At 41.0% G+C, this 144,179-nt stretch overlaps 2 protein-coding genes across 5 annotated transcripts; both read left to right on the top strand.

Annotated features, from left to right (window-relative positions):
• The first annotated feature begins 2,155 nt into the window (after positions 1 to 2,155).
• On the top strand, positions 2,156 to 78,555 carry ACSL4 (acyl-CoA synthetase long chain family member 4). Of its 4 annotated transcripts, XM_060138005.1 has the most exons (17): positions 2,156 to 2,287; positions 30,300 to 30,352; positions 41,849 to 41,955; positions 43,120 to 43,650; positions 43,889 to 44,066; positions 44,464 to 44,573; positions 44,691 to 44,829; positions 48,993 to 49,143; positions 49,289 to 49,412; positions 51,443 to 51,514; positions 57,903 to 58,042; positions 58,832 to 59,004; positions 61,103 to 61,177; positions 65,297 to 65,488; positions 67,065 to 67,179; positions 70,227 to 70,384; positions 76,172 to 78,555. In XM_060138005.1, the coding sequence occupies exons 4-17, from the start codon at positions 43,300 to 43,302 to the stop codon at positions 76,327 to 76,329; spliced, it is 2,136 nt and encodes a 711-aa protein (XP_059993988.1). In that variant the 5' UTR covers positions 2,156 to 2,287; positions 30,300 to 30,352; positions 41,849 to 41,955; positions 43,120 to 43,299; the 3' UTR covers positions 76,330 to 78,555. The 4 variants fall into 4 exon arrangements, with proteins under 4 accessions (XP_059993988.1, XP_059993987.1, XP_059993989.1 ...); XM_060138004.1 differs by lacking the exon at positions 41,849 to 41,955; XM_060138006.1 differs by lacking the exon at positions 41,849 to 41,955 and having other exon boundaries at positions 43,411 to 43,650.
• A 16,074-nt stretch (positions 78,556 to 94,629) lies between these two features.
• On the top strand, positions 94,630 to 95,067 carry KCNE5 (potassium voltage-gated channel subfamily E regulatory subunit 5). Its single transcript, XM_060138572.1, has one exon. It carries the CDS (start codon positions 94,630 to 94,632, stop codon positions 95,065 to 95,067), a length of 438 nt encoding a protein of 145 aa, XP_059994555.1.
• Positions 95,068 to 144,179: the final 49,112 nt, after the last annotated feature.

Consider the following 144,179-nt stretch of genomic DNA (forward strand, 5'->3'; position numbering starts at 1 on the left):
GGGGTGTGGTTAAGTGGAGAGGAAAAGGTGGGGTACAGTAGGTGATAAAGGTAGCCAGAACTGTCAGCATTAATGAATAGTGTAAGTGATAACGATCTTGAAAATTCAACTAGTTTCTTGTCTGATAAGTACCTCTATATCTATATTTACAGACATCCTTATACATAGGTATAGATGTAGACATATGCATACATACAAACAAAAACTGATAGCTTCAGGCTCTTCCCTTTATACCTTGTAAAGCTGGAAGAACTTCAGTAACCTAGGACTGACTCAGTGTTCATAGGAAGTTACCTAATTGAAAAGGTCTGAGCTCAGTGACTGCTAGTAAAGGAAATTGACAAGAGTACTCTTTCATTATGTGTTCTTTTTCATTTTGGTCTGATTTACGTGCTACACTGGGTCTGTTCTGTGTCTGTGGTTTTTTTTTTTTTTTTGCGGTACGCGGGCCTCTCACTGTCGTGGCCTCTCCCGTTGCGGAGCACAAGCTCCGGACGCACACGAACCCGCGTCCCCTGCATCGGCAGGCGGACTGTCAACCACTGCGCCACCAGGGAAGCCCTGTGTCTGTGTTTTAATTCCACCACTAGACACTAAGTTTATTGAGGGCAGGGATGATCATTTCTTTGATTTCGTTTGTGTTAACCCTATTGTACATGACAGTGCTCTGTCACTGTAGGTACCCGGTGAATTATATAGCTGAGAAATGATTAGTTATTTCTGGTATTACAACAAGATCTTGTAAATAAACATGACAAACTTGTTGGTTGAAGTCCTGAACTTTCTAGGTCAATCTCGAAAAAGGAAGTTATATGACTGCCATAGCAAAATTCATAGGCATATTATATATAAGTGGGTGGGCCTGTTGGAAATTGGATGAGTAATTCCACTTCAAAGAAGTAACATACAAAGGCTGTAGCTCTATGCTCTCCAACTGTGGGCCTCCAACCACGTACAGTGTCACCTGAGATGCTTATTAAAGATTCATATTTCTCAGCCCTGCTCAGATCCAGGTATCCATATTTTAACAATCACCCCAGATGATTCAGATGCATACTAAAGTCTAAGAACAACTCTAGCCTGTAACCTGAGGTGGTCACACACACACACAAACACACACGTTGTTACCTCCAGTAATTCTATGGGAAAATACAAAACAGCGAGTGAAATGACATGTCCGTTCCTAGCAAGAAGAGGAAGCTAGTCCTCCATTATGCATCAGACAACTGGAAGCATACTGGCATTTTCTTTCTTTTGGTGATATATTCTTGGCAGTTTGTCGTGGCTCATTTGCAATTATAGTCTGTCTCTTTTGAAACCCCGAGACAGTTCGCCAGCATTTTATTTTTACCAACAATTTCTTGAATCTCTTAGGAACAGTATTTGTAGGACTGGCTCAGAAACAACAATCGGGGCCAGTAAGATGTCATAGTGCTGCAGTGACGTTTCCTTATCAGTTATGAGCTCTTTTGCCATTACACCATCGTGGAAATGCAAGGCATTAAGTGAAAACCCTGCATTCCTGTAATATTTCATAAGTGGGGATGGCTGGATGGGGTCTTAACGTAGTGAGAGGCGAGATAAAGGGAAGAGAGGCGTTAGCTGGGGCTGGGAGAAGCAGGATGTCTTAGGCAAAGAACGTTAAGATCTCTCTCTATAGGAAGAGCAGTGAAGTCCGAAGATGAATATCTTGAAAGGGCAGCTGGAGGACGACCCGAGGGGAACTTTCATTCTGGGGTGGAGTCCTGGGAAGCGAGCGCAGGTGCGGGAGTGGGTCCGTTCTGCACCTCGCTGAAATCAGGCGCCCGGACCTCCCGAAAACACGCTCGATCACTCGGCCCCGGGGACTGGAGCTGGACCCTGCGGTGAGCCCGCGGGGCGCCGTTAGCCGGCTCAGCTCCCCCGGAGCACACCGAACACCCCCCCCCCACCCCGCCGCTAGCAGCCCGCTCGGGCCCTCCTTTTCGGCTGACGTCGGGGTGAGCGGAGGCGGGAGCGTGGGTGGGCCGAGCGCGCCTTCGCCGGCGATTCGGCCGGCTGTGCCACACCACCGCGCGCCCCCGCTCCGCCCGCCCCTCCGGGCGCGTCTTTTCCGGGCCCGCGCCACGCTGCGCCTCGCCCCGCCTCCTCCTCCGCCGGCCCTCCGTGTGTGCGCGCGCCGCTGCGGCTTTTTCTCCGGCCTCCGTGGCGCGCCCCTCCTTGCCCCAGCGCTAGCGGGCACGCGGCTCCTTTCCACCAGCCTCTCGAGTGTCGACCGGCTGCGGAGACGCCGCAGGCAGCGCCTCCGGTGAGTAACCCCAGCCGGCGAGGCTCCTGCCCCGGCAACCCGTGCCCTGTCGCTGTGCCGGGGCCCCCGCTCCGGCCAAGCTATCGTCCTACACCTGAGCCCGGAGGAGGTTGAGGGGACGTTTCCATTACCGGAATCCGCTCGCTTTCTTCTGGAGCTCGGGCGTTCTACCCTCCCGCCTCCTCCGGGGCCGGGAAGATCCCCGAGGTCCCGGTATCATCTCCTTTGCTGAGGTCTGGGGTCCTCGAGACCCTGGCCTGCCTCTTCTTGCCGCTCACCGCCCTCCGAGAGCCAAAAGCATCTTCCCGATCGGGGTACTAGGCTTTGCCATGACCCTTTCTTTCCAAATGAGCACATCAAGGGCTCGCCAGACCTCCAAACGACCTTTAGGGCGCTCCTGGACCTCAACTCCATTTTGTCCCCTTCGAGTCTCTCTATATCTGAGAGCTAGGGGATCTCTCTGGCCCTAGAAGCATCCGCCCTTCGAATTTGAGGGATGCCCTAGCTTCCGATATCCTCTTAGCTTCCGTATCTTTAGGTAGGTTAGAAAAACGGCTGGTTTCTAGCAGAAACATGCTCTTATTTTTTCCTGTTCTACCTATCTACATCCTTGTCCTCCATGGGTGCTGTATATTTAGCATCAGCTTTATTCACTTCCTCTTCCTCTCATTCGATTGCCCTACAGAAAGAACTGTGGTCGATGTCAATAGCACAGAGAAGAATCGAGGAGAATATGATTCACTGCCTAGCCCCCATTAAGGGGTTACATATTTTAAATAAGACGTCATTTCTTCTCTTCACTCCAGCCATCTCCTCCTTCAAAGGCATTTTTTTCACCCTCTTGAAATGACTTTGCTCTAATCGTTTTCACCTTAAAAAAAAAAATCATCCCTCTCAGAAACGGCGAGATGGAGAATAAGGGCTAAATGGCATTTAAATGAACCCCTTTGAAAAAGTAAGCAGTCTGCTTTATTGGTTAATGGTTTGATCAACGCCTCAGTTTCCTCATTTACAAAAATGAGGATGTTGAACGAAGGTTCCTTCTAGTGTTTTGATTCCAGGACCTCTAAACTCATGCTTAGTAACATGTTGCAGCATAACGGAGATTTAACCTGATGAAATCCTCATTTCCTGGTAGTTGCTTGTTGCTACGTTACTTTTTCTTTTATATTGCCTGTAACAGATGGTTTTACCTGCTCTTGGTACATAAGGCTGTAAGCAGAGATCCAATGACTGTACTGTCAATGAGCATATCAATCAAGATTTTAATAGTGTGAGGCCTCTTCCTCGGATTGTAATAGAGCTCATCTTTACGATTGAAAAGAAGTGTGAGACTTGTAAGAATAATTAACACCCTCTCTGCCATTTAGGTGGAGGATGAAACATTAAACTATTAGTCTGCTCGCACCACAGAATAAAGTACCTTATTGTTCTGATAGGAGAAGTAATTTGACACCTAAAAATCCACAGAAGGTGTAATGCAACAATTAACATCTTGAATAAATTCAATTTTCCCCCTAAAACCCCTATTTTAAAAATAAGAGATTCAGATTCAGATTTTTTGTTTGAGTGTTTTGGGTAGGGGTGGGATGGGTGGAGAAAGGACAGGCTTGCCCAGTTCAGTGAGAAGAGAAATGAATTGGGACTCTGGAGAGGCTCAGGCGCCAGTTCCAGTGCTAGCTGATTGTATAACCTTGAATAAGTCACTTTACCTCTCTTCATTTTTGCATCTGTCAGAGGGTCTTGATGTTGGCAGAATAATCCGTATAAGTCCCCCAATTTGAAAAATACATATATATATATATATCTATATATATCTCACAATTTGCATTAAGGCTGTGCCGTAAATCCTTAGTTAAACTAAGCTAAGGTAAATCCTTATTTAGAACGTTTTTCTGAAAGATCTGCTTACACTGGTTCCAATCTATATATGCATAATTCTTAATTCATCCTTATCAAATGAATTACTATATGTGGAAGTCTATAAATTGGGAAGCATTTTACAAAAGTCAGGTATTGCTAACTTAAGCTTGCAAGTGAAGGGTGTGCATACCCCACTTTATTATTTTTTTTAAACATTCAGGGCTTTTAAGAAATTTGTACGGGAATGTATACATACTGCCTTGTAACTGTAATTGGCTAGGCGCTTGAAAAGAATATGCAGGCATCTCAGTCATTCATTCATTTGTTCGTTCATTCAACTTATCTTGTTCCTCCATCTGTCACGTATTTTGTGCCAGGCCACTAGGATATGATGGTTAAGAAGACAATCCTTACCCTGCAAGGTTTAGTTTTATAGTTCAGGATGGAGGTGATGATGGTGGAAGTTTTGGAGAGACAGTTTGTATGTCAGTTTATTTTTATTAACAACAGTCAAATCAGGGACAGAAGCAAAATCCTGGGGAAGTTAAGGCTCCCCAGGGGAGGAGGAGATGATTGTAGCCTGTAGACTCTCTTCTTGGCATTTCTTTTTTTTTTTTCTTTCCTTGACTTTCAGTTATTGAGACTTTAACAAAAATGAAAGCTTTATTTTTTCCACTCCTGCTATTGGTTGGTCTTATATATTCTTTATTTTCCTTTCTCTTTTAACTGTTTATTTTAAGATAGTTGTAGTTTCTCATACAATCATAAAAATAATCCCCTTTAATTTTCCCCAGTGGTAACATCTGGCATAACTGTAGCATAATGTCACAAGGAAATTGAGACAGATACAGTCCATCCACCTGATTCAGAGATCTCCAGTTTTACATCCACTCACTTGCGTGTGTGTATTCAGTTCTATGCAGTGTTACCATATGTGTAAATTCGTGTGACTACCACCACAGTCAAGATACAGGACAATTCCATCACCCCAAAGGTCTCTAATGTTGCCCTTTTATAGCCACAGCCATCTCCCTCCCTCCCTGATCCCTGGCAACGACTGATCTGTTTTCCTTGCCTATAATTTTGTCATTTCAAGAATGGTATACAAATGAAATCATGCGATGTGTAATCTTTTGAGATCGACTTTTTTTCACTCAGTGTAATTCCCTGGAGATTCATGCAGGGAATGTGTCTTGTATCAATAGTTCTTTTTCATTCCTGAGTTGTATTCCATGCTGTGGATGTATACAGTTTAATCGTTCACCCATCGAAGGACATCTATTTCCCGTATTTTGTAACCTATTATGAATAAAGCTCCTATGAAAAATTGTGCACTGGTTTTTGTATGAACATAAATTTCCATTTCTCTGGGATAGTTGCCCAAGAGTGCAATCGCTGTTCGTATGGTAGTTGCATGTTTAGTTTTATAAGGAACTGCTGAACTGCTTTCCAGAGTGACTGTGCCATTTTACATCCCCCCGCCCGTGCCCCAGCAATGCATGAATTGTGCTCATCCTTGCTGACACTTGGTGTTGTCACTATTTTTTATTTTAGCCATTCTGATAGATATGTATATAGTGATATCTTGTCATAGTTTTAATTTGCATTTCCCTGGTGGCTAATGATGTTGAACATCTTTTCATGCGCTTATCTGCCATCTCTGTATTTTCATCAGTGAAATGTGTGGTCCATCTCTGTATTTTCATCAGTGAAATGTGTGGTCGTGTCTTTTGTCCATTTTCTAGTTGGATTTTTTTTTTTACTGTTGAGTTCTGAGAGTTCTTTATATATTCTTAATACTAGTGCTTTGTTGGCTACATGGTTTGCAAATATCTTCTCCCATCCTGCAGCTTGCCTTTTCGTTGTCTTCACAGGGAAGTTTCGCAGAACAAAAATCTTTAATTTTGATGAGGTCCAGTTTATCAGTTTTTCCTTTTATGGATCATGCCTTTTGTGTTAAGGGGTCTTATGTACCTTTGTTATTTAATTTTATTCCTTGCTGTTCTGTATAACATCCAGTACTTCTGTAAGCATTGTGAATATTTTTTTCTTTGAGCAATCCTGGAGCTCAGATGTATTCTTTGAACTAGTGGTCTTGATGGCTTTCAGTGTGTGTACATACTCATACATGGTCTCACTATATTAAAACGGCTGCCATCCTTTTGTGCCTTAAAATATAATTTCTGCCTTACCGGGCAGTCAAATGAAACATAAAAATTAATATTTTAAAATTAAGTAGACACGTCATATGCCAAGGAGATTTTTGGTTTCACTTTCTAATTTTAAAATATTTTGGCAAAACTGTATAGTTTCTAATCAACATTTGTGGTAAGTAGTCCAAAGAAAAACAATCGTGTTCTCATTTAAATGTACTTTGAAAGTCTGCTTCTGCGTTTTAAGTAGTGAAGTTGCGAATATGATGATAGATTTAGTAGGCTTTTGCTACTCAGAATAGTGAATAGAAGACTGTTGAATTTGTCTGTCTAGACCGCATGTTTTTCTTTTATAGTAGCTACTTAATGTTCATTTTAATTATCTTTTGGAATAAGCATTAGTTTTAAGGTGACTTACAGTGTTATATTTTGAAAAATATATGTGCTCATATTATGAGAACTTACAGGAAGAGCTTAGTGATCGATTTTTAGAGTATTCATTTCTGTAAGGTGGTACTGAAATTATTGTCCCTTCAGTGTCACCATATTTGCTCAAATAAGTGTATAGCCAGGGTAGTGGATTTGAAAAAGATCAATCGTTGGTATAAGACAAGGGCTGGTAAAATACTGCCGGTGGCCAAATCCTGCCCACCACCTGTTTTTATGAATAAATTTCTGTTGGAACACGGGCACATCCATTCATTTATGTATTGTCTGGCTGCATTCAAAATACAATGTCAGAGTTGAAACAGAGAACTTACGACCCTAAAAGCCAATTTACTCTCTGGTAAATTTTACGCAAAAAGTTTGCCCAGAGATAACGCAACCTTAAAAATTATTGAGTCTCTATGTTATAAAGGAAAGTTGACAAACTTTACCTTGACTTTTAGTATCTTTTAGGTATATTTCCATGGGAAATTGTGGTTCAGAGCAGTGTATTCATTTTCTTTAACTAAGTCTGAAGGCACTGTGGTCTAGGAGCAGCATTAAGGAATGGATAGAGAGTTGGGAAGGTTGATGTTGTTGTTGTCGTCGTCAAGTGTGGGGTATTTCAGTGTGAATGTCAATCTACAAGTAGGGCAAATAGTGAGATTCAGAAGCAGGCCTGTCCAGTTGCGATGTCCTTTGGAGATCCTGCTGTAAGCCAGAGCGGTAACGACAGAGCCAGGTATGGCAGCACTGTTGCTCCTGCTCCCCAAACTTCTGTGATCTTTTTTTTTTTTTTTTTTTTTTTGTGGTACGCAGGCCTCTCACTGTTGTGGCCTCTCCCGTTGCGGAGCACAGGCTCCGGATGCGCAGGCTCAGCGGCCGTGGCTCACGGGCCCAGCCGCTCCGCGGCATGTGGGATCTTCCCGGACCAGGGCACGAACCCGTGTCCCCTGCATCGGCAGGCGGACTCTCAACCACTGCGCCACCAGGGAAGCCCTGTGATCTTTAAATACATAGTAGTTTGAGCCTATCAAGCTGACCTTAAGACTGGCTGGTTTATTATTTTGTTTGAACAGCTTCCTTTTGTACATTAGAAGTTCACACTTTAGTTCTTTTAAATGTCCTACCTACAAGTAATGTTGAAAATGGAAATTGAGTTAGCACTGTGGGCTGTATATTTGGAAAGAAATGGATCTCAGCCTCACATCATACACAAAAATACATTAAGGATGTATTTTAAAAATTTCTGGAAAGCACAAGACACCATAACAAAGTTAAAAAGGCATATGACAGACTGGGGGGAAATAACTTCTACATATGCAGTGGAAGCTTTTATTGACTTTTACTTAACTGACTCACCATATTAAATGATACTCATTTCTTTCGTAAAATACACTGTGCCCTGAACACTTGATATTAGTAGGTTGGTCTCAGGTAAGCCAGGCTTGTGGACCCACCAGTACAACAGATGCTTTTATTACTGAACCTATATATGCTCGTTGTTCTTGTTTTTGTAAATACGTAATTTATTTTCATATTTTATAATGTGATACAGTCTGAGTAGTGGGGAATTGAAGTTCTTACTGAAAATTTACATATGAAATGATATGTATCTGGTATTTGCTTCAGATTATATGGGAGTTGAGGTACGGAGTGCATAGAGATGTGAAAGAAATAAAATTCAGCACGTATAGATAATTGTTGAAGCTGGGGGATAGGTTTATTATAACAAAACAAATGGTATGCTTTGGAAAGAGTTGATGAAAGCAAGTTATTACTGTATAATTAGGTGTGGGTAAGACAACGATAGAAGATTTGTATAAAATAAATATAAAAATCTGAGGGGTTCTCTACTCATAGTTCCTTGCAAGTGTCTTTTAAGTTCTTTGACATTCTACATTATCTAAGAATTCAAATTAACTTTCTTTACAATCCAGGGACCTGGAGTTAAAGAAAGGTCTTGGCTTCTTGGCCCTTTATCAAAAGTTTGACGAATGAGTGTACATTTACCACTGATAAAATGAAGATAAAATGAAATGTTTGTCATGTGCATATTTTCTTATGACTGTTCACCTTAGTTGACCTTTTCAATTAGCTAATCAAGTGTTCCAAATAACATTAGATAAAAAGGTTTCTACTGTGTAATATCTATGATATGTATAGAGCTCCTACAGATCAATAAGAAAAAGGCACCTGTTAGAAAAAGTGGCACAGGGTTATGAATTGGCCTTTCACATAAGAAGAGATTGAAATGATGATTAAAAAAGAAAAGATGCTCAAATTCATTCTAGTAATTAGGGAAATGAAAACCTTTTTTTTTTTTTTACCAAATACATTGGCAAAAACTATAATATCCACTTTTTGAAAGAAATGGGCACTCTCATACACTGTTAATGAGAGTGCAAATTGTGTAGCTTTTTGATAGAGGGTACCAAAATCCTCTCATTTTTTAAATATGCATGTATTTTGGCCCAGCAATTCTGTAGGAAGCTATTCTAAGGACATATCTGCACATTTGTATAAAGATGCATACAAGATTTCAATGCAGTGAAACTGGTCATAACAGTGAAAACTTGGCAGCACCCTAAATGTCCATCAGAAGGGGAATGATTTAAATAATGGCATGCTGTTCTGTGGAATAACATGGGGCTATTAAAGGAAAGAAACCCTTCAGACCTATATAAACTGACACAAGAGTTCCAAAATATGTTGTTAAAGGTGGGGGGGGGCAGAGGAGGGAGTTATAGAACAGTCCGTATACCATGATTCCACTTATCTAAAAGAACAAAACCTTACCATGCGTATGGATAATACAAAAAAGTGTGATTGATACGCACCACAAATGGTTATCTCTGGGGCAAAAGGGAGTGGTGTTAGAGGAAGGCAGTATAGAGATACTTATACATTTTACCCTATACAATTCTACAGTGCATTTTAATTTATGATTACTATTTTTGATACTAATTATACAGATTCATCATACGCAACATTACACACTGGAGGATAATTACAACGTGATTCTGAAATGGAGTGAATGCCTTGTATTTAGACAGCACTCGGGTAGTTTTTAAAAATAATTTTCTCCCTTTGTTAAAGTAGTATTTGTATTGTCTAAATTTTCTGCACTGAAAATATGAGTATAAAGAAGAATAAGAGCACCATAATCCCATACCCAGGGAGCTCTATTGTCAACTTCTGGGTACACGTTTGTGTACACACATGTTTGGATGCTTGCATGCACACGTGTGCACACATACATGCACGTGTGCAAACATACGTATCTTCTTTCTACAAAAATGGGTTCTTACTGTGCATACCTATTTGTAATTTGCTTCCTTTAACTTGACTCTATACTGTGAGCATCTTTCACGTTTGGTAACTCTGAATAAGTGAAAAAGACATTTTAGTGGGAAGAAGAACAACACTGTGCCATGTAAGTATAGTGTTCCACTTAAAATAACTGGTTTCTAGGACAAACTATAATCTTAAAGTCATGGCCACCAAAAGTAAATAACCAAGGAATTAAAAAATCCTCAATGTTAAACCAGTTCAGTTCTGTTTGGAATTTATGCACATGTTGTTTAAATTGTAGTTACTAGTAATGATGTATAAGTGCAATGTATTAACATGTCATTAGGAATCTTTTGGGTGGGGTTTGGTTTTAATGAAGATTTTAAAACTGAACTTGAACAGTTATTTTGGTTCAAAGAAAAACCAACCGGTCTAATTTTTGGTAAATGCGTGGGCTTAGTTGTGTTCTTTCACAGCTTACAAAAGTAAAGAAAATCTAGGTCTCTGTGGCAACGTGAATCTTTGTGTATGGTAACTCAGTCTGTAGTATATAAAATTGTACATTAGGAGAACTGTGTTGGATTTGGGCAAGTATGTACGTATTCTGCTCTCATGTCCTCTAGAAGCATTTATTACGCACATCCGCCCTAGGCTCATTATAACCTTTTCTGGGTTTATGCTGTGGGACTTAGAGGTGAAAAGACCTTAGTTTATGATGAATTCAATAGAGTATTTAACAAAAGAAGATTCTACCTTGTAGACAATGGTGTTAATGTGATGGCTTAGCGTAGCTGCTCATATTTTTGTTATGGCGATTGAAATAGCATCGCTGCTCTCCAAGGCTGTGTATCTTGAGCATTTTGGCCTTTCTGGAATTGATTTCACAGCAAGAGAATTTTTCTTTCATAGGCGCTGTGAAGTTAGCAGATTTTATGTGGGAGTCAGAATAGAGGTTTCCCATTTCTCAGTTGATTGATGACAGAGACATGTGAGATGAGGCTAGTAACAGAGGTATTGAAAATATTTATGGTGGCTTCTAGTGGTTGTTAAGAAGTTAAGGCAGTGGAAGGCATGGTGAAATACCTGTTTTCTCTTAGGTATCCTGTTTATTACCTTCAACATGTACCTAAAGCATTTTAATACTACAAAAAAAGTAATTATAGGGTTTTGAAGGACCACTCCCCTGGGGGTACCCGAGTGGTGAGTCATCAGAGAAAGCCTGCAGAAATGGGCAGAGCTGCTCCTGCTGAAATGGTGATCATTCGTTATTCTCAGAATATGTTAGTCATTTCTGCTTCTCAGATGAACTGAAAGCTGAACGTTTCCCGCAGACAGGAAACAGGAACTTGGTTGAATGAGCTTAAAGTTCAGTTATGGCTTTGGAAACAGAAGAGAAGACAGAACTAGCACTAGTATCTCATGGGACGCATCCAAGTAAAAGATGCTGTGTTCCCCATGACCACTGAAGATACTAAGTTGAGACATAGCTTAAAAGAGTAATTGAAAAATCATCACTTGACTGGGGGGTAGAACTGGGCAGAACTAGCCATAAACAACTGTCAGACGAATGTGTTTCAAATAGAGCAGAAAAGAGAAAAGCAGGCTAGGATAATGGTATTCTTGTACTTGGAACCGCAGAGACCTTCAGGATTTGCTGCAAGGTTAGTTTCGTATGCTTTAAAGCCTTTGGTGAAATATTTGGGATTCCGTTTGTGCCCAGGCACTTCCTTACAGGAGTAGGTTGGAATTTCTGTGAAGCAGGTGGTTTCCATACTCTGGAAACTAGAAAAGTCATGGTTCAGGTTCACTGTTTGGTGAATTATAGCAACCTGCAGATGGGAAGCTGTGTAGTGTTTATTTCCCCCAATAGAAAGAAATGTCAGTATTAGCATATTCATTCAAATATAGTTACACATTTTACATTTTCAAGCAGAATGACTGAACTCGTAAGGACATTATATAACACAGCTTTTCCACCAGCAAATTTTGGATTCCTCTGCTTAGATTTTGTTTTTAGTGTCAAGTATAAAGGCCAGGGTTTTTATGTGGAAGCAGGTTTTTAATTTATGCACATATTTACATTAATTTGAATATTCTCTTGATCACCAAGAGATTGTTGAATATTAAACTGTTAGTAAGGGAGTAGCTTTCTTTAGGAAGTATCCTCCAAAGAATTTACTTCTTTACAAGTAATTTTAGAAAAGACAACTGCAAAATGGAAACTTCCCTGGTGAATCTCCCACCTTTTTTTTTTTTTTTTTTTTTTTTTTTTTTTGCGGTACACGGGCCTCTCCCTGTTGTGGCCTCTCCCGTTGCAGAGCACAGGCTCCAGACGCGCAGGCCCAGCGGCCATGGCTCACGGGCCCAGCCGCTCCGCGGCATGTGGGATCTTCCCGGACCGGGGCACGAACCCGTGTCCCCTGCATCGGCAGGCGGACTCTCAACCACTGCGCCACCAGAGAAGCCCCCACCTCCTTTTTTAATCCATGTTTTGAAATGGAGTTCCCCAACCTCACTTTTAAGCCTTTCTTTTATGGCCTGAGTAGAATTGAATGAGGGGTGATCCTCAACCCCAGAAGTACAAAGTGTTCATTGGGGTTAAAAAGATACTTGTACTTGCCCTGCCGGCTGACTTGAATCCTAGCTCAGTAGGGTCATTCTGGAGTCACTGTAAGCCTAAGGGCTCTGCAAAGGTAGAAGAATATTCTACCTGGCTCTTGGAGGAAGAATATTCCAGTGCTCAGATAGCTTCCCAATCTCTATCTTGTCTCAGTGGTACCCTGCATTTGAGCCGTTGTTACTTGGTTATATGAAATGTTTGTGTGGAGTGATTGGCCTATGATTGCAGTGATATAGTACATGGGGTGCAATGGGAGAGTCATTGCTAACTTAACTTTCAGACAGCTGATCTTTTTCTCAAAAAGCCCCTAACCCTAAAGATTGTAGGGTTTTCTTTTCACCTCTTAGGGAGAAAGTGCTTCCTTACAATCTAGCTTCTAATTGTCCTCAACTGAGGAAGACTATTGACCACCTCCCTCCCTGCCTTTGACTGAAGGGTCGTGTTGCTTAGGGCACTGCCCACAGGAAAGAGGAGGTCAGTGCTGTACTAGGGCATGACCAAAGGAGTGAGAGTTGGCCATGAACATATGGTCTCTAGCCAGAGCGTACCTTGAGTTTTGAAAACTAGGAATCTCAACTCCAGTTTGTTCTTTAGAGACATATTTTAAAAACAAGCTGTAGCCTATTGGGTCCCTAAGCTAAGAGTGTGTTGAGAAGCCTTGCAGTGTTGAATCTGATATCACAGTTTCTGGTGGAAATCTGCAAAAGTGAGTCAAAACTGTGTGTTTTTCCAAAGACAGAATTGTTGTTATGAAACACATATATGTTACTTTAATGACTTTGATGAGATGGAAGCAACTCATTTTGAAGCAGCTAATTTTGGCTGAAAGAATTGCTTTTCAACCTAGAGTTGATTTCTTTAATTTTGCATCATTCCTAGCTAATGTGACACTAAGGTCATTTTATTTGTCTGGTCTCTTCTAGATGTCATAACATTTTGTCATGAGATCATGAGAAAATGTTTCTTCTGCTTTGAGAGGAGTGAGTAGGAGTCTGCTTAGGATGGAAAATCAATTCTTAGATTTGTTGCCTCTGCTGCTGACCTCTGCCTCCTGTGTGAAAGAAAATCAATGATGTTTCAAAGTCATACAGTTACATATTTGGGTTCCATAAAATTGTTCTGTGGAATGAGCTAAACTTTTAGAATTTGAGTTTGGTACTTGGCCAGATCTGGGGACATGTCCTGCGATTGCTAGACCTTTTTTTTAAAAAAAATTTTTTTTTCTTGCTTTTACCGGCAGTAGCCCATTGCTAATGAAAGATCAGGATGTTGCCTGGACTTGGCACCAGGCACCGAACCTCAATGCCTTTCTCTTCTACTTTCAGACATAGCAGCCCTGGAAACCATAAGATCGAGGTGCTGGAAGCATTCTGATAATCCCTTTTCTTATTCTTTAAAAATCTGGCCTGTTGCTGTCACACAACCATCAGGCCTCAAACAGAGAACGTTTGTTTTCAGAACCTCCTCTGTGTTGACCTTAGTTTTGCTTTTGAAGAAGAGTAAGCAGCAGGTTGCCCCGTATAGTACATGAGAAAGAGAACCGCCTTTACCTTTAACTGCTGCTCACATTGTTTGCAGATGCTTCCAGGAGGATTGAATTATAACCTAATTTAAAGAGGATGTATTTTCGCTTAACTATACACAGAAATAACTGCAAAGGGATGTCTTAAAAGCAAATTACACATTGTAGGTACAGCAGAAGTTAAATGCTTTAGGGATAAATGCGTGATATCTGCTGGTCGGAAATATCAACACTGTTGAAGTTATAGCAAGTTTCTTGGCTGACGTTTTTATGGGGACCCATAACTCCCCTTCCTTAAACAGTGTTTCATTGAGATGGGAAAAAGACTTCTGCTCTGCTTGGGAGTTTTTAGTACACTGGTGCTTCTTTTTAAATCTGTTTTTGAAATGCTTGTTTTGGATCTCATCTTCTGCAAAAGTGCCTTATATTGACACATTGTCAATACTCAAGTAATGAAACCTACAAGTAAGGAAACCTACAAGTAAGGAAACCTACAAGTAAGGAAACCCCCTGTTGTGTGTGTTCTGCAGTGGAACTAACCTATTCCAAATTTTACACTTGCTGGAGGAGTATTATAACCAGAAGGTTATAACCTGTTTGTAACAGAGGGATAGTAGTCTGCAGATGAAATTGATCCAGACCTTTTAGTTTTCTGTTTGTATTTTTAGCTCTGCATTGTCCTTTCCTTTATTCCTTTTCAGAACCTCACTTTCAGGCTTTGCATAATTTTCCTTGCCCTAATATTTAAAGGAAATTGTAAAAAATCCATTTTGAGCAAGCCAGCTGGTACCTACGCATTAACAGGTATAACTGGATAATCCCAGAGGGTAGCTATTATTATTAACTTTTTAAAAAAGTCTGGTTGGGCTATTATTATAGGGTTGAGGGTTGGCTCATGGGTATCCCTCTTTTCCTATTATACGTATATGTCTGCTCTCTATGTTAGTCTCATGTCCTCTTAAAATATTGTCTATTGAACAGTAAGCTCCAGAAGGAGTGGGCTTGGTAAATGCTCATTGAATTTTTCTTGAACGAATGCATGTGCATGTACCTGTAGCTGCCCAGGATTTGGGAAACTAAATTTTTTAAAATTTTACAGATGAAAATGGTGGTTACTGGCTATACTTATTTTTAATTTTTTTTCCCTCAAATGCCCTTATGGTGGTTAGTCTTCAGCAGTGATGATTACAAAACCAAAGAAAATAGAGACTCAACCGTTTGTTTCCTGCTTCAGTGAGCCTATGCCCAATAGGATAACATCACTTTCATATTATGAAAGTCACTGCATATGTCATTAAGTCTTTACAACTTTTGGTTGTCATGCTAGAAGGCATAGCTTCTTCCAAGACTTCTTTCTACCAAAGAAGTTTTATTCCACCATATTCTTGTTTAAATGTAGGAATCTCTTAACCAAATGGATTTTTTCTTCTGGATTTAAAAAATGTGATCTTAATACATGGCTTATTTTTTTAAATAAATGTTTCATTTTGGAATAATTTTAGATTTACAATGAATTTGTAAAGATAGTTCAGAGGTCCTGGATATTTTTCCCCAGCTCCCCCTAATGTTAACATTTTACATAACAGACACTGGTGCAGTACTCTAGAATTTATTTGGATTTCCCTAGTTTTACTACCAAAGTCTTTAATTTTTTTCCTGTTCCAGGATCCAAAATTGTTATACATGTTTATTTTAGAAAACATGTATGGATAAAAAAACAAAACAAAGTACGGGTAGTGCCCGTACGCAGAGACAACTATTGAGATTTTTTTAGTATATATCCTTCCGTATCCCCCAAACGTTTTTGGATTCCCCTAAAAAACAAAATGTGTTTTATATACTGTTTTGTAATTTGCTTTTTTACACTTAATATAGCATTTAAATTTTTTGTGAACATCTTCCCATGTTTTCTATTTTTAATGTAGTTTAATCTATTCCCTATCCTTATTTATTTGTTTATTTATTTGGCCATGCCAGTGGCTTGAGGGATCTTAGTTCCCTGACCAGGGATTGAACCCAGGTCCCCGGCAGTGAAAGCGCCAAGTCGTACCCACTGGACTGCAGGGAATTCCCTGTCCTTAGTTATTTTGTTTCCATTTCTTTGTTCAGTTAATTCTTCATGATTTAAGGCCAAACTGTGCGGGTGTTCTCAACGTTTTCCCCCCAACAAACCTGAGAAATAGGACACTCCTATCAGTAACAATGGCTCATTAACCCAGTGATTCTAAATATGTGTGTATTAGGTTGAACCATTTGAAATTGCTATATTTGTGGATGTAACAGCTTTTCGACTATTGGCAATTTTATATGGTTCAACCTAATAGTTTAAAAAAGCTTTCTAGGTCATTCTGATCCCTTTCCTCCATTCTCACTCCACTGAGAACCCCTGGCCTCTCACTCTACTGTGAATCTCTGCATTTAGAATGGTGAGCTGACTCTGAAACATTTCACCAGGCAAAACTGTTGACAAATCACCTTCCAGGTGTCTCTGATAAACACAACATCCTTAAGACTTATGCCTATGTTGATGACATATGCAGAGAACTTGAACTCCGGTGAATTGCATCTGTCCATCAGCGTGTTGAAAATAGACTTCTGAGCATCCAGCCTAAGCTCTGGAAAATACAGGCAGACTGATGGCTCCGAGTCCTGGTTCTGTATCTGTATTGGATAGCCAGGGGCACTGGCGCCACCCAGTGGTACCTTGTAGACGAGCAGCTGATGTTGCTCTTACCTCTACTTTCACTTTTTTCTTTCTTTCCTCTTCTCCCATGTTTATGGTCTCACCTTCCTTTTCTTTTCTCCATCTGTGCCAATTGCAGTAAGGGGTTTCATTTAGCCCAGCTGATGAGAATCAGAGCGCTACACTAGCCATATAATTTTGCTGTGATATCCTCATTTAAGTAAAGGCTTTGGAATATGAGACATGAAATCATACGTGTAAACATACTGAGCAGACTGTTATTCGCTCTGCTTATGAAGTCATGATTCCTACCCAGAATGGGAGTAAAATTTGTACTCTGCCAGAATGTGGTCCATCTTGTGTTTAATTTCAAGCTTGTCAGTGTATGAGAGGAAGCACGCCTATGTATCTCAGATGTGAGGAGGCATACATACATAGAGTGAAAGATTTAACTGGGAAATCATTCTTTGGTTTCCTTCGTCTTTAGTATGACTTGTTATTTCAGTCAAGAACTATTTAGTAAGCACCTACTGTGTACCTGTACGGTGCTAGGTTCTGGGGATTATAGCAGCGATGGGGACAGAGATGACTTCTGTCTTTAAAGAGCTTACAGCCCAGCCGGGGAACAGAAACTTGAACGCGTTTAGGTGCTGTGCTGGGAGAGGAAACAGCAGAGGCACCTGACGTAAAGCGGGGAGGTCAAGGAAGGCTTTTTAGAAGCGTCATTCAAACTGAGACCTAAAGGAAGCCAGGAAAAGGGAGAAGAGAATGTTCTTGGCAGAGAGAAAAGGATGTGCTAGACGCAGAGGTGAGAGATTAAGCTACGTGCTTTTGGGAACCTAAAAGAAGTTTGTGATGGCTCGGGCTGTGAGATCAACTCATTTATAAGTTTCACACCAGTCCCGGGAGGTAGGAGTAGTATTCCCTCCCTGTTAGAGTTGTAGCAGATGAGGCACAGAGGGCACAGAACTTGCCCGAGGTCACCCCACTCTAGTAAGTTGTCGCGCCAAGAACTGGACCCAGGCCGTCTGGCTCCAGCACGTTGGCTCACAACTACCTCAGCAGGACGCTGCATTATAGATACTGGAGCTTCATTGTCCTCCCCCCCTCCCCGGCTCCCCCCCTTTACCCTTTGATGAAGCATAGCGCCTTATCTTGTTCATCTGTGGTCTTCTTAAGGGCCAAGTTAAATCTTTCTTAGTAAACTGAACGTTAGGCTGTACTGGGTACAGCCTCTTCCAAGAACTGGAGCTTACAAATAATGTGAAGAAGTCCTTAAGCTTACAGCATCTGGGTTAGCCCGGAAAGTCTCGGGTTTGCTTTAGTCTTTTATCATTGATTGGGAATCAAATACCTCATTTGATGTGCAACTCTATGGTTGCTAACCCATATTTTCCAGAAAATCATAGATGGGAAGTTGTAATTGATCGTATTTTTAAAAAATGAGTGTAAGGTATGTATTCCGCACAAGGCTAGAATTTTTGTTTGCTTGCTAAAGTTGATTTGGCAATATCCTTTTCTCTGACTTAGGTTAAGTTAGTGAAAGGGTAAACACAACTTAAATAGGACTATAGTCTTTAAAAGTCATACGAATTAAAAACCTATTCATGGAGAGATTTTCTTACAACAGATCTGATTTGTCCTTTATGTACTTAATATACAAGTGTGCGCTTTGTAAGATGAGGAATTGACTTCAGTTTGAAATTATTAAAGTTTAATTCTAGATTTTAGAAGTTGGGTTATAAATACTCAGTTGTATATAAACTATTTAAGATTGTTGTAATTTGATATCGTTGAAACACTTGGAATAAAAAGGTGTGTGTGTGTGTGTGTGTGTGTGTGTGTGTGTTAGATGGCACAAAGCTGGTTGTTTCATTTATTTTCCCATTTGTATATGACTGTGGATTCAGTCAGGACTTAGTACTTGGAAGTGTCTTTCCAGTAGTGAAGGTAAGGCTTTTGCTGATGTAGGCATACATTCTTGCCTTATTCTCCGTGCGACCAGAGTTAGGGTTATTACTGGGGTCGTCATTACGGATGTTTTTGCAAAAAGGCGGGGGGACACTCTGATAAGAATTACTCTGGGACAACATGTGTAAACCAGGGGACAGACCTAGGCAAGCTGGGAAATTTCCAAGTACTAAGTCAGTCGGGTTGAGCCAGTGCTTCTGAAGCTAAGCTCACAAATTGAGGTAACCAGCAGCCACAGGTAGCTTTCCCTTTACTTTGGAGTAAAACCGTTAATTTTCCAGTAAATGTGTTATCGTATATTGCAGTGGAATTGTATGTGTAGCAGCTGTGTTCCTGTTAGAAGTTTGAGCATCGTGAACTCAGTGCTGCTAGGCCCTGTCGAGGTTATTGCAGGACACAGAGCTGTGTGGGCCTTACAGGAAGTGAGATTACTTAATGATACTTTACTGTTGCCTGAAACATTTTGAAATGAAAACTTTGAGGGAAAGAAATGATTCAGCCTTTTCTGCCTCCTACTGCTTTTTGAAGTCAGCTAGTACACATTTAGTAAGCTGATACCACAGTTGATTGGAATGTCTGAAGCAAGACATTCTTAGGTAAAATGATAGCCTCTAAAGTTCTGAGTAGTTGGTCCCAGAGTTCAGGTTGTAAACAAGTGGGTACTGATGGAGAGCTGACTTCTGAAATCCCCTCCCTTCACCGTCCCTCTCATCCCCCGTGTGGTAAGCAAAGAAGGGATACCCAGTTGGTACCTTTTGCCCATGACACCTTCATCTGGGAGGCCTCAATTCCCATTAGGGGGCTGGGTCTGGTTAGCTGAAAAATGGTTTCCTTGTGGGGCAGAGGAGTGCCGGTATGACTCTTCTCATACCTATTAAATCTTAGGCTGGTATCATCTGGCATTTGAGTTCCTGTTTGTTTTAATACGATAAGTGAGTGGAACTCTGGGCTTTAAGGAAATTATTGATACAGTATTTCCATCTGTATGGAACCCCTCATGATTATCTGGCTTTTTGATATTGTCTATTCACTTGGCAGTAGTAGTCAATTTTTGTTAGTCGCATTTTGACAGAGGGTACCACGGGGATGCTTAACTTTAGGAAGCATTTAACATTGTAGTTACAGCAAGAAAAAAACCCACTCATTTTATCTCGCTTCATAGATCATATTACATGAGCGAAAGAAGTTTATTTTACTTTGAGTCTAGTTTAAAAACATAAGTGTCAAATCTTCTTTCCGTAGTGAGGTTGAAGTCCACTTTTGGCTCCTTTTGTAGCATCTCTTCACCACGTGAATAGGGCCAAATGCCTTAAGGGCCATACTCATTGTCACTTATCAACACACGCATATATACACAGACACACGCTAGAATTCGTTGAGACTGGTGCTATATTTTCTACTTATGTATTGAATGATAAAAGTAATATGTTCACTGTAGAAGTTTTAGAAAATGTAGGGGAAAATAGAAGGACAAAACTAAAAATCACCTATAATTCTACAACCCAGAGATTAACATTTCAGCTTGTAGCCTGCATATATTTGGTTAAGTTGCATCTTAAACCAATTTCACTTCATATATCTTGACCGTTTTCTCATATCCTTAAATATCTTTTTTTTTTTTTTTTTTTTTTTTTTGCAGTACACGGGCCTCTCACTATTGTGGCCTCTTCTGTTGCGGAGCACAGGCTCCGCGGCCATGGCTCACAGGCCCAGCCGCTCGGCGGCATGTGGAATCCTCCCGGACCGGGGCACGAACCCGCGTCCCCTGCATCGGCAGGTGGATTCCCAACCACTGCGCCACCAGGGAAGCCCTCCTTAAATATCTTTGACAACACTGCACTTGATGACTGTGTAGTATTCAGTCATAAGGATACATCATTATTTTACCAATCTCCTCTTGGGCATTTGATGTTGTTTCTAGTTTTTCTGTTATTTATATCACAATGGTGACTATTGTCTACATTTTTTGTGTGTGTGCATCTCGGACTATTTCCTTAGGCTATTCGTAGAAGTAGAGAGTGAAATTATTCGGTCATGAGTTATGTAAGACTTCAAGTGTCCGGATGCCTATTGCCAAATTGCTTTCTATAAAGCTTGTACCAATTTACACTTCTGTCAACAGGATAAAAAGTGCCTTTCTGTATACATTTGGCAACAATGAGTAATTTATTCTTAATTGGCACTACTTTTGATGGCTCCCTAGTGCATTGCTGTCTGTTTCAGCAAATAAAAATTATTCCTGGCAGAAATGAAAGTGGGGGATGTAATATCATAAACAGTAGTACTACAACGAACTGGCGGCCCCAGATACTTTGAGAATTGTTGAAGCAGGCCATATTTTAGCTCTAAGAGTCTGTGTTTCTAAAAATATATTTTTCCTTCTCAAGTAGTTTATCAATCTCATCTTTAATGTAGAGAAAAATGCTAATACTTTTCTTCTAAAATTATTGCTTCATGAACTGTACTTTGCTGTACAGCAGAAACTAACACAACACTGTAAAGCAACTATACTCCAATAAAAATTAATAAAACATTATTGCTTCATGAGTGCTTACTGTTCATTACGTTAGTGCTTTCTGTATGTATATTTATTGAGTCATGCCTTTGAAAAGAAAATGTAACTTCTGGCAAAAATAGTCCAAGTTTTTGGAACATTTGGTTTGTTACACAGCAGTAATTTCTGGTCAAGGTCTCTTAAATTAACAAATACTTCTTTCAACTATTATTCAGTTCTTTAGTATTTTAGTAAAGGCCTTGTGAATTCGGAATCACCCATGTATCACCATACTGCTTGAGTAAACTTGGAAGGAAGAAATTTGGTAAGTCCAATGTTTGATATTATGCAATCGATTTGTCCAACACATTTTCTAAAATCAGTATCATAAGATTGCTGGTCCTAGAGAGCAGACAGCAGAAGCAAGAAGAACTACAATCCTGCAGCCTTTGGAACAAAAACCACATTCACACAAAGATAGACAAGATGAAAAGGCAGAGGGCTATGTACTAGTTGAAGGAACAAGATAAAACCCCAGAAAAACATCTAAATTAAGTGGAGATAGGCAAGCTTCCAGAAAAAGAATTCAGAATAATGATGATTCAGGACCTCGGATAAAGAACGAAGGCAAAGATCGAGAAGATGCAAGAAATGTTTAACAAAGACCTAGAAGAATTAAAGACCAAACAAACAGAGATGAACAATACAATAACTGAAATGAAAACTACACTAGAAGGAATCAATAGCAGAATAACTGAGGCAGAAGAACAGATAAGTAACCTGGAAGACAGAATGGTGGAATTCACAGCTGCAGAACAGAATAAAGAAAAAAGAATGAAAAGAAATGAAGACAGCCTAAGAGACCTCTGGGACAACATTAAACGCAACAGCATTCACATTATAGGGGTCCCGAAGGAGAAGAGAGAGAAAGGGCCAGAGAAAATATTTGAAGGGATTATAATTGAAAACTTCCCTAACATGGGAAAGGAAATAGAGCCACCCAAGTCCAGGAAGCGCAGAGAGTCCCATACAGGATAAACCCAAGGAGAAACATGCCAAGACACATAGTAATCAAATTGGCAAAATTTAAAGACAAAGAAAAATTATTGAAAGCAGCAAGGGAAAAATGACAAATAACATACATGAGAACTCCCAGAAGGTTAACAGCTGATTTCTCAGCAGAAACTCTACAAGCCAGAAGGGAGTGGCATGATATACTTAAAGTGATGAAAGGGAAGAACCTACAACCAAGATTACTCTACCTGACAAGGATCTCATTCATATTCGATGGAGAAATCAAAGCTTTACAGACAAGCAAAAACTAAGAGAATTCAGCACCACCAAACCAGCTCTACAACAAAGGCTAAAGGAACTTCTCTAAGTGGGAAACACAAGAGAAGAAAAGGACCTACAAACACAAACCCAAAACAATTAAGAAAATGGTCATAGGAACATATATATTGATAATTACCTTAAACGTGAGTGGATTAAATGCTCCAAACAAAAGACACAGGCTAGCTGCATGGATACAGAAACAAGACCCATCTATATGCTGTCTACAAGAGACCCACTTCAGACCTAGGGACACATACAGACTAAAAGTGGGGGATGGAAAAAGATATTCCATGCAAATGGAAATCAAAAGAAAGCTGGAGTAGCAATACTCATATCAGATAAAATAGACTTTAAAATGAAGAATGTTACAAGAGACAAGGAAGGATACTACATAATGATCAAGGGATCAATCCAAGAAGAAGATATAACAATTATAAATATATATGCACCCAACATAGGAGCACCTCAATACATAAGGCAACTACTAACAACTCTAAAAGAGGAAATCGACAGTAACCCAATAATAGTGGGGGACTTTAACACCTCACTTACACCAATGGACAGATCATCCAAAATGAAAATAAATAAGGAAACAGAAGCTTTAAATGGCACAATAGACCAGATAGATTGAATTGATATTTATAGGACATTCCATACAAAAACAGCAGATTACACTTTCTTCTCAAGTGCACACGGAACATTCTCCAGGATAGATCACATCTTGGGTCACAAATCAAGCCTCAGTAAATTTAAGAAAATTGAAATCGTATCAAGCATCTTTTCTGACCACAACATTGTGAGATTAGAAAGGAATTACAGGGGAAAAAAATGTAAAAAACACAAACACATGGAGGCTAAACAATACGTTATTAAATAACCAAGAGATCACTGAAGAAATCAAAGAGGAAATAAAAAAATACCTAGAGACAAATGACAATGCAAACACGATGATCCAGAAACCTATGGGATGTAGCAGAAGCAGTTCTAAGAGGGAAGTTTATAGCTATACAAGCCTACCTCAAGAAACAAGAAAAATCTCAAATAAACAATCTAACCTTACACCTAAAGGAAGTAGAGAAAGAAGAACAAACAAAACCCAAAGTTAGCAGAAGGAAAGAAATCATAAAGGTCAGAGCAGAAATAAATAGAAACAAAGAAAACAATAGCAAAGATCAATAAATCTAAAAGCTGGTTCTTGAGAAGATAAACAAAATTGATAAACCATTAGCCAGACTCATCAAGAGACAGAGGGAGAGGACTCAAAGCAATAAAATTAGAAATGAAAAAGGAGAAGTTACAAAAGACACCACAGAAATACAAAGCATCCTAAGAGAATACTACAAGCAACTCTATGCCAATAAAATTGACAACATGGAAGAAATGGACACATTTTTAGAAAGGTATAACCTTCCAAGAGTGAACCAGGAAGAAATAGAAAATATGAGCAGACCAATCACAAGTAATGAAATTGAAACTATGATTAAAAATCTTCCAACAAACAAAAGTCAGGGACCAGATGGCTTCACAGGTGAATTCTTTCAAACATTTAGAGAAGAGCTAACACCCATCCTTCTCAAACTCTTCCAAAAACTTGTGGAGGAAGGAACACTCCCAAACTCATTCTATGAGGCCACCATTACCCTGATAGCAAAAGCAGACAAAGATACTACGAAAAAGAAAATTACAGACCAATATCATGATGAATATAGGTGCAAAAATCCTCAACAAACTACTATCAAACAGAATGCAACAACACATTAAAAGGATCATTACACCATGATCAAGTGGGATTTATCCGAGGGATGCAAGGATTCTTCAATATATGCAAATCAATCAATGTGATACACCATATTAACAAATGGAAGAATAAAAACCATATGATCGGGCTTCCCTGGTGGCACAGTGGTTGAGAGTCCACCTGCCGATGCAGGGGACGCAGGTTCGTGCCCCGGTCTGGGAAGATCCCACATACCGTGGAGCAGCTGGGCCCGTGAACCATGGCCGCTGAGCCTGCGCCTCCGGAGCCTGTGCTCCGCAAAGGGAGAGGCCACAACAGTGAGAGGCCCGCGTACCGCAAAAAAAAATAAATAAATAAAAAATAAAAACCATATGATCGTCTCAATAGATGCAGAGAAAAGCTTTTGACAAAATTCAACACCCACTTATGATAAAAACTCTCCAGAAAGTGGGCATAGAGGGAACCTACCTCAGCATAATAAAGGCCATATATGACAAAGCCACAGCAAACATCATTCTCAATGGTGAACAACTGAAAGCATTTGCTCTAAGATCAGGAACAAGACAAGGATATCCACTCTCACCACTATTATTCAACATAGTTTTGGAAGTCCTAGCCACGGCAATCAGAGAAGAAAAAGAAATAAAAGGATTCCAAATTGGAAAAGAAGAAGTAAAGCTGTCACTGTCTGCAGATGACATGATACTATACATAGAGAATCCTAAAGATGCCACCAGAAAACTGCTAGAGCTAATCAATGAACTTGGTAAAGTAGCAAGATGCAAAATTAATGCACAGAAATCTCTTGCATTCCTTTACACTAATGATGAAAAATCTGAAAGAGAAATTAAGGAAACACTCCCATTTACCATTGCAACAAAAAGAATAAAATACCTTGGCATAAATCTACCCAGGGAGACAAAAGACCTGTATGCAGAAAACTATAAGACACTGATGAAAGAAATTAAAGATGATACCAACAGATGGAGAGATATACCATGTTCTTGGATTGGAAGAATCAAGATCGTGAAAATGACTATACTACCCAAAGCAATCTACAGATTGAATGCAATCCCTATCAAATTACCAATGGCATTTTTTACAGAACTAGAACAAAAAATCTTAAAATTTGTATGGAGATACAAAGACCCCGAATAGCCAAAGCAGTCTTGAGGGGAAAAAACCTAGCTGGCGGAATCAGACTCCTTGACTTCAGACTATACTACAAAGCTACAGTAATCAAGACAATATGGTCCTGGCACAAAAACAGAAACATAGATCAATGGAACAAGATAGAAAGCCCAGAGATAAACCCACGCACCTATGGTCAACTCATCTGTGATAAAGGAGGCAAGGATATACAATGGAGAAAAGACAGTCTCTTCAATCAATGGTGCTGGGAAAACTGGACCGCTACATGTAAAGAATGAAATTAGATCACTCCCTAACACCATACACAAAAATAAACTCAAAATGGATTCAAGACCTAAATGTAACACCGGATACTATAAAACTCTTAGAGGAAAACATAGGAAGAACACTCTTTGACATAAATCACAGCAAGATCTTTTTTGATCCACCTCCTAGAGTAATGGTAATAAAAACAAAAATAAACAAATGGGACCTAATCAAACTTAAAAGCTTTTGCACAGCAAAGGAAACCATAGACAAGATGAAAAGACAACCCTCAGAATGAGAGAGAATATTTGCAAATGAATCAACCGACAAAGGATTAATCTCCAAAGTATATAAAGAGCTCATGCATCTCAATATTAAAGAAACAAACAACCCAATCCAAAAATGGGCAGAAGACCTAAATAGACATTTCTCCAAAGAAGTCATAAAAATGGCCAAGAAGCACATGAAAAGCTGCTCAACATCACTAATTATTAGAGAAATGCAAATGAAAACTACAGTGAGGTATCACCTCACACCAGTTAGAATGGGCATCATCAGAAAATCTACAAACAGCAAATGCTGGAGAGGGTGTGGAGAAAAGGGAACCCTCTTGCACTGTTGGTGGGAATGTAAATTGATACAGCCACTGTGGAGAGCAGTATGGAGTTTGCTTCAAAAACTAAAAATAGAATTGCCATATGATCCAGTAATTCCACTTCTGGGCATATACCCAGAGAAAACCATAATTCAAAAAGACACATGCACGCCAACGTTCATTGCAGTACTATTTACAATAGCCAGGTCATGGAAGCAACCTAAATGCCCATTGACAGGTGAATGGATAAAGAAGATGTCATACATACATACAATGGAATATTACTCAGCCATAAAAAGGAATGAAACTGAGTCATTTGTTGAGACGTGGATGGATCTAAAGACTGTCATACAGAGTGAAGTAAGTCAGAAAGAGAAAAACAAATATTGTATATTAGCGCATGTATGTGGAACCTAGAAAAATGGTTTGCAGGGCAGAAATTGAGACACAGATGTAGAGAACAAACGTATGGACACCAAGGGGGGAAAGCCGCGGGGGGGGTGTGGATGGTGGTGTGCTGAATTGGACGATTGGGATTGACATGCATACACTGATGTGTATAAAATTGATGACTAATAAGTACCTGCTGTATAAATAAATAAATAAAATAAAATTTAAAAATTACAAAAAAAAAAAAGATTGCTGGTCCTGAGTCAAGAATTATCAATGTGACAGCAATTTTCATCTATTAAAACTTTTCTTTCCCAGTGGTTGTTTCCTAATAGTCAAGCTGTATCTTAGGTGGGTCTTACAAGTAGATTTTTGATATTTGTTGCTTTAAAAAGTTCTTATTTAAATGCAGTTGTTCTATTGAGAGCTTTTAAAAGAATGTGCCTTTCCCTCTTGATACTGTTGTTAGTTTCATCCAAGGTAATCAAAAGGATAGGGATAGTGCACCTTTTTTTGTTTTCTAATATTCTCACATTCATCTTTTTTTTTTTTTCAGTATGCGGGCCTCTCACTGTTTTGGCCTCTCCCGTTGCGGAGCACAGGCTCCGGACGCGCAGGCTCAGCGGCCATGGCTCACGGGCCCAGCCGCTCCGCGGCATGTGGGATCTTCCCGGACCGGGGCACGAACCCGTGTCCCCTGCATCGGCAGGTGGACTCTCAACCACTGCGCCACCAGGGAAGCCCCACATTCACCTTAAGAGTAAAACTAATCAATACTGATTAGAAAGAAATTCTTAATTTTGCTGTGTAGGGAAGCATATAAGATGCTTTCCTAATGTTCTAGAAAGTAGACCCTATTTTAGTCCATTTGGAGGGGAGAGGGAGGAGAGTTTGTTTTTAGAGACTAGTTCATTACTCTCATTTTAAAGCCTATTTCCGTTCTGAAAGTGTGCAACTTTTGAAGTAAGGAATGGAATTTCTATGCATGTGGTTTATCTTCCCATCCCAGGTGAAGTCTGGTACTTATATTGTAGGTTAGGTACTTGTCATTTTTATACCACACAATTTACATATGTGTGCTATGCAAATTGTGTGTATGTGTGATATATATAAAACCATACTAATGATAAAACTATATGTGTGTATGTGTATATATATAATTTATATACATAATTTATCATACTAATTATAAGGGGAGAAGTTAAGTAACAGAAAGAGTGATAATAGAATTCTTAGCTAGAGTTGAAGTATTTCTCTTCACATTCAAACTAGACTCTGTCTTTGAGCTAGGGTAAAGACAGTGGGTATAGTATAAATAAACATTGCTTCAAAACTTAGAAAGTGAAACAAAGAACTTACCCCTGAATACTGCAGATTTAACTACATAAAGAAATATTCATTGTTGTCATGGATATACAATTTATATGTTCTTCTAGCATTGAAAAGAATAATTTTTGACTTAGGAGTAAAATGAAAGATTTTCTGTTTGGCTAAAATTGATTATCATCATTCTAAAATATAATGGTACTTGTAGCTGTCCAGTTTTCCCAGTACCACTTATTGAAGAGGCTGTCTTTTCTCCATTGTATATTCTTGCTTCCTTTATCAAAAATAAGGTGAGCACACATGCGTGGGTTTATCTCTGGGCTTACTATCTGTTCCATTGATCTATGTTTCTGTTTTTGTGCCAGTACCATACTGTCTTGATTACTGTAGGTTTGTAGTATAGTCTGAAATCTGGGAGCCTGATTCCTCCAGCTCTGTTCTGTGTTCTCAAGATTGCTTTGGCTATTTGGGGTCTTTTGTTTTTCTATATAAATTGTGAAATTTTTTGTTCTACTTCTGTGAAAAATGCCATTGGTAGTTTGGTAGGGATTGCACTGAAAAGTAGATTGCTTTGGGTAATGTAGTCATTTTCACAATGTTGATTCTTCTAATCCAAGAACATGGTATATATCTCCATCTGTTTGTATCATCTTTAATTTCTTTCATCAGTGTCTTATAGTTTTCCACATACAGGTCTTTTGTCTCCTTAGGTAGGTTTATTCCTAGGTTTTTTTTTTTAAACATCTTTATTGGAGTATAATTGCTTTACAATGGTGTGTTAGTTTCTGCTTTATAACATAGTGAATCAGTTATTCATATGCATATGTTCCCATATCTCTTCCCTCTTGCGTCTCCCTCCCTCCCACCCTCCCTATCCCACCCCTCTAGGTGGTCACAAACCACCTAGATGATCTCCCTGTGCTATGCGGCTGCTTCCCACTAGCTATCTATTTTACGTTTGGTAGTGTATATATGTCCATGCCACTGTCTCACTTTGGTATTTTATTCTTTTTGTTGCAGTGATAAATGGGAATGTTTCCTTAATTTTTCTTTCAGATTTTTCATCCTTCATATATAGGAATGCAAGAGATTTCTGTGCATTAATTTTGTATCTTGCTACTTTACCAAGTTCATTGATTAGCTCTAGCAGTTTTCTGGTAGCATGTTTAGGATTCTCTATGTATAGTATCATGTCATCTGCAAACAGTGACAGCTTTACTTCTTCTTTTCCAATTTGGATTCCTTTTATTTCTTTTTCTTCTCTGATTGCTGTGGCTAAAACTTCCAGAACTATGTTGAATAACAGTGATGAGAGTGGACAACCTTGTCTTGTTCCTGATCTTAGAGGCCATGGTTTCAGTTTTTCACCATTGAGAACAATTTGGCTATGGGTTTGTGATATATGGCCTTTATTATGTTGAGATAGGTTCCCTCTATGCCCACTTTCTGGAGGTTTTTATCATAAATCGGTGTGGAATTTTGTCAGAAGCTTTTTCTGCATCTATTGAGGTGATCATATGGTTTTTCTCCTTCAGTTTGTTAATATGGTGTATCACACTGATTGATTTGCATATATTGAAGAATCCTTGCATTCCTGGGGTAAACCCCACTTGTAGAGTTTTGAATATTGTTTCTTTGAGCCAGGCTCAGTTACTTTTGTGAGATCCCAATAGCACGGCTTTTAGTCATTTCTTGTTTTTCCTTTGGTACCTGGCTTATGAACTACCTGGCTTATCATGCACAGGTAATGTGAAACAGCATGTGAGGTTTCTTTTTATTTAGTTATTTATTTTTTAAAATTTATTTATTTTTATTTTTGGGTGCATTCGGTCTTCATTGCTGTGTGCAGGCTTTGTCTAGTTGTGGCGAGCGGGGGCTACTCTTTGTTGCGGTGCGTAGGCTTCTCATTGCGGTGGCTTTTCTTGCTGCGGAACACGGGCTCTGTGTGCGTGGGCTACAGTAGTTGTGGCACGCGGGCTCAGTAGTTGTGGTTTGCGGGCTCTAGAGCGCAGGCTGAGTAGTTGTGGTGCACGGGCTTAGTTGCTCTGCAGCATGTGGGATCTTCCCGGACCAGGGCTTGAACCAGTGTCCCCTGCACTGGCAGGAAGATTCTTAACCACTGCGCCACCAGGGAAGTCCGAGGTTTCTTTTTAAAGGGGATCTTTTCTCATGTCACTATACATAAATGTTGTTTCTTATTGCAGATTGGAGTCACGAAAGATACACGGGTTCTTCTTAAGAGAAAAAGAGGAAATCTGTAAGTATTTGTCCTTTAAAAATTCTAAATTTGCCATCTTGTCAGCTTTTGGAGAAAACTAAGTGACCAAACTAACAGGCATTTTTCCTCTCTTTATATTAGAAAAGCCCTGCCAGTATTTATGTTTGTGTTAAAAAGGCAATATTTGGGAAAGTAAAATAGGAAAGCTTTTTACTCTGGGCAACTTCTAAAATTTAAACTGTCACTCACTTATGAAAGGGGAAGTGACGCTTAAAATCTAAATACAATCTTTTTCTTTTGAGTATTACCAAAAAATGGAGTCACAGATTGGAGTTCCAATTCTGGCTACTGAGGCGGTGTGTCTTTGACAAGCTGTTTAGCTTCCCTTTGCCTCAATTTCCTCATCTGTAAAATGAGCTTAATAAGTGTAAGTGTCCAGTGACTGGTTCATTAATATTGATGAAGTTGAATCTGTAGTAGTGTATATTTTCTCCAGTAAATTGAAGCTTATTCTAGTTACTGTTTCTCAAACTGTTTTACATATATTTCTGATCTTCAAAAATCTAAGCATCTCTACTGTCCTTTACTGAGGCATCTACTCTAGACTATAATATAGAATGAAAGAAATACAAGAGAGCACCTAAAGTTAGAATTTTAGTGTTTGAGCCTTGGACCTTGAAAATTACCTAGTCCAGGGGTTCCCAAACATTGACCTATAGACCGTGCCCTCACCAGTGAAGCGTTTTTACTGGTCCATGGTGAAGTGAGGAAAATAAAGACAACAGGCCATGAGATTTTCAAAGCTAAACTTTTTCCATTTAAATGATTGCTTCTTATTATAAGATACATCCTCCTAATTTTGAGGAGTTAGACCCATTCTGTATTTTATGAAATGATAGTGACAGTAAATGATAGGTTTATGCTTTTTGTTTTTATGTCCATACCTGGCCAAAAAAAAATTGGCAGCTGTGTCATTGCTGCCTTCTTTGTTTTTAAAACTTTTATTGGTCCATGATATCTTAAAATCTGAATCCAACTTTCTCGTTGTACAGATGAGGAAACAGACAGGAGGTTATTTAATTTGTTCCAGGTAGTGCAGCTCAGCAAGCTGCTGAGCTAGGACCAAAAGCCCTGTATACAATGCTGCCTCTCTTGTATTTCTGCTCTTCTGAGAATTGCTTTCATTATAATAGATTATGAAGTTGAAACAGAAGATCTAGTAGTTCTTATGTGCTAATTCAGAACACTCAGTGTTCTTTTTTTTTTTTTTTTTTTTTTGCGGTACGCGGGCCTCTCACTGCTGTGGCCTCTCCCGTTGCGGAGCACAGGCTCCGGACGCGCAGGCTCAGCGGCCATGGCTCACGGGCCTATCCGCTCCGCGGCACGTGGGATCTTCCCGAACCGGGGCACGAACCCGTGTCCCCTGCATCGGCAGGCGGACTCTCAACCACTGCGCCACCAGGGAAGCCCCACTCAGTGTTCTTGTAAAGCTAAGGCTTAAAGTCTACTGATCAGCCTGCATTAGAAAAATCTTGAACGTGACCAAAGATTTTCATCAACAGGCCAGAATTAGTTTTCCCTGAATTCAGCTACATAGGCAGCATGCTATTTCCATGATTGACAAAGAAGATACCAATAAGTTTAGTGTTTCCTTTGGGAAATAGACCATAGTGCAATTGTGAGGGCTGTAGTATTCAGGCTTCTATAGTTATTTATCCAGAGAGTCTGTTTTCTCTCTCTCTCTCTCTGTCTCTCTCTCTCTCTCTGTCTCTCTGTCTCTCTGTCTCTCTGTCTCTCTCTCTCTCTCTCTCTCTCTCTCTCTCTCTCTCTCTCTCTCTCCCCTCTCCCCCCCCCCCACATCTACACACATAGATAAATACTAACAGTAGTTGGCCTGCAGCCCATCTAGATGTGTAACAGAAAAAACTACCAAGGTGAAGAGCTGGAGTTGCCAGGAGCCTTAGCAAGAGGCCAGTTGTGGCCAGTTGTGTTCAGGTGTCAACAGACACCTTGGAGACTCCTCTTCAGTTGGCATAGCTCTGCCTTGGCTATCCCCAAACACACTTCAAAACAGAAATACCTAATTCCCTCATCTCCCTTGCCTCACTCACGTTTGTGAAGCTCGCATGGGCCAGGTAAACAAATGAACGTGAAGAGAGAACAGAATGGAAAGTATTACCCATCCCTAACGTGGAGACATTATCTCTAGGAGTACTTTTCCATGGCTTCTTGTATTTGACTTCATGTGGCTTCCTTCTTTAGTTAAGAATTCTTTAATTTCTCAAATGTCAGGCACACACTAATGCAATGTCAATAATTTAAATACATATTGAATTAATAATAATGTCAACAATTTAAATACATATTGAATTAATAATAATGTTAATAAAAATACGTATTGAATTTTTCGTTGTCTGGAATACCTGTGCCCTTTTCTTACCAACACTAATATTTAAGAGTTGACTGAATGGCTATAAGATTTCAGTCTTCAACAGATTTATCACTCTTTGAGTTCTTTTATTAACCTCATTTATAATGAATATTTACTACTGAAGAGCAGAGTGAAGCTGTTTTGTTTTGTTTTGTTTTCTACCATGATACAGTTTCACATCGTGGTGGCCAGGTAGCTGAGTTGTAGTGACTTAATTAGCCATTTTGTAAGAAATGGTTTAAGACCACCTTGTTGCATAACTTTTAACAGTGTGAAGTACTGGGAAACAATATTAGCAGAGAACCAACCTATTAAACTGGTCCCTCTTCTAGCAAAGGTGGAAGATAGGGCATGTGGCCAAAAAAGATATAAGTTGCAAAATTCTCCCTATAACACAGAGGTACTCCTGTGGGAAGTATCACTGCTGGTTACAGATTTTTATTTGAACCTGAGTTCATGTTTGGCAGCCCACAGTTGTATTACTTTATTATAATTAGTAGATAAGATGATAGAAGACAGATGAGTAACAAATAGGTAAGATGACAGAGTCTGCATATTTCTCACTCAGATGAAACACATGTGTAACTGTGAGCTAATTTGAAAGATCAGATCTGTAGCCCAGTTGTTTTTGATTAACTAATGTTATGATCATAAAGAAAAAGTATCCAGTAAATGGAAGACTCTACAGACAAAATTAAAGTCCACACCATGCGTGACGGGCCGTCTAATGTAGCAGCAGGGTTTTGTCTACAGGGACCTGTAGCAGATTCTCTAGCAGCAGCTGTAGAACACTGGAATTGTCATTGTGCTGGCTGCTTCCCTTCTACATTACTGAACGCATAACTCCTAGAACTTAGTTTGTCTCCCCTTTTTCATGATGTCTGATAAAGTTGGATTGTAACATCATGCTTTGTCAGTAGGTGCCACTTCTAGCATGATATATCCTCAAAATTCCTTACATGTAAGCTTTGGATTAAATTATATCCAGCCCACTCTCAACTTTGGAAAGCTAGCTGGGACGAAGTGAGAGAGTAGCTTTGACATATATACAGTACCAAATGTAAAATAGATAGCTAGTGGGAAGCAGCCGCATCACACAGGGAGATTAGCTCCGTGCTGTGTGACCACCTAGAGGGGTGGGATAGGGAGGGTGGGAGGGAGATGCAAGACGGAGGGGATATGGGGATATATGTATACATATAGCTGATTCACTTTGTTATACAGCAGAAACTAACAAAACATTGTAAAGCAATTATACTCCAATAAAGATGTTAAAAAAAATCGTGTGTTGCGATCACTTAAAATGAGGAAGAGATATGTAACACAGTGTTACATACACAGTGTGTGTATACATACACAGTGTGTGTGAAGTGCAGAAGCACAACATGGGCTCCTAGATCTCATTTCAACATACTAGATCTCTTTAACACATGTGAGTAGGGTCCCAATTATATACTATCCGATGACCTAGAAAAAGCATTGTCTGATGAATGAATGCTGAGGATGTTCTTAAGGTGTTATGGGAGGGAACACGTGCTAGAACAAGAAAGAGCATTTTCAACATGGCAGCTGAGGTGCTTTCTTTTCTGGGGAAAGCTGGGAAGAGACTAGCAGGATGGCGACTTCAGGAGTTAATACCTGTCCAGGTGATGAAGTAAACAGGTTTGGTTAATCTTGTTAGAGACAAACCCAAAGATCAGTCATAGTTGTGAGATACTCCTAGTCAAGGTAGCTAGGCACAGGTGCAGTGTGGTGTTAGAGAGCATCTATATATTCACCCTAGGTGTTTTTGTTTTGCTTTTTTCAGTTTTCAGGTGTATTTATTATAATTACTGTATACCAGGTTAAAAGTTTGCTTGTATTAGCTATTTCATATTTATTATATTGGCTTACTAACTTTGAGTCAGATGAGACTTACAAGGGGCAGACGGATGTATGTTTCACATGATTATTCAGTCTTGTAGACTGCCTGATAGCAAAAGATCCTGCTAGCTACTCTTAATGACTTTTATTTTCTTAAAATATTAACATTTAAAAAGTTTTAATGTTAAAATGTTAATTTTAATGTTTTAGTGTTAAGGGTTGACTGAATGGCTGTAAGATTTCAGTCTTCAACAGATTTATCAGTCTTTGAATTCTTTTATTCATCTCACGTATAAGGTATATTTACTGCTGAAGAGCAGAGTGAAGTTTTTTTGTTTGTTCTCTACCATGAGACAGTTTCACATCATGGTGGCCACGTAGCTGAGTTGTAGTGACTTACTTAGCCATTTTGTAAGAAAATGGCTAAATAAGTCATTTGTCTACAAATGTTTTAATGTTAAAAGTTTTAATATTAAAATATAAAGTTAATTATATTGTAATGTAGCTCCTGTAAAGTTTGATTTCATGAACCAAAGGCAACCAATTTCTTTAACATGTATATGAGCTTTCTCCTATATGTTTTAAAATCATTTGGAGCTTTTTAATAGTGTGTGAAAGAAAATAGGATTTTTTTAAAAAAGCACCCCAGCCCTTTACAGAAGTCTTGGTGATGTAATATCTATGTAGAAGTATGATCTTCTAAAGTGCAACCGGTATGCTTACCTGTTTAATCTCTTGTATTTTTTATAATTTTCTGATTTAAAGTTTAGTGAATACAGCTTATCCTTTTCAGAAGGCAAATTATCTCTTTATTTGGTGTTTAAATTACCCTTAAGTGATGTATGATTTGAAAATGTGATTTCTTAAAGTAGCACTGACATAGTTAACCATTGATTATCAAGTTTATATTTTGTATGTTTTCATAAGGTATTATTATATCAAGGACAGATGAAGTTAATTTGCCCTACCACGTGTTTCAGCTTGGTAGATGTGTGCATCCTTCCTTGGTTTAGTCTATTTTATAAAACTTTTGAAAAACAGTGTCTTGGCATTGACTTCAGTTTATTAGTTTTTCTCTGTGCTGCTGGGAGAGATGATATCTTTTAAATTCAGACTTTAATCAGTATGTAGTGTTTGCTTACTTTGTGTACTGGAGCTTAATGTATTACTAATGCTTTTTGTGTTTAACCTAGCTATCTCAGAGCGTTTGAAGTAACTGGAATGAAATACTTAACATTAAACTTGACCTCAAAATTAAAAAAAAATTGCACCTGATTTTCACTTACACTTCTAGGACTTACTAGACACTAAAGGGCTTTTTTTCCCCTATAAAAATGCCTTAGGCTGTAGGACAGATCAGTGCTCAAAGTTGTCATCAGGATTTTTTTCATATACAAAGTTTGTCACTCTCACCCATTTAGATTATACCAGTATGACCAAGGTCGCAGACAGTACAGCTGAAAGTATGGACTTTAAAATCAGATAGACCTGGGTCCAAATCCCTACTTAGCTGTGTTAACTTGGGCAAATGATCTGTCTGAGACTGTTATATCATCAGCTATGTCATCAGGGTATTACTTCAAAAGGGTTTTCTGATGGACTAAATGAAATAATGTATCTAAAGGACTGAGCACAGTGCCTAGCTCCTAGTACAGGCTCAACAAGTGGTTATTAATCTGATTCTCATACAGAATGCCGAACATCAACAAGAACGATTAGCTATCCCCTGACTGAAGCTGATGCCCTGCCCTTTTACAGCTGAAATACAAATGCATCACTTGATTTCAAGGAAGCGCAACTCAGAGTTTACGTCCTCCTGGTGGGACAGCAGTATTTCTCTTCATACATGGCAGGACAGCATTCCTCTCTGAAAGGCATCCGTGAAAAAGCACATAGTAAAAATTCTGTAACCCTCTTGCTTTTATAACAACTGTCTTTTCCCTCCATGTAACAGGCAGTTTCATATTTTCTCTCAAGCAACTAAATACGTGTTCAAATTAATTACCAGGGACTTTTAAGAGTATACCATTTCCTAGAGTGTTGGCATGGACAAGTGATTTTTTAAGAAGATGACTAAGGTTGGTTGTCTTCCGGCTATTGCACTTACGTCCATTTTTACTTTATAGTTTCAGAGCAATCCATGTCCATTCCTTTTTTTTTTTTTTTTGGCTGCGCTGGGTCTTCATTGCTGCGCACGGGCTTTCTCTAGTTGCGGCGAGCGGGGGCTACTCTTCATTGCAGTGTGCACGCTTCTCATTGCGGTGGCTTCTCGTTGCGGAGCACAGGCTGTAGGCACTCGGGCTTCAGTAGTTGTGGCACATGGGCTCAGTAGTTGTGGCTCATGGGCTCTAGAGCGCAGGCTCAGTAGTTGTGGCGCACAGGCTTAGTTGCCCTGCGGCATATGGGATCTTCCGGACCAGGGATCTAACCCATGTCCCCTGCCTTGGCAGGCGGATTCTTAACCTCTGGACCACCAGGGAAGTCCCTCCATGTCCATTCTTATTTCAGTCAACAAGTTTATTGAACAGTTAACACACAGAGGTACTGTTGTAGGAGGATTCAGCAGCAAACAATAAACTCTCTGCCTCATGGAGCTTTTATGTTCTAATGGGGGCATTCATAATAAACATGAAAAATAAAGCATATGACATAGTAGTTACAAGTACTAAGGAGAATAATAAAGCGAGAAAGGGATAGGAGGTCTTGGGGTTTGATTTTGGAGTGGCTAGAGAAGGCCTCACTGAGGAGGTGATATTTGAGTAAAGACAAAAAGAAGGTGAGAGAATAAGCTGTGCAGGTATCTTAGAAGAACATTCCAGGCAAAGAGAATAGCATGTACAAGGACCCTGAGGCAGGGTCATGCTTGGTGTGTCCCAGAAACAGCAAGGAACAAGTGGGACGGTAGCAGAATGAGGCAGGGAAAAGTGTCGGAGATGAAGATGGAAACTTGAGGTGGAGGACAGATCCCGTCTCCTAGGTCTGAGTAAGGACTGTATTTCTGAATGAGTCATATGGGGATTCTTTGAAAGGTTTTGAGCAGAGGAATGGTATGGTCTAACTTGAACTTGAACTAGAGCACTCTGGCTGCTGAGTTTAGAATTTATCATAAAGGTGGAAGCAGGGAGATCAGATTGGCTATTGCATTTATCCAGGTGAGAGAGGATAGTGGCTTGAGCCAGGATGGTAGCAGTAGAGGTGGTGAGAAGTAGTTGAATTTGATATCTGTTTTGTAAGTAGAGCTGGTAGGATTTGCTGTTGAATTGGGTGTGGAATGTGTGAGAAAGAGAGGGGAGTGAAAGTGAACCTGGTCATCGAAGGCTTTTGGTCAAAGCAACTGGAACTACAGAAATGGGCAAGACTGGGTGTGCTAGGTTTGTGGGAGGACGATCAGTGGCTCAATTTTCAACATATGTGTTAAATTTGAATATGTAACTGATATCTAAATGGATCTGTTGAGGAAACAGTTGGATATACAAACCTAGGTGCCTAAGGGAGACCTCCAGGCTAAGGGGGGACATTTTGAGAGTCATCACCACATATATGCTAATTAAAGCTGTGAGACTAAATGAGATCACCATGGGAGTGAGCATAGATCAAGAAAAGGTTCAAGGACTGAGCACTATAGCGTTTAGAGGTCGGGGAGATGAGGAAGAAGCAGCAAAGACGATGGAGAAGGAATGGCCAGGGAAGTCGGAAGAAAACCTGAAGAATGGGGTCTACTGGAAGCCAAGTGAAGAAGTTTCCAGCAGGAAAAGAGGGGTCAACGGGGCTAAAGGCTGGTAGTGGGTCAAAGGGGATGAGGACTGAGCTTTAATTGACCTTGGGATCTGACAACATGGAAGTCATCAGTGAACTTGATCAGAGCAATTTTGTGGAATGGTAGAGGGGAAAGCCTGAGCGTAGTGGGTTCAAGAGAAAATAGGAGGAGGGAGCTGGGTGAGAGAGCACAGAGACAACTCTTCTCCTTCTCTTACAGAGAAGGAGTGGTTTTTAAGATGAAAGAAATAAAAGCCTGTTAGGATGCTGATGGAACCGATTCGAGCCGGAAAAATTAATGAGGCTGGAGAGAGAGGGAAGAATCAGTAGAGTGGCACCGCCAGGTCTTTCTGGTCTAGACAGGGGTGTCACACACAAGTGAAGGGGTTGGCCTTAGCTAGGAGCATCACTAGTCCAGCTCTAGTCATGGGAGAGAAGAGAGCACACGGCCACAGATCCGAGTAGATGGGGAGACACACTGGTGGGAGTCTGTGGAAGTTCTCTTCAGACGGTTTTAGTTTTCTCAGCCAACTGGTAAGCCAGGTCAGCAGCTGAGGATGAGGATGGCAGAGGAGCCTCGGTGGTCTGAAGAGAGAGAACAAAGTGTAACCCCAGGAGAGCAAACCCCAGGAGAGCAAGCCTCTGGATGGCCTAGTGGATGCCAGGGCAGCATGGTTTCCGTGCAGCTTCAAGGGTCCCTTTGAGGGAGCAATCATGGATCTAAAGGGGGACGTTCAGCACAGCTGGGTTTTTCTCTAGCCAAATTCAGCTGCATGGGGACGGGTGCAGATTAGGTGGCGGACGGGATTTAACCAGGTTGTGGTTTAGCTGAGTGAGTACAATGAAGAGGGAGAGATGCAAGCAGGTCGAAAGTGTATTCCAGGAACTGATTATTAATGCTCATGAAATTGAAGCTGGATCAGACGAAGGATTCTCCCAACAGTGGCACGAAGTAGATAACACAAGCGGTATTCCTGTTTTACACGCAATGCCACTGGTACAGAGCTTTTAGGTGAGAGGTCATATATCTCATCCGAAGTCACACATAAGAGCAGACGCTGAGGTTAGAAGCCAGACCTCCTAACTTTGTTTAGTCCATTTACCACCCAGGATATCAGACTTTCTCTTCTTTAGAGAACAATTCATTTTCCCCAACATAATAGCGGGATGCATAGTCTTGAGTTGCCAAATCATCATACACGTGTCTCTTATAGTAGAGTGGCGTTCTAGTAACGTTGACTCTGAAATAATTCAATTTTCCCATTGACTTAGATCATAAAAGGGGAACAGCACTTTCCACAGAAGGCTCGAAAGCATCTGCCACTCTACTTGCTGTTTTCTGATACATCCTGCAGTTCTGCCCCCATCCATTCCCCAGTCCATGAGGACTGTCCTCATTTCCCAATCTTTGTCCTCTCCTTTTGAAAACATATCCATCCTTCATACAGACTCCAAATACCGTGCTATTTTGTGAAACCTTTCTGGATGGTTCTCCGTCCTCCCTCTTTTTGTCCCCCCAAAACTGGATGTAATCTCATCCCTCTTTTGAATACCTTTAGCGTTTCGTTCTTGTTTCTCTGATGGGATCTATCATATTCTACTGTATATATTTGTGAACTCATCTCCCTGCACCCTGCCATACATATGGACACATATGTACATGCACACGTGCATGTAAAGGATTGAGAACATGTTTTACTCATCTTTGTGTTAAGTGTTCAAAACTTACACATAGTAGGTGTTCAGATCTTTTTTTTTTTTTAACGAATGTATCAATAGGCTGGATGTAACACTGGGGACAGGCCTTGGTTACAGTTTGTACTGTCACAACATTTGCTTCTCTTTGAGATGGAAGATCAGACGATATCAGTGGCTCAAATATTCAGCTGAAATGGAGGTTCCAGTGTGCTCCCACCAAAGCAACTCTGCCTTTTGCTTTTATCTGTACTTGTGTTTTCACGTCCACATAAGATTTTATTCAAATGAATGAGCCATGCCTCGCCCCCTGCCCCCAGTACCACCAGAAAGAATTAGAAAACTTCTGGACTAAACGACCTCTCTGATCTCTCTTTACCTGAATGTTCTCTGAGCCTTGTGTACTCTGTGTGTGTGTGTGTGTGTGTGTTTATGTGTATGTATCTCTGTACTACGAGGATTAAGTAGATGTTTCCCTACCTCCAAGACTTAAGGCAAATCTGTTTAAAAAATTAAGTGTATGTAACAACATGAATGACTGAACACATACAATACAGTTTAAATCTAGCTAGATTGTAAGCTCTTCATAAGCTGTCTTCTACTTCTTCAGCCCCAAGGGTGAGCCTGAGGTGGTACTTCTGGTATTGTCCCTGATAATTTACATATTGAAATAAGTATTTATTTTGAATTGATTTCCTTTCAGTACTTCTTTATATTACCAGTAAAGAATTATTTTAAAAAATTGTGTGTGTGGGTAGACTATCATCTGTGACTCTCCTTTAAGGTTTATAAAGGAGTATTATGAAGTATTTGTTATAACAAAGAGGTGTTGGGTTTGATAGGGTTGAGAACTCCTGGTCTGTGCTTTAGGTGCTTAGATGTTTAAAAATGATGGTATAATCAAGGATCAGAATGAGTGGTAGACATTTCAAGTGATGTGGGAAATTAGAAAAAGGAAAGATTATCAAGGATTTGGGTAGTCATGGAACGTCTGATGGAGGAGAGGATTGTTAGAGGGAATCTTGCATATTGAGGATCAAGCACTATGATAGACACTTGATGTACCTTGTCTTGAAAAAATGAATGACCAGACTTGTCCAAGAGACTGAGAAAGCAATTTCTAGGTATAGTAAATCATAAATTTAAAGTTGGAAGGGCCCCAGGAAATCATCTAGGCCAGAAATTTTTAGTGTAAGGGTGGTGTCACCCTTTGGTGTTCATGGATGGATTCCAGGGAACTCAGGAATGCCCTGAATTTGTGTATACCATTTTGCATATCTTTCTGAGGGGAACTGGGTTCATAGTTCTCATTGGATGCTGAAAGGGGCCCATCACCTCTAGGAAGTTAAGGGCTACTGATCTAGTCAGATCCTAAGCTCAGACAGATTGTTTTGCCCAAGGTTACACAGCCGCCAGTCAGTGACAGAGATGGGGTCTGAAACCCAGGTCTTTTCACCTGTAGTTTCTTGCTCATTTCACCACACTCAGTTGAAAGACATGAACAAAAGCAGAGGCAGGATTAAGGATTAAGCTAACCATTTTATAGTAGTTAGTGTAAAAACGCGCAGCTCTCTTGGGGTCAGTAGTCCATTTCCACAAGAGTTGCAGAAGGATGCACTTCAATTTGTCTCCTCAAAGTGAACTAATATTTTAATTTTTGTAGTTGAAATATACCGCCATCTCCAAAATAGCTTTCTCAGCTGAAGGCAAGTTCCTGGAGAGACATTATTCTCCCTGAGGCTGTTTCTGCAGTTCCTTTCCATTTGGCACTGTTTTTTTCTGACCTGCAGTGGCCTCCAGTTTCCTGTCAAATCAAATCAAAACTACTTTGCCTGATTTGTCAGACCCTGTACTACTGTGGCCCGTTTAGCCAGCGAGTACTCTGTGCCCCACTCAGGTGAGTGTCCTTTTTTTTGGCAGTCTCTCCTCTCCCAAAGTCCTTTCATTTCTAACTCTTTATCTTTTATCATGTGGTTCCCCAGCCCAGAATGACCTCCATTCTTTCTCCTTTGTTTCCAGATCCCTGACATAAGGTCCAGCTTAAGTCTAATCTCCACAAAGCCACCCCTAGTAACTGTGGACCATTTTGCACTTGCTCTGAACTGCTATCGCATTTATTGCTTGCAGTGCACACCATAGCACTTAGGTATTTCCACAGGCTTTTCATCGGAAAAGGTCCAGTGGTCACTTTGGGAGTGGGATTCCAGGAAGTCCAGGGTGGGACTCTGGGCACCCCCAATCCCTGCTTCAGCCAGAGCAGTTCCACTTTAGTGTCTATATATGGGAAGTCTGCATGAGTGTTTATTTGAAGAAATGGTTTTGCTGCCACCTTCTCCTGCAAACAAAGTTTGAAAACACTGGATCTATCTTGTGTGCTGATGGTCTCACAAGTGTTAACTCGTAATGAGCAAGGGCCAGGACTTACACTACTTTGGACTTAATACTACCACTCCCAGGCAACTAGTGCAATTTTGAGCACAAAAGTGGACAAGTAGGAAATGAGTTTATGATTGTATTGCTCCAGTTTGGGGGATAGGAGGTAGTGAATAGCATTACCAAGAAATTATTTTAAAGAAGAACTCAGAATAATATTTCTGGTTTGATCTTTGAGAAATAAACCAAAATTGGTAGAATTTTTCTCTCTTTTGGAAACGAAACCAAATCCTATTTATAGTTGTCCAGTTTACATATACGTATTTAAGAGAAACCTCAATATTGGCATTCACTACTCTCCCAAAGTTTAGCCAAACTTAAATACCACATGCCTGCACTCATATAGGCACTATAAGTGTTACACGACTGACTTACAGAGTGATGTGTAGTATACCGAAAAACCTATAAAAATTAAATTTAAAATTTATGGCCATAATGATTAAAACTGGAAAATGCCAGTCTTTCAGACCAGTTATTTCCGCTTTCTTGTATCAAATCAATTATAGCAACTAATAAAGACCTGAGTATTTAAATCAATGGTCTGTCAACTTGCTAATACTCTTTTGTTTTGTTTTTGTTTTGTTTTGTTTTCCCTGCTCTCTGCCTGGTTTGTTGTCTTCACCTACAGGTGTACTTTATTGTCGGCTTCCAAAGATTACTAACTCTTATCTGTATCGTTAAAATTGAACTGCCTTGACTCTTCTGCTACTCTCACTACTGCTTCCATTATTGCCTTCTTCAGCAAAATCAGGCTTTCTGAAGCCAAAGAATAACAAGAAATAAACACCATTTTAGAAGCCTTGCCACTATGAAACTTAAGCAAACTGTGCTCACCATTATTTTGCTGCCTATCCACTTGTTAATAACAATATACAGTGCCCTTGTATTTATTCCGTGGTATTTTCTTACCAATGCCAAGAAGAAAAACGCTATGGCAAAGAGAATAAAAGCTAAGCCCACCTCAGACAAACCTGGAAGTCCGTATCGCTCTGTCACGCACTTCGACTCACTAGCTGTCATAGACATCCCTGGAGCAGACACCCTGGATAAATTATTCGATCATGCCGTATCCAAGTTTGGGAAGAAGGACAGCCTGGGGACCAGGGAAATCCTAAGTGAAGAAAATGAAATGCAGCCAAATGGAAAGGTTTTTAAGAAGGTAAAGCATTTTTGTGCTTCCTATTGTTTTTAAAGGGGAAGGTACACTTTATTATAAATCAAGTGCATTTAAAACATGCTGGCGTTCCATTATAGTGCCCGTAACTAATTCTCAGAAGGTGCTCACAGCATCTGTGTAATTCACTTAAGGATATTTTTAGAGTTCTACACTTTGAATAGTATGTTAATTGCTTGTTTGAGTACATATGCTAATATTACAGAATGTCTCACTTTAACAGTTAATTCTTGGGAATTATAAATGGATGAACTATCTCGAAGTGAACCGCAGAGTGAATAACTTTGGTAGTGGACTCGCTGCACTGGGACTGAAACCAAAGAGCACTATTGCCATTTTCTGTGAGACCAGGGCTGAATGGATGATTGCAGCACAGACCTGCTTTAAGTACAACTTTCCTCGTAAGTGCCTGGTGTTTTTGGAGGGGGAGAGAGTGGGCTTCGCTTACATGTGAAATTGTCCTGAGATCCTCTTGTTTTCCAAGCAAGTGTTCAGCCAGAACCTGTTGGCCTTGAGAAACTGAATTGACTGATGGCTTTTGCCCAGTTTGTGGCACTTCCAGTATTTCTGGGTTTCTTTAGGTTTAAAAAGTTAGAATCCCGAAAATTTGTAAGAAAGATTTGTGACTACCAGGAAGTTTGAGGCAAGGTTGAAGGGTAATAGCAGAGACTATGAAATCAGATGAGATTATAAAATGTCTTTGCATCTGTGAGTATAGCTGTCATTAAAAGTTGACTTAGATAATATATCTAAGAAATGTTTATCATTTAACTTCTGTGTTCATTTTTTATTATGCAGTTGTGACTTTGTATGCCACACTTGGCAAAGAAGCTGTAGTTCACGGGTTAAATGAATCTGAGGCTACCTATCTGATTACTAGTGTTGAACTTCTGGAGAGTAAACTTAAGGTAAGTATGAAATTTTCTTTTAATTCATGGCAGTGTTTGACAGCATAGGAGAATATTCAAGAATTGAGTTTATTGCATACCCATATTTAATAACTGGATTTTCTTTCTGCTCAACAGACTGCATTGTTAGATATTAACTGTGTTAAACGTATCATTTATGTGGATAATAAGACGATCAATAAGGCAGAATACCCTGAAGGATTTGAGATTCACAGCATGCAATCAGTAGAAGAGTTGGGATCCAAGCCAGAAAACTGTAAGTAAAGCAGTTAAAACAAATGCATTAATCTCTTCAAGGCTTGTTATTCCAGTAGGTTAGGAAAAGCAGTAATGCAAGTGAAAGCTGTAAAGTTCTCTGATTTGAAACAAGTTTTGTATAACTCAATAAGAAAACTTTGAAAATGTTTAAAAACTCTCAAGACCATATACGATTCAGATTTTTCTCTCCCTTTCTCCTCAAGAAGGTAACCACTATTTGAAATGTTACTAAATGGCAGAGGCTTATGGCAGTTGCTCCCAAACTTTTCTTTTTTCAAAGAAACCCGCTGTAACCTTCCAATCTGGACTCACGTAAGGCAAAGATCTCAGGCCTTCCATTCAGTAAACTTTTTTTTTTTTTAACGCTTAATGCTGCTGATTTTCATCACGTCTCAGAGGATGCAGAGCTGTTTGCCAAAACCGTACTTGGCTTATTCTACCACTGATACGGTAGCTGGTATTTCATTTGAAACAAGTTAAGTGTGTCTTATATCAAAATGTCAGTTGGTCATCAGGACAGAGGGTTGAGCAAACGAAGTACTCCATTGAAATATTTTTCTTTCTCACGTTTAATGAGAAGATCACAATACTCTACTAGATGAGTAATCCGAGTCTTTTATCATAGGCATAAGTATGCCTGCCCTTTGCTCTGGGGAAAGATATTATCTTTATTGTACTGGACAGTGAACATGCCTGCTCTTTGCTCTGGAGGGAGACACTTTCTCTGTCTTCCAAGGCTGTTCACTGTGCAGTCATCCTTGCAAAGACAGCCTGGAACAGTCAGTGCCTCTGCTCACAAGATGTACAGAAACTCAAGAGACCCGTGGAGAATTATCTCTCAACACCAGGTTGACCCTGCAAGATTGCGGTAAACTTGATGGGAAGTCCTGATTGGTAGGGATTTGTTGGCACAAAACTGGGGGGGGTATTGGTCCTCATAATTTTGTGTGAGCCAGAGCATGATAGACCACAGGTCCCACCTAGTCCTCTCATCTCTACAGTTAATAAGACACATATGTTTGGGGTGATCCTTTACCTGAGTAGACAGTTGTTATGATGATGACAAGAAGTGAAGTGTCACATTGTGTGCTTAGCCTGAGAAGACCTTAACATATCTACTGCTGCCGCTTCCATCAGTCATCAGAAGAAGGATGCAGTCCCTATTTGCTTGATTTATAAACTATGACAGTAGATACCTTTAAGGAGCACTAACATTACCCCATTTAAGTATAGCTTTATCTTTGGTTATCTCAGTACTAAATCATACTGTTTAAAATGGTTATTTTAACTTGTATATATAAATGTGATTCATTTTATAAACTGATTTGTAAAAAAGTTTATTTTGTAGAGCAGTTTTAGGTTCACAGCAAAACTGAGGGGAAGGTACACACGTGCACAGCGTCCCCCATTATCAGCATCCCAGAGTAGTATGTTTGTTAGAGTTGATGACCTTACATTGACATCATTATCACCCCAAATCCATAGTTTACATTAGGGATCCCTCTGGGTGTTACACATCCTACGGGTTTGGACAAATGTATACTGACATGTATTATCATTATAGTATCATACAGAGTATAAACTCATTTTTTAGCATCCAACAACCTTATTAAACTTTTATGTATTTAATTGCGATCATATACCTGGGGATTCTTCGTTATTTTGGTGTATTCTAGAAAGGAAAGGAGATTACTAGGTTAGCACAATATACTGTCTTGAAAGTGGAAGCCCCAGTGTGCTGTTTAAAACTTAGCATGTTAGAATCTTAGAGTTGATGTCGCCTTAAAGATCAAATCAAAAACAGCAACAACAGCAACAACAAAGGAACACAAGGAAACTTAGGGAAGTGATGGACACGCCTGTTGCCCTGATTGTGGTGATTGTATCACGGATGTTTGTATATGGTCAGTCATCAAATTGTACACATTAATATATTCAGTTCTTTATATTATCAACTATACCTCAATAAAGCTATTAAAAAACTATATGAACAGTTTAGATGTACGTTATCTCTTGTGAGCAGCACTGTTGTCCATCCAACCTAGGTTAGATAGATTAAGAGCTGGAAGCAAATTCATGTCACGTTAAAATTTAAAATATTGACATATATATATATATATATATATATATACACACACACAGTGTTTGTTTAGAGTGTGCATGTAGGCAGTTAATAAATGGGGAATTGAAATTTCACTCAACTTTTTGTTTAGTTAGTATCGTGGAATGACAAAGTTATGTCTTATAATAGCAGTTCTCTTTATTAATAAGATACTTTCAAGGAACATTTACAGTTTCTCTAATTCTTTTTCCCTGTGTGTGACTACTCTAATTATATTTATTGAAATGTAATTTGTTGCCTGTTTCATCTAAAAATTTTAAGCTTCTATGTTATGTCTTTTTAACTGCATTGTTCCAGTAATTCATTTTTATTGTATTTTACAAATGCACCCATCCATAAATTATTAGGGGAAAAAAGGGTCCTCACAGCAGATAGTTTGAGAAGCACCACTCTAGCAGACAGGTTAACAAGCTCCAGCCTGCATCTGTTTCTCTAAATGAAGTTGGATTGGAACACAGTCACATCCATTTGTTTAACAACTGCCTATGGTTCCTTTCACGCTACAGCAACAAAGTTGGGTAGTTTGGGCACAGACCGTATGACCCTCCAAGCCTAAAATATTTACTGTCTGGTCCTTTGCAAAGAAAGCCTGCAGATTCCTGCTCAAGGTGGCTGACTGTATTCTGTTGGGAAGACCTCTCTATTTCCCTCCCCCAATCATTCAATAAGTAGAGATGGCACTGGGGCTCAGGACCCTTAAGATGATTAAACGTTCCTACCTGCAGATAGAGGGCAAGAAGAAATGAAGTTTAGAAACTGTTTAGATATTACCTTTGGTAGGAAATGAAGGGCTTGTAAACCCCTTTAAACTGTCTCTTTTTCTTAGTTTCCAAAAATTCCTGTCTGATTTTGATTAAAAAGAATCAAAGTATGGTATGCCCTGATAGGGGAAAAAGCACTAATTCTGGGAGATGCAAAAGAATCCCCAATCCAGACACATACCAAGTATTCTAACCACAGGAGTGAGTGAGCGTGTGTGTGTGTGTGTGTGTGTGTGTGTGTGTGTGTGTGTGTGTGTGTGTGTGTGTGTAGCAGAGAGAAAGGATCTCCTGCTATAATTTTAATCTCACTGCACTTTCAATACTTTTTTTTTTGTGTGTGTGTGTGGTACGAGGGCCTCTCACTGTTGTGGCCTCTCCCGTTGCAGAGCACAGGCTCTGGACGCGCAGGCTCAGCGGCCATGGCTCACAGGCCCAGCCGCTCTGCAGCATGTGGGATCTTCCTGGACCAGGGCATGAACCCGTGTCCCCTGCATCAGCAGTCAGACTCTCAACCACTGCGCCACCAGGGAAGCCGCACTTTCAATACTTTTAAACAATGATTTCCTGTATAGATTTCAAGAAGCAACAATCAAAACAGTAGACATTATCGTTTGGGTTTGATATCCTTTGGAGTTTACTTGCTACTTGGAATCTAATAAAAATATGTTAAATGTATAATGGTTCTCTAATTCAATATCCATGGTTCAGTTATTTTAAAATAAAATTATTTTTCTAAAAACTTGAAAAAAATCAAGTCCAGTGGTTTTCAATCAGGAGTGTGTACGAGTGTCACCTGTGGAGCCTTTGATCCATTTCAGACATATAGAATCAGGATTTTCAGAACTAGGGTCCAGAGATAGTATTTTATTTAAGTTCCACAGGTGATTCTCATGCCCACCAGTGGTTAAGAACCATAATCTCGTCCAACGGTCTCATTTTAGAGATGAGAAAACGGAGGCTTGAGGAGCTCACACAAAATACTCTATCTTCCTGATTGTCCGAATCTTAGATATCTTTCCACAACAAGGCCCTGTAAACAGCACTGTGGAGAGGTATGAACAGACAGGGATTAGGTTAAACATCCAGAAGATGGGCCAGATTGAGTTTGAAATTCTCATTGCAGGTAACCAGAATTTGCTAACCATTTTCGTGGTGATTAACAGTAGAGAGTGTTCGTTTTAAATAGTTTACCATTACGCCAAAATCTGAAAGTCTTATCTTTGCTTAGCAATTTGACTTGGAAACTAGAGAAAATTTGGTGCTTTGTCATTTATTTAGCAAGCGTTCCTCCAAATAGACCAACTCCTTCGGACTTGGCTATCGTCATGTACACCAGTGGTTCTACTGGCCGACCTAAGGGAGTGATGATGCATCATAGCAATTTGATAGCTGGAATGACAGGCCAGTGTGAGAGAATTCCTGGACTGGGGTAAGAGAGAATTACTCAGCTTTCTTCTTAGAAATCAGAGCTCATGTTTGGCATTCTCTAGTCTGTATTAAAACGATAAGGTCATTGATGTTTCTAATTGTGTCTTTGTAAGAATGGCTAAAATGTTTCTCTTACTTTGTTTTAGACCAAAGGACACATATATTGGCTACCTGCCTTTGGCTCATGTACTAGAATTGACAGCAGAGATATCTTGTTTTACCTATGGTTGTAGGATTGGATATTCTTCTCCACTTACTCTCTCTGACCAGGTGACAAGCTTTTCAGTATATTGGCATGATCGTATTAAGTTACAGTGTTTGGCTGAGAATAGATTACTAAAACATGAGATATTTTAATTCAGCTAAAACTTTCTCCTTGGTTTCAAAAGTATGCAGCTGTAGTAAATAACCTTGAGGATGTGTTAGCATTGCTTTATTTTACATATTTTAAAATCATTTTGAGACAAATAATTACTTCCATTGTCTTCAGTAATCTATCAGCCAAAATGTTATCCAATTAGTATTTCTGTATGATGTTAGTTGATGTTCATAGTGGCGACTTTGAGATGTGGCTTTGCTTTTTGGCTAATCACAGAAAGTTAAAATGATCTTCAGGCTTGTTTCAGTGCTTTATCTACCTTAGTTGAAGTTTTTTGGTTTTTGTTTTTGTTTGAAAATGGATGGGCTGTGCTATGTGTGATATGTTATTAATAAAAATGCTCAGTTTACCAAAATATCCCATTTTCTTTTATCCTGGATCAGAGTTTCTCCTCTAAGAAAGGCTGAAATGTGCTAGAAGAAATAATCTACATCATAAAGCACTTATGCACTCATACCTCAGACTTGTAGGTTACGTTAGTTGGAACAGGTAACTCACAGAGCAGTAGAGATAATATTCCATGTGTAAATGTCTGTCTTTGCCCTAAATGTAGGGCCAGACACTATCAAACTCTTAGAGGAAAACATAGGCAGAACACTCTATGACATAAATCACAGCAAGATCCTTTTTGACCCACCTCCTAGAGACATGGAAATAAAAACAAAAATAAACAAATGGGACCTAATGAAACTTCAAAGCTTTTGCACAGCAAAGGAAGCCATAAATGAGACCAAAAGACAACCCTCAGAATGGGAGAAAATATTTGCAGATGAAGCAACTGACAAAGGATTAATCTCCAAAATTTACAAGCAGCTCATGCAGCTCAATAACAAAAAAACAAACAACCCAATCCAAAAATGGGCAGAAGACCTAAATAGACATTTCTCCAAAGAAGATATACAGATTGCCAACAAACACATGAAAGAATGCTCAACATCATTAATCATTAGAGAAATGCAAATCAAAGCTACAATGAGGTATCACCTCACACCAGTCAGAATGGCCATCATCAAAAAAATCTACAAACAACAAATGCTGGAGAGGGTGTGGAGAAAAGGGAACCCTCTTGCACTGTTGGTGGGAATGTGAATTGATACAGCCACTATGGAGAACAGTGTGGAGTGTCCTTAAAAAACTAAAAATAGAACTACCATACGACCCAGCACTCCCACTACTGGGCATATACCCTGAGAAAACCATAGTTCAAAAAGAGTCATGTACCACAATATTCATTGCAGCTCTATTTATAATAGCCAGGACATGGAAGCAACCTAAGTGTCCATCGACAGATGAATGGATAAAGAAGATGTAGCACATATATACAATGGAATATTATTCAGCCATAAAAAGAAACGAAATTGAGTTATTTGTAGTGAGGTGGATGGACCTAGAGTCTGTCATACAGTGATGTCAGAAGGAGAAAAACAAATACCGTATGCTAACACATATACATGGAATCTAAAAAAAAAAAAATGGCCACGAAGAACCTAGGGGCACGATGGGAATAAAGACGCAGACCTACTAGAGAATGGACTTCAGGATACGGGGAGGGGGAAGGGTAATCTGGGACAAAGTGAGAGAGTGGCATGGACACACATACACTACCCAATGTAAAATAGATAGCTAGTGGGAAGTAGCTGCATAGCACAGGGAGATCAGCTCAGTGCTTTGTGACCACCTAGAGGGGTGGGATCGGGAGGGTGGGAGGGAGATGCAAGAGGGAGGAGATATGGGGATATATATATATGTACAACTGATTCACTTTGTTATACAGCAGAAACTAACACACCATTGTAAAGCAATTATACTCCAATAAAGATGTTAAAAAAATGTCTGTGTTTGCTCTTGTTAATACTTGAATTATAACCTTTTCTGCTGAAAGTTTCTTTCCTTGATCCTATTTACTTTTTCTTTACTCTAGTCCAGCAAAATTAAAAAGGGAAGCAAAGGAGACTGTACTGTACTGAAGCCTTCACTCATGGCAGCTGTCCCGGTGAGTACAGAACGTATGTTATTCACTGCCTGCACTTGGACTTGTAAAACAGTAACACTCTTAGGTATTTTTCTACATTTTAAAATAATTTTACTTTGGGGAAATTATGGCCAAACGTGTCCCTTAAAATCTTAGCTAAGCACTGGGAAAAGATGAAATGGCAAACTTCTGAAGTGTGTGCCTGTTAGGGTTTGCCAATTCTTGAAAATTAAGTGATGAAACTGACCTAGCTCAAATTACCTAGTCTGAGAATTGGTCATAATATTTTAAAGGTAGAATACACTCTAAAGATCATTTTGTTTAATGACTTCATTCAAAAGTGAGGCAACCTAGGCCATCCTAGAGAACTGGGGCAGTGTACCCAGGGTTGCAGAGCTGATTCATGGCAGAGCTGATTCTAGAATCCAAGCCTCCTGACCCTTATGGTGGCTAAGAAAGAGTAAGGAAACTGTCATTTGAGAGAACTCCCAGAGAAAAAAGTTGAATTCTAGATATTCAAAATCCTTGTGTGCAATATTGCCTTTTATAAAAATAAGATGTTACATTTTATAGCCTTACAATGATAAATTATGAGATATTTAACACAGTGTTTCTAACTTGTATAATCAAATATATTCTAGCGCTTTAGGCTTCCGAAACTCCAGTGGGAGTATCACCACTGCTTGTATCATGATCAGACTTTACATCTTATCCCAGTATCTTTCAAAGAATTGTTTTGTCACACGGAAAGCCTGCGATTACACAATGAAGTGTTCAGTTTTTTCTAAGAATTACAGATGGAAGATAATTTTTTTAGCTTCTAATTACGAAATTACCAAATAACGAAAGAATTAGAACAGATCAGTGTAGGCTTTGCTTTTTTATGTACAGGTGCCGTAGAATTCAGCAAGTTTACAAACTAAAAGGAGAGGCTTCTGATTGAAAGCATAATACAGTGGTAATAATAGGTCCCATAGTACTTAAGTATGTTCTAGACACTGGGCTAAAGCGCTTTAGATGGAGCATCTCACTTAATCCCCCCCTAAGACTCCGCTAGGTGGGTCCTGTTGTCCCCATTTTATAAAGAAAAAAAAAAAAACTTGCCAAAGGTCACAGAGCCCATAGGTGGTCATTAAAGCTTGAACTCTTAGCAGTCTGATCGCAGAGACTTCTTAACCACTATGGCTGTCTATTTAGGAGTGTGTTTTGTTTTGGGAAACGATATGTTGGATTTATTACCCAGGAGTTCCTAGGAAACAGTATCAGAGAACATAATTAGGGAGCGGGAAGGGCCGAGGAGTCTAGGAAGTAATGTCTGAATTTAGGCCTGAAAGATAAACAGGAGTTAGCTGATATGCTATGTATCCTTTAGTTACCCATTGTTCATTCTTCTTTACTTTGTGTCTTGGGAGGCTAAGTTCTGTGGATGAATTACCAGGAGGACTTGCTTGCCTTCTGATTTCTGGTGGGGCTTAGCCACTTGTTGGCGCTCATGAAAGTTCAGAGGGCAGGGAGAGAGGTCTGCATACTTGACTGCCTTTGCCTCTCCCTGCTGGGCTGCGATTTGTGGCACCTGTTGCCAGGTGCTCATTGGACAGTCTCTTTCCTGTTGGCTCTAACCAGGTCTTTCCCATGGTTACCATCCTCTACCAGGGTCCAGTAATACTTCTCTCGTCTTATTTCTTCAGACCTAGGGATAGTAAATGGCCTCCTGTGTTGCTAGTCCATTGATGCTTCGCCAAACCTTATCGGCTCCCTTAGCTCCTCCCACTCGTCTGTAAATAGGCCTTTAAAAAATCGTATTATTGACAATTGTTTTTGATAGGTTCTATCTTCTGAGTTTGTTTCTTTCCTGAGTCAGAATAAAAGATCCATTTAGTATTGTAATGGTCACATATTCACAGTGTGAGAATTCAGACTAAATTGCTGCTGATAAGCAGTGACTCCACCGAACGTCATGTAATGTTAGGTTGAGGTAAAGGGTGACTGAATGTGCTAACAATAAACCCTGCCAACTTGTTGCAACTGTGTTGTGTTCCTTACTCATTAAGCCCTTTCTGTGCCTGTGATTGGTATATAGTGTTGGAAGGAGCGCTGGAAGTGGTTCTCACACATCTGTCTCACTCCCATATGCTCTCTTCCACCCAACATACTTTCTTTAAAAAAATGACATACACATGATTTATTGGTAGGGTACACATGGTGCAATTTGTTTATTTCCTTTCGGGGTGATTTTTAAAATTGAAGTATAGTTGATGTATAGTATTATATTAGTGTCAGGTATACTACATGATTTGACATTTGCATACCATACACTTTTTTTTTAACATCTTTATTGGAGTATAATTGCTTCACAATGTTGTGTTAGTTTCTCCTGTATAACAAAGTGAATCAGCTATACATATACATATATCTCCATATCCCCTCCCTCTTGCATCTCCCTCCCACGCTCCCTATCCCACTCCTCTAGGTGGTCACAAAGCACCGAGCTGATCTCCCTGTGCTATGCGGCTGCTTCCCACTAGCTATCTATTTTCCATTTGGTAGTGTATATATGTCCATGCCACTCTCTCACTTTGTCCCAGCCTACCCTTCTCCCTCCCCGTGTCCTCAAGTCCATTCTCTATGTCTGAGTCTTTATTCCTGTCCTTCCCCTAGGTTCTTCACAGCCATTTTTTTTTTTTTTAGATTCCATTTATATGTGTTAGCATACGGTATTTGTTTTTCTCTTTCTGACTTGCTTCACTCCATATGACAGACTCTAGGTCCATCCACCTCGCTACAAATAACTCAGTTTCGTTTCTTTTTATGGCTGAGTAATATTCCATTGTATATATGTACCAAATCTTCTTTATCCATTCATCTGTCGATGGACACTTAGGTTGCTTCTGTCCTGGTTACTGTAAATAGAGCTGCAGTGAACACTGTGGTACATGGCTCTTTTTGAATTATGGTTTTCTCAGGGTATATGCCCAATAGTGGGATTGCTGGGTCGTATGGTAGTTCTATTTTTAAAGGAACCTCCACACTGTTCTCCATAGTGACTGTATCAATTTACATTCCCACCAACAGTGCAAGAGGGTTCCCTTTCTCCAGACCCTCTCTAGCATTGATTGTTTGTAGATCTTTTGATGGTGGTCATCCTGACCAATGTGAGGTGATACCCCATTGTAGTTTTGATTTGCATTTCTCTAATGGTTAGTGATGTTGAGCATCCTTTCATGTGTTTGTTGGCAATCTGTATATCTTCTCTGGAGAAGTATCTATTTAGGTCTCTGCCCATTTTTGGATTGGGTGGTTTGATTTTTTGATATTGAGCTGCATGAGCTGCTTATATATTTTGCAGATTAATCCTTTGTCAGTTGCTTCATTTGCAAATATTTTCTCCCATTCTGAGGGTTGTCTTTTGGTCTCGTTTATGGTTTCTTTTGCTGTGCAAAAGCTTTGAAGTTTCATTAGGTCCCATTTGTTTATTTTTGTTTTTATTTCCATTTGTCTAGGAGGTGGGTCAAAAAGGATCTTGCTGTGATTTATGTCATAGAGTGTTCTGCCTATGTTTTCCTCTAAGAGTTTTATAGCATCTGGCCTTACATTTAGGTCTTGAATCCATTTTGAGTTTATTTTTGTGTATGGTGTTAGGGAGTGTTCTAGTTTCATTCTTTTACATGTAGCTGTCCAGTTTTCCCAGCACCACTTATTGAAGAGGCTGTCCTTTCTCCACTGTACATTCCTGCCTCCTTTATCAAAGATAAGGTGTCCATATGTGTGTGGGTTTATCCCTGGGCTTTCTATTCTGTTCCATTGATCTATCTTTCTGTTTTTGTGCCAGTACCATACTGTCTTGATTACTGTAGCTTTGTAGTATAGTCTGAAGTCAGGGAGCCTGATTCCTCCAGCTCCGTTTTTCGTTCTCAAGATTGCTTTGGCTATTCGGGGTCTTTTGTGTTTCCATACAAATTGTGAAATTTTTTGTTCTAGTTCTGTGAAAAATGCCCTTGGCAGCTTGATAGGAATTGCATTGAATCTGTAGATTGCTTTGGGTAATAGAGTCATTTTCACAATGTTGATTCTTCCAATCCAAGAATATGGTATATCTCTCCATCTGTTTGTATCATCTTTAATTTCTTTCATCAGTGTCTTATAGTTTTCTGCATACAGGTCTTTTGTCTCCTTAGGGAGGTTTATTCCTAGGTATTTTATTCTTTTGTCTCCTTAGGGAGGTTTATTCCTAGGTATTTTATTCTTTTTGTTGCAGTGGTAAATGGGAGTGTTTCCTTAATTTTTCTTTCAGATTTTTCATCCTTCGTGTACAGGAATGCAAGAGATTTCTGTGCATTAATTTTGTATCCTGCTACTTTACCAAATTCGTTGATTAGCTCTAGTAGTTTTCTGGTAGCATGTTTTGGATTCTCTATGCGTAGTATCATGTCATCTGCAAACAGTGACAGCTTTACTTCTTCTTTTCTGATTTGGATTCCTTTTATTTCTTTTTCTTCTCTGATTACTGTGGCTAAAAATTCCAAAACTATGTTGAATAATAGTGGTGAGAGTGGACAACCTTGTCTTGTTCCTGATCATAGAGGAAATGGTTTCAGGTTTTCACCATTGAGAAGGATGTTGGCTGTGGGTTTGTGATATATGGCCTTTATTATGTTGAGGTAAGTTCCCTCTATGCCTACTTTCTGGAGGGTTTTTATCATAAATGGGTGTTGAATTTTGTCGAAAGCTTTTTCTGCATCTATTGAGATGATCATATGGTTTTTCTTCTTCAATTTGTTAATATGGTGTATCACATTGATTGATTTGTGTATATTGAATGAAGAATCCTTGCATTCCTGGGATAAACCCCTCTTGATCAGGTGTATGATCCTTTTAATGTGCTGTTGGATTCTGTTTGCTAGTATTTTGTTGAGGAGTTTTGCATCTATGTTCATCAGTGATATTGGCCTGTAGGTTTCTTTCTTTGTGACATCCTTGTCTGGTTTCCATACACTTTTTAAAGCAGGATAGTTATAAGATGTTGAAGTCCTTTTAGGGAACTTCTGGGATTTCTCAGTCACAGATATAAACAAAGATTTCAGTTATCCAGCAGTGATACCTTTTGTGGAAATGTAGAAAACAACACTGTACCATGCACCACCCCCCGCAGCTTTATTGACATATAATTGACACGTAGCATTGTGTCAGTTTAAGGTGTACAGTGTGATGATTTGATATACCTATATATTGTGGAATGATTACCACAGTAATGTTAATCAACACATTTATCACCTCTCATAGTTACTATTTGTGTGTTTATGATGAGAACAGTTAAGATCTATTGTTTTACCAACTTTCAGGTATATAATACAGTCTTGTTAAGTGTAGTCACCATGCTGTACATTAGATCTCTACACTTATTCACCTGGAAGTTTGTACCCTTTGACCAACATCTCCCCATTTCCCCCGCCCCCTAGACCTGGCCAACCACCAGTTTACTCTCTCTTGCTATGAATTCATCTTTTTTAGGTTTCGCATGTAAGTGAGATCATGTAGTATTTGTCTTTTTCTGTCTGACTTATTTCACTTAGCATAATGCAAGGGCTGGTTCTGCTGTCCTCATTTGTGAATGACTCTGTTCTAATATTGAAAGAGCCTTCCATAGAGTTATTCATGGTAGCACAACTGCATTTACATTAATTGCTATTTTAAATATTTAAAACTAGGTATTTATAAATAGGTGTGTTTTATGCAATAACTCTTGTTAATTTGTGCTAAGTAATGCCAAGAAAACATCATTTAGTGATAGTTGGGGCTTTTATTGGTTTGTTTGGTGTTTTCTGTTTTGCATGTATTAGCTTGGGAGTCAGTATATCCCAAACCTAGTCCTACGTCTAATTTTCCAAGGAGCTGTGAACAAGAATCCTATTTTTTGTTGTTGTTGTTGTTATCTTAGCTTCTATTAAAATGGAATAGAAATGCCTAAATTATAGGGACATAAGAATTTTAAGAAACTGTAAAACTCTCTGCCAGGCTGTAAGAGTCACAAGGTAGTAGTAAGAAAAACATCAGGATTAGATTCAACATAGTTGGATGTTTTAGTGCTATTTGAGAGTAAGTGAATATATTTGAAGAAAAGAATTTAAAAAAAAATTATGTGATAGGTGAATGAACTATTTATTCTCCAGTCAATTTTTTAAAAATTTTAGATAAACTTAGTGTGTAGAACTGAAGAAACCCCTATACTTGTCCTTAGTGTTTTTGAAATAGTGAACAAGTTAGTGAAATTAATCCTACAATATAATAAATATTTCCATTCTTAGGTAAAGACTTTTACCTAAGATATTGTAAATAAGGTGTTTTCAACTAAGACTGTCTCAGTGTTGGTGTAGTTCTTTTCAGATTATTTAATATGTTGCTTGCCTTTTAGGAAATCATGGATAGAATTTATAAGAATGTTATGAGCAAAGTCCAAGAGATGAATTATATCCAGAAAACTCTGTTCAAGATAGGGTATGATTACAAATTGGAACAGATCAAAAAGGGATATGATGCACCGCTTTGCAATCTGTAAGTATATCTCATAGACTCTGTAGTTTGAGCCTTTAAATCTTTTTGTGTTTTTACATCGGGAAGATGCGTAAGTAAATGACAAGTTAATTTAGTTTGAGCATCACCACCATGATCATAACGTTGAATTTCTCTTTTATTCACTTCTAAGCCTCATTGCTTATATAGCAAGCAGAGGACCTTGAACTCTGATCGTGGCAAATTAACAAATTTTAATAATTGAGTACATATTTAAGAGCTAATTATAATATTTGGTCTCATGAAGAAAAACTAGAGTAGACTTTTGTGTCAAGACAATTGAGTTTAAAAAATGCCATTTCTAACTCAAAAAAGTGATTTTCAAGATTTATTTGGCGTGAAGGTTTCTGATTTATTGTATTCATAAAATAGCATTTTAAGTGTATGAATATAACGGTTATTTTAAATGTGGTGCTGGGGAGTTGAGATCAGGAAACATTTTTCATTGGAAAGGAAATAAGATGGATGACTAAATGTTCCAAAGGTAGCTTTACATTTTTTCCTTTGACATCATCCTTTTCTTTCATTTACTGTGTGTCAAAGTAGTTTCCTGACACCGTACCTTTTTCTTTTTGCCTTTTTAAGAGTTTCTCTGGCATTTTTTTCAGTGTGTTACTAGTTGTTGCTTTGTTCACCTCTCATTATCACAATGATCCTGAAATATAGGTGTTCAACCAAAGTTGAGAAATCTTTTCCAGAGCCTATAAATTAGTGTGTCACCAAGAATAATCTGTGCATATATTAAAATCATTTATCACCCCTTTTATCTAGGATACTATTTAAAAAGGTGAAGGCTCTGCTAGGAGGGAATGTCCGTATGATGCTGTCTGGTGGAGCACCCCTGTCTCCGCAGACACAACGATTCATGAATGTCTGCTTCTGCTGCCCGGTTGGTCAGGGTTATGGACTGACAGAATCGTGTGGTGCTGGAACAGTTACTGAAGGTAAGCAGTTTGAATGTGGCAAATAATTATGTTAATTTCTACTGGTAAGGCCAATTTGCATTGCCTTTGGGAACCATGGTAACTTTATACCTCTTAAGTAATAATCAGATTCAATGAAAATCTACATATTTTAGTTTTGAGTCATGTGTACCCTTTATTTTTAAGCCTCGTAAATACTTATGACACGTTGTCAGTCCTGAAAGTTCTGTCACCCTGGTCTTGTAATCTTCTTTCTCTAAATGATCACTTCCTCGGAGAACTGCACTCTTGGAATAAGGTATCAGTTTTGTGTTCCCTCTCGAATCTATATTCCTGCCCTGACTTCTTGTTCGCTTTCTGTTGTTTTCAACAGCCTATAGCAGGGTTTCTCAACTTCAGCACGGCTGAAATTTTGAACCAGATAATTCTTTATTGTTGGGAGCTCTCCTGCACATTGTAGGATGTTTAGCCACTAGATAGCTGCCAGATAATATGACAGTGAATTATATCTTTAGATGTTACCAAATATCCCTTAAGGGGCAAATCACCCTAGGTTGTGAAACAATGCGGTATAGTAATCGTTTTACTATCTCACTTTTCACTTTAAACTTATGTCCAAAGTCAGTGCCATTATCCAAAACCATCTTTCCGTTGCCAGATTGTTTGACAGTGTTATTACCATCCTTAAAATCATTCAGGGCATTAGCTTTGAAGTCATCTGATTGTTTATTTTTAATATCTTTAACTTTCACCAGATCTTCCCACTTTTTCATTGGATTGCTCCCTCCACTGCCTGCCACCTTTGGCATCTAACCTTTTATTACTTCACACTGCCCTGTGGTAACAGCCTTTCAGCTGCTGTGTCTGCCTCTATTATATTACTTCTGATTCATCCTCTATTCTTCTGTTAGACACATCCACCTCAAACACTACTTCATACCTGGTGAACGTAGCTTTCAAGATGTCTCTAACCTGGCACCATTGTAGCTCTTCATCATTATTTGCCACCTGTGTACACACCAGGATTCTTGTTTCCAAATAAGCCAATCTTCTTACTCTCTCTTGTATTTTCTGTTCCCTTCTCTTGCAATGCCCTTTTTGCTATCTGGTCACAGCCATCTTCTCATGTGCAACTCTTCAGTTAAGTGTTCCCCAGACATTTCATCTTACATTGATCTTTCTAGTCTCCAAGGTGCTACTGTTCTCACCATCAGTACCATGCAGTTTAGTATTTAAAAGTGCTCTAATTATTTCACGTGCTTTTCTCTCCAGGTAGTTTGTTTGTAAGCTCATTGAGGGCAGGGTCTCCTTACCTTTAATGTGTTTTCCTCACAATGTTTAATATAATGCTAGGTACATAATAGGTTGTCCATAAATACTTGATTACTGCCAGCAATAATCACAAACTACAAAAGGATAATATCATCATCATCATCACGTTGGATAATAGCTGCTAACATTTATTGAACACTTTGTTTTTTGCCAAGAAGTGTTAAGCACTGTCTACGAATCATCTCATTTAACCCTCACAGCATATCCCTATATGAAATGGGTTCTGTTATTATCCCCTTTTATATAGATGAGGAAATGGAGGTTTAGAGAAGTTAAGTAACTTGTCCAATTTATACATCCAATCAGTGAGTTGTAGAGGAGGACTTCCAATCAAAATCTGTCTTACCAGAATCCTACGTAGATAATGGTGGAGCCAGCTCTCCTCCCTTAACAGATTTTTATACTTAATTATCTGAAATGTAGCCATGAGAAGCCAAAATGGTGTACCAACATTGAAATCAATTACACTGTTAAAATGAAGCTGAAGGGACTTCCCTGGCGGCCCAGTGGGTAAGACTCCATGCTTCCACCGCAGGGGGCACGGGTTCGATCCCTGGTCGGGGAACTAAGATCCCGCACATTGTGCGGTGTGGCCAAAAATAAATAAATTTTAAAAAATGAAGCTGAATTATTGAAAAATGGTCACGCTTTGCATTCCTCTCGCTATGGCCTCTTCTTTTGTCATCTTTCAGAATCTGGCTCCAACTTTAATATTCCTATAATCACATTAGTGGGAGTCTGAAATGTGTTACACTAATTAATATCTTTGTTGCTCTTTCCCTTATAGTTACTGACTATACTACTGGCAGAGTTGGAGCCCCTCTTATTTGCTGTGAAATTAAGCTAAAAGACTGGCAGGAAGGTAAGCATTTTATGACAAGCTCTAGTGTTTCTAGATATGCTAAAAACTACCGCGAGCCTCTGGACTTCCATTTTTAAAAAGCATTAGGTTGTCTGCGGTAGCAACCGAGTCTTTGCTGTTGCTTGTTCCCTGTGCTTTCTTTTTCTTCAGTAACACTGTTAGGTTCCCAAGAGGAAAGGGAAATCTCTAGAATCTAGGCATGATGATTCTGAACTTGGGAATACTCGATGGTAAAGAGGAAAAAAATTCTTAGTGGGGCATTCCCTGGATTTGGAGAAGGATGTATATCCTATCTTTTGAAGCTAGATTTTGCTAGTGAGTAGGTTTGGGCTGGGAAATGAAACCCCGTATTTTCAGGGGATAGAGTGACTAATCACACACACACATACCCCCCAACTTCTTAGAGCTTGACCCCAGCAAACATTTTTTTTTAAAGAGCGTTAACTTTTATTAAATATCTTATAGGTTCCAGGCAAAGGACTAGACACTTGATGTGAATTATTTCATTAACTTCATCAGCTGTTTGTAGTGAGATAGGCATATACAAATAAACCCATAGACTGACAAACAAGTAAATTAAGAATTACTTAACACACAGCACATTCAGTGGCCAAGGAAATTGAAATTCAGAGACATTACTTGCACAGCTAGTAAGTGGCAGACCATGAATCACACCTAGAACTGTTTGACACTAAAACTGATGCACTTTCTACCATGCTTTGCTGTCTCCTAAGTCACATCCCTGGTTTGGCTCAATCAAACTTTTGGTAAACAGTGAATCACCATATGATTTTGCAGTGGAGAACAAGCTCTTGGCAAGATCTTATATCAGAAAAGATACCAAGGAGAGAATTATTTTGAAGACATTTTCCTGGACCTGACTCCTGGTACATCCTGAAGTTTAGTAAGGCAAAAACAGTTCCACTGGATTACTCGAGGCAAATGGGAACCTTGTGGAGGAAAATAAAAAGAATGGATTGGGTCTGAACAAGGAGTAAGAACATCTAAAACTTAATCCAGGTTTTGCGTTTAATTCACCAGTGCACCTTAAACTCACTTATTTGCTATTCCAAACAACTAAGTGAAAGGAGGAAGTTAACAAACAGCATTATGTAAACAATATTAAGTAATTTTTTACTGGCTTTTCAAAAACTACCTTCTTTACTCCCTGTCTTATCTATATGGCCTTATAACCTCACAGAGGATGTAGCAATGGGGACAGATTTTCACAGAACCTGGCATATAGAAGAGTGGTTCCTACTCTTTCACATGCATGAGAACCATCTAGAAAGCTGATAAAACACAGATTCCTGGACCCTACGTCCAGAAAGACTCATTCAGTAGATCTGAGGAGACCTGATAATTTGTATTTCTTTTTTTGTTTTTGCTTGGTCACTGTGCATGTTATTCAGTTCACATACAGACAGCAAGATCCATGTATTGCTTAGAATAGAACCATTTAACCTTCAAGTATTTTGGAATTTTCCAGCTTTTTTTCTTTTTTGCACACACACACACTGTATTTTATTTTTACACGAGATAAATAAACTGACACCAAGCATTGTAAATGGATGACCACAACAAAAGCAACAACGATTGCAATTACCGAACACGAAACACACTCATACTACGTCATAATATTGACATTCAGTCCAGTAATCCTCCACTGTAACAGCTCCTTTACTTTGCAGTGAAAATTGATTTGTATATTTTTTGCCTCTGAGTCCTTGTGGGACTTTTTTTTATTCAAAAAGAAAGTCACAAAAATTATAATCATCCTCATCAGTTCACTCAGTACCATGTAATTAATTTTTTTTCATCTTGATCTTTTGTTAGCACTTTTATGAATTCATCAGTTTTCCACTAGAGTTCTGAAAATGCTTATTCATTCAGTTCAGCAGTATAGTCAGTTACCAGAAACCTGTACCTGTCAGAGTCTTTTCCATGAATTCCTTGAAGATGAAACCCTTTTATAGGAACATTTTTGCAAAAGCATCAGAGTACACCCAGACTGTCTGTAAATGACAGAAGACTTAAAAATGACCACGGTTAAAGATTTGATGAAAGTTCATAATAATGCAATTGACAAGGAAATTTAGTTATTTCTGAGATATACATTTTAAAGTAATAACTAGAATTATGACTTATAACATTATACCAGAACATAGAAGATTTTTAGAAATTTCATGTAATGTCTGAAACATTTATATTAACATAATTCCATACAAATAACCCAAAGAAAGTTTAGAATTAGTTGTTGTTTTTGTTTGTTTTTTTATACTACAGGTTCTTATTAGTCATCAGTTTTATACACATCAGTGTATACATGTCAATCCCAGTTGCCCCCAGGAAACATTTTTATAGTTGATAATCAATTGTCCAGCTATTTGTATAGTTTAATTTTTATAAGTAACTGCAGAAGGCGAGCCACTTAGAGGAAACCTGTGCTTTACAGACACTGGTGATAATCTGCAAAAGTAAAGCAGTCTTCCTATGATGAAATTGTGAAAAATATTAAACATATTCATTAACTGCAAAATAATTAATAGCCTAGCCATGCCAGATAAAGGAAGAGTAATTAAAAAGCTTAAGATTTGCTTTTATTTTTTTAAATTTATTTATTTATTCATTTTTGGCTGCTTTGGGTCTTTGTTGCTGCGCACGGGCTTTCTCTAGTTGGAACGAGCGGGGGCAACCCTTCATTGAGATGCGCGGGCGTCTCACTGTGGTGGCTTCTCTTGTTGCGAAGCACAGACTCTAGGCGCAAGGGCTTCAGTAGTTGTGGCACGCGGGCTCAGTAGTTGTGGCTCGCAGGCTCCAGAGTGCAGGCTCCGTAGCTGTGGTGCACGGGTTTAGTTGCTCTGCAGCATGTGGGATCGTCCCAGACCAGGGATCAAACCTGTCACCCCTGCGTCGGTAGGGTGGATTCTTAACCACTGAGCCACCAGGGAAGTCCCTCTTTAATTTTTCAATTTGGTATATTTGACATACAACATTCTGTAAATTTAAGGTGTACAACATGTTAATTTGATACATTTACATGTTGTAATATGATCGTAATATGATTGTAAAATGATCTCTATTACATTACATAATTGCCTTTTTAGTGGGTGGGATAGTTAAGTTTTAGTCTCTAAACAAGTCTGATGAATATAGTACAATATTGTTGTCTGTAAAGAGCCATAGACTGAACCTTTAAAGGACCAGTTACCTTGTAGGACACATCCCTTAGGTTGTGTGAACCCAAGAAAATGAATGCGCTTTGTCTGACATAAATTTGAAGTTTCAAAAAGTGTTTCTCCTATGTGACTTTTTATTGTGTGCATTACTGTGGTGCTCTATGAGCAAACAACCGTTCCTTTTTAAATACCACACTGAAAGGCCAAATTTATTCCCAAGCGTTTTACATCTTGGGAATAAGTCCTCCTTTCTCCCATGGTAATGCCCTTCCAATTTTAGAATGAAAATCTTAAAAAATATAGGGAGTGCGTGTCTACGTATACTGGGCATCAGCATCAATATTGCTTTACTAAATGGGTTATTTATTAAGCAGTGGAATCAGAGAAACAAGGTATATTGTAAAACTTGGTAAGGAGAATTCTGCCTTTAATTTTTATTTTTCTAATTTTTCTGGTACTGGGCTTTAATGTCAGTTTTGGAGAGTGGGTCCATAGTTGGAGTTTTCCTTGCTGTGAAAGAACCTTTGCTTTATACAATGAGTTTAATGTTTTATGTACAATGGGTTTTGTCATACTGAAATACTGAATAGTTTTAAATTTATAACTACCTATGCTCATTGATTAAAACCTTAGAATATATCTGAAACACATTTGATATCAACATATTAATAATTTACTTCTAAAAACTTCAAGTGTTACCCTTCTTGGGGGTGATTTTATCTTAACAGAACTCTATGAACCCTAAGCTTTAATGATGTTCTAAGTGTGAAATTTTATGATCCTGGGAAATATTAACTAATATGCTCCCGTAAAGTGAAGTAAAATTTGATCAGCAGAAAAATAGTAGCAAAGGATCTTTAAGAATTAATACAAGTTTATACAAATTTATACAAATAAATTTGTTTTAGAACAATAACTAATTTGCTTTTATGACTTCCAGGTGGTTATACAGTTCACGACAAACCAAACCCCAGAGGTGAAATTGTAATCGGTGGACAGAATATCTCCATGGGATATTTTAAAAATGAAGAGAAAACAGCTGAGGATTACTCTGTGGACGAAAATGGCCAAAGGTGGTTTTGCACTGGTGATATTGGAGAATTCCATCCCGATGGGTGTTTACAGATTATCGGTCAGTGTATTCTCTTTTTGTGCTTTTCTTCAGTTTTTGCAACTTCCACATATATGAAAGGTAATATTGGTCAGGTCATTAATAGGGTTGATGATTCCATTGGTTTAAACTTTAGAAAAGTTATTTAACTTTGGTCTGTGCTTCTCCATCTGTGAAATAGGGACAACAGTACTGACCTGGTAGGGGTTTTGTTAGGATTAAATGAGTTGTTACATGTAAAATGTTTAGAGCAGGGCAGTGCCTGCACCTTACTAAGTAGTAGCAGAAGCAGCATTGGGGTAGGGAGGGTGGGCAGGAAAATAGCAGTTGGCAGTGAGAAAACAAAAATTGCTCAAAAGAGGTTTTCTTTGTTTGTTTCTCTGTTTTGTTTTCTTTTGGTCAACTGTTGATACATTTGGTTCCGTATAACCATCTCCTGTAACATACCCTATTCTAGGCCTTGCTCACCACTTACCTCCCCACCCAAGAAGCATTGTGGACATGTTATTTTCCCCAGTGGCCATTTATAGGACTCTAACTAGCCTGGACTCTTAGAAAATTATAATATCAGTCCTCAACATTAATCTGTTCTTCTGAGAATGTCAGTTGGCTTGGCACTGCCCTTATTGAGCCTACTGAAATAGACTAAGTTCAAAGCTACTCCAGAATAGCCCTTACACTATTCATTTTAATCAGGCAAAAGTTAAAAATTTGACTAGCCGATAAGGACCACTCTGTTGGGTCCCATTCACATCCTTTTCAAGCCATAAAATTTCCCCAGTCATTATCTCTAGTGGTCCGTTTAAGTCTGTCTCTGGACCCATATGTGACCTGAATATAGTTAGAGATTTCCTGGGAAAATTGGTTCTTCGCCTAGAAGTTTGATCTGCCAGGGAAATTCCCAGGAAACATGGCTCAGTCTAGAACCAGTAACTCCCCCACCTACACCACCACCGCCTTTTTCCCCTTGATCCTTAATTGTGCTGGAATCAAAGGCTGGCTCCGGTGGCATGTGTGCTGGGTTCCCAGCCTATGGGTAGGCAAGTCAGCACTCACACAAAGGATGTAAGGCAACCTGATGATGTACCATCCTATACCAGCATGTTATTAGTGCACTGTCATTTTAACAAGATAATGACAAATCTGGAAAATGGGGAATTAACATTTATTGACTGTTCTGTATGTCAGACATTGTGCTACATGCCAGTATGAGGTAGGCATCATTATCCCTGATAAAATTTGTGGGTTGGAGCGGTCAAATGACATGTCTAGGATCCCATAGCTAGTAATGGGCAGAGCTACCATTCAAATCTAATGCCCCAAAGTCTTTGTTCCTTCTATTAAATTCATGATACTATTAAACATTATAGTAAGATATTAAGGCTTTTGGTGTAGGATATAACATTTTAGCCAGTACTTCTTTAACTAGGCATTTTCTTTTTAACTGATATGTTTGGGCAAACATTAGATATAACAAGATTTTAAAAGAAGTATCTTTATAAATAAAGATTAAGGTGATGAGACTGAAAGAAAATCAGAATTGGACATACCTTAATCAATGTACTATGGATAACATAACATGCTTCATGACTTACAGATCGTAAGAAAGATCTGGTGAAGTTACAAGCAGGGGAATATGTATCTCTTGGGAAAGTAGAAGCTGCACTGAAGAACTGTCCACTTATTGACAACATCTGTGCTTTTGCCAAAAGGTAATTTTAAAGTTGCATTTGTGTTTCATATACTTACAGTAAAAGGGTAATTGGGAAAAAAAATTGATATAATCATAAGGGAAACATCCAACTTTCAGAGTTGGGGAATGTTAGAAATTTATGAAAGTTCTTGAATTCAACAGCTTAAAGGTCATTTGAGATAATCCAGGCATTTTAACTATTTACTGGACTACCTACTATGTCTTGCTAAATACTTAGCTATGCCACAACAGTTATTTCATTTAACATCCATAACAACTGACATTTAGCGTAGGTCATTTTCCCGAGAGGGTAACACAGCTAGTACAAGTTTTCTAAATAAAAACACCTGAGAGATTGAACCATTTTCTTTCTTTATGTGTTAATATGGTTTATTTTTCTGGGCTTTATTACTCCCTTTAAAAAATTTAATTATAAAAAACACAAAACCTAAATTTACCATCTTAACCATCCTAAGTGTACCGTTCACTAGGGTTAAGTATATTCACACTGTTGTACAACCAATCTCCAGAACTTTTCATCTTGCAAAACTGAAACTCAACATCCATTAAACCACTCCCCATTTCCCCTCCCCCCACCTAGCCCCTGGCCGCCGCCATTCTACTTTCTGTTTCTGTGAATTTGACTCCTCTAGCTACCTTGAATAAATAGAATCATACAGTGTTTGTCTTTTTGTGACTGGCTTATTTCACTTAGCAGAATGCTCCCCAGGATTCATCTACATTGTAGTATGTGTCAGGATTTCCTTCCTTTTTAAGGCTGAATAATATTCCATTGTATGTAGAGACCACATTTTGTTTAGTCATTCATCCATCAATGGACAACTTGGGTTGCTTCTACCTCTTGACTATTGTGAATGATACTGCTATGAACATGGATATTCAAATATTTCTTGAAGATCCTGCTTTCAATTCTTTTGGGTATATACCCAGATGTGGGATTGCTGGATCATATGGTAGTTCTATTTTTATTTTTGGAGGAACTGCCATACTCTTTCCATTATGGCAGCACTATTTTTTTTTCCTTCCTATCAACAGTGTACAAGGGTTTTAATTTCTCCACATCCTCAGTAACATTTGTTTCTACTTTTTAAATTTTTTTTATAATAGTCACGGTAATGAGTTTGAGGGGATATCTTGCCCCTAAGGATTAGTGATGTTTGAGCATCTTTCCATCTGCTTGTTTGGCCGTTTGTATATCACCTCTGGAGAAATGTCTAATCAAGTCCTTTGCCCGTTAAAATTTTTTTCCCTCTTATTTTTGATTATACAATACAGTGTTATCAGCTGTAATCCCCATGTTACACATTAGATCATCAGACCCTATTCACCTTATAGCTAAAAGTTTGTACCCTTTTATCAGCCTCCACCCGCAGCCCCTAGCAACCACTTTTCTACTCTGTTTCTATGAGTTTGACGATTTTTTTTTTTTTAAGATTCCACATTTAAGCAATACCATGCAGTTTTTGTCTTCCTCTGTCTGGTTTGTTACACTTAGCATGATGCCCTCCAGCTTCATCAGTTTTATCGCAAATAGCAGAATCTCTTTCTCATGGCTCAGTAATATTCCACTGAACATATACACCACATCTTCCTTATCCATTCATTTGTTGATGGACACTTGGTTGTTTCTATATCTTGGCTATTATGGACTAATGCAGCAATGAACGTGGACCAGATATCTCCTTGATATCCTGTTTTCATTTCCTTTGGATTTATACCAAGAAGTTGGATTGCTGGATCATATGGTAGTTCCATTTTTAATTTTTTGAGGCGCCTCCATACTGTTTTCCATAGTGCCTGTACCACTTTGCATTCCCACCAACAGTGCACAAGGGTTCCCTTCCCTTTTCTTCACATCCTCACCAAAACTTGTTATTTCTTGGCTTTTTGATAATAGCCATTTTAACAGGTATGAGGTGATATCTTGTTGTGGTTTTGATTTGCATTTCCCTGATAGCTGGTAATATTGAGCACCTTTTCATGTACCCGTTGGCCATCTGTATGTCTTCTTTGGAGAAACGTCTATTCAGTTCCCCTGTCCATATTTTAATTGATTTTTTTTTTTTTTTTTGCTATTGAGTAGTATGAGCTCTTTATGTGTTTTGGATATTAACCCCTTATCATATATGATTTTCAAATACTTTCTCCTATTTTGTAGGTTGCCTTTTCATTTTGTTGATGGTTTCCTTTGCTGTGCAGAAGCTTTTTAGTTTTATATACTCCCACTTGTTTATTTTTGATTTTGTTGCCTTTGCTTTTGGTGTCAAATTCAATAAGTCATTGCCACGACCTATGTCTAAAGAGCTTCCCCCTATGTTTCCTTGTAGGAGTTTTATGGTTTCAGGTCTTTGCCCATTTTTAATGGGGTTATTTTGTTGTTGTTTTTGTTGTTGAGTTGTAGGAATTCTTTATACATTCTAGATATAAACCCCTTATCAGACATACGATTTGCAAATATTTTTATCCAGTTCCATAGATTGCCTTTTTACACTCTGTTGTGACCTTTGATACACAGAACATTTTTTATTTTTGTTGTACTCTTCATCTATTTTTTTCTTTTGTTTCCTGTGCTTTTTGGTGTCATATCTAAGAAAGTATTGCCAAATCCAATTTCATGAATCTTTTCCCCTATGTTTTCTTCTAGGCATTTTATAATTTTAGCTCTTACAGATTTAGGTCTTTGATCTATTCTGAGTTAATTTTTGTATGTGCTATAAGGTAAGGGTCCAACTTAATTCCTTTGTATATGGATATCCAGTTCTTTTAATACCACTTGTTGAAGAGACCGTCCCCACTGAGCGGTCGTGGAACCATTGTTGAAGATCAGTTAACCATATATGCAAGGGTTTATTCTGGACTCTCTATATCATTGGGCTTTCTATGTGTCTGTCGTTATGACAGTACTATGGGCTTTATTACTTCTTAATGAAGCTGTAACAAGAGAAAAATATATTCAGAATTATGTGTACTATTTCTTTGCATAATTTATGAATAATTGTTCTTAATGTTTTAATTTCCAGTTTGTTTTATTTTCTAATTTTTTAGTGACCAGTCCTATGTGATAAGTTTTGTGGTTCCTAATCAGCAAAGGTTGACGCTTTTGGCACAACAGAAAGGGGTGGAAGGCACTTGGGTTGATATCTGCAATGACCCTGCCATGGAAGCTGAAATACTGAAAGAGATCAGAGAAGCTGCAAATACCAGTAAGTAAGAAGTGGCTTATCTGTTGATGTCCCTACAAGTTATTTAATGAGGTCCTGTGCATTAGACCCTTCAAGATGTCTATTTGGTTTGTTTGTTTTACATTTTTATTGGCGTATAGTCGATTTACAATGTTGTGTTTTAAAAAACCTGCCTCCTAAATATTCATAATGAATTTCCACGTTGGAAGGATCTGTAAATGTTATATGGTAGAATAACCTAACTAGTTCTTTATTGCATGTCACAGCATCCCTGCTAGGTGGTCATCTACTCTGTGTACTCTGTGTTTGCAATGGTCCATCTTTGTTCTGATAGTTCATACTGATGTGCCCTGGTGTGAATCTTTTATCATTTATCATTGCATATACTTACTTGGTGTGGGCCCTTTCAATCTAGAGATCTCTGCCCTATGGCTCTGGGAAATCTCCATTTACCTTTTGTTGTTTGTTTGCTTTTCTTTCATTGCTTTTCCCCTCTGAGTTTTGTGTTCATGTGTTTTTTTGTTTTGTTTTGTTTTTTTTGCGGTACGCGGGCGTCTCACTGTTGTGGCCTCTCCCGTTGCGGAGCACAGGCTCCGGAGGCGCAGGCTCAGCGGCCATGGCTCACGGGCCCAGCCGCTCCGCGGCATGTGGGATCCTCCCGGACCGGGGCACGAACCCGTGTCCCCTGCATTGGCAGGCGAACTCTCAACCACTGCGCCACCAGGGAAGCCCTGTGTTCATGTTTTTATCTGGGACTACTTTTATATGGTTGTTGACCTTCTACTTTCATCCTCTAATTTTATTATCTTTTTTTTTTTTGTAATCTATCTTGCCTTTTTTTTTTTTTTTTTGGCTGGGGGTGGGAGGATTGCAATTTATTTATTTATTTATTTGACATCTTTATTGGAGTATAATTGCTTTACAATGGTGTGTTAGTTTCTGCTTTATAACAAAGTGAATCAGCTATACATATACATATATCCCCATGTCTCCTCCCTCTTGCGTCTCCCTCCCACCCTCCCTATCCCACCCTTCTAGGTGGTCACAGAGCACTGAGCTGATCTCCCTGTGCTATGCGGCTGCTTCCCACTAGCTATCTGTTTTCCATTTGGTAGTGTATATATGTCCATGCCACTCTCTCACTTCATCCCAGCTTACCCTTCCCCCTCCCCATGTCCTCAAGTCCATTCTCTAGTAGGTCTGTGCCTTTATTCCTGTCCTGCCCCTAGGTTCTTCATGACCATTTTTTTTTTTAGATCCCATGTATATGTATTAGCATACAGTGTTTGTTTTTCTCTTTCTGACTTACTTCACACTGTATGACAGACTCTAGGTCCAGCCACCTCACTACGAATAACTCAATTTCCTTTCTCTTTATGGCTGAGTAATATTCCACTGTATATATGTGCCACATCTTCTTTATATCTTGTCCTTTTTGTTTTATATTCTGGCAGATCCCTCAACTTTATCATTGCCTCAGTCTATCGAGCTTCCAACTTCGAATATCAGAATTTCAATTTTCAAGAGTTCTTTCCTGCTTTCTTAGTGTCCTTTTAATAGCATCCTGTTGCTCTTTCATGGATGCAGTCATCCTCTGAGGGTGTTGAAGGGATTCCTTTTATGAAGTTTCCTTCTCCTGTTATCGTTTCTGTTTCCTTCAAGTTCCACTTTCTGCTTGCTTTGGTCGGCCTTGCATATATCTGCTGTTCCTTGTCTGTCCATTCATATTTGAGAATGAGGTTCTAAAAAGCTATTTGGAAAGCTTGCTGGGCTTCACTGAAAAGTTATTCAAATGTTAGTGTCTTGAGTCATTCCACTTCTCCAGAGGAGACTTCTGCAGTCTCTTACCTGGGAGATATTAGCATGACTGCCAATATTCTGGTAGCCAAAAAAAAAAAAGGGCATTGGAAGGGGGCTGGGGCTGGGGTGGGTAGGTCTTCCCCTCACTGAACCTTTAGGTTTTCAGCCTTACTCCCTCCCTCTATTGTAAGTGTCCTGAGTCCAGAGTCTCTCTAGTTCAGTTTTTCCAAAAGGTAAATCTATCTCCAGCCTGGTTGGGGAAGAGCAGGATGAGGGAGAACTATCCTCTGAACAGATGAGGGCCAGCCCTGCTTTTTCAGCATGCCCCTCATCTCTGTCTTCTGTCCCTCAGCTTCTGTCTACGGGCTCGAGCGGGAGATTGGTTTGCCTCTTGTTGGTGTTCTTCGATGTGGGCAGTTAGCTTTTAGCTCTCTTGGCTCCCAGTCAGTTAACTGCTGGCCTGTTTGCTTTTGGTCTTCTAAGATTTTGTTGGGCCTTCTCACCCAGTGTCCTCTTTCTCTCATTTCTATTTTTCCTTTGTGGTTAATACCTTTTGAATTTAAAAAATTATTTTTAAACTGTTTATTTTCCAGGGGAGCAGAGATAAACTGTGTACTCTTCATGTTTAATTGGAAGCGATTAACCTAGTTTTAACCTATTGCTTTCCCTCCTAAAAAACGAAAATGTCATTTTTCTGATTACAGATACCTATATTCATTATAAAGTACTGGACAATACAGAAAGTTTAAAGGAGGAAGTAAAAATCACTTGATAGTAGTTACCTTTGGGTGGTGACATTACATTTTGTTATATATAGTTAACTTACCAACGTCATCGACTTTCTTCTAAGTCAGTAGATACAGAATTGAATTACCATTTTTTAAGCTAAATAGTATTCCAGTAAAGGAGTGTCCACTTAAGTCCTTATTGTTAGACTTTTTCCCTCCACTGTAAACAAATAGAATATATATCTTTTACTCTAATTTATTTTCTTATGTAATTATTTTCTTAATATGGATTATCTGAGTCAAGAAAAATGTATATTTTAAAAGCTTTTTTCCCTTATGTTGCCAAATAACTCCCTCTTCCCTCCCAGAAAAACTGGACTAGTTTATACTCCTGTCAGAGATACATGAGCACACCTGTTTCCCTAACTAGGCTACTATTATTTATTTTTAAAATTAACTACTTGGGTTCCATTTTGGTTAAAAAATATAGTTTGTAACATTTGTTAGCAAGTTGAAGTTGAAAAACTATTTTCCCCAAGAAGAACATTCTTCTGGTTAACTCTGGTCACTGTAAAGTTTTAAATAGCAGTTACCTATTAACATAATCTGCAAAGTAAGTTACTGTATAAGCATAAAGACAGTAGCTTAATTTTTTTCTTAAAGTTGGTTTTGTTAATTATAGTATTATTGACATATCACACTTTTTAATATCACCAGGCTTCCAGAATTTTCTTTGATACAAATCCTCATTTTTTTCTTTAAATGTAGTATTTTAAAAAGTATTTCAGGGCTTCCCTGGTGGTGCAGTGGTTGAGAGTCCGCCTGCCGATGCAGGGGACACGGCTTCGTGCCCCGGTCCGGGAAGATCCCACATGCCGCGGAGCAGCTGGGCCCGTGAGCCATGGCCGCTGAGCCTGCGCGTCCGGAGCCTGTGCTCCGCAACGGGAGAGGCCACAACAGTGAGTGGCCCGCATACCACAAAAAAAAAAGAAAAAAAAAAGTATTTCAGCCAATAGGCTGTTATTCTTAGTCACTCTCTGAACGTACTAATGGAGCAGAATGTGACTTGAATAATTTGTCATTGAATATTCACCTGTGTAAAAGCAACAGTGGGGGAAGTTTTTCAGGCTGGAAAATGGAATACAATTCTAGGACCTGCTAGGCCTACATAACTTTCCTGTGCTTGGATTGAGGCGTGAAATGGAACAATTCATGATTTGGATAATGAACACTAATCATGAGCTAAATCTAAATAACTCATAAGCTCGTGTGTGCCACAGAAGATTTATTTTGCTAACCTTTTGCTTCAAATTATAATTTCAGAGACTTAGGCCAAAAAGTATAAAATAGTTTTGATTGTTTTCAGTTAAATCTGCCTGAAATCATACATCATTCATAGCAGGCCTCTTCATGTTTTAAATATAAGTGCAAGGTATAGATAGTATCATAAGAATGCAAAATAATGGTTTCGGAGTGATTTGACAACTATCAGTGGCTAGAAAAATTGACATTTGCTGCCACCTGCAGGTCACATTTCATAATGTCTTAGGTAATTCTGATAAAATGCCACGTGTAAAATTGTTTTTGTTTTTTTCTTCCCCTAATCTTTTTCACTTGTTTGCAATTTATAAATTTATTTAATTTATAGGAAACTGTGTGATTGCCCGTTGCTCTCTATAGCTTGTGGTACTAGCTAATGTTTAGGAGTTTCCAAAACTATGAAACCTCTAATGCAGCATTAAAAAAAAAATGCTTAATTTGCTTGTGCGCAATTGAAATAACGTACCTGCTTTGTCCCATTGTTGTCGGTGTTTCTGGAATACGACCTGTGTAAGTAGGTAAAGTAATATGAAATAAAAGGGTTTGGAGCCAGATCAGTATTTGAGAATTTAACTATTCCCTTGAGATCCAAATGTGACCTTATTTCAGGCACCTCTGTATAACTGAGCTATAATCTATCATCAGAGTAGATATGGTTAATTTGAACAAGTTTTATATTCCTTTATTACCTTTTTAGGCATTACTTTTAGGAAGTTGGTTCTAAGTAATTTGAAACATTACTTTTCACACCCAGCTTTATATTTTTCTCTTATTTTAATGAGAAACTCGCTAATTCACCCAAGCTTTCATAAAGCTCAGACTAGCATTAGAACAAAACCTTCATTGAATTTGAGTTCTTTGTGCTTATCACTGAAACCAAGTTGTTTCTCAGGTTACCTAGGCTGTTTAGCAGTAGTTTTAAAACATGCAGATGTTTGCTTCTTCGAAATTGCTATTTTAAATAATTGCATATAAAATAAAGCTCATCTGTAGATTAACATTACAGTTAGTAGGCCTTCAGAATTTTAAGGATGACCTTGTATTAATAATAAGTAACTTCATTGAATATAATTTATTGAATTTAAAATTATTGAGCACTGTATGGATTGCTTCTATGTCCTTATTTTCACCATTTTCTTACATTTCTTTCAACATGTGTTGTGTTGTCTAACTCAAATCCAATATGTGCTGCGTCAATTCTTATATCATTTAAGAATATGAAACTCACAACCCCCCCTTTTGATTCTTACTTGAATTACAATAAAGCTTACGAAGAACAGTTGTCTAGAGGCTAATTTTCTGTAGAATGAATGAATAAATATGTATGTTTCTTGAGGGCTCAGTGTAGCCTATGGATGGCAGTGAACAGAACAAAGCCCCTGCTTTCATGGAGCTTACGTTCTAGTAGGTGACATAAATATATAATATATGAGGTGGTGATAAGTATTTTGAAGAAGACATAGCATAAGAGGATACAGAGAGACAAAGGGACTTCTGTTTTGTTAGGAGTGGTCAAGGGAGTCCTCTCTGAGGCGGTGGCATTTGAACAGACACGTGGATGGGGTAGGGAGGTGAGCCATGCAACTACAGCAGGGAAGGCCATCCCAGGCAGAAGGCGCAACAGGTAGAAAGACTCTGAAGAGGAGGGTGTCTACATATATATTAGAAAAAAAACTGCGTAGTCCAAAACCATTCAACTGAAACAACTGATATGTACTTTGAGAAATATAAAATGAAATTGTAAGGTGGTGGTATCATTAATTAACTCTAACATACCATTAAGTTTGCCTCATCACCTGCACCATCTAGGTGAATCCTGCAAAATTCATGTTTTATTGTTTCTCTCTCTCCCACTCGCCCCCATTTTCCTAACCCTCGTCACTCTTCCCCCTTCTTTCCCCTCTCTCTCCCTCTCTTTCCCTCTTTCTCCCTCATTCCTACCCCCACTTTCTCATTTCAGTGAAATTGGAGCGATTTGAAACTCCAATCAAGGTTCGCTTAAGCCCAGAGCCCTGGACCCCTGAAACTGGTTTGGTCACTGATGCTTTCAAACTGAAAAGGAAGGAACTGAAGAACCATTACCTCAAAGACATTGAGCGAATGTATGGGGGCAAATAAAATGCTGCTCTCTTACTTACAATTGTGCAGGAGGCGGCCTGATGGTTTTTCAGTTCTGGAGTTTTCAGCCTTGTTGAGCTGTCTGTTAGAATGTAAAGTGTATCATTCTAAAGTCATGGTAATAAAAAAACAAAACCCAAAGTGATTAAAATAGTTGTCGAGTCTACTTTGACTTAGTTTTGCATAGTTCTAGTGAAGCTGAAACTGAAAAGTTATTTCCCTGTAGCTGTGTTATTAATTTTAGAGCAAAATTCCTGTTTTTAAAAATTAGCCTAAGATATACTTGTTTCATTAAAGAAAAAATATTTAATGTTGAACAAAATAAGTTGGAGCTGGAGTAGAATGTAGTTTGAGGAAATTTGCAACTTCCAATGTCTATTGTCTTCCTAGTTCAGAAGATGCTCAAATATTAAGCATGACCAAAAAAATATATTAACACTACTCAAAGCAGAAGTGCTGCAGGGCTTTAAAATTCTCTTCCAACCATTTGTCTTGAATCATAATATACAGAATCAAGTAATACCTTGGAAACCATTTTAGCATTCATAATTGTTGTGTAGGTTACACATAGAATCATTATAATATTGTGAATAATTACAGTGCCTGAAGTAAGAATAAAACAATATAAACGCACCAAAAAATATCTAGTAATATATTTAAAGGGAAATTCAACTGCTTTTTTGAAACTTGGAGATGTGAAATCAGTAACTGTAATTATTTGAATGACTTAAGAGTAAAAGTACATCTTAAAAAATGCTGAACATTGCGTTTCTGTTTGTTCAAAATAAGACAAACCAAGAGTTAAAATAATAGAAAGTTAATCAAATTTTAACAGGAAGCATTTTCTCTGTTAGAAGAGGTGTTGAAATCATAAGTATTTAGAATTCCAACCCTTGCACAGCACTGAACCAGGGAGAGGATTTAGACTTTGAACTTATCTTTGATAGCAGGGATTGATTTTAAAGTGTATTAAATCACACTTGTAATTTAAGGTCTGTTTGCTGTTGCTGATTTGATTCTTGGTCAATTATTTGTATTACCAAAAGCCTTTCATTTTGCTTTAATTTTAGCAAAAGCGGGTTATGATGAATGACTTCCCTACCATCTTGACTTAATCTCCGAATTATTAATTAACTTGGATGCGTTTTAGGAACTTAAAGGGAAGAACACGCTGTTACCACTTTTTTTCTGTTTGAGAAGAGTTCAGAAACTGGAAATGCTGGATTTGGGAGAAGGGAAGTTACTCACTAAGGGACTGATACTTGTGCAGTAACTTGGTATGTGGGCTTCTTTTTGAATCTTTAATTAAAATCTGGGATTATATATCCCTGATAGGTATTCACACTTGAACCATAGTTACTGTAAAAAAAAAAAAACAAAAATTCTTAATACTGTTATTCTTTGCACTTTTTTCTTAGTCATTTTATATATATATATATATATATATATATATATATATACCTATATATATATGTTGCTTACATTGCTTTGTACAGATGTGGGCCACCACTGCAACAAAACACATTCTGTTTGCTCTAGAATATTTATAAAGAAAATATTTAAATGTTATGTATATGGTGGTATAAAGGAAAAATCATCTGGTGTTATTATAAGCAAGAATGGAGGTTTTTGTAAAGAATGTTCAGTGTTCTGCAATGTAAAATTTGAAGCAAGGTCTCCCTGAGTTATGTGTATGTGAGTATTCTCATTCTTCCCAACTTGCCTTCTAAGAGTGAAAAACCATTCTTACCAAGTAGACTACTATTCAGCTTCCACTGTTCTGGCCCACTGTTGATCCTCTAAGGATGATGTTCTTAGACTTTTTCAGTATGTGAGTCCCCTCCTTTTGGAATGGTGATTTTAAATGTGTGAGTGCATGCGTACTCAGATATTTGAACCCTCACCCGCTCCCATCTCCCAAAAGCTAGAACACTGCCAACTAATCTGTTGTATGGGTCCTTTAGAAACGCGTAATTAACACTTAAGGTTGGGTGCTGCTAATTCTTTGCGAAAATCCAAATATTGTTAACGGACCAGGGAGATGCCACTACCCCCTGATTTTTCCTCAGCAAATATACGTGTTTATGTAAACAGATCTTTCCATATTCATAGTGACTTTTCAAGTATTTGAGCGTAAAGATTTTGATCCTACCTTTTTTATACCTGTTTGAATTGTTCACTGTTATTATTACATGTCAGCCATCAAATAAAGTTGTACTTAAAAATTTTCCTGCAATTATGTACATTTCTAAGACGAACACTTGTGACTTTGCTTTAATTACATGAAAGTACCTTGCCTCCTTGATATTTGATATTCATATTGATTTTTTTTTTCTGGAATGGAGGTATAATTGTGTCACTTTTTGGAACTGAGATACACATGAATGATTCAAAAAGTCAGAAGTTAAGGAGAATAATGTTTCTTTGGCCATAAAGACTGATTAATAATCCTTGCCTCTATTTTCTTGATAGCATGTGACAGATGTTTCTGGAGTAACAAGATGAGAACAGATTAAAGATTGTGTGGTATTTGGGATTTGGAGAGAACTATTTTAATTTTCAAATGTAGTTACAAATTAGAATGTATTCATATTTCTACTTTCTGTTAAAATGCACGATTGCAGGATTGTTACTTAGGTTTTCACGTTTTCCTTGATGAAAAGCTTCGTTTGTTCTTAAGAAATAAATCCACCCACGTTATCAAGCCAGTTTGTGCTTAATTATGCGTCAAGATAAAATGTGCAAGTTTGAAGAATACTAGCCAAACTTTTAAACACATATTTCAAAAGTCCTCCTCTCTAGGTTTATAGAATCGCATTAAGCAGATAACCTGGGTTGTATAAATCATATCCATTAGTTTGGAGGATTTGAACCCAAAGCTGTTAACTTTCGTACAGTTAATAGAGTAGAATCCCTCTGCAGCACTGATACTGTGGGACAAAACATAGTCATGTTGTGTGCATTATTAGTACGTGCTAGTAAATGGTAACTTACCTTTAGGCTAATTAAAATTTAGGGAGAAGTTAATTTATCTGAGTTTGCCACTCACTCGCTGTGTGACTTTGGGCAATTCATTAACATCCCTCCACTGCGTTTCTCCTTCCCGAAAAATGGGGTTGATTGATAAAATAGGATCTACTTCAGAGGATGGTTGTGAGGGTAAAAATGAGTTAATCCATATAAAGTGTTTAAAACATAGTAAACATATGTTAGCTGTTATCATTATCATTGTATCCAGGTAACATTCACGAGTCAAGTTATTTAACATATTGGTTTGCACCTCAGGGCCTTAAAGGACTGCTTGCCCCTGAAGACTTTGAAGAAAAACTTCTGGATTTAGAGGTGAGGAGACCTGGGCTCTTTCTATCACTAGTTTTGTAGCCATGGACAAATCTCAAAATACCCCCTTAGCTTTAGTTTCTTCTTCCTGTATCAAAGAGAGAGAGAGAGAGGGAGAAAGACTGGACTTCAAAAAAAGACGCTTTGTAAAAAGGGAAAGATGAATGACAGAAGAAATAGGGAGTGTATTTGTCCCTAAGGCCCATCACATCTAGCTTTCATATTGTGATTTTGCTGTCCCAAGGTGATTTTTGGTTTGCTTTTTAATGATGCCCTAGGTCCCAAGTTTCCTATAGGGATATGAGGCTGTGGCTGATGCCATCACAAGAAGTGAGGATTCTGCTAGGTACAAGGAATTTCTGTAATTCTCATGTTCTCTCTCTTTAAAAATCAGAGTTGTGCATATATAATTTAAAGCAGTGCTTTCATTTTTTTTACTGTGATCCACGATGCTTTGCACACATGCTTATGTGTATATAAAACAATATTTTATGTGAAATGTTTATGTGAAAACAATGTTTATGTGAAAAAACAATACTGAGACTTCGTATTTCATTTATTTAAATGTTGGTTGTCACCCTCTAAACTGATTTCATGACCCCGCAAGATAGTGCTGTTCGATGGAACTCCTGTGAGGTTGGAAGTGTTCCATATCTGTGCTATCCATTATAGTACTACTAGTCATGTGTGGCCATTGAGCATTTGAGATGTAGTTAGTGTGACTGAGGAACTGAATTTTTAATTTCATGTCCATGTTGGACAGCACGGCTTTAGAGAGTCTGCAAGCCACAGTTTGGAAAGCACAGGTTGAAAGCTATCCTACGATGTCCATGAAAGAAAGCTATCCCCTGCCATCATACTCCCACCTCCTCTACCTCAGTGGCAACCACACTCTTAGACCTCCCAGTCAGTACTAGTACTCTCTTCTTAAATGAGAAGGCAAGGATTACCAAACCTTGGAAGACTAGAGATAAAAGCAAGGAGAAAAAAGCAAATTGGAGTAAATCGGTTCCGCAGGGTAAAGAAAGAAAGCTTTAAAAAAAACTTTTAAAACTACCATTAAACAAGAACAGAAGGCTGCAAAAAAGGAATATATAGAAAACAAAAAAAATAAAAACATCTCTTAGAAATTATAAACATGATGGCTGAAATGAAAAATTCAAGAGAAAGGTTGAAATAGTAGAGGAAATCTCTCAGGAAGTAGAACTTTTCGAGGAGCCAAATGTTTTTTATTGTGGTAAAATATATATAATAAAGTTTGCCATTTTAGCCATTTTTGAGTGTACAGTTAGGTGACAGTCATACTCACGGTTTCGTATGACCATCACCACTATCTAATTCCAAACAGTATTTTTTAAAGATGAAAACTAGGAACAAAAAGATAAGAATATTAAGGGATCAGCCCAAGTGATTCCTCATTTAAATAACAGAAGTTCTAGAGAGAGAGAATAACAAAAAAAAAAGGGATTACAAGAATTCAAGAAAATTTCCCAGAACAGTGTGGGTGGGGCTTGTTAAAAAAGCTTTGCTATAAGTTGATCCCATGTCAGCAGTATTCATAATGACCCACAAATTGGAAATAACTCTAATGTCCATCAACAGGAGAATGGACAAAGAAATTGTGGTATATCCATACAAGGAAATGCTACATAGCAAGTAAAAAGAGTAAACTACTGCTACATGCAAAGACATGGATAAATTATGTTCACAGATAATTATGATGTACGAAAGAAGCTATTCACAGTACATTATGATTGTATTTATATGAAGTTCGAGAATAGGCACAACAGACCTATGGTGATAGAATCCAGGATAATGGTTTTCTCTGAAGAGAGTGGTATTGCCTGGAAAGGGGCATGAGGGAATCTTCTGGCATGCTGAAAATGTCCCATATCTTGTTTACATGAGCATCCAGGGTAGGTAGGGTCAGACATGTCTGGCATGAGCAGGTAAGATTGATAATATGGAGGAGAAGTTGAAAGTTGGGTGTATTTCGGTGTTTTGGAGGAGAAGAGGATGAACCAATCGGGTTCATCATATTCTGTCCAGCATGTACTAATCATCAAACTGATAAGTCTTTGGAACAAATGTGTTTAATTAAGGGTGTGGGAGAACCTGAAAGGTTCATCTGATGAGAAGCATCTTTGTGGGCTTGATGGGGAGGAAGTAGACCTAGGTAGCTGTGAAGTAAGGGACACAGACAACTTGGGTGAACTTAAAATACCTGAAGTATGTCAGTATATTTCAGTGTTTGCACCCACTTTCAGTCTCGGTTGGGCTTAGTTTTTGAGAGACATGGCATCATGTGCCTAAAGTTCGTTTCTTACTCTCTTCCCGCCATTACCACCCTAGATCAGACCTTCACCCCTTTTCCCTAGAAGAGCTATACCAACCTCCTAACTAGTTTCTTGGCAAGTCTTTTCTTTCCATCACTGCCAGTATACTCAGTATACTCCATCTTGTATAGAGATCTGCCAAACTTACCTTCTTAAAATACCACCTTGTTGATGCTGTTCTTATTCAAATCAAAATGTCAGGTTGGTATTCAAGTCCCTGAATCAGAAGATCTCTCTTTACCTGTCTTACCTTAACTCCATTCTCTTTCACTTCTGTGTTCTCCAATCTGCCAAGCTCATCCTTCCAAGTTGTTCTTCACCCTGGCTGCACTTAGGAATCACATGGGAAGGTTAACAGCAATAACAATGACCAAAACCCAAACAAACAAAAACCAGTACCTGTGCCTCATCTTCTCTCATTGGCCAACAGTGACCTGTTTGCTGGATCTGTAAATTCCTCTATTAACACCTGTCCTTAGGATTAAACTACAAAATAATTCACAGAAGAGAGGGCAGTTTTCACAGGTTACCAAAGAAGGAGGCTCCTGGTTAACTGTAGGCTCCCCTAACCCTCTCCTGTTGATATGGGATTGATTTTTCTTTTGTGTTGATAGATTAGCTATTTCCTTTGACACTTGAAAACCTGAGAGATTCTGAGAGAATGAGGTCTAGAACCATTTTATTTCTTAGAAGACACTCCTAAGGGTATCAAGAATCAGAAATGGGCTCTAGGGGTGGGACTGCTTGGAAGTGCTAAACATCAACTTTACCTAATTCATATTTTTGCCTTGGGGCTGTGAGAAATCAATAATAAAAAAGAGTCAAGAGACTCCTAGGGACAAGGGAAAAGAAGAGAGAATATGTTGACCCATCCATGTATCTCTTCAGAGTGACTTTTGAAGCAGAATTATGAAAATGATTCTTTTGAAGTCAGGTATTTCTTCTTGTGCCCAGCTTTTTCTAGCTCGTAGAGTTATAAGAAGCTCAGAACAAGGTGTGTGTGTGTGTGTGTGTATATATATATATATATATGTATATATCACAGACATGTCCACACACATTTTCTTCTTTATGGTCAACAGCTCTACCTTAGCTGTATCTTTGACATTTCTTAGGATAAGGCATTCCAATGCCCACGTTCAGTTTGGGATGGTGAACTGTATGTGTCAGTATAGGAAAGTAGCAATGTAGCGTCCCAAGAGTGGGAGAGAGACGGGGCCAGAGAGGGAAATCAGGAAGGTTTCCTGCCTAGTAACTGAATCACGAACTATTTGAGCAAGCAATGCACAGAGATGAGTTAAAATTTGTCAGATTTGCCCCGCAGACTTCCTGGAGGTTGCATCATTTCTAAACTGGATCTGCATTTCATTAGCCATCAGGATTCTTGATGCTGAGAGAATTAACCTTTCTCAGGGAGTCCCAGTGAAGGAAAAGATGTGGACTCTTCTGTTTCATTTCAGCAGGAGTCTTTGTTTTCTCTGCAAGACGCCCCTTTGGCTCTCTTTGCTTGTGAATTCTTCCCTTTTGCTCATGATATAAACAATAGCTCTCTCGACCCCATCTCCTGGGGTTGTGGGATATCTTGGTTGGCCTTTGGTTGTGCTCAGAGAAGAAAAACTCCAAACTGGCCTGGAGCTGGATGACCTCATTCTCTTACAGTTTTGGGATTTTTTCTCTGAAGTTTTAAAAGACGGCTTGGGCACTGAACTTTTCTTAGATAGCAAAGCCATTTCCATTTGAAGGCCCTCTTAAGTTCCAATAAGATTTCTTTTGTCTTGAAACAGGACACTTAAGAAGTACTTCTGAGCCCTCTCATGTGTAGTATTGCTATAGAGGAGACAAAAGATGGTCTTATGCTCTCAGCATACAATGTCAGACTATGGGGGTGAATTATAAGCTGAACTGTGAGCTGAAGACTCTAAATATGTAGGAATTCGGAAAAGACAGAGATCCTTTTAGGCTTCAGTTGTCTGGGAAGGCTTCCTTGGAGCCTCCGGTCTGCGCCTAATGCTGAAGAGGCAAGAGTGACTCTTACCAACTTCTAGCTAATAACAAAGAGTGTGTATTCATCTGCAGCAGCATCCCTTCTGTGCCCATCAGCCTGCAAGGACAAAGTGGGGTGAGAGCAACAGCAATGCCATGGGCCATAGCTTGAGGTTCTCGACCAGAGATCTCCCAGAGATGCTAGGTGTGCCTGAGGTATTGATGCCCTCTGCCCTTGGAGTGGCCAGAGCTCCCTGGCAGGCTGCTTTCTTATCCATTTATCCTAGGGGGTCATATATGTTATCTATGTGTGCTATGTGGTGAAAACAATTGGAGAGCACTATTCTAGATATACCCCTTGTCTGAGAAAGCCCTGGTAACACATGGTCACAGTGCTTTGTTTTCATGGCTGTAGTTTCAGACAGACTGTCAGCTCTGGGAAGGTAGACAGATTGTGTCTGTCTTGTTCACTGCTATATCTCTAGCGCCTGCCACTGTGCCCGGCACATAGTACATTCTCAGAAAATATTTCATGCAAGTCGAAACCACAATGAGCTACTACCTCACACCTGTTAGGATGGCTATTATCAAGAAATAACAAGTGCTGGAGAGGGTGTGGAGAAAAGGGAACCCTCATGCACTGTTGGGTGGGAATGTTAATTGGTGCAGCCACTGTGGAAAACAGTATGGGGGTTCCCCAGAAAATTAAAAATAGAACTACCATGTGATCAAGCAAGTCCACTTCTGGGTGTTTAAAGAAAATGAAAACATTGATTTGAAAAGATATATGCATCCCCATGTTCACTGCAGTATTATTTACAATAACCAAGATAGGGAAACAATCTAAATGTCCATTAATGGATGAATGAATAAAGAAAATGTGGTGTATATATACAATGGAATAGGTGAAATAAGTCAGACAGAGAAAGACAAATACCGCGTGATCTCACTTCTATGTGGAATCTAACAAAAAAAAAAAGCAAGCTCATAGATACAGAAAACATTGGTAGTTGCTGGGAGGTGTGTGGGAGAAAAGGGTGAAGGGGGTCAAAAGTACAGACTTCCAGTTATAAAATAAATAAGTCCTGGGCATGTAATGTACAGCATGGTGACTATAGTTAATAACACTGTGCTGCATATTTGTAAGTTGCTAAGGGAGTAGATCTTAAAAGTTCTCATCACAAGAAAATGTGTAACTGTGTGGTGACGGATGTTAACTAGACTTACTGTGGTGATCATTTCACAATATATACAAATATCGAAACATTATGTTGTCCACTTATAACTAATTCATGTTATAGGTCAATTATACCTTAATTAAAAAAAATATTTCATGAATGTATGAACAAATGAGAAAGTCTAGACCTTGAAGGATGAGTAAAACTTGGACAATGTGGAAGGGTTAAGCATTGGCAGGGAAAAACAGTATGAACAGAATCAGATGTGGTCATGGCGTGTGCCAGGCAAAATTTCGAGAGCAGCTGAGGGGCCCAGAATTATTCATGTTTTGAGGCGGTGGGAAATGAACAGGCTCCATCATGCCTGTTGAACATAATGTTGGATGAATAAAGAGCCACTGAAGCATTATTGCCCCCAAACAAAGTCAAAATTAAAACAAACACGTGGTAGTTGACGCAACTGGTCTTGATTTTTCTCTTAGCATCTAATTTCAAGCCAGGCTTTGCCTACCCACTGTGGGAACCAATTTCTCACTTGGTCTGGGTCCTGATTCCAAGAATTCCTAAATGTTCCCACATCTTGCAGCTAAGAGGCCCTCACGGAAACCCCTGGCTCCCCCGAGGCAAGAATGCTGTGCCATGCCTCATGATGCAGGGGTGAGGGGAGGTGAACACTGTTGTTTTCCTTATTCATACGTTGCGGATATTGCTTTCCACGTGGAGAAAGGGTCCGAATGGCTACTTCCTATTCAAAACATCTCAGATGTCACATCCGCGGGGACGTCTTCTCTGAGCTCTCCAAGGTTGAGTTAAATGCCTCTCTTCTGGGCCTCACAGCACCATACGCTTATTGTTAATAATGAAGTAACCACAGCTGACATTTTTGAACGTTTAATATGTTCAAGGCACTATGCTAAGTGCTTTCCCAGCATTATCTTATTCAGTCCTTGCCACAAAATCCTACAGTGAGCGCTTTCTATTATTATTTCCATTTTACAGAAGAGGAAACCGGAGCACAGAGAAGTTAAGTGACGTTGCTCAAGGTAACACAGCTGCTAGGTAGCCAAGCCAGAACGAAAATGCAGGTTTGTCTTATTTGCCTCTAATAGGGCCTTGACCACAGGGCGTTGTAAGGGTCTGGGTAACCCCCCCACCCCCTAGAGTTTTAGCTCCATTACGTCAGGAAGCAAGTCTCACCTAGATCCCCGGCTCCTAACGCAGGGCGTGGCACAGAAAAGGGCAACAAACGTGTGAGCAGAAAAACGAAGAAAAACAAAAACGCAAGGCTTCCACCAGATGGCGATGTGGGAGTCCAAGAGAAAAATGCCCTCTGGCTTCTTCCCTTCCCACAGAGTACCCCAAGTCTTCACGTTGTTTTCCAGAGAAGACTGAGTGGGCAGGAGAAATATTTTTCATGATAACGTTTAGGTATGAATTGACACAAATTTGACAATTTATGACCTTATGTTTTGGCCCCAAACGGAAGGTTGACCTTACTCCACCCTCCTAGATTCACGCGCTTCTTTCAAAGATCTCAAAGTGGTTTTCAGACTCTTGTCATACACTGAAAAGCTAGAAATAAAATCCGAATTGCCCAAAGCATTGAAGGAGGCTGTGCACTGGAGTGGAAAGATTTCCTGACTGGGAGGCAGGAGACCTGGATTCTGATGGCTCTGCCATTAACTAATAGGGGACTTCAGGCAAGTCCTTTCTCCTCTCTGGACCTTCGTATCCTCAGCTGAAAAATAAGGGGGTTAGATGAGGGAACACAGAAGCTCTTTTTTTTTTTTTTTTCCTGCTAGCCTCTGGACAAAGGACCTTAGGCAGCAGCATTATAGCATGATGGTAATAGATTACGGACTCTGGTTCAAGTCTTGGCCACCTACAAGCTATGTGACTTTGAGCAAGTTAACCTCTCTGGGCCTCAGTTTCCTCATCTGTATAATGGGGTTCCTGTAAGGATTAAGTGAGATAATGCATATAAAGTGCTTAACACAATGCTCGGCACACGTAAGCTTTCAGGAAAAGCTATTATCTCAGAGAGTTAATTCACATTTTAGCAACTCCATCTAGAGTTTGGCTATACATTTAGTAGTCAGGAAAATGGGGGGGAGCTTTAAGTAATAAACCACAAACAATCAGGGTTGGCCCTATCATAAGAGTAAACGCATGTCATGTGTACAAGACAAAGTTAAGTGTGCGATTGAAGCAAAGAGCTGCAAAAGTAACCACAAACAATTGGAATCCTCATACATTCCTGGTGGGAGTATAGAAAAATACAACCACTTTGGGAAAAGGTCTTGCAGTTTCTTATAAAGCTAAACTACATCTTCCCTGTGATCCAGCATTTCTCCTCCTAGATATTTACCCAAGACAAAGGAAAACATATGTTTACAAAAAGATTTGTTTGAGGGCTTCCCTGGTGGCGCAGTGGTTGAGAGTCCGCCTGCCGATGCAGGGGACACGGGTTCGTGCCCCGGTCCGGGAAGATCCCACATGCCGCGGAGCGGCTGGGTCCGTGAGCCATGGCCGCTGGGCCTGCGCGTCCGGAGCCTGTGCTCCGCAACAGGAGAGGCCACAACAGTGAGAGGCCCGCGTACCGAAAAAAAAAAAAAAAAAGATTTGTTTGAGAACATTCATAGCAACTTTACTTTTAATAGACAGAAACTGGAAACAACCCAAGTGTCCATCAGTAGGAGAGTGGATAATGGATAAATGGATAATCAATAAACAAACTGTGGTATTGTCATACAATGGAGTACTACTCAGCAGTAAAAAGGAACAAACTACAGGTACATGTGACAACGCGGATGGTTCTCAAACTCATCAGGCTGAGTAGAAGAAACCTTATACAAAAGACTTCATACTATATGATTTCATATATATGAAGTTCTGTAACAGGCAAAACTAATCAATGATGGAAAAAAATCAAAGCAGTGGTTGCCTCTAGGGGTGAAAGGAGGGGATCGCCTGGGAAGCGGCAAGAGGAAACTTTCTTGAGTGGTGGTAATGTTCTACATCTCAGTAGGGGGCTAAGTTACGCAGTTACCTTTGTCAAAACTCAGCAAATATACAATTAATGTTTGTGTATTTCATCGAACATATATGTTACTTCAAAAGGAAAACAAAATAATAAACAAATATTGAACTCTAGTTAAGGATGGGTATGTGGAAGGTGCTTACGGGTGAAGTGTACTGATGTCTGCAACTTCAAAAAGACAAGACACTGGATAGAGAGACAGATGGATAGGTGAGGGATGGATAAAGCCAGTATCAGAAAACATTAGCGGTAGAATCTGGCTAGTAACAAGGCACCACTGGAAAATTCTTTCAACTCCGCTCTATGTTTGAAATTTGCATAAATTTTTGGAAAAAAATATATCCACAAAGTTCCATATCCTGAATGGAGCCAATTTTTTTTCAAATTTAAAAGCCTTCGTTGGAGGAAGGCAGACCTCAAACCCAGGTAAATATTTCCTGATCACCTACTATAATGCCAGGCACTGTTTCAGGCTAGGTGAGGAATACGAAGAGGAAGAATACAGCCCTCGCCCTCAAAAGGATTGTTGGGGCCATCTGACAAGCACACATATCACTGTTATCCTATGCTGTCGAGTTGCTAAGGACAGTGAGATTTCATCTAGCTGAAAGAGTGTCTTAAAAGTTCTCCCCACAAAAAAGAAATGATCATTATGTGAAGTGATATAGGCATTAGCTAACGCTACGGTGGTAATCATATTGCAATACACATGTACCAAATCAACACATTTGACACCTCAAATTTACACAGTGTTACATGTCAATTATATCTGAATAAAAAATAATTTGTAAAAAAAAAGAAAAGGTTTCTGGTATTGGAGACATGTGGGTAGTTATTGCTGCAAGTATGATTGGAAGGCGTCTTCAAGCCAGAGCACAGAGAGTCTTGAAGTCCACACTAAGGTGATAATTTGTCAATCTGATGGGGCACATTCAAGAATTTTGAGCCAACAAGTGGCATCCTTAGAAAATTGCTGGGAGAAAGGGGCAGCTGCAGTAGATATCATTGCTTTAGAGGAGTCAGCAGGCGAGGGATCTTTTCATGTACCTGCTAGGAACACAGGGAGCAGTGGAGGCATCCACAGGGAGGAAGGGGGTTCAGAAAGACCTGGGACAGCTCTGAAGTCCAAGGAGATGAGATCTTGGTTTCATCTTCTGGGAAACGGGAAGCTATTTGGTCTGTGCCCCTCTCCTACCTCTTTGCCCCATGATGTTGTGCCTCTGTAAGGCTATACTGGTTGTTTACAGCCAGCATCTATTCTGATTGTTTGCTAGTCCATTCTGATTGGTCAGTGTCCAAGACATAGGGCTGTTAGATAGATTTTTTTAATATTTATTTATTTATTTATTTTTGGCTGCGTTGGGTCTTCGTTGCAGCGCGCGGGCTTTCTCTAGTTGTGGCGAGTGGGGGCTACTCATCGATGCGGTGCATGGGCGTCTCAGTGTGGTGGCTTCTCTTGTTGCGGAGCACGGGCTCTAGGCACGTGGGCTTCAGTAGTTGCGGCACGCGGGCTCAGTAGTTGTGGCACATGGGCTTCAGTAGTTGTGGCGCACGGGCTCAGTAGTTGAGGCACACAGGCTTAGTTGCTCCGCAGCATGTGAGATCTTCCTGGACCAGGGCTCGAATCCATGTCCCCTGACCTGGCAGGCAGATTCTTAACCACTGTGCCACCAGGGAAGTTCCTGTTAAATAGTTTTAATATCAACCCTACCCACCTCATAGGGTTGCTGTAAGGTTAATTAATAGCACATGCTAGGCATTTGATAAATGAGATCAGGGACTATATTTAATGTTCCAGTATGTGGCCTGATATAGGGTGACCCCAGCACAAGCCCACCAAGACCCCCAAGAAATCTTTAAGGTAGGCACTCGAAGCCCCTGGGGTGCATTCCAACCCATAAATATTGATCTTTATCAAACCCCAGTCCCCCCACCCCAAATATAGCATATATTCCCATAAAGCAGCTGAGAAGCCCCAGTTGGACCCAGGAACTATCCCATTTACTCTCCTCCCTCTTTTGAATAAAGAGGGATCTTCCTTTCTCGAACAAGGCTTTGGACTCTAGTAATTGGGTCCAGAGTCAAAATTCTCTCCAGGGCTTCCCTGGTGGCGCAGTGGTTGGGAGTCCGCCTGCCGATGCAGGGGACACGGGTTCGTGCCCCGGTCCGGGAAGATCCCACATGCCGCGGAGCGGCTGGGCCCATGAGCCATGGCCGCTGAGCCTGCGCATCCGGAGCCTGTGCTCCGCAACAGGAGAGGCCACAACAGTGAGAGGCCCGCGTACCGAAAAAAAAAAAAATCTCTCCAAATCAGAATTCTCGCTGGATTTCATGCCCACTGCTCATCCCACTCCAGATCCTGGCACTTGTCCCCCGTTCACAAAGAAGTGGCTGTAAGCCATCAAAGCCACAGATAGTTCACCAGTGTGACTTGTTCACTGATGTGTCTCTAGGACCCAGCACAGTGCCTTGCACAGTGTAACATGCAACAAGTGTTTGTTGAATCAATGAATGAATGAATGAGTGATTCATTCTAGGTCTGTAGTTGGTGCTTCACGAAGACTTTTTTCCTCCCCTCCCTCAGAGCGCATTGTGGCTTTGCCAACCTCCTGGACTCCAACAGTGCTTACCATCTGTGCCCGTCCTTTGGCAACTAGCCAAACTCAACTCAGTTCAATTCAACCAACTTCCATGGAGCTGCACTATTGGCAGGAAGCATTCACAGTCTCAAGGAATGGTGAAAGCATTTCCTAGCCCATGGCGCCTCAATTGTACTTTTAAAACAACCTTGGCATGGAACAGAACCTTTTCCAAGACTTTTTGAAAGTCTAAATACATGATTATAAATTACTTCCCTTTGTCAACACACTTGATTACCGTTCAGGAAATAAGTGAGTTCTGGACAATAGATCAACAGATGATTATGGGGCAGGTATGGGACAGGTGTAGAGGGGCTGGAAGTCTGGGGAGGAATGAGACTCAGTCCTTGTCTGATGGATTCGGACTTTCATTAAGTGTGGGGAGGAAAAGGAGGTTGGCATCTCAGCCATTCAGGGCTGGGATTGAAGGGATGTCCAGCAGCTCCTTGAGTGAAAAGAAAGCCGGAGTCTCCCACACACACACCTGTTGTTTTTTTCTGAGGGTTGGGCCTTTTTAAATTTTATGACTAGTCTCCATTCCTGTTTCCACCCCCTTCTATACATCTCTTGCTTCCTATGCCAGTCTTCTGTAAATTTCCAATTTGCTTTCTCTCTGGTAATTATTTATTTTAATGGAGTTAGAATTGGCCTTGTATGTGTTCATTAAAACATTATCTTTAAGAGCGAGAACCTGGAAATTAATCAGAAATCTTACAATAAGAGCTAATTTAAATACATAATAGCAGATCCATAGTCTGGAATACGGTATAGGTAGTAAAATGATGTTGTAAATAATAGTAATTGACACGGGGAAAAATTACCAGTATCTTGTTAAGTGAAAAAATAGGCTACAAAACAATGATGTATAGTGCCTGTGTGTGTGTGTGTCCATGTGCAACACATGTGCGCTCTTGTTGACTTTTCTTATTGGTGTTTTTCTGTGTTTTCCAAATTTTCTGCACTGAATGCTGCAGTCTGAATTGGGGCACTATCAAGAGGGGTGCATTGTAGGGACTCTGAGAGCACAAATAAGGGGAATCGAGCAAGACTTCCTTTTGTGAGTGTATTTTGAGGAAGGTGAAAGGCACAGAGTATTGGAGAGGAACTCGAGGAATACGCTGTTTTTCAAGTGCCAAGGAAGAAGGTGGTGTCTACTGGTGGTGAGGACTTCAGGTCCATCAGAGAAGACTGGGCTCCATTAAAGAAGCAGTGGGGAGCAACTCTGGGTCTCTGAACACAGGGGTGAGTGGATGGAAGTGGTGTTGGCACTTGTTGGAAGTGGTCCAGCCATAGCAGGGTGGACTGGGTTGTAGGCAGGGTGATCTGCCAGGAGACTCTCAGTTTGCATATCTGACCTGAGGTAACGAGAGCTTGGATTAAGCTTGTGGCAATAAAACCAGAAAGGAAGGAGCGGATGGATTTGAGAGATGTTACCAAGAAAGAATCAGAGCTAGAGATTCAAATTTGGCTAAATATATGCCAGGTGGTAGGTGAAAGCATGTAAGGAGACACTTTCCAAGGAAATGGATGTTCAGAGAGAATAGCTGAGGATTGAGTCTTGGGGAATTCCAACAGTTAATGGGAGGAGGAAAGAAGAGGGGCCAGCAAGGGAGACAGAGAGTGATACGTCAGAGAGATAAGAGGAGAAACTTGAGAACTCAATGCCATGAGAGCCAAGGGTAGGACAGGAAGGAGCGGGTGGTTGATGGCATCAAATTCATCCTTGAGGTCAAAGATGCAAACTGAGCAGAGACCCTTAAATTTGGCCGGGAGGCGGCTGGTGAACTTACTTACAGAGAGTGGTTTGGGCAGAAAGCGCTGGACTCTAGAAGGTTCCAGGGAAGGGAGTGGTGGGGAAATGGAGGCAGCCCATGTGACAAGAGTCATGTGTTATGACAGAGAACAAGGTCAAACTTTATTATTCTAGACCTGCTGCTCAACCATTTGAATCTACTGGCTCATAAGGCTGTTAAAAGTACAACACACGTTTAAATGATTGTTTTTATGCTACAGTGAAGGGACTTCTTCCTCCCACTGCCCCAAACCAAAAAAAAAAAAACCCCTAGAGATTCTGGGCATGTTTTAACAGATCAGAGGAGTCTTTTAGCTTAACAGTCCTGTCTCTAGGTTGGTACTGCTTTGAGAATTTCCTAGCTGTGTCCTCTGTCGTTAGTCATGCCAACTCACTTGAACAGTTCTTCCCTGAGCCCCTCTGAGGCGAGGACATTGAGGCAAGGTGATTAGGGGGGAGCCAGTGGTCAGGGGCACGTGGAATGTCTCTAAGATGTATGTAGAGGCTGTTAAGCAAGGCTCCGTTTGAGACCCTGGATATAGTTTGGTGCCAACCTCACTCCAACACACAGAAGGCTACAGCCCGGAGTGGACAGTGGGCTGAAGGGTGACTGAAGCAGAGGCATCAGAAAACCTTCTTTTTTTAACCCATGGCCCCTGAAGATTGAATGGTCCCTGGACCGAATGGTCTTGAACAGGCACCTTGGTTTGCAAGGGATACATAAAGGCATATAGCTTTGTTTTATTCCTTCTATTACTCGGCAATCATATACAACCCGACCCGACCAGCACTACTTCATTTTTTTTCCTACTCGCTGTCTAGAAATCAATCCTTTGAGCACTTTCCCTTTGTGAATCCCAGTCTGTTTCCAGTTTGACATACTATGGATTTATTTGTCTTAGTGACTTGTTTTCCCCTAAAGGAAGATACCCTCTGAGAAAAAAATGGCTGCCTCATGAGCCAGCAGGGCCTAGACCTGTTCCCAAGCCCCAGAGAGGCACAGAACTGAGTATCTGGCTAATTGCACGTGGAGGTAAGCATATTCTCTAGAACTGGCACTTTTCAGATCCCGAGACGTCTAGGGAGTGTAGCCAAAGGGCCTTTTAAATGTCCCTGCTCCTTTTAATGGAAGAACTTGGTTGCATTTCTGGGAAGATGGCTTGCCGCCCACGGGAAACAGGGTCATATCATGGATGGTACACTCACACGCTAAGATGTGGAGGCCCCTCTAAAAATGTGACAGGAAATCAGAGCAGGGGTACTTCCCAGGAGGCTGGTATAATATCAGAAACCTTTTTTGGAAGCCCCGGGCGTCCTACTCCACTTCAGTCACCAAATGTGTCCTGAGCATCTTCTGGATAAGATGCTCACCTCGGTCCAGGGGAAGCCGTGAGGGCTGGAAAGATAGGCCAGGGTTCTTGTCCATGGGAGTAATCACCCGTCCTGAGATGTGGACCCGCGGTCTCGGCTGCCGTTTCGTGAGTGCTGATGGAACCCCGGTGCAGGACCCGCCTCGTGGGGGCCAGATGCTGTATCTGGGCCAAAGCTGGGCCTGCAGGGCAGGTGGCCAGAACGTGGAAGGAATTCTCTTCCGCAGCCCGGGGTCTACGCTTGGCCCCAGCGAGCCGCCCTGCCAGCCTCTGCCGCCCGGGGCCCCGCGCATTCCGCGCGCCCCCGCCCCCTCCGCCCCTCTCCCGGCCTCGCCCCCTCCCTCGTCCCCTTCTCCTCCCCCCACCAGCTGTCCCCTTTCCCCGGGGCGGCGAGACAGCCGGAGCCTGGGAAGAGGCGGCTTCGGGCCGAGGGGGCGTGGTGGGGAAGGGGAGGAGGCGCCGGGGTGAGGGGATAAGGAGGCCCGGGCGGCGGGGTCCCCCAGCCACTGCGTCGCCCGCCCGGGAGCCGGGTGCAGCCGCCGCCGCTCGCCCGCATCCCCTCGGCCCGGCCCGGGGGCAAGGTCAGCAGCGATCTGGAGCCGCCGTGTCACTCCCCGACAGCTATGAACTGCAGCGAGAGCCAGCGGCTGCGGACCCTGCTGAGCCGCCTGCTGCTCGAGCTGCACCACCGGGGCAACGCCAGCGGCCTGGGCGCCGGCCCCGGCCCGAGCATGGGCATGGGGGTCGTGCCCGACCCCTTCGTGAGCCGCGAGGTGACCAGCGCCAAGGGCAACGACGCCTATCTCTACATCCTGCTCATCATGATCTTTTACGCCTGCCTGGCCGGAGGCCTCATCCTGGCCTACACCCGCTCCCGCAAGCTCGTCGAGGCCAAGGACGAGCCGTCCCAGGCTTGCGCCCAGCACGAGTGGCTCCCGGGAGGTGCCCCGGCCGCCGCCGACGCTGAGACGGCCGCCGGATCGCCCGCCGAGGACCGCCGCCCGCCCGGCCCCGCCGCGCTGCCCGCCCCGGCCCTCGTCCGGGCCGCCGAGGGGGTCTAGAGCCGCCGCCCCAGCTCGCTGGCTCGCCCGCGCCCTCCTCAGCTCGCTCATCCCTGGGCGCGGCACCCGCCTGCCTTGCCGCCTTTTCCTCTCCTCCCCTTCCAGGGCTCTCCTCACCTGAGGCCTGGACAACGTTGAGAGGCCAGGAGACCTTGTCTGGAAGGCCCTGGAAGAAGCACCACCCTACCCCCTCCGGGCCAGCCTCTCCCTCCTCTCCCCGCCCCCACCTCCGACCCCGCACAACCCACTGCACTAAACTGCCTCTGCTCTCTTGTCTTCAGACGGCCCTGACAGCACGCTCCAGCCCTCTGGGAACTGAATCCAACACGTCCAACGCTTGGCATTGAATTGAAGCAATGAAGTCTATCCGAACTCCGGGCCGTCTAACTGGCAGCTGTTCCGGGGGCTGCCAGGGACTGCTCACTCTGTAGAGCCAACGGGCTTGCCATCACTGCCAGGCCGGCTGGGGCAGCTCCAGCTTCCTGTTGCCTTAGGGACAGAGACAAAGAAAATGAAGAGAACTCAGACATCTTTTCCCTCCCTCCTCCTTCAGCAGGGAGCTAGCAGGACACTAGGACCAGTCTGTGGCATAGAATGGACTTAATGGGACTGGAGGTGGAGGGGGGCTCAGAGGGTGGGGAAGCCCTATTACCCCCAACTGTATGGTTTTCTTGCATCCAGTTGTCGTCCTGAAGGTAACTTGCCTAATTTTGAGTAGCTCTGCCATCTTTTGCCATGGGTAACCATTGCTGGGCGTATCACCCTAATACTTCCCAATGCCTCTCCTATATTGATTCAGTTGTCATGGCAGCTGTCTGCTTCATCCATGGAACATGAGGCTCCGTCGTCTCCTGCTCTGTAACCTGGAGAATGTCAGAGGCAGGTAATAAAGGTCGTTTAAACAATAACCTGAGACTCTTTTCTCAAAGATCCCAGCCTTGAGACCCAGTACTATATAGAGAAGGAACCCTTTTTGCTTTTGGAAATAATGTTTAGATTGGGGAGTTGGGTTGTTTTGATACCTATATCTATATACCCAGTTCCAATGCAACAGATATCACTGCGTGAAGAAAAGGTTTATGTATGGCTAAATGGGTTGTTTTTTCAAGTGTTTCCAAGTTATAACTACTTTCTTACTTCTCCGCCCCTTTTCCCTTAATTCTGAAGCACTTTCAAATATCACAATGCTAAATAAGGATTTCCCACTTACGTCTTGCAGTTTTTCAGGATATACTTTAAATTAAAACAACCTCTCACACCCATCACTATTAGCTATTATCAAAGTTCATTTTTAGAAGCTACCTTCATAACTCTCCCAAAGAAGCGGCTTATTAAAAGAGAAAAAGCCACCAAAGAGTGTAAATCTTAAGTCAGAGAGGAGATGCTTGAACTAAGCTGTCTTAACCAATGATGGGTAAATTTAGAGGTGTATGCTTATTGATTTATTCTCCTTCTTTGAAGTCATCAGAAACTTGCCTGATTAGGGCTTAAATGCTTATACCTGATGGTGGCCGTTTGGGCTTCATCAAACACACATAAAATCACCTCTTAGCGTTAAGCCAACTTGCTTCAAGACAACTGGTTTCTCAGTAACAGCAGGACAAAGATATTATGGGTTACTTAAGTGCACGGATAATACACAAGCCTCATTCAAGGCATTGGTTTTGACCTTGTAGCCCATATGGTATTTTACTGGAGCTATTAATAAGTTAAATGAACTTACTTTCATTCCCAGGATTCACTCCTTGAAGATATACTGGCCTTACCCCATTGGCTCCTCCCCAGTCCTAGTTCCAGCCCTAAGGTCGACTCCTTTCCTTGCAGGTGGGGGCCAGGGATTGGGCAGTGGTCCAAGATAACGAGACGAAGAGAGATGATGCTGTGAGAGCCATCTCAGGGCCAGATAGGGAGGCCTGAGTGGGATGCGGAGGGAGGGCACAGATACCCAGCCATGCCAGGTGCATATGGGGGAGGGCAGGCCTCAGCCTTGTATTTCAGGTACAACAAGGTCCCTCATTGATCTGGCGCGACTGGGGACACGAGGTTGTTTGATAATGAAGCACCCCCAGTGCTTTAGGTGTTGAAAATTTGTAAACATCTGTACTATTTTTCATAGACATTAAAAATATATATATTGCCCAAAAAAGGCAGCTGGGAGCAGTTGGGATAATGCCCATAATAAGCATGAATGTACCAGCTGTGGGAAACGAATCCCACTGCCAAAATATTCCTGCTTTTAAACACATTTTAACCTTTTTACGATGATGACGTTCCTCATTAAGCGCATGTAGTGAGAGTAGCCACAGAGTTTTCCCAGTGAGGAGAAAAGTGAGCTGGTCTGGGGAGAGCGATTTGCTTAACTGCCCACTTTCCCCAGACACCTTCAGGGTTGCAACTGTGTCCCAGATAATGAAGTTTCCCAGAAGTTTGGACACTCGACTCTCTACCAACCAGTGCGGGTGTCAACAGCATTGAAGTGATCACACTGTGGTGAGCAAGAGATAGAAGAAAGAAAAACAAGAGGCCTGGCCAGCCTGCAGTTTTAATAATGTGTTCCTGAATAGCGCGAGCTGACAGTACAAACTGGGATTCTAATCAATTCGAGTGAATTTTTTTCAACTCCCTCCCCCACCAGTCTATTTCTTCTGTGTAAGCAGGTCCCGTTTCAGTTCAGGTTCAGATCTTTGCTCCATAATAATAACGAAGAAGAAGACCCGCGCTTCCTTACTTGTAACTTGAGGCTTTCAACCAAGTGGGGCTAGGAGATGTTTTGAGTTCCAATGTCTGGAAGTGCTCATCGACGGTGCAAAAATAAACAGAAGCTTTGCTCCCACTACAGACATACTTCTGTGCTGTCGAGTCACTTTTCTAGAGGGATATAAATGGGGTCTTTCCTTTGTTTGTAGCTACCATCTCCTTTTCAATTTGCCATATCCTTTAGAAACCAAAGATCTGCACATGATTTCTATTAAAGAGAAAAGGGAACGGGCTGCTTTCCAAGCAGTCTTGCCTGATGGCTAAAGCAAGTGCGCTGTGGTGTCGTGGAGAGAGCACAGGACGAGAATCAGGAGAACTGGGGTCCAGCCTTGGCTTTGCTGGGAATCTGAGGATCAAGTGAGATAACATATAGGAAAGGAGAAGTACAGCAGCTATAGAAGTATAAGGTGTTACGTTTATATTTTCCTTTTCCTTCCTTGGGGGAGTGCCCTTGGGCAGTGCGGGGAAAGCGGGGAAGAGAAAATTCTCTACTGCATAGTCTACTCTTATTTTATAAAGAAAAGGATTGCAGTGACTTGGCCACTAGCTCCCAGATTTCTGAGCCTTTTCCCCCCATTCTCGGAATCTTGGATGACTAGGAATCTGTGCATAACTGTCTCACCATCCTACTCTACTCCCCTTTACCTGTAGGCTTGCAAGTGACCTTTTAAAAAAAAAGACAATACGTACTGTACTTTCAGGGCTCCACCAGAACTGATGTCTAGACACTGAAGACACGGGTCAGGGATTGAGAGAGGTCATAAGAGAAGAGAATGAAGAGAAAGAATCACAGGCTGTGGGCTTCATGAGAGAGGTAGGAGGGAGGGCAGTCTAGAATGTTCTGTGAAGGAGCATGAACGAGGACCCCCAAGGGTGAATAGATTAGATCGGTCAATAGCCAAGCCTAGGTGAACTTGAACCACCCGTCAGAATGGCTTTGAGAGAAGAAGTTGGTTGGAAAGTCACTTCGCAGCCCCTTTTGTTACTTAACCTACACTACAGCCTATCCTGGAAGACAAACAATGTGACTAAGGCAACCCTTTTTCTCTGCTAGATCTCAGAGCATGGGACCAGGTGATCCCACCAGTCCCTCATCAGATGTGTTTTTTTTAATTGAATGAAAGATTCTTTCAATTCTATAGTGCTTTACAGTTTTCAAAAGTTTCACACACATGATTTCATATAATCCCATAATAAGCCCCTTTTTCCCCCTCCCCTATACTGCCCCTCCCCCCTTCCCTCTCCCCACTGGTAATCACTAGTTTGTTCTCTATATCTGCCAGTCTCATCAGAGAAGTGCAAATCAAAATAACAATGAGATATCATCTCACACCTGGTAGAATGGCTATTATAAAAAAGACATGAAATAACAAGAGTTGGTGAGGATGTAAAGAAAAGGGAACCCTCTTGCACTGTTGGTGGGAATGTAAATTGATACAGCCACTATGGAGAACAGTATGGAGGTTCCTTAAAAAACTAAAAAAAGAACTACCATACGACCCAGCAATCCCACTACTGGGCATATACCCTGAGAAAACCATAATTCAAAAAGAGTCATGTACCACAATGTTCATTGCAGCTCTATGTACAATAGCTAGGACATGGAAGCAACCTAAGTGTCCATCGACAAATGAATGGATAAAGAAGATGTGGCACAGATATACAATGGAGTATTACTCAGCCATAAAAAGAAACAAAATTGAGTTATTGTAGTGAGGTGGATGGACCTAGAGTCTGTCATACAGAGTGAAGTAAGTCAAAAAGAGAAAAACAAATACCATATGCTAACACATATGTATGGAATCTAAAAAAAAATGGTTCTGAAGAACCTAGGGGCAGGACAGGAATAAAGACGCAGATGTAGAGAATGGACTTGAGGACATGGGGAGGGGGAAGGGTAAGCTGGGACGAAGTGAGAGAGTGGCATAGACACATATACACTACCAAATGTAAAATAGATAGCTAGTGGGAAGCAGCCGCATAGCACAGGGAGATCAACTCGGTGCTTTGTGACCACCTAGAGGGGTGGGATAGGGAGGGTGAGAGGGAGACGCAAGAGGGAGGAGATATGGGGATGTATGTATATGTATAGCTGATTCACTTTGTTATAAAGCAGAAACTAACACACCATTGTAAAGCAATTATACTCCAATAAAGATGTTAAAAAAAAAAAACCTTAACGATGTCCCACCTAGCCAATCATTTTTTAAAATGAATTTATTTATTTATTTATTTTGAAAAATTGTGATAAACTATATATAACATAAAATTCACCCTCTTAGCCATTTTTAAAAGTATATAGTTCAGTAGCATTAAGTACATTCATATTGTTTCTGTCACAGTGCCCTTGAAGTCAGAGAAAAATGCAAGCAGCTAAATTATATAGAAGCAGCAGGGCTTAATCATTGCTCAGATGACTCCCCCTCTAGGGTATTCACACTTTATAATAGACCACTCAGGGCGATGTAAAGGTGAAACCCAAGGAAAGACTCTTGAGTTGTGAATTTCAGTGGAATCTGGAAGGAGAGCTATCTGGAGATGTCTATGCGTGCAGGGGAAGGTCCTTGGGGGAGAGGTGTACCGAACTTCCCACAACTTCTCAAGTCACATCCTACTCCTACTGCCAGGTGCTCTTAGAACCCTGGGGAGGAGCAGCGTGGCCATGGATGACTGGATTTCAGTAGGAATTCGCTGAATTCCCACATACCTGACTCACAAGATGTCCATTCATGAAAACACTTCAGGTCTCTGGAAGGACAAGAGGCCTTCCCTTGGCTCTTTTTAGGATCTAGATATGATCTAGCAGGGGTTGCAACTCCCGCGAGCCTGGAAGAGAAAGAATGGAGACAAGGGGGCACATTAATTTTGCTCCTCTTCTTGTGGGGCCACTGCTCTGGGGGCCACTGTGGTCAGGACCAGCCCTTGGCAAGACTATGGAATTGGTATTTATCTCATTTTCCCCCTTCCTGTTCCAAGCTTCCCCTTGACATTCTCAGTCCTGCAAAACTGTTTCTTCCCTACTGCCAGGGTCTTATGATCTTATTCATTTAATCCAATCTGCTATTCATCCCAGCAAGGATCCAAGGAATGTATCTCTAATGGTGGCTTTCAGACACTGGATGAAAGAGAGGGATGTCAACGGGGACTTGTCCTAGGACTCTCCGATCTGATTTGGGTAAGGTGTCTCTGACAGTCACATCATTGTGGTAAGCTCAAGAACAGAACTTTGGCTCTTTCTTTATCCCCACTCCTTCTGGGGGTGTTCAGAAGACTGTAACCTTTAGCCATCTAGGAGGGCACCTGCATTTCCAGGTGAGCCTCCTGGGGTGGAGGGTGGGATGGGGGTGAGGATAGGGGTAACTAGGACAGGCAGAAGGGTGAGAAACCCTTGGCCTGCTCCCCAGTTAGGTCTCTCTACACTGGGAGGCTAACTTAACAAACAGGATACCACAGACGAATGGCTGAGGTGAGTGAGAAAAGAAATATTGGGATGGATCCGTTGAAAACTGTCAAGATGGAATTCCTATCATTCTTCTGCCATCTCCCTCTACATCTGTACCCAGCCCAGGCGGCAGCCAAATGACAAGCCCATCCCAGCCCCAAGTAACTGACACTAACCTTCAGAGTACTGGGCTTTCCTCCTAGCAAGTCCAGGGGGCTGGTCAGTTCAAAAACCCCCAGCTTTTTTTTTTTTTTTTTTTTTTGCAGTACGCGGGCCTCTCACTGTTGTGGCCTCTCCCGTTGCAGAGCACAGGCTCCGGACGCACAGGCTCAGCGGCCATGGCTCACGGGCCCAGCCGCTCCGCGGCATGTGGGATCCTCCCAGACTGAGGCACGAACCCGTGTCCCCTGCATCGGCAGGCGGACTCTCAACCACTGCGCCACCAGGGAAGCCCAAGCCCCCATCTTTTGACTTTCTCCTTCATCCAGTAAAGTAAGATAGTGTAGTGCATAGGGTATGGACTCTAGAGCCAGACTGCTTAGGTACACATCTATCGTCTGCCTTTCATCAGCTATTACTTGACTTTCTCTAAGCTTCCTTTCTCCATCTGTAAAATGGATGGAAGAAATAATACCTACCTCCCAGAGTTGTGAAGACTGAATACTTAACACAGTGCCTGGTTCAGGGTAAAAGTTCAGTAATGGTAGCTTCCAATCTTGCCCCAACCCAAGCAGGGCTGTCACCTACACCACACCAATGAAACTGCTTTGTCACAGTCACCAATGACCTGCATGCTGCTGCGTCAAATGCTCAATTCTCAGCCCTTGTTTTCTATGACACTTGGCAGCATTTAATGCAATCGATCACTCCTTCCTTGAAACTTTTTTCTTGACTTCCAAAACACCTTAGTCTCCTGGTTTGCCTCCTTCTTCACCAGCCCCTTTTCTTTTTAGTGTTTCCTTCCTCATCTCCTCAACATCTCAATATTGAGTTGCCCAGGGCTCTATTCTGGGACTTCTTTTCTTTTTCATCTATTCTCTCTCCCTTGGTGATGTCGACTAGTCCCAACATTCAAAATATCATCTTCATATACGAATAACATCTTTACAACGATATATATGTTTTTATCCCTAAAACCCACTACTCTGAGCTCCTGGCTTTCATATCTGACTGCCTACTTAACAACTCTACCTAGATATCTATACCTGTCTCAAAGTTTACATGCCCAAATCGGAGCTTTTGAGTCCCTTCCCTCAAAATTTACTCCTCCACCTGAGAAAGAAAGTTTCCTGCCATCTGGGAACTGGTCTGACATTTGCATCTAGGCCTCACTGTTGGTTAGAAGCTGTTCACACGTAAGCCATGTTATTCTCCTGTCAGACAGTAATCATCTCACAGGACACCCACATCAGACAAGACAAGACATGTTTCTGTGACTATGATGGAAGGAGACAAAACAAGAATGTTTAGTAATGTTATCTAAGTACAGACAAAAACAAGGTTACTGTGAAACTCACAAAGTACCAAACATCCTCTTCTCCCAGCCAATCTGAGTGACCGCTACTTGTCTACCCATCACAGCTTTAGTCTTGCTTTAGCTTTCCTTCATTTTGGATAAGATTTATTAAGATACCCAATCACGGAATTAGCCTCATTGCCTAATCGCATCCAATCTAGAGTGAACACTTGATTCCTTGGACCCACCCTAAAAACACCTAACATGGCCTCCAACCCAATAATAAGTCTTTTCTAGTATTTCTTACACCTCTTAGATACCCATGGTTCACCATGCTGGGAATTCTTCATTCCTGCCATGAGTAGTAAAGCTAACTTGTTCAACTGCAGGTTTGTTCCTGGTGGCTGTTAGCTGGAAGGCATTAATGCATTAATCTCTCTACCCCCCCCGTTTTTATAAATGGTTAGGCCAAAACAGGAGTCATATTGATTCTGCTCTTTCCCTCACTATTCCACATTCAATTTAGGAGCCAAGTCCTTTCAACTCTACATCCAAAAAGGGTTCTAAATATGACCACTTCTCGTGATCTTCTCTTCTACCACCGTAGTCTACACCCCCATCATTTCTCACCTGGACTAATATAACACTTTCTCACTGGTCCTCCTGCAGTTAGTTCTTTACACAACAGCAAGAGCAATATTAAAGCATAAAGCAGGTCATGTTCCATCTCTCCTTAAGACCCTCCATTGGATGACCCATCCAATTAGAATTCAACCTCAACTCCTTATCGTGGTCTACAACAATGGTCTCCAAACTTTTTGGCACCAGGGACCGGTTTCGTGGAAGACAGTTTTTCCATGGATGTGGGGTGGTACCGGTCCATGGCCCGGGGGTTGGAGACCCCTGGTCTACAAGACTCCATGCAATCTGACCCTTGCTGACCCCTCTAAACCTCATCTTCTGATACTCTTCCATCTTGCTCAGTAAACTCAAGTTACACTAGTCTTCTTGTTGTTCCTTGAATACATCAAGCTCATTCCTGCCACAGAGCCTTTGCATGTTCTGTTTCCTCTGCCTGGAATATTCTTCCTCCACACCTTCTGAAGGCTGTTTCCTCCTTATCATTCAGTCTCAGCTCCAACATCACTTCCCCAGAGGCCTTCCTTGACCATCCTATACGCAGTTGCTCCATTTTCTCTGCCCCACGCTATTCTCTATTCCATTACCCTATTTATTTTAACTTCACAGCACAAAGCACTGTCTAAAAATATCATAGTTTATTGTCCATCTTTCCCATGTAGGCTGTAAGTTCCATGAAAGCAGGGCTTTTTTGAGGTCAATTAAAACATTTAAAATTTATTTTTGTAACTTTTTGAGGTATAATTAACATTAAAAAGCGCACACATAACATGGTTGATTTCGACATACGTATACACCTACGAAATCATCATCAAAATCACATTAATGAACATGCCCGTTACCACCAAAAGTGTCCATGTGATCCTTTCTTTGTGCCTTCTTCCTACTGGTCCAGACCATCAATAGTCTGCTTTTTGTCACTATTGATTAATTTGTATTTTCTAGAATTCTATATAAATGTAATCCTGCAGTACGCACTTCTTTTACTCAGCATACTGATTTTGAGATTAACCCATGTTGTTGCATGTATCGAGAGTTTGTTTCTCTCTATTACTGAGTAATTGTAGAAATGTACCACAGCTTGTTTATCCATTCACCTGTTGAAGGCCATCTGGGTTTTTTCCAGTTTTTCACGATGCTGGACAAAGCTTCTATTAACATTTGTCTACAAGTCTTTATGTAGATATATGTTGAAGGCAGAGATTTTATGTGTCTGGTTCTTTGCAACATCTCCCATGCCCAGGCACCTGTATAGTATTTATACAGCATGTGGTGGTTAAATATCTGTTGAACGAATGACTGAGCCTTCCTTTTTAGCCCAGGTCTGTGGATGTTTCCACCGTTCCTGTGCCCACTGTAGAATCCTTCGCCACCATAACCCTTATCCTCCTCTTGCCCTTCCAATCTGCAGCCCTGGGTGACCCTTTGAGTGGAAGGTGAGTGTTTCCACTCTTGGCTTGTTGGAGAAACCCTGCTCATTGGGTTCACTGCCAGCGCATGCTCTCTACCCTAAGCTGGCCCCTCTGGCTGTTCAACAATCCGTTCATTCCTCGCTTGCTGGCTCCCTATCACATTCCCTGCAGCAGCTGCTCCAAACTTCCTGCCCTCTCCTCAAGCCCCCAGCCCCAGCCCTCCCCCTCATTCTCAGGAGATGACTTCACCTCCTTCATTACTGAGAAGATTGAGGCCAACTGACAGGGGCTTCTTCGGCTTCCATTGGAGCCATCTCCACAGAGCCATCTCGGACGCTTCCGGCTCTCACGGAGACGTGCTCCCTCACCTTGCCAAGGTTAAGCTCTCTGCCGGTGTGCTTGATCCCAGCCCCAGCTTTAAAAAAAAAAAAAAAAAAAAGGATTTAGCTCTGGATATGGACCATACACTAGGATAAGTACTGATAAAACAACTCTGATTTTCGTTGAAAAACTACGTTTTTAACATGTCTCATTTTTTTTCCTGTAAGCTTAAAAATGCATTTTATTTTACAAAAGCATTGCACTTGGCATGTGTTATCTAACTTAATCTTCACAGCCAGCTTGCAGCGTAGTACCATTTTTAAAAAAAAAACGAATAAGAAGACTGGGGATCCGAAAGGTTAAGTAACTTACTTTGGGTCATAGAGCTAGTAAATGGTGAAGCTAAGATTTAAGCTAAGATCTAAATCCAGAGCCCTCTCTTTCCTTCTTTCCTCTCCCTCTCTCTCTCCCTCTTGCTCTCCCTCTCTTGAAGTTCAGAGGGTTCTCCTAACCCTAGTCCTCAGTCCATGGCCAATTATCATCTTTGGCCAAAATACAAAGTAACTATAGGAAAAAGTAAAATAAAGGGGAAAGAGAGACACATTAGTGTCATGAAGGATCTTGCCAGACTAAGGAGTTTGAACTTCATCCTGTAGGTAGAGATTCCCAAACTTTAGTCAACTGTCTGTGGGGTGCTTGTTAATAGGCAGAATTCCAGGCTCTACCCTCAGACCTACCAGATCAGTACCTCTGAGGGCAGGCTAAAGTGGAAGCATGAAAGACCAGTTAGGAGGCTATGGCAGTATTCCAGAGGAGATGGCAGTGGCCTGGACTATGGTGGTGGCTATGGAAGTAGACAGCCGTAGACAGATTTTTGTTTGTTTGTTTGTTTGTTTTTGTTTTTGCGGTACGCAGGCCTCTCACTGCTGTGGCCTCTCCCGTTGCGGAGCACAGCCTCCGGACCCGCAGGCTCAGCGGCCATGGCTCACGGGCCCAGCCGCTGCGCGGCATGTGGGATCTTCCCGGACCAGGACACGAACCCGTGTCCCCTGCATCGGCAGGCGGACTCTCAACCACTGCGCCACCAGGGAAGCCCAGATTTTTTTTTTTTTAATTGTGGTAAAATACGCTTAACATAAATTCACCCTTGGAACCATTTTAAAATGTACAATTCAGTGGTATTTAGTACATTCACATGGTGTGCAACCACCAACGCTATCACTTTCAAAACATTTTCATCACCCAGATTGGAGAATTCGAAAAGGTGGAACTGGCAGGGCTGTGTAATGGATGGAATATTGATGGTGAGTGAGAGGCATGGGTCAAGTTCATTAGGTTTGGATGGCATGCTGATCAGGATAATGGTGATCTCTACTAGAGGTGAGTAAATAAAAAGTGAGACCTTGCCCAGGTAGAAATGAAGAAAACATGAAGGCAATTATGAACATGTTGAATTTCTGAGAGACCTTCAGGAGCAGATATGAAGCAGCCAGTTGGAGTGAATCTGGAGTATAGGTGAAAGTGAGGGTCCGGGGGTCCAGACTCTACAACAGCAAACACATGAGGCTCACTACTTGTCAGACACTGGTCCAAGTACTCTATATGCATGATCTCAGTTAATCCTCATGTTACGGATGAGCAAACCAAGGTACAGGGTAATTTGCCAAAGCTACTAGCACGTGACAGGGGTAGAAGTGATTGGAACTCAAGCAGACTGATTTTAGGGTCAGTGCTCACAGCCATTATACTGTGCTGCCTTTCGCAGGGGTCATTTCGTCTGCAGAGGGATAATACTTGAATCCAGGACGGTAGAGGCAAGGCTGAGGGCAAAGCCTTAAGGGATATCTACATCTGAGGAGAGAAAAGCATAAGAGGAATCCGTTGAAGAAGACAGAGAAGAAGACATAGGAAGGTAACAGGAAAATGGGGACATTGTAGAGGTCAAAGGAGAGAAAAGTTTCAAGAAGGAAGGAGTGTCTGATCCTGCAGATGTGTTGCAACTGAAGGGCTGAGAAGAGGCCATTTGATCTGCGGGTGATTGTCACTGCTCACCTTCCAGATGGCTAGGCTAGTTAGTGGGGGACAGGGAAAGCCAGAGGGACAGGGTTAAGGAGTGAGATGGTGGTAGGAACAGAAGGCAGCTGGTATGGACTACTCTTTTGGGAATGTTGGAAATGAAGTGAAAGGGAATGATAACTGATTGATAAAGTTTTGGAAGAAATCAGCACAGCATCTTGGATCATGCAGACAGATCAGACTTCTTGTTCTGCCACTTACTTGCTGGGTGACCTTGGGTAAGTGATTTAACTTCTTGCAGCCTCAGTTTCCTCATAATAATAACAGTAATGATACTTATATATATAATATATATAATAACAACATATAATAGTAATATATAATAATAATATATAATATATATAATAATAACAACAACCTGTTATGATAGGGTTAGAAAGTGAGACAATACATGTAAAATGCATACTGAGTGAGTACATGATTAACTATTGTTATTTGTCGCTCAATAAATGTCAATGAATCTAGTTCAGTGATCTTGAGAATTCAGGAAACTTCTGACTCCAGCTTCCTCGGGGTTTCTGAGATTAGTGATGACCAGACTAGAGTCAGCAATTGCTGTCGATAGGAACATCTTCTTGGGGTCACCTCAGACTGAAATCAAGTCACAGAGGCTAAACTCAAACCACAGCAGCTAAAGACAGATGGCCCTTCAACTCGTTAACCTCTCTGTACAGTGACTAGGTAGAGAACCAGAGCTTTGAAGGGGAAGTGACTTACCACAGACCATTTCCTGGCCTGGTTTCTCTAAGCACCTGAGGAAGCAAATAAAACCTAAAGCTTGGGCTTCCCTGGTGGCGCAGTGGTTGAGAGTCTGCCTGCCGATGCAGGGGACACAGGTTCATGCCCCAGTCCGGGAAGATCCCACATGCCGCGGAGCGGCTGGGCCCGTGAGCCATGGCCGCTGAGCCTGCGCGTCCGGAGCCTGTGCCCCGCAACGGGAGAGGCCACAGCAGTGAGAGGCCTGCGTACCGCAAAAACAAAAACAAAAAAAACAAACAAAAACCTAAAGCTTCTTGGCATTAGGTATTTAAGGAGATTTGCCCACTTGCAACATGGGAAATTCTCCCCACCGTCTCTCTTTTTTTCCTTTGAAAATCTCCATGAACTCCATGCAAATGTTTTTAAAAACATGACAATACAATGGGATACATGTAACGCCAAAACTCTCCTAAACATTACTGAGTTTTTCTTTCAGGATTCCGAATGCACTTAAGGATCTTGCAAGATCTCAGAGGTCAGAAGCATCTATTGTTCAGGTCTGTATCTCTATATGCTGTAGAAAAATTTCCAGAATCTGCATCAACCTAAAGTCATTCTTCGAAACTTGCTTTTATTAAAAAAAAAATCTCGGGCTTCCCTGGTGGCACAGTGGTTGGGAGTCCGCCTGCCGATGCAGGGGACTGCGGGTTCGTGCCCCGGTCCGGGAAGATCCCACGTGCCGCGGAGCGGCTGGGCCCGTGAGCCATGGCCGCTGAGCCTGCGCGTCCGGAGCCTGTGCCCCGCGACGGGAGAGGCCACAACAGTGAGAGGCCCGCGTACCGCAAAAAAACAAAAACAAAAACAAGAAAAAACAAACAAAAACCTAAAGCTTCTTGGCATTAGGTATTTAAGGAGATTTGCCCACTTGCAACATGGGAAATTCTCCCCACCGTCTCTCTTTTTTTCCTTTGAAAATCTCCATGAACTCCATGCAAATGTTTTTAAAAACATGACAATACAATGGGATACATGTAACGCCAAAACTCTCCTAAATATTACCGAGTTTTTCTTTCAGGATTCCGAATGCACTTAAGGATCTTGCAAGATCTCAGAGGTCAGAAGCATCTATTGTTCAGGTCTGTATCTCTATATGCTGTAGAAAAATTTCCAGAATCTGCATCAACCTAAAGTCATTCTTCGAAACTTGCTTTTATTAAAAAAAAAATCTCGGGCTTCCCTGGTGGCACAGTGGTTGGGAGTCCGCCTGCCGATGCAGGGGACGCGGGTTCGTGCCCCGGTCCGGGAAGATCCCACGTGCCACGGAGCGGCTGGGCCCGTGAGCCATGGCCGCTGAGCCTGCGCGTCCGGAGCCTGTGCTCCGCGACGGGAGAGGCCACAACAGTGAGAGGCCCGCGTACCGCAAAAAAAAAAAAAAAAAATCTCTCCTGCTATCTTCTCCTCAAACTTGAGTGCATAATGACCCAAAGACAGACTTGTGGATATTTGAGATCTCCAAGTTCAGGACCAACAGGAGTTTATCAGAGACACGCTTTTCCCAGGGAAAGTTCTGCCAGTGCTCAAGGTATACACTGGCACTTGTGAAGTTCGTCTCCTGGGCCCGGCAACTCACATCAGTGCCCACCTCATAGAGACACAGAGAGCAAGTGCTGACCCAGTGATCTTTGAGCAACATGTAGGCCCTGGCTTCTAGAAGCTTCCATCTAAAAGCAACTCACATGGAAAGGGATGTTAGGCTTCTTCTGGGCATTTTCCCTCTCAACCCCACCCCAGTTTCTTTACTTCCCTTGTCATTGTTCTCCTGCTCCTTTCCCTTGAGTCTTTGGAGTGACCACCCACAATTACAACCCTTCCTGCCCTCTCACCTGGGTCAGTCTCAGAGATGTTTCCAGTTGGAGAGACCTCTTTCCCACGGCTGAAGTTGCTACTTGTGCATATCTGGTGACACTGACTAGAGCTTTCCTAAAGTGGGACTCTGTTTTGGCAGAGAACTGGAATTCAAGCAAGATGCCTGGAAGGGGGGATGTAGAGGCAAGAGTTTTCTATAGCAGATTCAGGGAACCCTGCCACTGAGCCCTGTCAGCTGATCAGAAGGGAGTCCCAGGCTTTGGTGAAACAAGCCTGCTCTCATCTAGCTAGAGAAAAGCAGCATTTCTCCTCCAAGCCCAGGCCCAATCCAAATACAATGTGCAGTCTACCTCTCCTTTGGGGAGCAGAAAGGTCCATCTACAGGCTGCTGGGCCCTCTCTTCAACGTGTGCTGGTCACCTTTTGGGAAAGAAGAAAGGATGTCTTGGAGAGGTAGAGCCCTCGACCCTGGATGTAATGTCAGATCTGCATTTGGAGATTCTCTGACTGACTGAGCATAGTCCTGTAACTCAGAGGCTTCCCAGCACCTCCAGCCCGTGACTCTGGGTCACATTTAGAGTTATGCTCAAGTTTTTATATTTCCCCACTCCTCAGCTGTTCCAGGTAGTAGCTTGGCCCCCTAAGAAACTCCTCCACTTGTTTCTGAGAATCCCCAGAAGAGATGCCTGCCATGTGCCTGTTCTCAGTTCTGTCACCTGTACTCACTACCCTGCTCTTTTTCTTCTACTCCAGAACCCATTGTCCACGTTGCCTATTGTGGCTGAGGGTAGCCATCAGGGGCATATGTGTGTCCATACCTAGGGAACTTCCTGGTATTACAGGCTCCTCTGTGAGCCACTGGAGAGCTGAGTTATGGGTTGGACAAACCATCCTTCTCCAATTCTCTTCTACACTAGGTTAGTGGTGCCCAAAGGTAGGTCTGCTTATGCCTAGAGTCTCATAAACAATTCCCTAGTGAATTGTTCTCCCAGCCTCTGAGCTCCAGTGCTCACACAGTCACTTACAAAGACTCTGCTGGTTTCTGGCCACTCCTCTCACCAGAGGGGCTTAAAGCCAGCTCAGTGGACCAGAAGGGGATCAGAAGCCCGACCATTCTCCCAAGTCAGCCTCCTCTCTGCCCAGCTAAAAACCCATTTCTTCCCACCAAAGCAGCCTCGCCTCTGCTACCAGAAGCAATCACTTTGTCCTTCACCTTCAAAGCAGGTTTGTAGCAACACACACACACACACACACACACACACACACACACACACATCTCAGACACCTCCACTCTGAGGCTGGGTCTGTCTTGGCTTTTACAGCTGTATGGTTATAAGGAACAAGTTGGAGGAGGACCTAGGGTTGAAAATGGATTTCGTGTTTGCTTCTATTAAGAAAGGAGAGGCTTGAGCATGTTTCAATGTTCTGAGGAGGGTCAGTAGACAGGGAGAAGGTGAAGACACAGGAATGAAGGGGGTTATAGCTGGAGCCGGGACCTGGAGTGGAAGGCAAAGGGTGGGACCCCCTCTCCCCTTTGTGACAATTTAGCAGTGGTGGGGTAGGAAGTTGAGCATTCCCACCCGATAGTTTCTATTCTCTCTATGAAACAAGAGAAGGCGGAGGCGAGGGATGATGATCAGAGGTTCGATGAGTTGCAGAAAATTTTCCACAATCTGCATCAACCTCAAGTCACTCTTCGAAATTTGCTTTTATTAAAAAAATGTCTCCCCTGTTATCTTCTCCTCAAACTTCAGTGCACGATGACCTAAAGACAGACTTGTGGTTATTTGAGATCTCCAAGTTCAGGACCAACAGGAGTTTATCAGAGACATGCTTTCCCCAGGGAAAATTCTGCCAGTGCTCAAGGCATACTGTGGCACTTGTGAAGTTCGTCTCCTGGGACTGTCAACCAACGTCAGTGCCCACCTCACAGAGATACAGAGAACAAGTGCTCTCTTGCAGACAGCAACGTTGTGGAGGAGGTTTGAACAAGTTAATTAGGGAACCAAAAAGGTTGTGTGGCAGTGGGAAGGACCCAGTTGAGATGGGTAGTCATGACTGGATGGTATGTAAAAGGCTGCCCAGTTGTGTATTTCTCCAGCAGCGCTTAGCATCAGGCATGGAGAAAGAAGTTTGCCCTTCTCTCAAGTGGAAGTAACTATTTCTGCTCTTTCTTGGTCATGGAAAAGGTCCTGGATTAGGACTGAAGAGGCCTGGGTCCAAGTGCAGCATTTCATCGTCATCTGTGTGACCGTGTGACAGCTAACGTGACCTTTTTCTATCTTTTATCTTATCTACCTCAAAGGGTTGTTATGTGAAAGAAAGGAGACTGGTAAAACCACAGAAAAGGAAAAACAGCTCCATCATAAACACCTTGAAAGATAAATTGTGGGAAAATTTTTAAAAAAGAAAACATTTGCAACACATACTACAACGGGCTTACTACACAAAGGGCTCTTACAAATCAAAAAGAAAGTAGAAAAATGGGCAAAAAAGAATGAGTAGGCAATTACTGGAAGAAGAACTACAAAGAGTGATAAACATAGAAACGATGTTAAGCCTCACTGATAAAAAATTAAAATTTAAACAAACAACAATTTCTTGTACTTTTACCTATCAGATTTACAAAAATTAAAACAAATCATTCATAGTTAGTGTTGGTGGGAGTGCAGGCTGGCATAATATCTCTAAGCTGGGAATTCCATTTCCACCAATTTATTCTACAGATAGACTCACACAAATACACAAAGATATATGTGTAATGATATCCACTGCTTCGAAGTTTGTAACACTAAAAAACAAGCCAACAGACAAAAACCCTTGTACAGAACTAAAATTTCCTTCAAAAGAAAATTGATTATGTAACATATGATGGAGTAGTATGCAGCCATATTAAAAAGAATGCCTTGGAAATAACCCAAGATAAATGATTAAATGAAAATAGTGCAGAACAGTATGTGTATAACTCTATCCCCTTTAAAAATATATGTATATAGTAGGAAAATATGCGGAGGAATACACAAAAAACTTAACAGTGGTTACTCCTGGGAGGGGGATCATAATGACTTTCTACTTAATGTCTGTCTGCAATTTTTCCCAGCATTGCACTGTGAATAGAATTTAAATGTACAGAAAATTAGAAAGACTTGTGCAGTGAACACCTGTTCTCTCACGCCTAGTTTCCGCCATACGTTTTACTTTACTTGCCTTGTCACATGCATCTCTCCAACTATCTATCCCTCTCTCCATCCCTTCAATCCATCATGTATTCTAAATTCAGTTTACGTTTAAAGTAAGTTGCTGACATCAGCACATTTTCCCCAAAATACTTCAGCATGCATATTATTTCCTGGATTTATATTTATTTACAGTTTTGCCTTTGGTGATAAAATTTATACGCGATGAATTGCACAAATCTAAGTAAATGATTCCACAGGTGTGACAAACGAATATGCCTGTGTAACCCAAATGTCTGTCAAGACAGAGAATGTTATCATCACCCCAGGAAGTTTCCTCATGCCCATCCCAATCTCCAACCCACCCCCTTTGGTAACGTTGAAAATATTTACATAAACTATTAACGTTAGAATATTCACAAATTTACAGAAAAATTGCAAAGGTAGAACAGGATTTTCGTATACCTCCACACTCAGTTTCCCCTATTGTTGACATCTTACATCACTATGGTGTATTTGTGATAACAAATGAACCGATACTGATACATTTATTATTAACCAAAGCCCACACTTTATTCACATTTTACTAGTTTTCCCCTAATGCCCTTTTTCTGTTCCAGTATGCCATCCAGGATACCACGTGAATCAGCTATACATATACATATATCCCCATATCTCCTCCCTCTTGCATCTCCCTCCCACCCTCCCTATCCCACCCCTCCAGGTGGTCACAAAGCACCGAGCTGATCTCCCTGTGCTATGCAGCTGCTTCCCACTAGCTTTCTATTTTACATTTGGTAGTGTATATATGTCCATGCGACTCTCTCACTTCGTCCCAGCTTACCCTCCCCCAACCCCACCGTGTCCTCAAGTCCATTCTCTACATCTGCATCTTTATCTCTTTTTATTTTGACTCCTCTGGGCTCTGACAGTTTCACAGGCTTTCCTGGTTTTTGATGACCTGGACAATTTTGAGGAGGAGGGGTCAACCATTTTATAGCATGTCCCTCAATTTAGGCTCGTCTGATGTGTTTCTCATGGTTAGATTGTGGTGTTGTAATTTTTCCATGATTATAATAATCATGTTTAACTTTCGTAATCCGACTTAATAAAGATGTATATTCTAAAGGCATGATGGCGGGTGGTGATGATGAGGGTGAGGCAGCAGACGATAAGTAACTAAAAAGAAGCACGTCTACTTTGTGCAACTTGGAGAAAAGAAAGGAATATGTGGACAGTTACGGTTGTCCAGAGTGGTCCAGGCTGACCAAATGCGGGGACATCCTTGCCTTGCCTATAACCTGCCTGAGAAGCGGCTGGGGGTGGGGGCTTGAGGGAAGAAGATTCCTCAAAGGGGACTGAGATCTTTCCATGACACATGTCTCCTAAATGAAGAAGCTTTTCTAATCTCGAAGGATTGACTATTCAGCACCACATCAAGTGAGAATTCCTCACCACCTTCTGGTGAGCGAGACCAGTTCTGGGAATGTCCAGGCATGAACACAGCCTCAGTACTGGGTCTATTTTGGGAACATTTGGACATATTCTGCAGCATCATGTTTATGCTTTGGCAAAACAGGCGAAGGTTCAAAGAAATAATCCTTGGCTTCCTTCGTACACCCCACGTTTTCGTCTACAGGATGGCATATTCTGAGCAGAGATGGAGAGCACGGGATGGCTGGTTAACCATGATAGCACTTGGTCATCAGTGGGGTTGAGCTGAATTGGAAAGACCAAGTGCCCATGACGCGGGGTTAATGGGGGCAAGAGGGATCAAGTCAGTGAAATGTGAGAGAATCGATACGCGGAATGCTTGACGAGAGGGCATTCACACATTTCACAGAGGAAGGAGGCTAGGGTTACATCCAGCAACTGCAGATGCTTGATGAAGAAAACCAACCTTATGCGTTTGCTCTTTGCTGGTCGCCTGGAGCACCCCGAAGGCTTCACAAGAGGGGCTCGGTATCCTCTCTCAATCTTCTCTGGGTGTCTGTTGGCAGCTTAAGACTGCCCCCCCCATCCGTCCAGCTACCCCACGGTTCCACAGGGATTTGGAAGAGAGGAGGCTTGGGTGTGTGTGTGTGTGTGTTTCACCCTCCAAGTGAAGGTGTGCCCCAAGGGAATGTGTGCGGGGGGCCCACAGCGAGCTGGTGGAAAATGAGCAAACAGCTGGATACGCTCCAAGGCAAGAGAGAATTTTAGATCCGGCACTGGTGAGGGCAGGAAGAAGAGATGGGGAGGGGTTGGAAATGGTGGAAGGAGATGGAATCTAGGAGCCTCTGCGGCTATTAAAACTCAGCACCTGGTCTAGGGCTCTGCCCACAAATGACACGTTAATTAATGTTCTAAGAATAACTAAGATTTATCGAGCACTTAAATTTTCCCAGGAGCTAGACTTCATAAGCGTTATCATGTTGAATCTCTCTCTCTTTCTCGCCTTCCTCAATACCCTAGAGGATGGGTAATAATATCATTGCCTTCGTTTTACAAATAAGACACTGAATCCCAGAGGTGTTACTTAACTTGCCCCAGGTCACAGTTAGCAAGTGGCAGAGCTGGGTTTTGAATCCAGCGCCTGCGCGCTCAACCTCTTGCCTTGTGTGAAAGGCCTCAGCGTGGATGGTCAGGGTTGGCAGGATGCGGGGGCTCAGTTCCTAAATGATGTCTCCAGCTCCACGCTCTTCCTTCTCAGAGTCAGGCCTCCCTGCCGCCATCTCCCAGCAGTAGTCCTCCCATCTTCAGGCCCCAGGGCCTGTCCGCGGCCGGAGCACAGGGACAGGAGCCTTCCACGACTCCTCTCCAAAGCGCAGGGCTCAGTGGGAAGCGGGGCGGGAATAGCTGGCCTGCCTCTGTCCCGCTGCCGTCCTCCCTCTGCCCCGCTGCCGTCCTCTGTGATCCTCTACGCTGCCTCACCTCCTCCTCCAGATTCTCACCCCTTGTGACGAGACGTGCTTCCTGTATCTGTGCTTAATGGCTCAAGGGGCGGGTGGCAGGATGTGCTGCCGTCCGAGCTTCCACGGGGGCGTCTCCGGCGACCCGGCTCCTGCGCACTGGCGGCCGGACTCCGCCTGCCTGTCTTTTTTGCTCTGCTTTCGGCAGCAGCCGCTCCCATCTGCCTACATTCAGAGGCTTGCTCTCCTTCCCTTCAGAAAATGACTATATGAGGTCCCGCTTCTTCCCACATTACTGGAGCGCCCGCCAGTCCAGGCCGCTGCAGGCAGCTGGCCCGAGACGCGCGGGGATTAGCAGCTCCCAGGCTGAGGCTGACCTCCAGCGCCGCTCGGCTCCGCGCATCCGTCCTCCCGCACGCCTGCCTCTGCGCACCTTGCCCGCTCGTCTTTCCTTCTTTCCTCCCTCCCTCCCTCCTTTCTTTCCCTTTTCTTTTCTTTCTTCCATCCACTTCTTTCTTTTCCTTCCTTCGTCCCTTCGTTCCTTCCTCCCTCTTTCTTCCTTCCTTTCTTTCTTTTCTTTCTCTTTCTTTCTTTCTCTCTTTCTTTCTTTCTACCTTCCTCTTCCTTCCTCCCTCCCTCCCTCCCTCTTTCTTTCCTTTTCTCGCTCTCTCTCCTTTCATCTCTCATGCTGGCTTCTGTCTTGCTCTCTCTTTTTCTCGCCTTCCAGAATTTCTTTTTGCCAAGTGTTTTTTAGATTACATGCTTGCTCTCAAACAATTCGAAGATGTATTGGGAAAAAAACTTCCCCCTTCCTATACAATTTTTGGAGTACAACCAGTGTTAACAGTTTGTTGTGTGTCCTTTAACACTTTTCTCCACACACACACACCTTAGTTTAAGTTTTGACACAGACTTTCTTTAGACTCGAAGACTTTACCAAAATTGCAGATGTTCTCCGTTATTTGAAAACTTCTGGCTTATTACATGTTCCTTTAATAAATATAGCAAGATACCCACAATATCACAATCTTGTGGCAGAAATGAAGCATTTTGGTTTGATAGACAAGGGCACGTTTCCCATACAAATGTTCAGTTGTAGCTTGAATTGCACTGAGTCGAATTCAGAGGAGTTCAGCTCAATGCCCAGGGATATATGGCTCCTTCCCCCACCTACTGTAAAGTAAAAATTGCTTCTTACTATGCTCCATACTCTGCACCTTTAAGAAAAAACAATAACAATGTATCATGAACAGCTTTCCTGGCTGACAGATACAGAGCTAGCACTCATGCATGATTTCAGCTTTTCAATATTCCTATAACTTAGTCAACCATTACCCTTTTGATGGACTTTCAGATGGTTTTCCTTTATTTTGCCACTGCCAACCGTAGTGAGCATCCTTGGGCATATAGGTCTCTGCTCACTTGTAAAAATAACATATTAAGTTACATTTCTGTATGAGGTATTACCAGATCAAAGGTTTGCACATTTACAATTTTTGGTAGTTGCTATCTGATTACCTTCTAAAATGGTTGTAGCAACACCTTCTTCTACTAAAGACAGGTGTAAGAGAGTTGCTGTTTGCCCATCTTCTTGCCAGTACTGAATACCATCAATATTTTAAAATGGTGTCAGTCAGAAAGGTAAAAGAAATGCTATCCCATCATTTATATATATAGATAGATATATAGTGATTGTACACTATTGTACACCCTGCGGTTCTAAAAATATTTTTTTTAATTTTCTTCTAAGGTTTTCATTTGAAAATTTAAATATTTAATCCATTTGGAATTTATTTTATGAGTGGCACAAGGTAACAGTCTAACAATTTGATCCCAGCTATCTAGCCAAAGGACATTCTTTCTTAGTGAAAAACAGTGTGTGCTACTCGTATTCAGTTCTAGCCATGTAGACCTGAGGCAAGTCACAAATGGCCAAACCTGGGGGCAGTTCCATACAGCTGTCGCAACAAACACAACACTTCCCATTTATCTTAACTCTTCTGTTCCAACTCTGTGGGAGACCGAGGTCATTCTCACACAGGCCTGGAACAGCCTAGGCTGGGTGTTACTTTTTCTACTCAAAGTATCTCTTACAGTATTCACTGGCGTTTGCTAAACAGTCTATCAGATTGAGGTGGTTTCTTTCTAAGTTTGTTTTTTAAAGGTTTTATTATTATCCATGCCTGCTGAGTCATATCAAATACTTCTTCATTACCTTTTGATACAAGTATATAACACTCATCTCCTTTAATTTGCGTATGTAATGAATTATATTGATAGATTGCTTAATTTAACCATATTTGCGTTCCTCGTATAAACCCTACTTCATCAGAGTGAATTAGGTTTTTACTACTATTCTGGAATCTATTTGCTAATATGTTATTAAAACATTTTGCATCTATATTCATAAGTAAAAGTGGTCTATAGTTTTTGTTGACTCCTTTCATCACATTTTAAAAAGGTTATGTGTAGAATACATTGGGGTGCTCTTGGGGTGCTCTTTATAAATTGGGGTGCTCTTTATAAATCTGGGTCAGTTTGAGTAACAGAAGTGTTTTTTGAAGGTTAGATAGAACTCAGAAATTTCCTATTTTTTCCCCTATGATTGCTGGTCTGTTCAGCTCTCCTACCACTTCTTGAGTTAATTATGATATTCTATGTCTTGCTAGAAATTTGTTCATTTGCTTTAGATTTCATTATTGACAAAATTGCTTATAATTTTGTCTTATAATTATGTCAATGTTTTATTTAAGTGGTTATATCTCATTTTTCATTCCTAATAGTACATTTTAATCTTTGCTCTTTTTCTTTTTTAAATTAGGTTGCTAAAGGAAGTGGTTTGTTTTATAGGTCTGTTGATTTGGCTTTATTTATCCATTCTCCTTTGTGTCTGTGGGGGATGGGTGGGGCTGTGTAGTGGTAGTAGTTTCTACTTCTTTAATTTTAGCTTCTGCCTTGATTAATTCTCTCTTTCCACATTCTTTAAGTTAATGTTATTATTATTTTTTTTTGTGGTATGTGGGCCTCTCACTGTTGTGGCCTCTCCCGTTGCGGAGCACAGGCTCGGGACATGCAGGATCAGCGGCCATGGCTCACGGGCCTAGCCGCTCCGCAGCGTGTGGGATCTCCCTGGACTGGGGCACGAACCCGTGTCCCCTGCATCGGCAGGCGGACTCTCAACCACTGCGCCACCAGGGAAGACCTCATGCTTATTTTTTAATAACAAAAATATTTGAAGCTATAAGTTTTCCTCAAAGTTTAACTCTAGCCACATCTTACAGATTTCGTTTTATGAAGTGTTCTTCTTTAAATAACTTTTGGATAAACTGTAACTTCAATTTTGATTTCCAGTTTGATCCAGTGACTGTTCAGAAGAGGATTTCTTCATCTCCAAATATTAAATTTTGGAGTTATCTGTTTTGTGAATTTCTTGTTTTATTTTATTTTAGTCAGAGAATGCAGCATATACATTTCTCCCTTTTGAAATGTATTAGACTTTCTTTGTAGTCAAGCACATGACTGATGTTTAGAAATGTTCTATGGATATATGATAAGAATGTGTATTCTTTGTAAGGTTCGATTTTATATTAAATTGAACTGTTGACTGTCTTACTCAGATTCTATATATCCTTGCTTATTTTTTGTCTCATTTATTTGTTAAATATTTAAAGAAGTATATAGACTTTCTCACTATAACTATGGCTTTCTATTAAGTTGTCCTTGTATTTCCAGTTTTTCTCCTTATGTATTCACTGCTACATTGTTTAGTGCATGAAGTTTATGACTTATAAATTCTCTGTGTGTCTTTTATCATTAAATGAACATATTCTTGTTCTGTTTAATTCATTTGGCTTTGAATTTCACTTTATCTGATTTTAATATTGCTTTATTTTTGCTTGCACTCATACAGTCTTCCTCTTGCTTTACATTTAGTATTTCTTTGTTATTTTTTTCAGGAGTATTCATTATAAATACCATATCATTGCTTTTTTTAAAAACAAAAACTGAGAGTCCTTTTTATTTTTTTGAGGAAAGAATAATTTAAGCCATCCTCACTTATTGCGATAACAAATATATTTGATCTATTTCTTCTTTCATGGTTTGTTTTTATACTTGTTGTTTCCCCTTTTCTTCTTTCCTTACTTTTGCTAGATTTATCAAGTTAAAATAAATCTTTCTTTACCCTTTCCTTTTCTCCAAGGAATTTAGAAATTCTCTAAATATAGCTCTATTTTGCTAGTGGTTACATTCCTAACAATCATATTTAAGCTATTTTCCCTTTAGATATATCAACATTTAATAATAAACATGTTCTCCTCACTCTGCCACACATTTTACAAAGATCAATGGCTATTGCAAGGTGAATTGATTAGAGAGAATTCAACAGGAAGTGAGGAGACCAATTAGGCAGTAATTGCTATAGTTCAGGTAAGAAATTTTTCCTTGGAGTGTGTGTATGGTATTTTTCATTTCAAGCACTCTTACTTAACACATACTACACTGTCATATTATCATCATCTTTTATACTTAGCTGTAAATATTATAACCACTGTTTCTTAGACATTAAATCCCTAAATCTTTACTTATCTTGAAATCTTTGTTTTGATTTCATTCTAATTTGATTAGAGGAATTTCTTCAGTAATTTTTTGTCTTTCAGTGTCTGAGAATGGCTTTTGCCCACACAGATGAATAATATCTTGAATGAGTATAAAATTACTGAACGATAGTCCTCTTCTCTCAGTTGTCTATAGATATTATTCCATCATTTTTTTTTTTTTTTTTGCTTTCACTGAGGAAGGTGAGAGCTCTGATTCTAGACTGCTTCTTTCCTTGGTAAATACAAAATCAAATGAAAAGAAACCTCTTTGTCTGAAAGCTTGTAAGATTTTTCTTTTTATCTGTGGAATTTGTAACTGCAGGGATGTTTTCTTCTATCATTTTCTTGATTATCATTTTTATACCTGTTCATTTTTTATATAACAGGTTTTCTGGATATGTCTCTATCTCTGTCTCTATCTCTTATATTTTCAGTCATAATTTCAATTTTCCTGTGCTTTTGCTCTAATATTGTGGGTTATTTCTCCAGTTCATCCTCTGGAAAACTAATTTTGTTTTCAGCAGAGATCATGTCTCTACTGAAGTTTAAAGTTGTCAATAGTTTAATTTTAATTCTTCAGTTACTTTTTAAAATGTCCTCTATTTAAATCTAGTACATATAAATTGTATTTATCATTAGCTTTATAATAAAATCCAATACAGTTATTAAGACTGTGAAGAAAAAATGAAGTGATATTTAGGGAGAGGGACAGAATGAAAAAATAAAGATGCTGACTATTAAATGCAGACTACAAGTACAAAAGAACTTCCAGTGAGCAGGAAAAAAGAAGTTCTATGCCATAAACTGGAAGGCAAGAAGGATGTGGAACTGGTATCTGTCTCAACCTTGAACATTTAAGCCAACATGTCATTCTCATGCTTCTGCCATCCTATAGAATGAGCCATGAATGTCTAACGATTTTCCTGGCAAATATTCCGCCACTCCCCTTGCTCCAAGATATTCTTTCATTTTTTTCTGACCTGCTGTTTATTTACAACATGTAACAATCCAGTTAAGAAAATCAATGTCTTATTTATGACCCTGTTCTAGTCCTTGGAACTGGATGTTTGTGTCTTGTCTCACTAGTTCTTAACATTTTTTCTCCCTTTCAAAGACTTGGGCTTGGATTGGACCTACTACTCTCTCTCTCTCTCCTCCTGATATGGGCAACCTGGAAGAGTATACCTGCCTTTGTAACCCCTGGGAAACCAACCTCAGACTCTGGTCTGCCAGCTAGTACCCAAGCCAGTCTACCTTATGAGTGTGAGGAATTCAGGCAGGTTGAACATGATGGGTCTTTAAAGATGGATAGGATATGAGAAGAACAGAAAGATCAAAGGGCTCACCTTAGGATGAGAGTGGTGTGTGCAAGTGTGTGTGTGGGGGTGCTGCTCAGTGAGTAGCCAGATTTACAGGAATAGAAGGTTTAATATAGAGGCAAAGTCCAAGAAGGTCCTCTAATGGGAAAGGAGTGGGAGATGGAAGATGAGTCATATGGCTGGAAGGATTCCTTAGGACCAATGCTGGTGGAACAAACTTTCCCCAAGTTGTTGGAGAGTGATGTTGAAGCCAGAGCAGTATACAGAACCAAGGGTCAAGTAGGGAGCTGAGTCTAGTAAGGCAGAGAGGAGATTTGGACCAATTCATCAAAACCAAGGAGCTGAAAGAAGACACTGAGAAAGGGTCAGAGACTGGAGATGCAGGGACATAAGAGGCTGCTGATTAAGAAAAACCAGGAATAGTCCAGAGAGATTGCTTGTCATAGTCATGGCTAATGTTTAGGTGCCTGCTACAATATGGCACCTACAATATGGACATGCTCACTAGATGAGGGAATGGTGGGTGGGAAGAAAAAAGCCAGATTGTGTTGGGTCTTACCGTGCTGGCTTTTTTTTTTTTTTTTAGCCACACCACACCACACCACTCGGCATGTGGGATCTTAGTTCCCCAACCAAGGATCTAACCCGTGCCCCTTGTGTTGGAAGCATGGAGTCTTAACCACTGGACTACCAGGGAAGTCCCTCTGCTGGGTCTTAAAACCGTACAAAGAAATTTAGATTTACAGCGGTGAATAATAGGAAGCTATCAATAGATTTTTGAACAGGGAGCTAGTATGATGCAAACAATGTTATTATTTATTTTATTATTTATTTTATTAATATATGCTGCATTCCAAACTACAGCATACAGTTTGGAAGGATTGAAGGAAGGGAGACTGAAAATGGTTTTGAAAGTCTTTAGGAGGTTCAGTTGGGAGATGCTGAGAATTTAGACTTGGGTAGGGAAAAGGAATAGAGAGTGACATATCCAGGAGACATTGTGAAGAACCATTAAATAGGATGTTTGGATAGATTGGGTGAGAAGAGAAGAAGGAGCCATCATAGGTAAACATGAGATCTTTTTAGTTTGGAGAGGCTACCATGGAGAGTGGGGAAGGTTAGGCATTTTGAATTTGAAGCAGTGACTAGATAATTCACTTGGTGGAAAATACTGTTTAGTATTAGACTGTAGGTATTTGGTCATAGAGGGCTTAGATGTCAAGCTGCATCAACATAGAAATGATCATTGAAATCATAACTGTGGATGAAGGGAGAAGAATGGATGTAACAGCAGATGGCTGAGCATTGGACATACATTCACATTTTGTGAAAGAGAAGAGGAAAAAGAGACATTGGAGGAGAAATAAAAGACAGGAGCAATCAGAAAAACTGAAGGACGAGATATTTGGGCAAAAGGAGGTGGTGGTTGATGGTTTCAATTATTACGGGGGTGTGGAGATCAATGGTCAGCCAAGGAGAGTGATAATATTTAAGGACTTTGAATTTGGCTACAGCAGTGATTCTCAAACTTGAGCATGCAGCAGAATCACCTGGAGGTTTTGTTAAACAGATTGCTGGGTTCCACCCCAGGGTTTCCGATTCAGTATGGTCTTCAGTGGGGCCCAATAATTTGCATTTCTACCTAGTTCCCAGGTGATGCCAATGCTGCGGGCCTGGGAATCACACTTTGAGAACTATAGGGCTAGAAGAGCAATTCTTACCTTTTCGTTTGTTCATTTCTGTCCTGACACATCTGAGTGTTATGACATACTCCTCATAGCAATGGCTCACAAAGGCGGGGATTCTCACCTAGGGCTGGGAACCAGTGTATCTGGTTTTAAAAAGCGCTCCCCCACGCTCTCAGATAATCTGAACACCCTTCACTTGGGGAGAATTATTGAGCTGATACATGGCATTAATAATTTCCAAAAACAAAAAACAACATTGGAACCATACCCACACAGATCATTCTTTCATTGATGATGCAGAAGGCCCTTAAGAATCTGGTCTGCTTCGGGATGCAGCTGCACGTGGGTGGTGGTTCCTTCTGTTTTCTGGCCCTCAAGCTGAGTCTCTAGCTACCACCGGTGGGGGGAGTAGGGGAAATGGACCTTACTGTCTCTCCAGCTGGATCGCCATCCACGGGTGGATAATCCTTGAAACCCTGTCGCCCACAGTCGTTTGCAGGTAGGTACTCCTTGCTACCCCACAGTCCACAGTGAGGGTGCTGTCAATATCCACGGAGGGGAGTAAGCAGCTATTTCCCTCTTTGGCTCCCTCTTCTGCTGTCACATTTGCCTTTCTCTAAAGTATACCATATGCCTTGAACCCTGAAGGAGGTTTAAGCAGTTCTCAGAGCTCAGGTGATTGATCCAAAGCCATACCAAGTTGAGGATGAGGGCAGGCATTACGCCCTTAGCCTAGCTACCTCATTCCTTTACAAAGGTACAAGGCCTCACGGCCTTGGTCCTTGGGGGCATCACATGCAGAAGCTCCCCAGGCCTCCAGAGGATGGCCTTCCTTCACTGATTTGCCCCTTTCTTCATCCCCTCCTTAAGTTCTCTCCCTTTTACTCTTTTCTTCCCCCATGTCCCTACCTCCCCTTTTCCGGGAACATGCCCCACCCCTCCCTACAGAAGTGATCATGTCCCATGTCTCTGCTGCCTCCGGTGTTTGCTGCATGTCAACGACTTTCCTCCCTTGCCCAATTTCTGCTGAATTTGCAAAGGGGAGGGGTAAGCTCAAATCTACCAGATTTAATTAAAAATTTTTTTCTTCACATGATAGTTGAACAAGTCAAGTTATATAGAGGTGTGTAAAGAAAAATATAGACCTCTTTATCCAACCTCATCACCAATCACACCCCCTAAAGTAGCCAGTGTTTGGTGTATGTCCTTTCATACCTTTCTCTACATTCCTACAAATGTGTATGTGTGCATGTGTTTGTTTTCCCCACGGTAGGTGAAATATTTAAATGAGATTTTACCCTATACGTTGCTCTGCAACTTGCCCCTCCAAACAGTATGTCAACTCATTGTCTTTTGATTGTGTGAGTGGTGGGGTTGAATGAACTCTAATGTGTGGGGAGGAAGCCTCCCACTCTAGACTGGATTCTACAAGGATGAATTTCCTTCTTGACAACCCATCCCCTAACCTTGTTTGCAAGAGAGATTCATATTTCTCCTTTTAACATAACATAACTTATTTCTCGTGATCCAGTAACCATGGCCTCATAGTGTATTCACCTGACCTCTCCCTTCCAGCTGCCTAATGGTCAGATGATTATTACAATATATCACCTTGACAGCTGCTTCCCCCCATTCCTGGCTGCCCCCAGGCTGGACTTTATATGTTGGCAGTCATCCTTGTTTTTCCCTACCACATACTGTGTGCCCTTCCAATGCTCAGCTATCTTAGACAGACTCAGGATGCCCAGTTTCCGCAGCTGGACCCAATCTCCGGTCCTTGACTCCTGGCACCGCACCTGTATATCAAGTGCTTTATTTGTCTTGCTAGGTTATTCTGGGCCACCTTATGCTTCAGCTCAATTGCATATCTGTTAAGCCTGTTTCCTTCTTCACCCTGCCCCCTTTCCCGAAGCTGAGGTCAGTGGACAGCTGGGGCTCCTGTGCAAATATGAGTGAAGGGGGAGTAAAGCTGGTGGAGTCCTTCCTGGTGTCATCCGTGGGCATTGCCAGGAAAGACACATGTTGGATTCATTGCCTCCTTTGCTTCAGGGCACAACATCCCCACACGTTTAATAAAGTTTTGTAACGGTGAGGTCCATTTCCCCTTGATGCAGACTGGATCAAACTCTGCACCCCCCAACTCCCACACAGGTACAGGTTCTTCCTCTCCACCCCATTAGGTGCCCCTAAGGTCCCCTTAGGTCTTAAAGTGGTCCTGGTCGATAGGACACGCACTTTACAGTGTTAGATCGAAGATTTGCGGCAACTCTCTTTACTAACTTTCCCAGTTTTGGGAACTGGCATTCAGTCTTCTTTCTCTGCCTTCTTCTGTTCTGGCCCCTGCCCACTTTATCTTTCAAACTAAACACTCTCTCTCACTTCACATCACCTTTTAATTTAATTTTATTTAACATCTTTATTGGAGTACAATTGCTTTACAATGGTGTGTTAGTTTCTGCTTTATAACAAAGTGAATCAGCTATACGTATACATATATCCCCATATCTCCTCCCTCTTCCGTCTCCCTCCCACCCTCCCTATCCCACCCCTCCAGGTGGTCACAAAGCACCGAGCTGTGCTATGCGGCTGCTTCCCACTAGCTCTCTGTTTTACATTTGGTAGTGTATATATGTCCGTGGCACTCTCTCACTTCGTCCCAGCTTACCCTTCCCCCTCCCCGTGTCCTCAAGTCCATTCTCTACATCTGTGTCTTTATTCCTGTCCTGCCCCTAGGTTCTTCATGACTATTTGTTTTGCATCTTTATTAGAGTATAATTGCTTTACAATGGTGTGTTAGTTTCTGCTTTATAACAAAGTGAATCAGCTATACATATACATATGTCCCCATATCCCCTCCCTCTTGCGACTCCCTCCCACCCTCACAATCCCACCCCTCTAGGTGGTCACAAAGCACCGAGCTGATCTCCCTGTGCTATGCGGCTGCTTCCCACTAGCTATCTGTTTTACATTTGGTAGTGTATATATGTCAATGCCACTCTCTCACTTCGTCCCAGCTTACCCTTCCCCCTCCCCGTGTCCTCAAGTCCATTCTCTACATCTGCGTCTTTACTCCTGTCCTGCCCCTAGGGGGACGGACCTAGAGTCTGTCATACAGAGTGAAGTAAGTCAGAAAGAGAAAAACAAATACCGTATGCTAACACATATATAGAGAATCTAAAAGAAAAAATGGTTATTCACATCACTTCTTGATGGCCAGGTGTGGAAGCTTCTCTGATGAGCTAATTGGCTTGTTCAAGTAAGAGCCCAAGTCACGGAAAAGCCGGTGGTTTCCTACCCTCACCCCCTTCCACGAGGGCAGTGGTTCTGGTGATACTGCTCCTCCTAGGGGGCAATTGAGAGATCTGTAGGGGCGTTTTTGGTTCTCACAATGCTTGTGGGACATTATTAGCATTAAATGGATGAGGGCTGAGGACGCTTAACTTTAGTAATGCTCAGCACATTCGCACACAACAGAGCATTGTCCCATAAGACTTTCAAACGTTCTGCTGGAGAATCAAGTGGGTGCAAAACCTGATTATAATTATCGAGTCTAGAATCTAACACTATGGTAAATACAAACACAAAGGAGCTTTTAAAAGCTTTTGATATGTATTGAATTTTCCAAGACTGTTACTGTAAGGCCAACTGGCTCGAGGCAGGGGAACACAATCAGCTTCACAGGTTGCATCAGACCGAAACTCTCCGGACCACCCAGTTCCAGAAACTGCCCTGGAGACTTTGAAACCAGCCCAGCCTTCCCGCCTTTCGAGGGGCAGGACTAACGGTCCCCCAGGATACCCGAAAAGACCACCAAATAAGGAATACCCTGCGCCCTCCCAGATTCACCACACCCCTTTCCCTTCTTCCCCTATAAAATCTTGCCCAACCCTCGCCCGGGCGCGACTTCTCTGGCCCCCTTTCTCTCGGACCAGTGAACCTCGCCTGGGAGCGCTCCCTAATAAAGCTCACTTGAAGCTTTTCTCTGTTTCGCGGTGCCGTTTGTTAAGATCCGACCTTACAGTTAACTACTACACAAATTGAGAGAAAACTGTGCTTTTTTTCTTTGGAACTTTGTGAAGAATTATTTACCATTTTGGAAAACCACAACACTGAATCAGTCATGATATTTGAGTTGACAATACCACAAATCTTTATCAGTTTGGTGTTGTGGTCATTGTTGCTTCAACACAAAGGTGTAAACAACTGAATACTTCAGTATTTCCTTTGTGAAATCATAACCAAGTATGTACATACTGAAATACGAATTATTCCCCACACTTAATTTTCCTCTATCTCTTTAAGTATACTACTTGTGTATTAAAATATACATACACGTGTATTAAAATTCATAACAATATAATAAATACCCATTAATTCACCACCCAACTAAAAATTGAACATTATTAATAATTAATATCTATATATACCATCCCACTCTTTCCCTAGACCCAGAGATAACCAGTATCCTGAATTCTATGTTTTCCTTACTCTTGCTTTAGAGAATAGTTTTATTACATATTTATGCATGCCTAAAGAATTGTTTTAGGGATATAAATCACATCCTCCTGTATAGTCTTTCTTGGACTTTCTTTTGTCCTGAACATAATGCTACTAAAATCCATCTGTATTATTTAGTGTAACTATTTCATTCACTTCTTCCTCAATAATTTGTAGTGCCAACTCTCATATATCACAGTTCCATTTACGTGTGGGTCTATTTTTGAACCCCCATTTAGTTCCATTGGTCAATTGGAACAGTAGCATATTGTCTTAATTACTATAGCTTTTAGTAGGTCTCAATATTTGTCCAAGCAAATCTCCCCACCTTATTCTGCTTCTCTAGAAGTCGTCTTGGCTATTTTTGGTACTTTGTTATACAAGTTTTTTTTTTACATCTTTATTGGAGTATAATTGCTTTACAATGGTGTGTTAGTTTCTGCTTTATAACAAAGTGAATCAGTTATACATATGCATATGTTCCCATATCTCTTCCCTCTGGCGTTTCCTTCCCTCCCACCCTCCCTATCCCACCCCTCCAGGCGGTCACAAAGCACCGAGCTGATCTCCCTGTGCTATGCGGCTGCTTCCCACTAGCTATCTACCTTACGTGTGGTAGTGTATATATGTCCATGCCTCTCTCTCGCTTGAGAGTCAGTTGCCAAATTCAGTGAAAAATTCTGTTGGAATTTTGATTGGAATTTCATTGAATCTAGAGATTAATTTGGGAGGAATTGTTATCTTTATGATTATTGAGTGTGACTAGTTATGAACATGGTACATATCTTTGTTTATTTAGAGCTTCTTTCATGTCTTTCTATAAAGTTGTATAATATTCTTGATTAGGTCTTGCAATCTTTTGTTAAACTTAATTCCAAGTGCCTTATAGTTTTCATTGCTATTGTAAATGGTGTTTTTTATTAGAAAAACTTCTAACCCTTTGTTGCTAATATAGAGATGCAGATGATTTTTGAATATTGATCTTATAGTAGGTCGCTTTGCTAAATCTCTTATCATTTATAATCACTTGTAGATTTGTAAGAAGATGATTGCATTAATCTACAAATAATGATGTCTTAGTTTCTTCCTTTTTAGAAAGGAGGAAAATACACTGTTAATTTTCATACACTGTTAATTCCATACACTGTTAATTTGTTTTTCTTGTTTCACTTCACAGACTTAGTCCTCCAGTACAGTATTGAATAGAAGCAGTGATGGGGGCATCAGGGCCAAGCTCTGTTGGTTGTTAGTAAAAGTCTAACAACTGACTCTTTAGGGGAAGAAAAGCACTGGTTTGTTGCATTTTCCAGGTTTTATGATGTAAATACTCCTGCCACGGTTGATTTCAAGTTACCAAAGTGACGTCACTGAACACGGAGTTAAGAGGAGATGTGCACAATTGGCTCTCCTGAGCCAAATTGACGTTATCACTGGATCTAGCTCTTCTCACACTGCTGGGTCCTTGGGCTGACTTGGTGGGACAAGAAATGGGGTTTATGGTAGATGATGCCAGAGAAGGAAAGCTCAGGATTTGTATGGAGGTTTAAAAAGTTTCTGGGGAAGAGGATTGAATTATGGAGAGTAAAAGACAGCCTCTGGCTGCTCAGGGTGGAAAATGCTGAGAAAGGCATGGTAAGTTCTTGACCCTCTTACAGACAGAGGAGAAACATGTGAAAAGGTTATAGAACTAAAAAAAAAAAAAAAAAAAGGTTAGAGAACTGTTACCATTTTTCTTTGGAGATATGGAGAGGGGGACTGTGGGATGGAATCATGTGAGCAGGTGAGGATCAAAAAAGTGCCAGGGAACAGAGTACAGCCAGGGGTCTGCCAGCCAACCTGGGGCTCATGAAGAGGTCTTGGAGTACGTGCTTCCCTCCATTTTTCTGTTTTTGTCATCAAATTGGGAAGGTAGAGAGGATGTGGAGTGTGGGAAGGGGAAATGCTGAAAATTTTGAGAGAAAAAAAAGGTAGGATCGTGAGAACTTTGAGCGCTGCACCCATTCCTAGTAGGCCAGGCAGGACTAATGGTAGAGTGGCACTTTAAGGTGTTGGCAGCTGCATGGAAAAGAAATAGATTCACTAAAAAACTGATGCAGGTGAACTTGTTTACAGAACAGAAACAGACTCACAGACTTAGAGGGTGGGCTTGTGGTTGACAAGGGGGAAAGGTGGGGTGGGGGAGGGATAAATTAGGAGTTTGGGATTAACATATACACATTACTGTATGTAAAATAGATAATCAACAAGGACCTACAGTATAGCACAGGGAACTCTACTCAACACTCTGTAATAACCTATATGGGAAAAGAATCTGAAAAAGAATAGATACAGTATATGAATATAACTAAATCACTTTGCTGTACACCTGAAACTAACGTAACAGTGTGAATCAACTATGCTCCAATATAAAATTAAAAAATTAGAAAAAGAATTAGATTCAGAAAAATCTTCGTGACATTTGGAAAGCCAGGAGGTAATGCCTGGAAGCTCATCATTTTGCCATCTCCCCTGTGCACTGCCCACCGCCCCCGGCAAAGAAGTAAGGAGAAGTATATGCTAGCAAATTGCATGTAGCAGGAGAGGGAATGCTTCCCTAAAGCTGGAAAAATATTAATGAATGTTTAGAGTGGTCTGGGAATAAATAGGCTTGGGGCTCTCAGGCTGGAGCTAGCTGGGTTCCAAGAAATGATCGGCTCAGTTCTTCAGGTGCAGTCCAACCTCTTCCCACCGGATTTCTCACCTTGCAACTTCAGTCATTCTCCATAAGGCTAGGGGGACTACAGGTGAAGATGCTTCCTCCAGACCAATTAAATCAGAATCTTCGAGAGGGGGCCTGCCACTGACATATTTTAAAAGCTCTACGGATGATACTAATGTGCAGCCAGGGTTGAGAACTACTGATGCAGTGAAATGGTGGAAAGTTTATGCCAAGGTGAACTATTATAGAGTGAGTCTCAAATAGCTATTATATTTTGGTTGTTTTATGAAGAGTATCTGGCTCATGGTCACTTAGAAGACCAGACAGGGTTAGGTCTTGTAGTCTGGGTGCAGAGTTTCCCATACCTAGCATAAATTGTGTGGAGCCTGGAGTTCCTGAAGATCAGGGGAGAAGGCAAAGATAGGGAGTATGGGACACAGGGAGGTGGGGCATCAGTGAAGTGGTGGGTACTGATGTATTCAGACCCAGCAGGTCTGATTTTAATACACGAGTTCATTGGAACCAACTCTCGTCTCTTTCAGGTATGGACTAGGTATGGTTTAGCCACTGACCAGGGGCAGTATCTTCTAGTCTCTTCACTCCTGCCAAGGGTGCTAAGGCAACCGTCACATAGAAAGCAGGACATACCAGGGGAAAGTCTCTGACAAATCTCATCAAAGGCTACGTGGAGAAAGGAGCCCAGGAACAAAGTTGAGAGAATTATAAATGTGGAGATTCCTCTATTGTGTTAAGGACTGAAAAGAGGTTGAAAGGGAAGCAAAGCACTTAGGGGAAAAATTAGTTTGTCATAAGTGAGATATGTGATGTGTGCAAAGAGAGCAGCCCTGGACAACATCCCAGATCATTTGATATTTTAGGGAACATTCTAGAATGCTGACCGTCATACATCAGAAACATATTAGAGAACTTTTTATTAATGCTTTATATCTGTATGTATTAATTAAGGATCTCAGCCTCCAGCTATGATGGAACATTTTGTTGCAGAACAACACTTGCGAAGAACTTGGAAAAGCCATCTATTTGAGGACATAAAGAGCTGCCAGAAAGGCAGAACTTGAGAATCTGAGATCTTGGAGAGAAGGAGACCACAGGGAGGTAAGCCACTGCTTTAACTCTTAGGGAGTTTGTTGACTCAGTGCGGGCAAGAAATTTAGAATCTGGACCTTGTTCTCTGTCAAAAAGCAGAAAAAGCAGCGGAGATTTCAGAAACCTCATGGAGCTGAGGAGATAAAAATTGATTTGGAGCTGCCAAGGGACCAATATCCCAGACTGAGGTGAAGCACACCTTAGCCTGTCACTCAGTGCTTTGTTTTTTTTTTGTTTTTTTTTTTTGGTACGCGGGCCTCTCACTGTTGTGGCCTCTCCCGTTGCGGAGCACAGGCTCTGGACGTGTAGGCTCAGCGGCCATGGCTCACAGACCCAGCCGCTCCGCGGCATGTGGGATCTTCCCGGACCGGGGCACGAACCCGTGTCCCCTGCATCGGCAGGCGGACTCTCAACCACTGCGCCACCAGGGAAGCCCCACTCAGTGCTTTTTTGACTCAAGATATTTGCCAAATTCCTGAGCTGCAGAGGCCAAGAAGCTAAGGAATTAAGTAGAAAGCCACTGAAATGTAGACTGGAGTTTTCAGAAGTTCCATTATACTGAAGTGGAAACCATTTAAGTTCAGTACTTGCCAAGGAGGGAGAGCCATAGTAGACCCTTCAAGCTCTAAGTTACTAAAGGGCAACACCATACAAATGAGAGGGAACCAGGGGAAGACTGAGCCTTGCAAACACTGAGATTCAGCCTCAAGTCAGCCTAGTCCCTGATTGAGTTAACATGAGTTTTGTCCTCTCACAGTGACTATTAGAGGAGAGGGTGACCCTCTCTAGAGAAAGATAGTGTAACTATGTATACAACTTTTCATATACAATTTCCAGGATTTGAATAAGAAATCAGCAGGTATACAGAGAAACAGGACCAAAAGGAAAAAAAAAGACAATAGAAACAGACCCAGTGACCCAGACATGGGAGTTGTTTGACATGGACTTTGAAATAAGTGTGATTACTATGTCTAAGAAGACAGGTGACAATGTGGAGAGCATCACCAGAGAACTAGGATCCACAAAGAAGAATCACCTGGCTATTCTAGAACTAAAAAATACAATATATAAAAACAAGGAATCAATTGATGGGTTAATAGCAGATTGGACACAGAGGAGATGAATGAACTTGAGGATCAGATCAGTTGAAATACTCAGGCTGAAATTTGGAAAGCAGAAAAAAAAGGATTAAAAAATATAGAACATGGTGAAGAAGTGTAACACATGTGTAGTTGAAGTCCCAGGAGGGGGTGGGGGGAGAGGAACTGATGCAAAAGCAATATTTGAAGAGATAATGATTGAGAATTTTTCAAAACTGTTTAAAGATATAAAACCACAGACTCAAGAGCACTACAAACACCAAGTATACATAGAAAGCCACACTTAGATACATCATATTCAAATTTCTGAAAACTAAACTAAAGAGAAAATCTTAAAACCAGCCAGTGGGGGGGAAAAAAGACATCATGTTCAAAGGAGCAATAAGTCATTAACTGACTTTTCAACAGAAATAATGAAAGCCAGAAGACAAAGTGCTGGCTGTAGTATTGAAAGAAAATAACTGCCAATCTTGACTTCTATACATGGTAAAAATATATTCGAAAATGAAGGCAAAATGAAGACTTTTCCAAACAAACAAAACCTGAGAGAACTTGTTGCAAGCAGAGCCACACTAAAAGAAATAAAAGCCATTCTTTGGTAGAAGCAAAATGGTCCCAAATGAAACCATAGGAATGAAGGAAGGAAGGAATAGCAGTGGAAAGGATAAATCTAAATAAACAGCAACTTATCAAACAATAAAAATAATATCTTATAAAATTCAAAATAATATGTAGAAATAATTTAAGTACATGATGACAATAACAAAGTCAGAGGAATGGGAAACGGAGGTAAAACGTTCTAATATCCAGCTTCCATCTCATAATCTAAGATGGCTTCTCCAGCTCTTACCATCATATCCATATGTTCCTTCCCTTTAAAGGTATTTCTCAGAAGCTTACAGTATCACCTCTGCTTTTACTCCAGTCACATGACCTCAACTTAGCTGCAAGGGAAGTTGGGAAATGTAGTTTTCAGCTGGGAAGCCAAGTACCTAGCTAAAACTTGAGGTTTCTATTATTTAAAGAAGTGAAGAGTATATATTGGGGATCAACTATCAGTTTCTGCCACGTTACACTGGGGTCTGTGTACAACTGATTTGCAGAGGCGTAAAGATTTCAGGTTGTGGGCAGACTGCCAGCAAGCATGTATGATGCCAGTGGACCAACTAGTCAATGACTGTTTTAGACTTTTTTGGATTCTAATATGCCCTTTATATTACACACAGATACTATCTTGGAAAGACTATGATAACAGTGTCAGCCATGAATTAATCCTAAACTGATCATTGTTCCATTGGATGGGGATGGAGGATTGGCACAGAGATCAGTGGGTAGTGTTAAAGCAATAGTCAGGAGGTGGGAGGAAAAGAAGGAGCCTTGCTGGTGGGGAAGATATGCGTTTACTCCTCAGACATAAGAGTTCTTCTTGTGGGAATGAGAAGAACTATCACTAATGGATGGTCCATTTGTAGGGTACTATACTGTCCCTTAGATGGATAATGGAAGTAGATACTATAGCCTAAGAAAGAAAGCCCCGGAGTGCCGAGGGAAGTGTTTTGGGGGATGCAGAAATGCTAGAACTAATTAAGGGGTTGCTGTTTGAACCAAAATGATCAAGAATATCCAAGAAAAAGTTGACAAGTAGACTGGATGCAATCGGTGGAAAATGTTGCTCACCAAGGAGCCCATTCAGGAGGGTTCCAGAGGATTCTAGGCAACACACTGGTGGAATCCCTACTCCTCATACTAGCAAGAGAGATGACACCAGCTTCACTCACTATTTCCTTCCATTCAGGGGGAAGCCCAAATTGCTTTGTTTCAGAAGGAGCTAGATGTGAGATGAGGGCCCACGTGTAGGCAGCTACCTTGAAAGGTAGGTTCTAAGTTGCAGATTGCGATGGCCCTGGCAGTCCAACATAACACCGGGAGCCAGAAAAAGCACTCTGACACATCCCTCCTCTGAGTCAAGGAGAACAGGGCCAATTACTTGCTTAAATGAAGAGAGAAGGGAAATAAGGGAAACAGGGAGAAAAGAAAAATATAAGTTCCTATCTCAAAAAAATTTATCCTTCTACAGAGCTTAAAGAGGGAGGTATAAATGGAACTGACCAGCCTAAACACAAGAGACAACTTCAGGATGAAATGAGAGGGAAGGGGGGTACAAAATGAAGACAGGTGGGAAATAAAGAAGAGGGACTTCTAGGGGCCCTGTGCTGTGAACATGGTGCTGGCCAGAAGGCAGCTTAATGAAAGCACCAAAGTAAAGTATCTCATCATCCTCTGGGATCTGAGGGTATTCAAGCCTCTGAGAAAGAGCACAGTCTTCACAGTCATGAATTGAGCACTCTGGCAGGAGTGTTGTTATGGAGCGCAACAGTAGAGTTACATGAGGAAACACATATGTAACCACAAAGTGTGATATTTCTTGTCAAGAAAGAAACAGGGTGGTATGATCGTGAATACTTAGGGGGCATACTTTAGCCGGAGTGGTCAGCGAAGTCCTCTCTGAGGAGGTGCCAATTTTAGCTAAGATCTGAACTTTGAGAAGTCAACCCATTCAGATTGCGGGCTGAAGGGTTTAGGAAGAGGGTGGAGAAAATGCAAAGGCCCTGAGGAAGGAATGAGCTTGGCATATTCAAGGAAGAGCAATAAGGCCAGCAGCTGTAGCAGAGTAAAAGGGAGAGTGGTAGGAGGATAATTACAGAAAGACAGGTAGGAGCCAGATCTTGCAGGGCCTTGCAGGCCATAGCAAAGCATTTGGATTTTATTATAAGTGCAACAGGAAGTCACCCCTCCACCAATGGTTTTGTGGGGGAAGTAATATAATCTGATTTTCTGTTCCAGAAGATCACTCTGGCTGCTGTGTGTAGAATGGGCTCTAGTGAGGCGAGAGTAGAAGCAAGAATACCACTCTAGAAGATACTGGAACAGGTCAGGCAAGAGATGGTGGCAGGGTGGCTTGGTCTAGGGTGAAGGCTGTGGAAACTGAGTAAAGTACAGTTGATTCCCATTATTCATAATAGTTATGTTCTATAAAGTTGCTATAAACAGTGCATTAATGAAGATTGAACTCCTGCTCCTAAAGGAAATACAGGGTTAGGTTCCGGCAAGCCTTTGGTCATAACATTTTTGTCAACTGTTGAATACATAACTTTGTGTGTGTTTTGTTTAAAGAGACCTTGTTTAACATATATTATATTATTGGTTCATTCACATTGAACTCATGGCCAACAGCACATGAGTTATAGCTCAGGGCAGAATAAAGCTTACATAACACTATTTTCTCTGAAAGGCACATCACAGCCTTCTTGCACTTAGCAACACTAGAAAGCACTTCAGCACTACACTTGGGGGCCAGTTCAAACAGAAATTATCAGCAAAAAGCACAAGAATGTGAAAATGTGGCACTAAAATAGACCATGAAAAGGACATTTGTCTACAGAATAAGAACTAAAAAAAGGAAGGCAGAGCATTGCCTTGTTTGACCTCAGCTGAGAATGTACACATTGATTGAATTACATTTTCACCATTCTGTGCTAGTATTTTTAAAAATACTTTGTTTATTTTAGTTATTTATTTCTTTGGCTGCGTCAGATCTCAGTTGAGGCGTGCAGGATCTTTCCTTGTGGCACATGCTCTTCGTTGTGGTGCGCAGGCTTCTCTCTAGTTGTGGCATGCGGGTTTTCTCTCTCTAGTTGTGGTGCATGGGTTCTGTAGTTTGTGGCACATGGGCTCCCTCGTTGAGGCACACGAGCTCAGTAGTTGTGGCGAGCGGGTTTAGTTGCCCTGCGGCATGTGGGATCTTAGCTCCCTGACCAGGGATCGAACCCGCGCCCCCTGCATTGGAAGGCAGATTCTTTACTACTGGACCACCAGGGAAGACCCTGTTCTATGCTAGTATTAAGTTGGGGGTTACAAATGCATTTTAGCAAGTAGGCAAATCCACAAATATGAAATCTGTCAATAGTGAGGATCAGCTATGTATGTTTTTGAGATACATTCTATAGAGCAGTGGTCCCCAGCCTTTTTGGTTCCAGGGACCGGTTTTGTGGAAGACAATTTTCCACAGACCGGAGGCGGGGGATGGTTTTGAAATTATTCAAGCACATTACATCTATTGTGCACTTTATTTCTATTATTATTACATTGTAATATATAATGAAATAATTATACTACTCACCATAATGCAGAATCAGTGGGAGCTCTGAACTTGTTTTCCTGCAACTAGATGGTCCCATCTGGAGGTGATACGAGCCAGTGAGACCTGAAGTGTGTTGCTTATGTCCAGTCTACTCTGTAAGATGCAGCTTAATTGTCACTTGCCACTCACTGATCGGGTTTTGATATGAATCTGCAAACAATTGATTTATTATAGTCTCTGTGCAGTCAAACCTCTCTGCTAATGATAATCTGTATTTGCAGCCACTCCCCAGCGCTAGCATCACCGCCTCAGCTGCACCTCAGATCATCAGGCATTAGATTCTCATAAGGAGTGTGCAACCTAGATCCCTTGCATGTGCAGTTCACAGTAGGGTTTGCGCTCCTATGAGAAGCTAATGCCGCCACTGATCTGACAGGAGGTGGAGCTTAGGTGGTAATGGGAGCGATGGGGAACGGCTGTAAATACAGATGAAGCTTCACTCACTCGCCCACCGCTTACCTCCTGCTGTTTGGCCCAGTTCCTAACAGGCCACTGACCGGTATCGGTCTGTGGCCCGGGGGTTGGGGACACCTGTTATAGAGGGAAACTGACGGGACTTCATGGTGGATTGAATGTAGGAAGTGAGAGTGGTGTCAAGGTGGACTCCTAGGTTTCTGAATGAGCAACTAAGTCAACAGTGGTACCATGCACAGGGGAGGGGCAGGTTTGTAAGGAGATGGTGAGTTCAATTTTGAACATGATAAGTTAGATATGGTGATTATCCATCCAAGAAGGGATGCCAATCAGACAATTCAATATATGAGACTGGAGCTCAGAGGACAGGTGTAAGGGAAAGACAGGTACTTGGGAGTGGACAGCATATATTATGCTAATGAAACGTCTGCCTTTCCTCTGTCCAGAGTTGTATTCCAAAGCTTTTCAGCATTGTCGGAGAATGAAGGAAAACTGGTGCCTTTGCTTCCTAATCATTTGGCTTCTAACCTAACTTCAGAAAAAAGTGGTGGTGGGTGAAGATAGCTCACTTCTCCCCAGGGCACAGATTGGCAGGAAGGTCCATTATGGGAATCATGAACTCAGTGCTTGCTGCCCAGTTATGTCTTTGATCCTTACATTCATTCTCCTAAAATAGGAATACAAAAATAGATCTCCACCTTACAGCATATACCTAGTGAAAAAGGTTCAAAAAAATCAGATGAATTTAAACTTTATAAAAGCCCAAGGAAAACAGATATCTATTATTATTACATTGTATATTACAATGTAATTTACATTGTATATTACATTGCTATGTAAGCACTTCAAGAAAATATGAGAGGCTACATTTATAATTTGGGGGTAGGGAAAACTGTCTGTTTTCCCTACCCCCAAATTAAGTTTACTATGAACATCAGAAGTTAAAAAAGAAAAGAGTACCATGTTTGACCAGATAAAAACATAAAACATCCACATGGCCAAAGGTATAAACAAAGTAAAAAGGTAAGTGACAGAAAGGAGAAAACATTTGTCATGCATGTAACAAAGGATTAATATCCACTTTCTCTAAAGGACTCCTATAAAAATCAACAAGAAAAAGAAAAAAACTTCAGTGGAAAAACAGGCAAAAGACACGAAGTGGTAGTTCACAGGTCAAGCACTATAAATTGTCATACTCACTAATGCTTAACCTTGACTGTTCATTTATTGAACAAATGTTTAGTGAGAAGCTACTACATGCCAAGTGCTGTAATAGCTTCTGGGGATTCAGCAGTGAGCAAAATATACAAAGTCCCTGCCTTATTGGAACTTACATTCCAATGAGTGGAGTCAAAGAGTAAAAACTGAGATATATAATGTATCTGGTGAAAAATGTCCTGAAACAAAATTAAGTGGTGATAGAGAGTGATGTGGGAAGTGCTTTTTTAGAAAGGATGGTGTGATGGTTAATTTTATATGTCAACTTTACTAGGCCATGTGGTGCCCTTATATTTAGTCAAACCTTATTCTGGGTGTGTATGTGAAGGTCTTTTGGATGAGATTAACATTTGAACTGGTAGACTAGTAGACCAGATTGCCCTCCCTAATGTAGGTGGGCATCATCCAATCAGTTGAAGGCCTGAATAAGACAAAAACGTTGAGTGAGAGGGAACTCCTCCGGCCTGACTGTTTGAGCTGGACATTGGTCTTTTCCTGCATTTGAACTCAAACTGAAATGTTGGCTCTTCTTGGGTCTTGAAGCTTCTGGCCTTTGGACTGGAACTATACCATTGGCTCTCCTGGGGCTCCAGCTTGCCTACTGCAGACCTTGGGACTTCTCAGCCTCCATAATTGTGTAAGCCAATTCCTTATGTTCTCTCGATAGATAAATGGATAGGTAGATAAATAGATGGATAGACAGATACTAACAATGCTATCTGGGCCATACACTCCCAATCCCCAGCCTTCCCCTCCCCATCCAACCATCTCCCTGCCTCTGCATTCTAGGCCTGGGAAGCCTAAGTATCTCTCCATCTCCTCTTCAACTCCAACCCTCACAAGGCCAAATGTGATTGGCCAGGACCCCAAGCCTTCTGCCCAAGTGGCTGTGGAGCCTCTCCAACAGGCTGGGTGTGGGGCTTTACACTGAGTCCTCCTCTCCTTCTTTTTCCCCCTTGCCTGTGGAAGTTTCCATGGCAACGGTCAAGCAGGCTACTGGGATATCTGCCTGAGAAGCCACCAGACACTCACTCTCAAGATTGATCAGTGCTTCAATTTGGCAAAGGACAGGCAACAAAACTCCCTGGGTCAGTTTGGGCTCTCTAAGAAGCAGATGCTGAGAAGGTGTTAGGAATAAAATGGGTTTATTGGGGGTTAACACTTGTGAAAGATATAGAGGGATGAAACAGCGTTGGGCAGGGAAGTCTCCAGACATTGATATGTATCTGACACTCGTGAGAGGAAAGAAGGAAAAAAGCAGAGTTGGGCAGGCCTGTGATGTGGATCTGAAAGTCTTGGCCAGTCTAGGGGAGAGCTGCAGAGGAAAGATAGTCCATTAGAGAAGTTCTGCAAAGGGTTGAAATGGCCAGGCTTGAGCGTCCTCGCTGTGTTCGGTCATTGGCTAGAGGCTGCCCCAGAAGAGCATGGCCTCAGCTCAAATACTGCAGCAGATCCTGCAGGCACTGCAGCTGGGGTCTGTCAGGTAACTGTCTTCCTCACAGCTGAAAGGCAAATCTTTCTTTTTTAAAAAAATAAATTTATTTATTATTATTATTTTATTTTTGGCCGCGTTGGGTCTTCGTTGCCGCACGTGGGCTTTCTCTAGTAGCAGCAAGCGGGGGCTACTCTTCATTGCGGGGCGTGGGCTTCTCATTGCGGTGGCTTCTCTTGTTGCAGAGCACTGGCTCTAGGTGCGGGGGCTTCAGTAGTTGTGGCTCACGAGCTCAGTAGTTGTGGCTCACGGGCTCTAGAGTGCAGGCTCAATAGTTGTGGCGCACAGGCTTAGTTGCTCCACGGTATGTGGGATCTTCCCGGACCAGGGCTCGAACCCACGTCTCCTGCATTGGCAGGCAGGTTCTAAACCACTGCGCCACCAGGGAAATCCTGGGAAACTCTTTCTTGAAGGGTGAATTGAGCCATGTCCCTAGCTGCCACAACCTCTAACCTTTTCTAACCACCAAGAAAACAGCCAGCATGGTCCTATCTAGACAGATCACCCTAGATAATTTGAGGTAACACCCTGTGACACTTCCAAGACAGGGTTTGCAAACTGGACTGGTTTCCTCTACCTTACAAGGAGTGGGGGTGAAAGGGGGTCCCATCTTGTACTGCTGTATTTTCCCCTCCAGATATTAGCCCAAGCTTCACCCTCAATTGAGATATATATAGTGAACATGCTTCTCCATGTTTACCTTTGGCTCTAGGAGCTTTCCATCCAGGGAGGTAAGGAATAAGATGTTGACAAGATGTATGATGAGTGGGCCATATATACACCGAGTGCACGGGCAGCTAAGTCTCCCGCAGGCTTGGCTCTAAGAATGTACAACACAGCAATTATAGCAATCGTTACCGTTGGTGAAGTGCCTGTAATTCTGATATCATGATGGTTAAGAATCATAAAGGCCTGGTTTTGAATCTGTCTTTGTCAATGAGTGGCCTTGGACAAGTGACTATCTCTCCAAGCTTCAATTTCCTCATTTGCGAAATGGTCATGACAATAATACTTATCTCATAAGGCTAATTTGAGGTCAAATGAGATAATAATGCATGTGTGAGGTGCTCAGCATAGCTGGACAGATGTAAGTGCTTAATGATGGTCAGCTATATTATTACTGTGTACCAGGCACAGTACAGCTGTATCTAATTCGGGTCTCACAATAACCTTGCAATGTAAGTATTATTATCTCCCTTTTATAGATGAAGAAGTGGAGGCTCTGGTGGAGGATTAGAAACTTGCTGAAGGATCACACAACTAGCAACTGGCAAGTCTGTAATTCACTTCCAGATCTCTTTGACTCTAGAGTCCAGACCCATTAGCTCACACCAAACTACCTTCTAGAGTTTTCTTTGGCTACTGCCAAAGGGCCTCTGCAGTCTCATAAGCAGCATGGGGCAGAAATGGGGTTTGTGAGTGTTCTCAGCTCACTGACAACTAGGTGAGAGAGCAGTAGTGGGATGAAAACCATTTATCACAGTGAATAGGAGTCAAAAAAACATATAATCAGTAGGCTATTTGGGTGGTTGTATGCTGGGCTAATTTATATTCCATGATAAATGATATGTATCAGTTCACCTTCTGCAAAGTATAGTTTGAGGGGCACCAAAGGTCCCTTTGATCTTCAAATCAAACTTCTTCCATCCCTCACACACAAAATATATGTCTGAAGAGTCAAGATTAGTAAGCCATTCCTTTGAGTTATGGTATTGTTCCAGCTGCTTCCAGACAAAATACAACCCCAAGAGACAAAAGCCAAACATCTCCATGGTGAGTTTATAAGTTAACCAACTTAACTTGAAAGCGGAGGGTGGAGACTGCGAGAATGGTTCTTAGGGCAAGTAGTTTGGATGGGATGGGAAGGGGGATTTGAGGGGATGGCAGGATAGGGCCAGAGTTTGAAACTGCGGGGATCTTGGGAAGCATAACAACGTAGGGCTCGAGAAGGTTGGGAGAAAGGGGCACATGGAAGAAGGAGTCCCCCCATTAGTAGTTTTGCCACTGGTCTCCCAGGGATTTGTAAGTATATGTGTGTGTGTGTGTGTGTGTGTGTCTGTGTATGTGTGTGTATATATATATATATATATATATATACACACACACACACACACACATACATATGTATATATGTATATTTTAGCTGCCGTTCTCATTCTAAGATGTAAGGGCTTCCTTAACTGCCGTGCAGTGATTATAAATTTCCTATCCAAGGGAGGCTACCTTTTCTGGTTTCTCTCTCCCACTTCCTCCCCTTTTATTTTCAGTTGTTTGGAAGGCAAAATTATCCAACTGCCCCTCCGCCTCCCGCCAGCTAATGTCTCTTCTGGTCCCTTCTCCCAGGCTTGCCTTTTGCACAAGCCACATCCAGAGCCAATGAATGAGATTGGACCTGGACCACTGGGAATCCTGGGTGCCACTGATGGACAGATGAGCTTATTAGAGAAATCGTTCCCAAAGACACTTTCAGAATTGACACAAAATGGTGGGGAAAAGAGCAGGCTGGCCACGTCAGGCAGCTCGGGGCTCCAAGGTGGACTGCAGCACCTGCACTTGGTAAATGTTGCAGACTCCTCTTGCTGATATCTTGCCCTTGAGTAAGAGAACTGGAATCAATAATGTTCAGGCCCATTTTTTTTTCCCTTTACAGAAAGACCTCTCAAAAATACATCTGTGAATTGCTATCCTTTTTTTTTTAAATGCCCTGACTCTCCTTTTACAGTTTTTTTTTTTAAAGCCATCTATATGTGTATCGATCTAATCTTAGGCTTTTTGTGGCGCTGGTTAAGTCCTGCAAAGGCAGTGGCAAGATTTAAAATGAGTGTCTGGTTGTGGACAGCAGTCCGGATCAATTGATTTTAACCTAAAAGAAACAGAATTTGGGGAGAGGGAGAAGCCAATAGCCAAGCAAAAAAAAAAAAAGAACCATTGTATTTGTATAGTGCTTAGCACTTTTCAAAATATTCTCCCATTTGTTGTCTTATTTGATCCTCACAACCTCCTGGTGGGCCAGATTGGGCAAATCTCCATTCAACAGCAGAAGACAGAGGCCCAGAGTGCGTGACTCACCTAGGGTCACAAAGCAACATCAGGGACACAACAGCCTTAGAATACAGGTCTCCTTTGGGACCGGGACCAGGATTTACACCTTAGAGCCCACCATAGTTTTTTTTTTTGGCCACGCTGTGCAGCTTGCGGAAGCTTAGTTCCCCGACCAGGGATTGAACCCACGCCCTCGGCAGTGAAAGCTCGGAGTCCTAACCACTGGACCGCCAGGGGATTCCCAACCGGGAGGGTTGAATGCAGATGTCTGGGGTGTCCAAGGAGGGAGGGAAAGAGAAAAAACATATGAAATTCACTTAAAATAGGCTAAAATACAGTGCACGTGGTATGAAACCATGTTCAAAAATGGTTCTGCTGGAATGCCTTCTCAGTTCTCTGCTTCCACATCTGAAACAGGGCAGCCTCCTTCCTGTTTCAACTTCATTGCCACACATCCTATTCCCAGATTCTGCCTAAAGACTAGCCTAAACAGTTGCTTTCTTAGCTTTGAACTTCGGGTACAAGATAAGGAATGGGAGGAAAACAGGGCTGCCCTTCATGGTCCTCCACAAATACAACATACCTGAGAGGAAGTTTTTGATCTTTTCTAAGCCAAGGTGACATCACTGACACGACACTGCTTTTTAGAAGCTGACCCTACCCGCCCCACCCACTAGAAAGTGGTGGTGAAAATATTATGCTTCCTCTATTTTCATGCTTTCCAAACTGCTGGTACAATCTATTAGGAAGTTGTAAAAATCAATTCGGCAGGCTATGAACAGCATTTTTAAAAATTAATAAAATGAAGTAGAAAATGGTAGAAACACATTGCAAGTAGTAAGCATGAGTTTTATATACTGGGTTGTGACATTTTACGCTTCTTACTGTGGGTTAGAGCAAAACTTTGAAAACCACGGATCTAGAGGGTATATATACTTCAACCCCAGATGTAGTCTGTATCCTAAGACTCTCCATCTGACACATTATTCCAACAATATTCTACA

Source organism: Lagenorhynchus albirostris, chromosome X (genome assembly GCF_949774975.1).
Source record: "Lagenorhynchus albirostris chromosome X, mLagAlb1.1, whole genome shotgun sequence".
In the NCBI taxonomy this organism is placed as follows: domain Eukaryota; kingdom Metazoa; phylum Chordata; class Mammalia; order Artiodactyla; family Delphinidae; genus Lagenorhynchus; species Lagenorhynchus albirostris.

Coding starts and splice junctions, on each gene's coding strand:
- ACSL4 (XM_060138005.1), top strand. CDS start 43,300: ATGAAACTTAAGCAAACTGTGCTCACCATTATTTTGCTGCCTATCCAC. Junction 44,574..44,690: donor TTCTGGAGAGTAAACTTAAG/GTAAGTATGAAA, acceptor TCTGCTCAACAG/ACTGCATTGTTAGATATTAA. Junction 49,144..49,288: donor GAGAGAATTCCTGGACTGGG/GTAAGAGAGAAT, acceptor ACTTTGTTTTAG/ACCAAAGGACACATATATTG.
- KCNE5 (XM_060138572.1), top strand. CDS start 94,630: ATGAACTGCAGCGAGAGCCAGCGGCTGCGGACCCTGCTGAGCCGCCTG.